Source organism: Prionailurus bengalensis, chromosome A1 (genome assembly GCF_016509475.1).
Source record: "Prionailurus bengalensis isolate Pbe53 chromosome A1, Fcat_Pben_1.1_paternal_pri, whole genome shotgun sequence".
NCBI lineage: Eukaryota > Metazoa > Chordata > Mammalia > Carnivora > Felidae > Prionailurus > Prionailurus bengalensis.
The window spans coordinates 20793798-20937976 of record NC_057343.1 but is presented as its reverse complement, the minus strand read 5'-3'; positions in this window follow the sequence as shown (position 1 = coordinate 20937976).

The window sequence follows — 144179 nt, the reverse complement described above, 5'->3', positions numbered from 1 at the left end:
CACTGCCCCACAAAAAAAGTAAATCCTGATAAAGCACTGTAGACTCCTGGGAATATGCACGTGCATTTCCATAATGTAATTGATCCAGGCTTGAAAAACAATCTTACTGATGCTTAGAAATCAACCAGAGCAAGATTGTTGTTAGAAAGAAATATTGCAAGCCTCAGAAGTTTCCAAATGTGTTCATGATAAAGGCCTGTGGGTCCTTTCAGCATCCTGAGCTGGGAATTTACCTGCACTCAGGAGCAGGTTTATAGCCAATCCTATAGAGATGGAAAGGGCAGAAGGAGATGCCTTAACACGATTCACCCTTCTTCAAATGATGGCTTTGGATTTGCACCGAAATTAGACTTTCAACCCAAGTGTGCCATTGCAGTTGGCTTACTCTTGGCAAAGCAAGGCTTCCTGTTTTTCAGAAAACAGACTTGAAGAGGCTTAGACCAGAGACATAAGAGCTTTCTTGCACACTGATCAGTTTTTACAAAACAGTATTTTAATTATTTAAGTGCAAGTGAATCAGTAACATCTGAATTAGATTTTCCTAGAAAAAATACAATTGGCTTTTCAACTAAAGGGAGAAAGTGCTTGGTTGGCTAAAAGCAATTTAGGTTTTGTGGTAACCCCAAAGTGTTTGAAAAACAATTTACATATCTGATGAGCTCAAAATGTCTCTGGATTAGGCCTTGTTCCCAGGATAAAATACACAATAAATATGGACATTTTAAACAAGGATCATATTGCGTTCCATTTCACAGGGTCTCAAATTTGGTAACCAGAAGTTGAAAAAGCCTGTCCTAATTTTTTATATGACACATTTTCAAAACCATTTACAGTCTTAAAAAATTATTTAAATAATGGGAACATCTTATGAAGTAGAATTTTCATAGAAATTATTCAAATAATGAAAACATCTTAGAAAGTAGACTTTTCATAGTGTCAAAGTGGAATAACTTGTCAAATAATTTATTTATTTATTTAAAAAAAATTTTTTTTTTCAACGTTTATTTATTTTTAGGACAGAGAGAGACAGAGCATGAACGGGGGAGGGGCAGAGAGAGAGGGAGACACAGAATCGGAAACAGGCTCCAGGCTCTGAGCCATCAGCCCAGAGCCCGACGCGGGGCTCGAACTCCCGGACCGCGAGATCATGACCTGGTTGAAGTCGGACGCTTAACCGACTGCGCCACCCAGGCACCCCTCAAATAACTTATTTTTACAGTTACTTTTAACTGAGTCTATCTTTACAAGGGGGAAATTATTTCAGGAGAGTGATGAGAATATTTAGGTTCTCAGAGAGCTCTGGGACTGCGACATATTTTCCTGTAAAATGAGTCATCAAGATAATTTGTAGAACTTAGATTTGGTTATATTCATAGGAGGTTCCCACCAAACTGGGTTGATTAGTGCTTATTAATCAAATTTTGCTGCCCTGGCATTGTCTTTACAAGCTCCTGTTTAACCAGTATGGATGTCTTCTGGTTGACATTTATAAATCCAGTCGCCAGAGTGAGATGGGTTTCTGACTCACCAGTGGTAAAGTTTAAATGGAAACCAAAAGGCAGGACATGTCCATTGAAAGACGTTCACTTATCAGTAAGAACCTGTTGACTGAAACTTGCTGTGAGCTGGCAGTGTGGCTGGCAATTTGATGGTGACTAATTTGATGGACTTAAAGCTACAAGATTTTGATTTTCTCTCCAACTATGTCAGTGGCGAGCAAATTATTTAGCTTTTTTCTCCTCATCTGTGGATGCCCTATGAAGTTCTGGAGAATAGAGAGAAAAGAGGCAACTTGACATGGGCCTCAGACACTGGCAAGATAAAGTTCTTCCTAGAGTTTTCATGTTGGTCTGGATTCTCTAACAGTACCTTGGCTTGATTAAATTTCTGTTAATACTTTGACTTAATTTATAAGGTATGTGCAGAGCCTTTTGCTTAAAGCTAGATCCTATTTTCTTCCAGAGTCTTGAAAATAGATGGTACTTAATAAATGCTTGTTGAATTGAATTGATTTCATATAATTAGGGCACACTTTTACATTGGAATGATGTACCTCATTTATTCTTGTATTTTTTGAGTATCTGTTCTGGTGACGTGATGCATGATATAGAAAAGCTCCTGTTTTTATGCTGATCGTTGTTTAAGCTGCTGTGGACTTAGAGATAATGAAGTACATCCTGGACCTCAAGAAGCTTATAATGTAGAGGGAAGGTAGATAAATAGAAACAAGTAATTGCAGTTCATAATACGGGCTCTGTGTCGGAGGCTACAGTTACCTACCCTAATATCTGCTTACCTATTTCTCCTTAGAAATGAATCCCAGCTTATATCTGGTTACGTGATCACCAAGAACAACCAGTTACATTTCCCAGCTTGCTCTGCCTTTAGGTATGGTCTGGGGAGATGTAAATAGAGACATAATGGATTTTCCAAGAGGATTGCTAAAAGGAAGCTAACTTAGGAGGAAGGACTGCTTTTTTTCACAGTTGCCTTTACTCCTTTTTCTAGCCGGAAACTCAAGCAGCTATCTTAAAACATGAAGGGAACTTGACTATGGAGGTCAAGTGCTAGAGTGGTGGGAGATATAGCCCAGGTCTCTGATGATACCACAAAGCAGTTTTATCAACCCGGGACTGCTTACTTCTCATTTGTTTTGTTTTATTTTTAACATGAGAAATAAGTTTCTATCTTGTTAAAGCCACTATTATTCTGGAGTTTTCTATTTATGCAGCCAATTAAAAAGCTAACAGATACAGGATATAGTGGGGGATTTCTATAAAGTAATATGGGAGTCCAGAGCAGAGGGACCACATTGTGGCAGGGAGGCAGAAAAGTTTCTTTAGAGAAGGAAATCCTTGAATGAACCCTGAAGAAGGAATGGCAGATTGTTAAGAGGACAAAGTTGGAGAGGACAGAGATGATATTCTAGGTAAAGGGAAGACTGCTGTGTGCTGACATAATGGTCAAAATGGGGTTCTAGTGCAGCCTTGGGAGGAAAAGGGTCCTATCCACAAAGTTCCAACTGGGAACTTCGGGGTTGCCATGTGGCTGCTTTAAACCCCTTCTCACTCACTAGATTGTGTGGGCTTTCCCAGGATCTGGGAGCAGAAAACGGAGAAGCAGTGAGGTGGGGTTGTGAGAACTTTCAAGACCAGCCAGAAGCATGGATGGAGGCCTGGCCCCCAGGGGGAATCAACAGGTAGGTGTTGAAGGCCTCCAATATAGGAGAGACTTGGTCACAGCTCGAGAATGCTTCTTCTGGGAAGGAGATGGTGCTTTGTGCAATGGAAGCGCAGAAAGACACTGAGAGAGGTCAAGGTTAAAATATGGAACAAACACTGAAAACTCAAGCAGGTCTATGACTTTGGGACATCTTGGCGTAGTCTGAGTAATTATGAAATCCTCTGGCCATCTCTCTCTCTGGTATTTGCTTTTCTTGGTGTGGGATGTTGCAGATGCAACAGGGAACAAAGAAGAAAAAAAAGAGCACATTGGGGCACCTGGGTGGCACAGTCGGTTAAGCGTCCGACTTCAGCCAGGTCACGATCTCGCGGGCCGATGGCTCAGAACCTGGAGCCTGTTTCCGATTCTGTGTCTCCCTCTCTCTCGGCCCCTCCCCCATTCATGCTCTGTCTCTCTCTGTCCCAAAAATAAATAAACGTTGAAAAAAAAATTAAAAAAAAAAAAAGAAAAAAAGAGCACTGACATTTGTAGCCTATTATGGGTGAATCTGGGTAATTGGTATGTGGTATGAGAAGCCCAATATAGAAAAAACAGAGCGTCTATACAGGGGCTGGGATACTAATTTCAGGAGGTGATTTATCTGAAAGTTTGCAGTAAATGAAAGCCCCGGGGAATGGTGGAGGAAGAGATGATAAAAGGTGGACATCTGTTTTACTTCATATGCTAGGATGTCACCCTGCTTGCTTAGGGAAGAGGGAACTCTCCAGATCTGCATAGTGGTTGGGGGGCCGGGGGGTTGGAAGAAAGGGAAGAAAATGCAGTTAAATGTGCCAATACAACAGTTCCAGAACAGTCTCATTTCCCAAGAAAAATGTGACATTCTGGGACTCTCCGCCCTTGCAAAAATAATAGGTGAAGAGATCTGTTTCTTAGAAGAATATCTCATATGAATCAATTTCTCTAGGAAAGACAGAGATTCAGAGCATAATTTCAAAAGGAGATAGGGCTCCAGTGGGGCCTTTGTGGTGTCCATACCTGTGTTTTGGACAATTGTCCAATCGAGGACTGAATTGACTTGGGCCTGGGATCCTTAGCTTAGAACATCATTCTGGATTCATCATAGAATGTCTTTGTCTATAAGAGCATAGATGCCAGCATTCGATCTCTTGTGGTCAGAGACCTACCTCCAACTCATCCAAGGAAGTTAATACCCACAGGTCTGTAAGCCAGAGAGAAAGAAACACCGTTGGCATTTTGCTGTTTCCCTGCTGTTATAACCTATCTTTTGTCTATGAAAGCATGGCATGGCATGGATTCTGGAACAGACTGCCTAGAGTCTGCTACTTATTAACTGTGTGACCTGTGTAAGTTAATTAGCTTTTCTGGGTCTCAGTTTCCTTCTCTTCACAACTGCCTGTGCTGAAGGGTGTGTGCGTGTGTATATGCATGTGAGTGTGCATGCGTTTCTAGGTTTTGGATTATTTCCAGTTGACTTGGGAAAATTTTTTGCATGTTAAGATTACTAATATATTGTCCTCCAGAAAGACTACAAATACTTTTTCAGGATTTTCTGTCATTTTGTTATTTATTAATGATATTTTTGACACACAGGCATTTTAATTCTTTGTATGGCCAGGTGAATCCCGTTTTACTTTTCGATTCATACAATTGCTTTGGCTTAGAAAGCTTTTCTCATCCCAACAGACACACCTGTACGTAAACTTCATGGTATCATCTTATATTGAAGTTTGTAATCCACTTAAAAGCTGTTTTGATACATGAAGTGAAGTTCTAGGTAGATTTTTTTTTATCTGATGGTTCAGCTGATTTTCTCAAAACTATTTGTTGAATAATTTATTGTTGCTTTAGCAGATGTTAAATTAGTATATAGTGTAGTTTGTTTTTAGCCTCATGATTCTTGTCGATACCACTTTGTTTAACTACAGTAGTACTATATTTTAGTAAGTCTGCTGGATTACTTTATCTTCTTAAAATCTTCTTACCTGTTGTTTTCTCTCATTGATATTGATAAATGGACTTTAGGTCATTTTCTTCTTAAGGAAATTTCTACTAGAACAAAAGAAATACTTTAAAAGTATTAAATCTCTCACATAAAGACACGATCCTTTCTGATACATATTATTATTGTTTTCTTTGTATGGGTCATGCACATTTTGAGAACCATCAGTCCACCAGTATTTCACCATTGTCCACTGTAAGATCCTGCAAAACTATTTCACTTTGGTGCACGTGTAAGCACATGCGTGTGAGTGCACACACACAATCGCACAGAAGGAGCTCAGCATCTGGCATAAACTGCCGCTCTTTTTAAGATTTGGCCTTTGTAAATGACTCCCCTCTAATTACAGAGAACATTCCTCTAGTATCTCTTTGTAGATGATATTTTAATCTCAACATCCTTGACCATTTGCAGTGGCAACAGTGAATCTCAAACTTTCCTAAGGGGTGACTTCAACCTTTTCAGCTAAGGAATAAATGGTCAGGTGTCCATTTTATGAGTGGCAGCCTTTTAACTCAGTAGAAACAATATAATGGACTGAACAATGAACAAGCATTCATTGCTGGGATCTTTGAAGGTACCCGATACCGCTCTCTGCCTGATTTATATGCCAAATGATAAATAAAACATGAGTCAGCAGGTGGAGCACTTTATTACTGATAGAGACTAGCTTGGAGGTAGAGCTCAGCATGAGAGCGCAAATGAACCCCTCAGCCACAGCTTCCCACTGGTTGAGCTACAGAAGGAAGGAGGAAGAAGGTCTGTTATTCTGAGAATTCTGATAGGTTATCTCAACTCCAAAGTAGGAGAATGGCTATCACTCTCAACCCAAGTAACTCTCTTCCCCTTTGGTGGGATGAGAAAAGAGGCACAATCTATCCTTGGGAAAACCGGGAGGGAAAAGAGGCATTCCCTCTCAAAACTCAAGGACAAGGGCAGGAACTTTATTTCTGTGTAATCTCAGCTAGAGAAAGAGGCTTGACTTCTCTTTTTTGGTCTCATCACTTATTTTCTCAGCAAGTACTTCTGTGCCCACCCTGCCGCAGGCATAGTTCTAGGCAACGGGGGATCAGCCCTGGAGACTGAAGACAAAACAGAAAGTCCCCCGCTTTCTTGGAATTTGCTATCTGCAGGAGGAAATGCAGATCACAAACAAAATAAAGATAACTGTTAAGTGGTGAGAAGCCATTAAAAGTAGAACAGGACGATGGGAAGGGATGAGGGATTGGGGGTGGTTCTTGAGTCTGGATGAGTCTCTGAGGAGGTCACGTTGAGCTGAGGCTCCAACGATGAGGCGAAAGAATCAGCACGGCGAAGACCTGGAAGGAGAAGGCGGCTGCAAGAGGCGGCATCTCAGTCCCCAAGGCAGGAATAGCTTCAAAGAGTCCCTGAACCTACACCTTGTGTTCTTGTGAACCAGCCACCGTGGCACAGAGGTCTCTGACCGGTCACCATGGCACTCAGAGACCAGGTTGCACTGCAATTTGGCATGGCATTTCCTCTATAACAAGCATTGGTGCCTTAAATCTTTACTTCTTTAAAGGACATGTGATTGAAATTATTACTTTTGCTCTGCATACATTCTTATGAAGAAAAACAAACCCACTTGATCTGGAGGGCTGGGAATGAATCAAAACTGAGACCACAGTCTAACCTTTTAACACCCTTAACAGCTATGATGATGGTATTGGACAGAGACCTCTCTAGTGGCCAATAGCAGATAATCCTACTACCGTGTGGGCTCGGCACTTGGGATACAAAGGTGGAGAAGGCAAACTTGGTCCCTGCCGTAGCCAAGAGTCTTATGGGGATGATAGATGCTAATAATAATTAAACAAGGCATTGATTTTTCCTGGTTAGAATTATTCCTAGGTATTTTGTTCTTGTGTAGCGTAGGCGAATGAAATTATTTCCGCCATTTTATATTTTAATCGGTTTTTGCTAGTTGTAATAGTTTGCGAGGGCCACCATAACAAAATGGCACAGGCTGTGTGGCTCAAACAACAGCACTTTATTTTCTCATAATTTCGGAGGCTAAAAGTCCAAGATCAAGGTATCAGCGGGTTTGGTTTCTTGAGACCTCTCTCCTTGACCTCTTTCCTCTCTCCTTGATGATCTTCTTGCGCTGTCCTTACGTAGTCTTTCCTCTGCACATATGCATGTCAGGTGTCTCTCCTGTTTCCAAATTTCCTCTTTAATAAGGACACCAGTCAGATTGGATTAGGACATACCCTAATGGCTTCAGTTTGACTTAACCACTTCTTCATAGGCCCTATTTCCAAATACTGTCACATTCTGAGGTATTGGGGGTCAGGACTCAAATGAATCTTGGAGTGGGGATACAATTCAGCCCATAACACTTGTAAATAGGAAACCTATTTATTTGTATATATTTAAGGAGTATTCATCTACTTTACTGAGTCTCTTCCTAATTCTAAAATAATATAATTATTTTCCTTTTGAGTTTTCTGGGTATAAAATCATGCCATCTGAAAAAGTGGGAAAATTCTCTCTTTAATCAAAACTTTGTTTATGTTGGCCAGAGCTTTCAGAACAATGATAAATAATGGTCGGGGGGGGGGGGGATCTTATTTTAAAACTGATTTTAATGTTAGCAGCCCCCCATTAATATTAATTTAACAAATCTTTATTGAACTCCGATTACATTTCACGTATTGCTGTAGGTGCTGAAGATACCATGATGAATAAAATGGACAAAAATTCTGGCCTGTATGGAGCTTTCATTTCAGTTGGGAGAGATAGACACTAAACATTAATAAGGAAGACATATAGTACGTTAGAGGGTGCTAAGTGCTGCAGAGTTGGAAAAGCAGAGAATGGAAAAAAAGAAGTGCTGAGGTAGGTTGAAACTGTAGTGAGTGATGAGGGAAGGCTATGGTGACACTGAGTACAAGTGGATAATTGAGGAGTGTCAGAGGCAGGGGGAACAGCAAGTGAAAAGGCCCCAGGGTGGAAACATGCCCGATATGTTTGAGGAAAAGGCAAAGACCCCAATGTTGCAGTTGTGACGGGAGATGATGTCAGAGAGAAAACAAAGGGTGTGTAAGGTCTCGCAGGCCATTGACTTTATGAGCCCTGGAAAAAATTTTGAGCAGAGACCTGGCAGGATCCATTGTATCTTGACAGAATCACTCTGTGTTGAGAACCAGTTATAAAGAAGGAAGGAATCAGGCAGAGTAGTTGGACTATTGCAATCACACCAAGAAGACATGGTAACGTGGAATAGGACGACAGAGGTGGTGGTAAATAAACAGATTCTGAGTATGTGTTAAAGACAGGGCCACATTGTGTGTGTGTGGGGGGAAGATAGAGAAAAGAATCGGCGACTTCATGGTTTTTGGTTTGAAAACCCGAGTAAGCAGAATTGCCGTTATGAATATGGCACTGAGGGAGGAAAAATTTATGGGGGGATGTGAGGGATACTGAGCTTGCGATGATCTAACAGGCATCCACATAGAGATGCTGAACAGACAATTCGATTTGAATCTGGAGCTCAGGGGAAAGTGTCGCCCTCAAGGTATCAATATGGATGTTGTTAACATGTGGTAAGCCAGGGCAATAGATAATCGCACGAAAGGAATGAGTAGAAGCAGAGTAGAGGAAAGGTCCAAAGACTGAGTGCTGGTGCACTCCAACATTTAAAGCTTGGGGGAAAGATGAAGAGCCAGTAGCCGAGAAGAAGCAATGCTTGTAATAGGAGGAAAACCATGGAGCGTAACAAACTAGAAGACAAACAAAGTGTCTCAAGAAGATAGAATAATCAACGATATCGAGTGCAACAGACAGGTCCTATGAGAATGGGTTCTGCAAAAGAATTTAGCAAAAGGCAAGTCATTAGTGACTTTGACCAGAGTCATTTTATTAGGGTGGGATAGGTGAAAGCGAAAGACTGGAGCAGGCTTAAGAGAGAAGAGGAGGGAAATTAGAGAAAGCGAGTATGAATAATTCTTTCAAAAAGTTCAGCTAAAGAAATAGAAAAGTAGCTGAAAGGGGAAATGGAGTCCAGAGAGGGTATCCTAAAATCCTTCATAAAAATCAACTCCACTAAGGTATAATTGTATGTAATAAAATGTACCCATTTTGAATGTTCATTTTGATGAGTTTTGACAAACTCATATGCCCATGAAACCACACCATAACTGGGATAGACAACATTTATGTCATCCCCTAAGGTTCCCCTGTGCCCCTTTCCAGTTAATCCCACTACTGCCGACCCAGGCAACCACTAATTTGCTTTCTGTCACTATAGATTATAGTTGCCTTCTATAGAGTTTCATTTAAATGGAATCATACAGTATATGTTTTTTGTGTCTGGATTTTTTTCAGTCAATAATAATCTTTTTTAGATTCATCCATGTTGTTGAGCTTGTCATAGTTCACTCTTTTTATCTCTAAGTGGTATTCTTTTGTTTTTCTATACCACAATTTGTCCATTCACTTGATGATGGATATTTATATTTGTTCCAGTTTGGGGCTATTATGAATGTAGATGCTATGAATATTTGTGTGTAAGTCTTTGTGTGGACCTATGTTTTCATTTCTACCGTATAAATACTTTAGAAATGGAGTTTCTGGGTGAAATGGAGTCTGTACAACTTTATAAGAAACTGTACATTTGCTTTCTGAAGTGACTGTACAATTTTCCTACCAGCAGTATATAAGATTTACAGTTGTTGCAAATTCTGACAACATTTGGTATAACCAGTCTTTTTAATTTTGACTAGTCTAGTGGGTATGTAGTGGGTGTCTCATGATTTTAAATTTCTTCATAAGGCTGTTTTGGCAATTTGGAGTTTGCAAGGAATTTGTCCACTTCACCAGAGCTGTCCAATTTATTGGTCTAATGTTCGTCGTGATATTTGCTTACTTCCCTTTTAACGTCTGTATGGTCTGTAGTAGCACCTTTAGTTTCGTTTGTGATATTGGTATTTTGTAACTTCAATCGTTTTTGTTGTTACTGATGATGACTACTTTAACTAGAATCTTATCAAATTTGCTGTTTTCAAAGAACCAACTTTGTTTTAAATTGAGATTTATTAATTGGAATATTATATTGGTTTTGGGTGTACAACATGGTTCATTATTTGTATGTGTTGGTACATGATCACCGTAGTAAGTCTAGTTAACATTCATTACCATACACAGTTATAATTTTTTTCTTCCAATGAGAAACTTTAAGATTTACTCTTGGCAACTTTCAGATATAGGATTCCGAGTTATTAAGCATAGTAACCATGCTGCACATGACATTTCCGTGACTTATTTATTTTATACTTGGAAGTTTATACTTTTTGGTCACCTTCAACCATTTTACCCACTTCCCATCCCTTGCCTCTGGCAACCGCCAATCTGTCCTCTGTATCTATGAGTCTGATTTTGTTTTGTTTTTCAGATTTCACGTATAAGTGAAAGCATATGGTATTTGTCTTTCTCTGACTTATTTTACTTAGTATACTGCTCTCAAGGTCCATCCATGTTGCTGAAAATGGCAAATTCCCTTTGGATGAATAATATTTATATATCTCAAATTTTATGTATCTCAAATATATGTCCTGTGTGTGTGTGTGTGTGTGTGTGTATGTGTGTATACACACCACATTTTCTTTATCCATTCATTCAGTGATGAACAATTAGGTTTTTTCCATGTCTTGGTTATTGTAAATAATTCTGCAGTGAACATAGGGTGCACATATCTTTTCAAGTTAGCGTTTTCATTTTCTTTCGACAACTACACAGAAGTGTATGGTAGTTCTCTTTTTAATTTTTGAAAAGAAACTTCATGCCGTTTTTCATAGTTGTTCCTCAAATTTACATTCCCACCAACAATGCACAAGGGTTCCATTTTCTCATTATTTCTTATAATTTTTGATAATAGCCATTCTAACAAGTGTGAGGTTGTATCTCACTATGGTTTTGATTTGCAGTTCCTTCTTGATTAGTGATGTTAAGCACATTTTCATGTACCTTTTGGCTATCTGTGCATCTTCTTTGGAAAAATGTCTATTCAGATCCTCTGCCCATTTATAGTTTGATTGTTTATTTTTGCTATTGAGTTGTATGTTCTTTATGTATTTGAGCTGTTAGTCCTTTATTAGATATATAATTTGCCAACATTTTCTCTCATTCTGTAATTTGTCTTTTCTTTTTGTTGATAGTTACCTTTGTTGTACAGAAGCCTTAAAAAGTTTTTAATGTTTATTCTTGAGAGAGAGAGAGAGAAAGAGCATGCATGCAAGTGGCGGAGGGGAAAGAAAGGGAGACAGAGGTTCTGAGGCTGGCTCCATGCTGACAGCAGAGAGCCAAATGTGGGGCTCAAACTCACAAACTATGAGATCATGACCTGAGCCTAAGTTGGACACTAAACCAATTGAGCCACCCAGGTGCTCCCAGAAGCCTTTTAGTTTGGTGTAGTCCCACTTGTTTATTTTTGCTTTTGTTATCTTTGATTTTTTAAAATTTTAAATGCTTATTTGTTTTTGAGAGAGAGAGAGAGAGAGAAAGTCAGGGAGGGGCAGAGAGAGAGAGAGGGAGACACAGAATCCAAGCAGGCCCCAGGCTCTGAGCTGTCAGCACAGAGCCTGATGCGGGGCTCAAACCCATGAACGGTGGGATTGTGACCTAAGCTGAAGTCAGATGCTTAACCGACTGAGCCACCCAGGCACTGTTCCATGTGTCTTTAAAAAACAAATGTGTACAGGGGCGCTTGGGTGGCTCAGTCGGCTGAGCGTCCGACTTCGGCTCAGGTCATGATCTCACAGTTCGTGGGTTCGAGCCCCCGTGTCCGGGTCTGTGCTGACAGCTCAGAGCCTGGAGCCTACTTGAGATTCTGTGCCTCCCCCTCTCTCTGCCCCTCCTCCACTCACACTCTGTCTCTCTCTCTCTCTCTCTGCCCCTCCCCCACTCGCTCGCGCGCGCGCGCGCGCGCGCGCGCGCGCTCTCTCTCAAAAATAAACATTAAAAAAAATTTTTTAAAAACAAATGTGTATTCTGCTGTGATTGGGAAAAGTCTTCCAAAAATGTCAATCATGTCAAATTTTTAGTGTTGCTCAAGTCCTCCATGTGCTTACCAATTTTTAGTCTTGTTTTTCTATTAGTAAGAGAGCAGTGTTGAAATTTGTAACTATAGTCATCATTTTGTCCATTTTTCCTTTCAGTTCTGTTAGTTTTTGACTCATATATACTGAAATTCTTTTATTGGGTGCACATTCATTTGGGATTGTAATGACTTCATGGTGAATCAACTCTTTTGTCATTTTGTTGTTGTTATTGTTGTCATTTGTTATTACTTGGCTTTTGCCTAAAGAATATCCTTTTACATTTTTTTTTTGTAATGTACGTCTACTGTTCATGAATTTTCTGAACTTTTTGGTCTCAAAAGTTCTTACTTCACCCTCATTTTGAAAGCTATTTTTAATTGCACATTGCATTATGGGACTTAAGGATTTTTAAAATCATTTTAAAAACATAATTCCATTGTCTTCTGGCTTGCATACTTTCTTGTGAGAATTTGTATATTTGTTCCTCTGTGTATAAGGTCTTGTTTCTTTGGCTGCATTTAAGATATTCTCTTTATCAGTGATTTTTAACAATTTTATTATTATATGACTCTGTGTTTGTGGGAGTGTGTGTGTGTGTGTGTGTGTGTGTGTGTGTGTGTGTGTGTTTATTATGCTTGGGATTTATTGTGTTTCTTCAGTCAGTAGGTTTAGAGCTTTAGTAAAATTTTGAAAAAATCAGCCATTATTACTCTCCTTTTTTTCTAAGACTGTAATTACATAAATATTAGACTTCTTGATATCACCCTAGAGGACACTACGGTAATTTTATTTTCGCCTCATATCTCTTAGTGTTTTGTATTGTATAAATTCTATTATAATGCTTTCAAGTTTACTTACCTTTTCTTTTGCAGTGTCTAAGCTGGTGTTCAACTCATTCGGTAAACTTTTCATTTCAAATTTCACATATATTTTTTATCTCTAACCATTTCCTTAGGTTCATTTATTTTTTTTTAATTTTTTTTTTCAACATTTATTTATTTTTGGGACAGAGAGAGACAGAGCATGAACGGGGGAGGGGCAGAGAGAGAGGGAGACACAGAATCGGAAACAGGCTCCAGGCTCTGAGCCATCAGCCCAGAGCCCGATGCGGGGCTCGAACTCCCGGACCGCGAGATCGTGACCTGGCTGAAGTCGGACGCTTAACCGACTGCGCCACCCAGGCGCCCCTTAGGTTCATTTAAATAGCTTCCTTTTCTCTCCTTATTCTGTTCATGTTTTCCTGTAAATATTTGCACATAATCATAATAGTTGCTTTAGGATTCTTATCTACTAGTTCCATCGTCTTTGTTATCTCTGGGTTGATATCAATTCACAGATTTCTCTCCTGATTATCTGTCACATTTCCTACCTTTTGGCATGTTTACTAATTTTTTATTGAATGTTGAACATTGTGGTGCATATTGAGTGGATTTTGTTGTCCTCCTCTAGAGAGTGTTGAGCTTTGTTTTAGCACGCACTTAAAGCTGCTGCAGATCAATGTGCTTCTGTTGAAATCTGTTTTTAAACTTTGCTTAGGCAGATATTGAGTAAACTGTAAAATTGTCTTCTATTATTTTTAAGTTAATTTTGATTTTCCAGCCCTCTTATTTTCTCTGTTCTCTTTCTTCAACTGTTATTAGAAAAATGCTGAAACTTTAAATCTTCTCTTCATGCTCTAAACCTTTATTTCATACTTTCCATGACATTTTTGTTTACATTAAGTTCTGGGAGATTTCCTTAGCTTAATGTGAGGTTACTAATTTGCTGTTCATCAGTACTTATTTTGCTATTCAGCTAATCTTTTGAGTTTGCTTCAAAGATTGTGCATTTTTCATTTTAAGATCTCTAACTAGTTATTTTACATAATAGCTTTTTCTTATACCATAGATATGATATCTTCTCTTATTCCTTTGAGGATATTATTACCCTTTTGTAAAAATTTTTTATTTATTCTATTAACTGTGTATCCTCAAATGTTAGCTCTTTTTTTGTTGGGTTTGGTACTTTTCTCCAGGTGTTGGTTGATTCTGGGCTTATACTTCTTTCAAATTGCCTTATTATTTTTATACAGATGCTGTTATATATTGTAGTTACTTTGAGTTATTGTAGGGGAGAGGTAAATTGTTCAGCTGGGCAGTACGTGACGGTAGCTCATCTTCTGGGTGAGTAGGGTTATATCTTACTCCAAAATATAGCTAAACTTCTGTGGAACTTCCCTATCTTTTGGACCTACACATTCATACTTCTTAGAAGCAAAAGTCAGCCACTTATCTTGTCCCAAATTAGGGATGAATGAGTACATAGAGAAAACCACTGTCCTGAATGCTTCAGGTGTAGTAATCAGCTAACTCATTCTCTAAACTCTACCTTTCACACACATCACTTCTGCGTTTGGAGTGTCCTATATACACTTTCAACTTAGGCAAAGTGTTCTCATGTATCATTACATAGTGGTGCTTACTTCATTAATGTTTTGTTTCTATCTATCTATCTATCTATCTATCTATCTATCTATCTATCTATCAGTAAAGGGCTTCTGAACACGTTTATTCTACCGACCAAATTTTCTTGTGTTCTAGAGTGGTTATTAAGATTTTTAAAAATTTTTTTTCTATCATTTCACGATAAATACTTAATCTCTCCTGTGGTATATCTTCATATTTATTTGGTTAATTTTCTGTTTTCGTAGTAAATCTTGCCATAATTTAATATCCCATGTTGTTGATTTCAAATAACCAACTTCTATAGTTGTTAATTTATTTTCTGCTTTTGATTTTACTGATTTATTTGTTTGCTTAATTTTTTAATTTTCACTCTATTTCATTTAATAAAAATTGAAATGATTACTTTGCCTTATATTTCTGTTTTGGCTGTATCTCACAAGTTTAGTTTATAAACTTATTTCTTAAATTATCTTCTGAATTATTTGTTATGATAGTTTGACTCTTAAGTCAAAGAGAAAATGGGAAGGCTTTGTAATTTCTAATTACTAAGGTTTTAAAAAGCTTTTGTTTTTCTTTCTGGAAGTCTCAGCAAATATCTTGTCATATATCATTAATTCAGATTATGTTTGTGCTCATCTATGTATCAAGTTATGTACTCATATTTGTGCTAATTATTATGCTCAGGGTGGTGATAAATGAGGCAATCTGGCCTTAAATAAAACAGGTGACTAATAATGGGGGACAAGTGGTTCCCCAAAGACTATAGACTAGAGTGTTGCCTGAATGGGGAAAAAGAGGAATGGATTCTAGATGGCAACCAAAAATACCCACTAGAGTAGACATCCATTTTCCTTCCTTATTTTATTATGAATGTCATAATGAAAAGTTAATGGCTGCTGCATTATCTTTGCAAACCCTACTAATGACATAGAAATCAAGAACAAAATCACAATCTTATGTTTGCCTTTTAACTCAGTTTTAAAACTCAGTTTTTCCTTGTACTGTCCATTTGAAATAGTTAAGATTTATATCACTGTTCTTATGCTTCAGAATTGGTAACTGAGGCTTATAAAAATAGAATAACTTCTCTGTTGTTCTGCACTTAGTTTCCTTGGACTAGACAAGGCAGCACACTTTCCAGCTGCAAATTCAACCAAACACCATATGTCTTCTTTACCTATACTCCAACAAGTTTTTCTCATTTTAAAATTGCCATATAATTTTTGGTGCCAATTACCCTATTTTGAATTGCTACTAAAAAACCCTATCATTTTCACTTATGATTACTTTTTTCTTAGGGGTAAATTACATATAGTCTTAACCTCATAATTCTGGTTAGGCTGATGTCAGTAAATAATATGATGTCCTTTTTAATACCATATTTGAAAATTCTCTTGCATTGTTTATAGATTTCATTTTGTGTTTTTCTCTATTTTTAGGTTAAGTGATTTAAAATTTTACTATCTTTTTAACCAGGTTATAAAGATTGTATTCATGTTTACTAAAACAGTGCTTTCTGTAATTTCACAATCTGGTAACAGTATTCATTCTTTAAAATTATGACTCCCTAGAGGTCCACTATGAAGTGGGGGCAAGGTTTTTTTTTAGTTGAAACTTTCAAGCAAGTTACATGCTTGATTTTTTTTTACTTTGATGTTACAGTGATAAGGAAATTTTTCATTAGGGAATAGACGCTTTAACTCTGTTCTTTGGCCTTAATTTCATTTCCTGAGGTTGGATACATTGTTATATATAGTAGTTGGAATTTATACTGTGGAGTAGCTTGAGAAACTGTGTTTTGCAGTTGGCATAAAAGTACAAACCATTCTTACAAACAAAAATTCATGGTTTGATGCTCATGTTTTAGTCTAACACCATGACCATAATTATTTAGCTTTCTATTTAAAGGGTCCTTAGCCTAATGAAAACAAATCTTGGAAATAGTTCCTTTTTTATTATACAAGTCCCGATATTTTTCTTCTCAGAAATATCAGAATGTATTTCATTTTATCTGGCTCATAAGATTGATGTTTGGAATGTCACAAACTTATACAAACTGTAATGTAGAGTTGTTTCATACTCTATATTTTTATTTTATTAGAAGAGATGTATATTTCTTCAGCTTTATATGTATGAAAAGAGCAACATTGTATAGTAGAAAGATCACTGGCTTTGGGTTTAGAAGATTCTAGCTCTCGCATGGGCTCTAGCATGATGTAGCTGTGAAATATTTGGTTGGACACTTGATTCTCTGAGCTTGTTTTCCCGTGTATTTATGGGAATAATAATATCTGCCTGACCTTAAAGAGCAATTGAGAGAATCACATGAGATAGTACACACGCAAGATGCTTTGGGAACTGCCAAAAGCAATGCCAAGTGGTGACTGTGTTAGCTTTGTGTATACATCCGTGCTTCAGGCCCAAGTGTAAGCAAAGCTCCACCAGGCCGTTTAAGAAGGGAGAAGGGAAAGAATTCGTGAAAGATAGGCCCCTTTCCTTAAAGAAATTCTTTTCATCTGATGTCTAATTTGGGTAGGTTGAGACATGCCCTATTTTTATACTGTGGAGAATAGCATCATCGTGGCTACATCATGTTCATTTTCTGGATTTTCACTTTTGTTTCCATAGAGTGTGATATTTTAGATTCCCAAATACTTACTCATGATTCTGACTTTCTTTCAAATAGTAGTGCATCTTCTTTATATTTTAATTGTAATTGTTGCAAATACAACACAATTTCTTATGCTGATTTTTTTAAGCATTTAAAATATCTTTCCTTCTCTGATTTTATTTTTGTATGTGTGATTAATGCCAATAAGTATATCAATTATTTCAGTCAAATGTCATCATTCAGAAGATTCATTCAGATTAATTATCTTAATAACTTTGTTGTGGGGATGGGTTATGTGGCACTTAGGCACAGGTAAGCAGTGGGTACTGATAATACTAAGTCAAATAAGGTAGTCTTCGGGCAACTTTATATGCAAATCAGGAAAATGGAGGCTCACACAGCTCGAATAGAATGTGATAAGAGCTAACTGTAGTGATATAAAGAATAGAGTGCTCTAGCTTGGATTGGACATCAATGTATTTTTTTTTTTAATTTGGTAACCAAAAGAAGGATGAACACACCTAACATTTTAACACATCAATAATTCTTCTATTTATCTAGAGAAGAGTTTATGAATTGGCAGCTGTAGGCAGGATTTGGCTTGCATACATTTTTGTTTTGGCTCACAGCATATTTTAAAACTTTGAGCCAACATGTAAACATTGTATTTTATACAAACATCCACATTTCCCAGTTTGTTTTGAAAAAATTTATAGATTTGCCAACATCAGTTCTGCTTTTGTACATGACAGTCATTTGGAGATGAACGGAACCTACCTGCCCTAAAGGCCAAGTGCTTTCAAGTTGACTATTGGCTGTGCTACTTCACACACCCTTCTGCTTGTCATTTCTTTTTTCTTTTTAAAGCTTATGTATTTGGGGGGGGGAGGGGCAGAGAGAGGGAAAGAGAATTTCAAGCAGGCTCTGCACTGTCCGTGTAGACCCTGACATGGGGCTCAAACTCAGGAACGGTGAGATCATGACCTGAGCCAAAGTCGAGTCAAAGATGCTTAACTGACTGAGCCATTCAAGTTGTCATTTCTGAAACACCCAGGTTGGTTCTTACCTCAGAACCTCTGCATCTACTGAACTGTAGTCTGGAAACCTTTTTTTTTTTTAATCATTTTAATTCCAATGTAGTTAACATAGAGTATTATAATAATTTCAGGTGTATAATATAGTGATTCAGCAGTTCCATATAATACTCAATACTCATCAAGATAAGTGTGCTCTTAAATTGCTTTATCTGTTTCACTTGTTCCCCACCCTACCCAGCCATCTTCCCTCAGTAACAACCTGTGTGTTCTCTATAGTTAAGAGTCTGTTTCTTGATTGGTCTTTCTCTTTTTTCCCTTTTCTTCATTTGCTTTGTTTCTTAAATTCCACATGAGTGAAATCATATTGTATTTGTCTTTCTTAGTGGATTATTTCACTTAGCATTATACTCTCTAGCGCCATCCATGTTGTTGCAAATGGCAAGATTTGATTATTTTCTATGGCTGAATAATATTCCTATATATATATATATATATATATATATATATATATATACCCAAACTTCTTCATCTATTGATGGACACTTGGGCTGCTTCCATAGTTTGGTTATTGTAAATAATGCTGCAGTAGGGAAACCTTTGTGGCTCAGTTGGTTAAGCATCCAACTCTTGATTTTGATTTTGGCTCAGGTCATGATCTCGCAGTCATGAGATCAAGCCCCATATTGGGCTCCATGCTGAGCAAGGAGCCTATTTGGGATTCACTCTCTCTCTCTCTCTCTCTCTCTCTCTCTCTCTGCCTTGCCCCTCTCTCTCAATAAATATATAAATAAATAAACATTAAAAAAAATAATGCTGCAATAAACAAAGGGATGCATGTATCCATTTAAACTAGTGTCTTCATATTCTTTGGGTAAATACCCAGTAGTGTAATTCCTGGATCTTAGGGTAGTTCTATTTTTAATTTTTTGAAGAACCTATGTACTGTTTTCCACAGTAGTTGCACCAGTTTGCATTCCAACCAACAGTGCACAAGGGTTCCTTTTCCTCCACATCCTCACCAACACTTGCTTCTTGAGTTTTTGATTTTAGCCATTCTGACAGGTGTGAGGTGGTATTTCATTGGGGTTTTGATTGCATTTCTCTGATAATGAGTGATGTTGATCATCTTTTCATGTGTCTTTTGGCATTGTGTATTTCTTCTTTGAGTAAATATCTGTTCATATATTCCACCTATTTTTTTTAAGTTTATTTATCTTGAGAGAGACAGAGAGTGTGTGGGTGGGGGAGGAGCAGAGGCAGAGAGGGAGAATCTCAAGCACTGACAGTGCAGAGCCTAATGCAGGGCTCGAATTCACAAAACTATGAGGTCATGACCTGAGCCAAAATCAAGAGTCAGATGCTTAACCAACTGAGCCACCAGATACCCCTTCCGCCATTTTTTAAATTGGGTTCTTTGGAGATTTTTTGGTGTTCTGGTATATAAGTTATTTATATTTTGGATACTAACCATTTATCAGATATGTCATTTGTGAGTGTCTTCTCCCATTCAGAAGGTTGCCTTTTGGTTTTGTTGGTTATCTGCTGTGTAGAAACTTTGATTTTGATGTAGACCCATAAGTTTATTTTTGCTTCTGTTTCCCTTGCCTCAGGAGACATATCTAGAAGGATGTTGCCACAACCAATGTCAGAGAAATTACTGCTGTATTTTCTTCTAGGACTTTTATGGTTTCAGGTCTCAAATTTAGGTCATCAATACATTTTGAATTTATTTTTGTGTAAGGAAGTTGTCCAATTTCATTCTTTTGCATGTAGCTATCCAGTTTCCCTGGTATCATTTGTTCAAGACAGTGTCTTTTTCCCATTGCATATTCTTTCCTCCTTTGTCAAAGATTAATTGACCATATAACTGTGGGTATATTTCTGGTTTTCTATCCTGTTATTGGTCTATGTGTCTATTTTTGTGCCAGTATCATACTGTTTCGATTACTACATCTTTGTAATATAACCTGATGTCCGGAACTGTGATATGCCCAGTTTTGTTTTTCCTTTTTGAGATTGTTTTGGCTATTTTGGGTCTTTTGTGGTTCTCTACAAATTTCAGTATTGTTTGTTCTAGTTCTGGGAAAAATGTTGTTGGTATTTTGATAGGGATTGCATTAAATATGTAGATTATTTTGGGTATTAGAGGCATTTTAACAATATTTATTCTTCCAGTCATGACCATGGAATATCTTTCCAGTTCTTTGTGTCATCTTCAATGTCTTTCATCAGTGTTTTATAGTTTTCAGAGCACAGGTCTTTCACCTCTTTGGTTAAGTTTATTCCTAGGTATCTAATAATTTTTGGTGCAATTGTAAATGGGATTTTTTTCTTAATTTCTCTTTCTGTTGCTTCAATATCAGTATATAGAAATGCAACAGATTTCTGGGGCGCCTGGGTGGCGCAGTCGGTTAAGCGTCGGACTTCAGCCAGGTCACGATCTCACGGTCCGTGAGTTCGAGCCCCACGTCGGGCTCTGGGCTGATGGCTCAGAGACTGGAGCCTGTTTCTGATTCTGTGTCTCCCTCTCTCTCTGCCCCTCCCCCATTCATGCTCTGTCTCTCTCTGTCCCAAAAATAAATAAACGTTGAAAAAAAAAATTAAAAAAAAAAAAAAAGAAATGCAACAGATTTCTGTATGCAGTAAAACTTTGGTTTGTGAGCATAATTCGTTCTGGAAACATGTTTATAATCCAAAGCACTTGTATATCAAAGTGAACTTCCCCATAATAAATAATGGGAACTCAGACGGCTTATTCCACAACCCAAAAATATTCATATAAAAATGATTATAATACTGTAGTATAATGCAAAATAAAAAATAAAATACAAATTACAAAGAAAAATAAATAAATTAACTTGCACTTCCCTTTGAAAGCCTTCGTGGCTGGTGTGAGGGAGACAAGAGACAGGAGGATTACTGTGTAGGACAACTTCCTCTATCACTAACACAATCACTGCTATCTATTGGAGCAATGGAATATTTCTTTTTGTGCACCTTTCACAAGGAATCTATCCAATGTCACTTGCTTTTGGCTACTTTTGAGAATTTTGTGGAAATATGACATTTCATTGATGATCACACACAGTCCCGCAGTGAAAGAGAGAGAGAAGAACCTTTGGCTCAGCTGTGATTCTGTGACGTTTGGCATCACCTACTACTTGTATTGCAAGACATCGCTCGCTCATCAAGTTAAAATTTATTAGAAATGTTTGCTTTTCTTGCAGAACACTCGCAAAACAAGTTACTCACAATCCAAGATTTTACTGTGTTGATTTGTATCCTATGACCTTTCTGAATTCATTTTTCAGTTCTAGAGTGTTTTGGTGAAATCTTTAGGGTTTTCTCTATATAATATGTCATGTACAAATAGTGAAAGTTTTACTTTTTCCTTACCAACTTGGATACCATTTATTTCTTTTTGTTCTCTTATTGCTGTGGCTAGAACTTCCAGTACTATGTTGAAAAAAAAGTGGTGAGAGTGGACACCTTTGTCTTGTTCCTGACTTTACGGGAAAAGCTCTCAGTTCTTCACCATTGAGTACAATGTTAGCTGTGGCTTTTTATATAAGGTTTTTATTGTGTTAAGGTATGTTCCCTCTAACCCTACTTTATTGAGGGTTTTTATCATGAATGGATGTTGTACTTTGTCAAATGCTTTTTCTGTATCTATTGAAATGATCATATAGTTTTTACCCTTCCTCTTATTGATGTGATGTATCACGTTGATTTGTGAATATTGTATCACCCATGCATCCTGGGAATAAATGATACTTGATCGTGGTGAATGATTTTTATAATGTATTGTTGGATTTGGTTTGCTAATACTTTGTTGAGGATTTTTGCATCCATGCCCATCAGAGATATTGGCTTGTGATTCTTTTTTGGTGGTATCTTTATCTGGTTTTGGCATCAGGGTAATGTTGGCCTCATAGAATGAATTTGGAAGTTTTCCTTCCTTTTCTATTTCTTTGGAATATTTGAAAAGAATAGGTATTAACTCTTCTATACATATTTGGTAGAATTCACCTATGAAGCTGTCTGGTCCTGGACTTTTGTTCGTTGGGAGTTGATTACTGACTAAATTTAATTGCTAGTAATGATCTATTGAAATTTTCTATTTCTTCCTGCATCAGTTTTGGTGGGTTATATGTTCTAAGAATGTATCCATTCCTGCTAAGTTGTCCAGTTTGTTGGCATATAATTTTTCATAACATCCTCTGACAATTGTTTGTATTTCTGGGGTGTTGGGTTTTTTTCTTCTTCCATTTGTTATCTTGTTTATTTAAGTCCTATCTTTCTCTTTTCCTCTCTCTCTGTCTTTCTCTCTCTCTCTGTCTCTCTGTTTTTGTGTTTGTTTTTGGGTTTTTTTTGATGAGTCTGGCTAGAGGTTTATCAGTTTTATGGATTTTTTAAAAAGTTTTTTATTATTTATTTATTTTGAGAGAGAGAAAGCATGAGCAGGGGAGGGGGAGAGACAGAGAGAGAGACAGAGAGAGAGACAGAGAGACAGAGAGGATCCTAAGCAGGCTCTGTGCTGTCAGCACAGAGCTCAATGGCAGGCTCAAACTCACAAACCATAAGATCATGACCTGAGGCAAAATCAAGAGTCAGATGCTTAACTGACTGAGCCACCAGGTGTGCTTTGTTGATTTTTTTCAAAGAAACAGCTCCTAGTTTCATTGATCTGTTCTTTTTTTTTTTTTAGGTTTTATATCATTTATTTCTGCCCTAATCTTTAGTATTTGCTTCCTTCTGATGCTTTGTGATTTTCTTTGTTTTCCTTTTTCTAGCTCCTTTAGATATAAGGTTAGATTGTTTGCAAGATTTTTCTTGCTTTTTGATGTAGACTTGTATTAGATTGTTTATTTGCAAGATTTTTCTTGCTTTTTGATGTAGACTTGTATTACAGTAAACTTTCTTAGAACCACTTTTGCTGCATCCCAAAGATTTTGGACGACTATGTTTTCATTTGCATTTGTTTCCTTGTAATATTGTATTTCTTCTTTGATTTCTTGGTTGACCCACTCATTGTTTAGTAGCATGTTACTTAACCTGAATGTATTTGTGCTCTTTCCAGATTTTTTTCTTGTGTTTTATTTCTAGTTTCATAGCGTGGTGGTCAGAAAAGTTGCATGGTATGACTTAGATCTTTTTGAAATTGTTGATACTTATTTTGTGGACCAATATGGGATCTATTCTAGAGAAGATTCCATGTACGCTTGAAAAGAATGTGTATTCTGCTGTTTTAGGGTGGAATGTCCTGAATATATTTGTTAAATCCATCTGGTTCAGTGTGTCATTCAAATCCACTGTTTCCTTGTTGATTTTCCGTTTGGATGATTTGTCCATTGATGTACACAGGGTGTTAAAGTCCCCTACTGTTGTTGCATTATGATCAATTAGTTCATTTATGTTTGCGATGAACCCACGTTGGGTTCATAAATATTTACATGTGTTACATCTTCTTGTTGGATCGTTCCCTTTATGATTATGTAGTGTCCTTCTATGTGTATTGTTACAGACTTTGTTGTAAAGTCTGTTTTGTCCAATGTAAGTATTGCTACTCTGACTTTCTTTTGACATCCTTTTGCACAATACATGTTTATTCATCTCCTCACTTTCAATCTGCATGTGTCTTTAGGTCTGAAATGAGTCTCTCCCAGGCTGCATATAGATGGGTCTTTTTTTTTTTTTTATCCATTTCATCACCATGTGTCTTGATTGGAGCATTTAGTCCATTTACATTCAAAATAATTATTGATAGATATGTATTTGTTGCCACTTGGTATGTGTTTTGTGGTTGTTTTTGTAGTTTTTCTCTGATCCTTTCTTCTCTTGCTCTCTTTCATGGTCTGCTGGCTTTCTTTGGTGATACACTTGGATTGCTTTCTCTTTATTGTTTGCAAGTCTATGACTGGTTTTTGAGTTTTGATTTAGGATTGTATATAACATCTTCAGCATATAGCAGTTTATATGAAGTTGATGGTTGCTTACGATTGAACCCATTCTTACTCCTCTCTCCCCCACGTTTTAGGCATATATTGTCATATTTTTACATCCTTTTAGTTTGTGAATCCCTTGACTGATTTTTGCAGATACACTGATTTTTACTCCTCTTGTGTTTCCTATATTTTATACTCTCACTTTCCTTTCTACTCGTAGAGTGCCCTTTAATATTTCTTGTAGGGTTGGTTCAGTGGTCATGACCTTTGGCTTTGTTTGTCTAAGAAAGTCTTTATCTCTTCTTCTCTGTATGATTGCCTTATTGGATAGAGTATTCTTGGCTGCAAATTTTTCCCTTTCAGCACTTTGATTATATCATGCCACTCTCTTCTGGCCTGCAAAGTTTCTGCTGAAAACTCCACTGATAGCTTTATGGCGTTTCCCTTTTATATAACTGTCTTCTTTTCTCTTGCTACTTTGAAAATTCTTTATCACTACTTTTTGCCATTTTGATTACTATGTGTGGGCTTCCCTGGATTGTTATTTTGTTGGGGGATATCTGTGCCTCCTGGATCTGCATATCTGTTTCCTTCCCCAGATTTAGGAAGTTTTCAGCTATTATTTCTTCAAATAAATTTTCTTCCCCCTTTCCTCTCCTTCTTTTGGCATCCTTATAATGCAGATGTTATTATGCTTGATGGAGTCACTGACTTCTAAGTTACACCCATTTTGCAGAATTTTATTTTCTCTCATGGGCTCAGGGGGATTAATTTCCATTACCCTGTCTTTCACGTTCCTAATTTGCTTCTCTACTTCCTCTAGCCTCTATTTATTCCAACTAGAGAATTTTTAAATTTTATTTTTTGTGTTCTTCATCTCTGGTTCTTTTTATCTCTTTGTTAAGAGTCTCACTAATGTCCTCCTCTCTTTTCTCAAGTTCAGTTACAGTATCTTTGTGATCACTACTTTTAATTCTCTAACAGGCATATAATTTATATCAGTGTTACTTTCGTCTGTTGCTGTGATTTTGTCCTCTTCTTTCATTTGGGACGTATCCCTCTCTTCATTTTGTCAAATTCTCTGTGTCTGTTTTGTGTGTTAGGAAAGTCAGCTACATCTCCTGCTCTTGAAAGTAATGACCTTATGAAGAAGAGGTCCTGTGGTGCCCTGCAGGGCAGTGTCCTCCGTTCCCCAGAACCTGGTGTCTCAGGGGGTGTCTTCTATGTGTGTTGTATGCGCCCTACTGTTTTCGCTTAGCTGCTTTTTCCTTCCATCCAGTCATCCTGTTTCCCTGTTGTGGGCAGTATTTGGTGGGGTGCGGCATGCAAGTTAAGAAGGTGTGTGCATACCAGCCTGTTTGTGAAATGAGACTACCGTTGCAGGTGCAGGGACTGGGGCTGCGTGGGTGGAGCATGAAATTTTAACAAGGTGCGCCCTGGGCTTCCACAGACCTGCTGCCACTGCCACCACCGCTATGACCAAGGTCCCACAAGGTGCGCTAGTCAGGAGATGCGGCGTTGGAAGGTTTGTGCTGGTCTTCTGGGGGAGGAGACTCACAGAGCTGGGACTTAGCCAAGTTTGACTGGGGAGAGTGGATTGGCCAAAGCATGGAGGGTGGGGTCTGGGGGAGTTGGTTAAGCAAGTTAGGTGGTGAATGTAGGTGCCATGCTGGTTCCTGCAGCATGTGTTTATACTGAGGGGTGGGAGGGGGAAATGATACCTACCAGCTCCTTTGTTCCTGGAAGGGTCTTCCTGTGATCTCTTCTCCCTCCTAGACATGCTCTGAGATGAGTAAATAGCTCTCCCTCTATATGTCCCAGAGGTTTTTCAAACTACAGTTTCTACAGTGTATCTCTATGGGCTGTTTGTCGTGCTGTCTCTTTAAGGGCAGAACTCAGTTTCCTTTACTTGGCACTCCCCAGAACTAAGTAGCTGATTTTTAAAATTCCAGGCGTTAAGTCCCTGTGGCTATAAGAACTCACAAAATTCAGCCCCTCTCTTTCAAAGCCAAATTTTATGGGGATTCACCTTCCCTCCATGGACTCCCAGTGTGACAGTCTGTTTCTCACTCTTCTTCATGTCTGTGGCTCCCCTCCGCCACCTGCCCCCACCACCTCCATCAGTCACGGTTCCTCTCTCTTCCCACTGCATCTTCCCCCTTCCTGCCCTCTACAGTGTGGCATCTTCTCCACCTGTAGTTGTGGAGTTTATTCTGCCAGTCTTCAGGTTGTTTTCTGGGGTATTTCTGTGGATGTGAGTCTTATCAGGATGTATTCATGAGACGAGGTGAGCTGAGGCTCCTCTAATTCCACCATCTTCCCAACCTCCTCCTCTAGTCTGGAAACTTCTTCCTCTGTGTACCTGTTGGCTCAGTCTCACAATTCACTGAAGCCTGTGGTTAAAGGTCATCTCATAATAGAGGTTCTTCCTGACCTTCCTCCCCGAAAGGACACACTCATTTCATCCCTTTATGGTCCTTTACTATTCTTTGTGGCACTTACTGCCATGTGAAACATTACGTATTCTCCATGTGTTTGCTTATTTATTATATATGCCCCCGTGATGGGCCATATGCTTCATGAGAGCAGGATCCTTGTCTGTTTTGTTCACCATGGTTTCTCTACCACCCACCACGGTGCCTGGCACAGAACAGCACTCAATAAATATGTGTTGAAGAAAGCTGTTCCTGTGGTTTCTGAGCGTGCTAGGGATGGGGATCAGGGTAAATGGGCCTCTGGCATGCCCTGCCTCCTCAAACCAAAACCAAAATGTAATATAATTTGAATATTCAAATGTTATCTGAAATTTTGCATGTATGACTTGTATATATTGTACATTACACCTAAAGTAAATATAAAGTTTTAAATCTGCATGATGTATCCTGGCCATGAGAAGCTGTTCTCGGGGTCTGATTACCTGAACATTGGATAAAGAACCCTGATGGGCTATGATCTCTACAAGTTCAAGAAGCCGTGGCATGCACATGATTCAGGACGTACAGTTCAATTGGATCAGCTGAAATTCTGCGTTTTGTGGTTTTCCGTTAACACCTGACAATATAGTTCCCCTGCTAGTATATTGTGCACTTTTATTTCACGTCATACTAAAACCACAAAGTTATGGGTGTGGGGAAGAAGAGGTAGAAAATAACACATCTCCTGGCTTTTCGTTTCTGAATTCTAATACTTCCTGTAGCGCTCTGCATTGGAAGTAAAATTTTGTCAAGAGTATTAGGGGAAATAATTGAAGAAACTTTTGACAGGATAGCTGAGAAGAAAATGGGAGAGGCAACATTTTGAGTCCAGTTAAATTTTACCACAATGTAAAAATAAGCTCCCATAAGCCCCTTGTCCTCACTGTGCCCCAAGCAAATGACACAGACATGGAAAGATTTATGTAATTCAGTGGGTTTCACACTGTTAGGAAGAAATATTGGAGAGAGGGCGTGTCACTGGGAAACCCTGACTGTGAATTTGGCTTTTCACCAGCCTGACCTGTGGGGTGTGTGTGTGTGTGTGTGTGTGTGTGTGTGTACATTCACACACATGCAAGTGTATTCCAGAAACAATTAAGAGATATTTCATTTTGTTCCCTCGCAGCTCTGCCTCATTCCCATTTGTTACCACTTCTTCTTTCTTCTTTTCTTACAACTCAAAGCAAAAGCATAATCTCACTGTCCACGATTTCTTCTCCATCTATAACTTAATGGCTTCCCAGCTGTGCTATTTTCTGTTTTATAGTAAATAATTGTAAGGCATTTTCATTTATCCAGAAAATTTTTATTGAGTGCCCCCTAGTTCCAAGCACTAGCAAAACAACCCATAAAGCCTTTTGAACACTTTCTATGATCTGAGTAAGCTCTCAGAGAACTTTTAAAGATACCAGTCGAAAGATCCATCCAAGAAATATGTTGAGAAAAAGTAAACAAATGATGTTCCTTTCTCTTGCAAAAGATAGACACTTAATCCTGGTGTTCGGTGGAAAACTTTACTGTAAGATGTGTAGGGAGGTTATGTATGCCAATGGTTCTCTATCAAAATAACTACAAATTCTAACACTCGAGAAGAATGTCTCAGAAGAAGCCAGGACCAGATGTTTCATGACATATGCATAAACAGCACACAGGAACATGCTTATGTATTTTATTATCCTTTTTTCATCGGGCTGAAATGCCTAACCCAGAGATACAGGGAAGGTTATGCCAACATTGTATAGAAAATTCTCAGCCTCGCTTCATGCCTAAAGATAGAAATATAAACACTGTTTCAGAGACTAGCTGAGTCGGTGGCCCCCTGGGTATGAAGGGTGTCTTTTTTAGGGACGTTTTAATCAGCAAATTATTGAGATGACATCATGTATTGTTGTTAGCTGAATTCTGTGGTAGAAAGTGGGTAGGAAGAAGCCATAGTACTTTGGAAAATTAATGGCATTCACTATTTCCCAGATTCTTTGAAACCAAGATTAGAGCAGCAGTTCCAGAAGCAGGAATACTTGTTTTTTTGGAAGAGATTTCTTTGCCTCTCCATTAGTTCCAAGAGTGGACTCTTTGGTGTATTTCATGAGAGTTGTGAATGTGGAAGTTATAAAATGCGTTGATAGGTTGTGCTACCCATTTGGGCTGTTGGAAAAGTTCCTGGGAGCACAGGGTTAGGTGGCCCTTTCTACCCATGCAATTGAGGCTCTGGACAACTGGAATGGTTGGGGAAAGGGAAGTTCGGACATTTGATTTTCTGATGAACTTCACTAAGAGGAAAACTTATTTATTCCCATACTTGGAGTTGAAATATTTCTGAGAAGTCTGCTTACCTTTATCAGTAAATACTATTTAGAAGCTGTAATGGAACCTTTGCTCATGTTTGAAAATCTTGCATCATTGGACATTATAAATTCCCTGCACTTGTACAGTGGAGATCATTAACTGTGGCCTAAATATATAGCACAGGACTGTCCATAGGTGGTGAATTTTGGACTAAATCCCTCATAAAGGCTTATATGCTGCCTTTTTGAGAGCTAATACTTAAGATTCTGGGTAGCTGTATGTGCCTATTCTGCGGACGCTCAGCCACAAGCATTTTGAGAAGAAAGATGGAGAATTCATTTGTAAAAGCTACATAATGATTGACAAGGGAATGAATAAAACCCCAAGCCTAAAGATTAACAACTCAAAACAATCCATCCTGTAAGTGAATAAGGTGAGACCAGGAGAAGTGAGGTAAATCATTCAGAGCAAAGCCACAGAACAGGTTAAAAGGAGAGAGAGGCCAGGCCTCTGTCTCCCAGGAGAGTCTTTCTACCATACCCGACCGCCTGCACAGTCCAGTAGGGTCTCATCAGCAGACTTGGGACAAAGGGGATCTCCTGCCAGTTGGGAACCTGGTCACTCCTTTGGGTAAGCCCTTTTGCTCATAGCTATCATTTATTTGACCCCCCCCTACTGTGACCATACTCTCTTCCAGGTTCTTTCATCCTCACAGCAACACCATGAGGTAGTATGATCATTGTGCTCACTATACAGATGGGCAAATTGAGTTCCAGCCCCATTCAGGAACTTGCTCAAGGATGTACAGGTAGAAAGAGACGGAGCTGGGATCCAAATCTTGGTCGGTGGGGTTTGAACATATCTTCTCTCTACAACCTGGTGTGTCCTTCACTGTTGCTCCTGGTGGGGGAGGGGGGGTGGTGCCCTGTTAAACATCTCCTTCCCCGGCCCCGAGATCACTGCCGTGCTTGGCCAGATTCCTGGCACCTGTGATCTTGGAGCCAGCTGCAGCTAGACTTTGCAGGCCTCAGAGGCGGGGCTGGGTGGGCACGCCCCTCCCAACCGTGTGAATGAGTGTTTGATTTGCCTTAGCTCACCATTGGGTGGAGTCCACTTTGGGCAGAACACTTAGTGGCTGAATAAACACTCAGAGCATCTTGGAAAGGCTGCATGGACTGGTGGTTTGACACCAATCTGGACTGCTTGGAGAGGCGCCACTGAGAGCCAGCTTCGACCACTGGTGCACTATTGAGAGACCTTGTCTTCCTAGCCTCTCACTGTCCTAGTTTCCTTGGAGGTCAACTGAGGACAAACAAATCCTGTTATTTCTGCTGAGTTTCTCTTCTCCAGGCTGAGGACAGAGGCAGGAGACGCCTCTGAAATGCTGGACAAAATAAACTAAAGGCAGCCAAAATGGAAGAGGCTGCTTCACAACCTCATACCTGGGAGAATGATAGGGATGCACAACGCTGGGCACAGATTAAAGAAACACTTTGTTTTCTATTCTCAGAAGCCCTTGGAACTGGCCCATTAGCGGAATTGTTTCCTTTTATCACCTCAAAGACTGGAATAGAGGCTTTGGGAGTTGATGCTGTGGGTCCATTACCTGGCTCTGACTTGGATCTCACAAAGGTTTAATTCAGTTAAGCCATGACCACGAGCCCGAGATAAGTGCAGGATAGTGGGAGCTGGCAGGTGATTGTGAATGCTGCTGCATGGACGTTGGAGACACGTGGGCAGAGTGTTCCCAATGTGCCAAGACAGCCTGTTACACGGAGGACGTTGGGGATGCTCTGCTGTGAATTACTCACTCTAAAGCTGGAGTGTGAACATCAGGGACTGTTTTGTAGTATTTTTTCATTAGTCCGTAGAAAGATCTAATCTATACACATATGAAAACTCACAGGAGATCCAAAAACTAACCTAGAAAAATGTCTTTGATAAAGTGAGTGTTCTTGAGTGTATAAAATCAGTTTTTCTTTGTCTGATTGAATGAGGCATTTGGCGATTGAAGATAATCAAGTGCCAGTATGTCTTCAAAGAAGACGAAAGAAGAGCAAGAGACAAAGAAGATAAGACCATCTATGATTGGTATATAGAAATCCATTTCAGCTTTTTGCATTGTTGGTGAGAATGCAAGCTGGTACAGCCACTCTGGAAAACAGTACGGAGGTTCCTCAAAAAACGAAAAATACAACTACCCTATGACCCAGCAATTGCACTACTAGGCATTTATCCACAGGATACAGGTGTGCTGTTTTGAAGGGACACATGCACCCCCATGTTTATAGAAGCACTATAGACAATAGCCAAAGTATGGAAGAGCCCAAATGTCCATTGGTGGAATGGATAAAGAAGATGTGGTACACACACACACACACACACACACACACACACACACACACACACTGGGGTATTACTCGGCAATCAAAAAGAATGAAATCTTGCCATTTGCAACTACGTGGATGGAACTGGAGGGTATTATGCTAAGTGAAATTAGTCAGAGAAAGACAAAACTCATATGACTTCACTCACATGAGGACTTTAGGAGACAAAACAGATGAACATAAGGGAAGGGAAACAAAAAGGATATAAAAACAGGGAGGGGGACAAAACAGAAGAGACTCATAAATATGGAGAACAAACTGAGGGTTACTGGAGGGGTTGTGGGAGGGAGGATGGGCTAAATGGGTAAGGGGCCCTAAGGAATCTACTCCTGAAATCATTGTTGCAGTATATGCTAACTAATTTGGATGTAAACTTTTAAAAATAAAAAATAAAATAAAAAAAATCCATTTCTGCTAAAAAATATTCCAAAGGAGAGCCATCTCTGGAGCTTGAGACCTGCATCATTGACTTTTAAAATACTTTCCCTTTCTATTCCCTGTTGATCTCTATCCAAATAAAATAATCACACTCAAGTAAATTATTTCTCACACTGTGTCTCACAGAGCACACTGCAATTACTGTGGAGCTGAAAAATTACTGACAGACATAAGGGACGTGTTGCTCTAAGTTGCCTGGAAAGGTGTCTAAACAGTCCAGCGACTTTATGTGATTAATGAGCATGCAAGAGTCAACAGTAGAGGCGGGAGTTCTGAGTTCAATTTCTTTTCCTTGATGCTAATGAGCAAGTAATGGAGACTAGCTTAGATTTAGGACGTTAAATTAAGATCTGGGTAATTTAGAATGATGATAATGTAGCCCTGAATAAGAGTTGTGCCCCTTCTTCATCTATGTGCCAATTTAGCCCCCCCCCTCCTTTTTTTATTGAGTGACTATTTGGTGGGAATAACGAAAAATAGCACTAAAATAAATGCTGAAGATTTTTCAGAAAATAAAAAAAAACAACAGATATCTAAGGGGACAGCAGTGACCTCCTTCTCGTCTTTCAAGGGCTCAGCTTAAATAACTATAAATTACAACTCTCCTTGCCAACAGAACTTCCTTGACTTGTATAAGATGTTAGTTCCTGCTCTTATAAAATTTCATAGCTCCCTGGATTTTTCTTTGCAATATTAATCGCAACTGTAATTCTACAGTCTCTTGTGTTTTTGTTTAGTATCTTTCTTGATATCGTGAAGGCAGGGGTGGTGTCTATCGTCTTTACCTACATATTTCCAACTCCTATTGGGCACAAAGTAGAAACTTAATAAAAATGTAGAATGAATGAGTGAATGAATAAATGAATGAATAGCTCTTTCATAATGGCTACTAAATTTGTTGTTAGAACTGCATTCTTTGTACGTTAAGTTTGTTGGAAGCATTCAGAGAGATACTGGTCTGATGAATTCAGTTATCTTTCAAAAGCTAGAAATTTCTTTAGACGGGCTGCTGAAACTAAGGATATGTTTTTCTGAAGTAAATTCTCAGTTTCCAGTGCCTATTTATAGCTATAAGTTGACACAGAGCTACTGACACAGAACAACTCAGTTATATTGGGTTTATATTTTTGAAGGGGAATTACCATGTCAAAATGAGATTGCTCATCTCTCACTTGTCGACAAGCTTCATCATTTCCTCATAATCAAGATTTGTGAACATCCTATTGGGAAGGGTTATCAGAGTCATGGAAACCAAATAATGATGGTCATTGAGCCTCTCTTATGGGCCATGACTAAAAAGCCTTCACTGCAGTTCAAGGGTTAGGTCATTTCCATGGCCCTGGCTGCTTGTAAGCAAAGCTATTGGTTCTTAATGTGGATACCAGACCTATACAAGTGAAAAGTTTTCTTGGAATCTTTTGGACTTTTTTCCCCTACTGATTTAGGGGAAATTTCCAAAATAAATATCAAAGAGCCATAAGTCAACAAAGAAGAAAGTCATAAATTGATAAAGGGAAGAAAAATGTGATTTCCCTCCCTGCTCTCTTTCAGGACATTGAAAACAAGGTTTTGAAGGCAAGTTGTTAAAATCAGGTGTGGGTGCAAACTTGGACCTTCCATATCTGGTCTGAGTCTAGGTCTGTGTTTTCTCAAAAAGCATTTCGAACTTCATGGAACCAATGTAGGCAAGAGGAAAATGCTTAGGACTGCACAAAGTGGAAGCATTTGCCTTGTGTCGCCTCACACGGTGCTACTGTGGAGGGCAATGTTCATTCCATGTAGACTCCAGTGAAGTGTTTTTCCACACCAGAGATGACAGCAGAATGTTACTGTGAAAAAAAGTCAATATTTTCACTTCTGTTTCTATCTGGTTGACTTTAAAATGCCAGTTGTCCAGATAGAAAGTTGTTCTTGCACTCTCCCGTGGTGGAGGGGTGCAGGTTCCTTCCACGCAGCACTGAAATGCCTTGTGGTTGATGTAATGGAGCGAGGTTTGGTACAGTAGACTGGCCCAGGGACTAGGCCCATGTCCTTCTTTTGGTTTTGACACTACTTCATCTCAGGCTTCCTTGTTTCTGAGTTTGAGTATCATCTGGGTAAGCCTTAGTTTACTTATCTGGGAAATGGGTGGACTGAATAGATCATCACGTCTGATCTGTGGAAGTCTTACATTGTGTGAGTCTATGATAGTCAGGTGAGTGGATGATTAAGTTCCTACTTAATGTGGTAAGAATGTGAGGTTACCCATGCCCAGGCCTGGTGAGTTTAGTGTGTTGTCAGGGCCTTTCACTTTCTATCCCACTCTGTTCCCATTCTTACAATACATTGACAAGAAATAAAGAGAGGAAAAATTTGGGGGATGCAAAATTGCGTACAGCGTGTTTACATTTGCCTTTTATAGTCTGTGCTAGAGTGCCTCAAATAGTACTGCTTTATACTACTTGGACAATTTAACCACTTCTCAGCAACTTTGATAATTCTAGACATTTCACCATTTAAACGTATTTTCCAATATCCAATCTATTTTCTCTTAGCCTATATTTTCTGTTAGATTTTTAAAAGAAGTATTCATTTGCACACAACAGTTTCTAAATTACAGTATACACTCTACTACTAACACTGTGATAACAACAAATAGTTTTAGAATGCTTTATTTTTTTTTTTTAATTTTTTAATGTTTATTTATTTTTGAGAGTGAGAGAGAGACAGAGTGCAAGAGGCGGAGGGGCAGAGAGAGAAGGAGACACAGAATCCGAAGCAGGCTCCAGGTTCTGAGCTGTCAGCACAGAGCCCGACGTGGGGCTCGAACTCACGGGGTGTGAGAACATGACCTGAGTTGAAATCTGCCACTTAACTGACTGAGCCACCCAGGCACCCCAGTTTTAGAATGTTTTGAAGTTCATTTTGTCCATAGGATTCATCCCACTGGGGTGTCCAGAAAGCTATAGTTTTTTTTTTTTATTTGAAAAACAAACAACAGGCAAATACTGATGTTATATTGGTGAAGGGTGGGGGGACAGAATTTTAGCCATCAAGATCTTGCATTTTGGTGATAATCCATTTTGTTATTTGCAACAATTTGCATTCATCTGAAAATCAAAACTCAAATTTGGTTGAGCCCCAAGATTGTGTTTTTGAAGACTCATGACTTGATCTTGCTTGGTAGACTTACAATTTAAAGAGAGAAAAAGAAAGCTATTAAATCTTAAGTCGAGAGAGGTGGATGTATGAAGATCCCTTCTTTTATACACCAAACAGACGACTGTGCTTCACAGAGCAGGAGGGCCATACTTGCCTCTGAACTGGTACCACTTTCAGAACCAAGCAAACACCTGTGCCTTTTTCCTCCAAGAGCTTTCAATAGTATCACTCCTCAGTGACAAATGGCCCTACCAATATATGTTCTCTCTTGTAGTGCCCACTTGACGTGGTGACATCACATTCTCCCAGGTCAATCTTAAGCTACCCAGGGTACAGGAATGACATTTCTTATGTGAATGAGACCACCCTTTATCAGTCTGCCTACAGGCCCTTCTTGTCGTCTTTTTTGGTGGCAGTCTAAAAATAGCAGAGGTGCGGCCAACACTGAAAAAGTCACATTGCGGGAATGCAGAGATTACATCCTAAAAAGTACAGGAGGAGACACGGTTGGAAGATGTGTTGTTCTATGTTTATTGTACAAAATTCTGAACGGTAAATTTAACATGATCAGAAAAGAAATTATTGTCTAATTTTGCCTACATTCTCTGGATATGACTTGTATTTGTGGTCCTCATTCGTGAATCAGGCACGGTAACAACCTTGGAGTGAGTTATTAGAAGCCAATATTCACATGGTTATGATGTAATCATTATCAAGTAAATTCAGGGGCAAGATCTGAAATATTTTAATATACACAGGCTCTGAAGAGCCGTGATACCGTGGCTAATAATAGTGTGGCTACTTTTGCTTCATGATGGCAGATATGAAATTGACCAGCAAGGGCACAATCGACAATAAAGAGCCTAAAGAGAGAGTTCCTGGACCTCAGCTGGAAGCGGTGGTGCCCAGAAAGCACACGTGCCGATTGGACAATTAGACAAAGAGTAGGTAAGTAGCTCATCTCTACCTAGTACTCTAAATCTTCACTGAGAAATCACTATATCTCACATGCGACCTCTGATTTTGTAAACATTTTTTTGAAGTTAAATTCATGTAACATAAAATTAATCCTTTTCAAGTATACAGTTCAGGGGTGGGAGGATGGGCAAAATGGGTGAAGGCGAGTGGGAGATACAGGCTTTCAATTACAGAAGGAATAAGTCACAGGGATGAAAGACAGGGCACAGGGAACACAGTCAATGACAGAGTAATAGTGATGGATGGTGACAGACAGTAGTTGCACTGGTGGTGAGCACAGCATCACATATAGAGTTGTTGAATCACTAGTTGTGCACCTGAAACTAATGTAATGTTGTGTGTCAACTATACTCAAATAAAAAATTAAGAGAATAAACTGCACAATTCAGCGGCACTTAGTACTTTCACAATGTTGTACAACCACCACCTCTGTCTACTTACAAGATACTTTTATCACACCGAAAGGAAGCCCTGTATCCACTAAGAAATGACTCCCATTTCCTTTTTTTTCCCCCAGTTTCTAGCAACCATTAATCTTTCTCTATACGGGTTCCCTATTCTTGATACTTCGTATAAATGGAATCATACAGTATATGGTCTTTTGCGTTTGGCTTCTTTCATTTAGCATGTTTTTGAGGTTCCACCATGCTGTATCATGGATCGGTGCCTCATTCCTTCATGTGGCTGAATAATACTTTGTGGTATGGCTATAGCACATTTGGTTTATCCATTCATCAGTTGACATTTGGGTCGTTTCCACCTTTTGGCTGCTGTGAATAGTGCTGCTACGAACACTTGTGTATAGGTTTTGTTTTCAGTTCTTTTGGGTATACACCTAGGAGTGGAATTGCTGGCTCATATAGTAACTGGATGTAGAATCACTTGAGGGGAGTTTTCCAAAGCAGCTGCACCATTTTATATTCATACCAGCAGAGTATGAGGGTTCGAACTTCTTTTATACCCTCACCAACACTTGTTGGTTTCTGTTTCTCACTGTGGTTTCTGTTTGGTGTAATATGTTTTTAATCGAATTATTTTTTTAGATATAGGCACGGTAAAAAATATTTGTCCCGGGTGCCACCTACCCTAGTAACAGCTCCAATCATCTTCTCAGAGAACCAATTAAGGAATAGGCCTCCCTTTCTTCATGCCTTAAAATTCTTATCTTGAGAGTAGTTCTTATGCTACATAACATAGATAGGACTGCAACACATATGTGTAATTCCGCATATATATGGTAATCGCACACCTATCACACATACATGTAATGACACATATATTACACATATATGGTTGTATTCTGGGAGCATATTTTGGGACACTTCAGTGCTTATTGGGAATGCAGAATCTTAGGAACCCACACCAGACCCCTGAATCAAAATTCACATTTGGACAAGATACCCAGGTGATTTAAGGTTCAGAGGTCTTGAGAGCTTTCTGTCTTTCTGAAGAGGGAGAGAAGAAGTCCATGCCAGGAAACCATTTGCAGGTGCAACAGATAGAATCCAAGCTTAATAAAATACAGGTGTAGTGTGCGACCTCGGGGTAGTGGTTCTCAAGCCTGGATGAATACTGGGAACCCCTGAAAGTTTTAAAATATTTGTGTCTCGGTTCCAACCCCTGAAAGATTATGGTGTAGTAGGTCCTGGGTGGCTCCTGCTAAGAAGAGTTTTGAAAATCCTCAGGTGATTCTAATGCATGATCAGTTTTGAGAACTGTCTGTGTGAATAGCATTAGCTGAGCTATTTTCAAAGCAGTGATTTGCAAATGGGAAGGAGTGAGACTTTTCCATGAGGACAGAGACGCAGAGGAGTGGCCAATGTTGCTGGAGTAGGGCAGAGAGTAGAAGCTGGGGCTTATAGTGAGAAGAATTCATCCGTGGAAGGCATCAAAGCCTTTAACTAGAGTTTTAATATTGTGCAGAAGGCAATCGAGAGCTCTTGTAGAGCATTAGAAGAGGGACAGGTGATTTTCATTACTGTTGGACGATGTGAATTCTGGAGACCAGCACGTTTCTATAATATAAGGTACGGACTTAGGGCTTTGCCCTTAAGGTTGAAAATAAAGAGGCAGAAGACAAGAATATATAAGGTTCCCTCAGAGTTTAGTTATGTAACTATAACTCATTAGTAGTTCTCTAAGCAACTTAAAACTTCTCCAAATTCAAGAAATAGTTGAGTAGTTTAAGAAGCCATAAAAAGACAGACAAACAAATATCATATGTGCATGGTTGCCTCAAGGAAACTTTCTATGCCTGTAAAAAGAATTTGTTTACTGATAATTAATTACTCTCCAGAGTTTTTAGTATTCAACAGTTCCACACTTTCCTTCATTCATATTTTTATTCATTCATATTGAGTGTGTGCTTAGGATGTTATAGGGGAGGTTTAAGAACCAGAAGTGTGTGTTTGGACTAGACCATTGGTTCCCAAATGGGGCAGTACCCTCTGTGGTGGGTTTTGGAAATTTAGGGGGTGTTTTTGGTTGTTGCAGCAGTTGGGGTGAACTAGTGGCTTGCAGTGGAGGTCAGCAATGTTAAGTGACCTGCTATTCCCTGAGATGTCCTGCACGATGAAGAATGATCTCATACCCACACAACTTGCTAATAGCTTGGACATTCATGTAGGTGGAAAACCCTGTTTATAGTTATCCAAGCTTAGAATCAAACTCAAATATGTTAAATTATCTAAACGTAGAACCTAAACCTGACTGTATGTACACAAACACACACAAATACTTCCTTGAGTTTTAGTAAATGTAAGACTTTACCAAGACTGGTCCTACTGTGCATACTGAGAGAAGATAGTGCCTTGTTTCATTCAGCCCTTTACCAAGAATTGTTCATTGTTTTAAAATGGCATCACCAATGGTAATAATGAACTGGTGTTTAAGTCTTCATTAGTTTGATTTTGCAGTAATTCTGCATATAACATATTGAAAGCTAATTTTTGAAAGTGCTTGCAATTATGGCTTTCATTCAGCTGTAATGTGAGCCTGTGTGACGGTTAGTTTTATGTGTTAACTTGACTGGGCTAAAGGATGCCCGGATATCTGGTGAAACATTATTCCTGGATGCATTTGTAAGACATGTTTCTGGGAGAGATTAGCATTTGAATTGAGTAACCTGAGTAAAGTTTACTGAGTAAACTGAGTAAAGAAAACCACTCTCACCAGTGCTACTGAGCATCATCTTACCTTGAGGGCCTGAACAGAAAATGGAAGGAGGGCAAGTTCACTTTCTCTGCTGGAGCTGAGACATCCATTTTCCCCTGCCCTGGGATGTTGGTGCAACTGGTTCTTAGGCTTTTGGACACAGGCTGTGACTTACACCCCGGTCCTGGATTCACAGGCCTTTGAATCAGGACTGAATTAACCACCAGCTTTTCTGATTCTCCACCTTGTGGTTGGCAGATTGTGGGATTTCTTGGCCTCCATGTGCATGTGACCAATTCCTACATATGACTGTATATATGTATATATGACTCAGCCACCCAGGCGCCCCATACATGTCTTTTTACATTATAAACTATTTTCTTTTAGTTTTACTCTATATTGTAATTACAGAAGGGTGTTAATTATGTAACAATTATTTGTGCAGGTAAACTACATTATCTATGGAGTTCATTTTAGAATACTAGATGAGGGGGCGCCTGGGTGGCGCAGTCGGTTAAGCGTCCGACTTCAGCCAGGTCACGATCTCGCGGTCCGGGAGTTCGAGCCCCGCGTCGGGCTCTGGGCTGATGGCTCAGAGCCTGGAGCCTGTTTCCGATTCTGTGTCTCCCTCTCTCTCTGCCCTTCCCCCATTCATGCTCTGTCTCTCTCTGTCCCAAAAATAAATAAAGGTTGAAAAAAAAATTAAAAATAAATAAATAAATAAAATGATGTAATAATATCAGACACTTCATACAGTGGTTGTGAGGGTTTAATGATTTCTCTATACGTAGCGTTTAGAAGGTGCTCATAGTGAAGGCTCAAGGGAAGGGCTTATTCGCTTCCTTATCTCTTAGACAGCTATAACTGGTAAACATGCCCCAGGCTCTCTGCCTATAGCTCAGCAAGCCCATGGATCAGACACAATCATCCTAGGTAGGGGTTGGTCCAGCTTCTCCTTGGTCCAGACTCACTCATCTGTGGACATTGGAGCCCTGGCCAAGCAGTCCTCTAACTGGTCAGGATTAGAAACATGGCTACCCATGTGGCTGGGGGGGGGGGGGGGAGTAGGTGTCCCACAAGAAGTAGGTGTCCACATGAGTAGGTGTCCCACAAGAAGTAGGGATTCTGTTTCTAGAAGGGGCAAGGGATGCTTAACTGTTCTTACCTCCCTGCATGAGCCTGAGGGGTTGAAGAATACCCAGTTCTCTGTGTAAAGGTCATGCCCCTACCCCTGACCAGCTACCAGTCTCTTCAGAAGCTCATCCTTCTCTACCAGAAGCTCGAAGGATGCCTTCTAAAATGTAGGTCAGATTTGCTTCCTCTGCCTTAAGCACTCCTGAGACTTCCCATCTGCTAGGGTCTGAATATGTATGTCCAACCCCCAAATCCTTATGTTGAAATCCTAACCCCCAAAGTGATAGTGTTAAGAGGGTGGGGTCTTTGGGAAGTGATGAGGTCATGAGGGTGAAGCCCTCATGTATGGGATTAATTCCCTTATAAAAGAAGCTATCGAGGGGCGCGTGGGTGGCTCATTTAGTTAAGTGTCTGGCTTTGGCTCAGGTCATGAGCTCAGAGCCTGAAGCCTGCTTCAGATTCTGTGTCTCCATCTCTCTCTGCTTCTCCTCCACTCATGCTCTGTCTCTCTCTCAGAAATTAATAAACATAAAAAGAAAGAAGCTAGAGAGAGCTCCTCTCCCCTTCCATAATGTGAGGACACAATGAGCAGTTCTGTGACCCACAAGAGGACCCTCACCTAGCCACAGTGGCGCCCTGATCTCGGACAGTACCCTTCCAGAACTGTGACAAATAAATTTCTGTTGTTTATAAGCCACCTACTCAGTGGCATTTTATGATGCCACCTTGAATGGACTCCGACACCGTAAAACTCAGTGTAGTGGCCAGGGGAAACTTACCATGGCTCTTGATCAGACCCTGTGTGCCACGCCCTCAGCCCCCATCCTATCCTGACCCCATTTCCTCTGGCCACTGTCCCCACTACCTTCTCTTCTGCCACACTAGCCTCCAGGCTATGTCCTGAGCCAGGCATTATTTCCTCAGGGCATTGAACCTCTTGTCCTTCCGCCTGGAGCTTTCTTCCTGATGTGTCCCCACAATTCATCTCTCACTTTTCAGGTTCTTGTTGGAGGTCAGCTTACCAGAGTGGTCTTTCCTGATCACAAATATAAAACAGCAACACCACACTCTCCATGATGCTCAGTCCCTCAGCATTGTTGATTCTTCTTCATGGTACCATTCATTACCTGACACTTTTTATATTTCTTATCTCCTCCAAGCAGAGTATAAACTCCATGAGAGCAGAAACTCTTTTTTTTTTTTTTTTTCATGGTTATGTTTGCAGTACCTAGATGTTCTGGAAAATACTAGATGCATGTTCTGGCTTAAATTGTGTCCCCCCTATGGATGCTGGAGTATTCACCCTCAGTACCTATGAACATGGCCTAATCTGGAGATAGGATCTTTTCAGATGATCACGTTAAGATGAGGTCACTAGGGTGGGCCCTAATCCAAGATGTGCCTGTACACGAAGGGGAAATTTAGACACAAAGAGACATGCACAGAGGGAAGATGTGAAGAGACACAGGAAAAAGACAGCTATCTGCAAGCCAAGGAGTGCTTGCAACTGACAGAAGCAGAGAGAAAGGCCTGGAACACATCCTTCCCTAGCATCTTCAACAGGGAGCATGGCCTTGTCTACATCTTGATTTCAGACTTTGGCTTCTTGACCGGTGGAACAATAAATTTATGTCATTCTAAACCACCTAGTTTGACGTCCTTCGTTACAGCAGCCCTAGAAAATGAATATGGTGCATAATAAATGCCTGTTGAATAGTGGATATTGAACGAGCATGATCGTTCTGCCAGTAGTGTGCACTTCTTCCAGTTCCTAGAAGTTTGCGGCTAACCATCTAGAAGGCAGAAATGTGTCTCAAGATTAGTGGACAAATTCTCCGTAGAGGATAAACTTTTATTTTTGTTCAGACCCTTCAGTAGTTAAACAGTAGGAGTGTGGTCAGGAAGGTACCAGGTGAAATAAACGAAATGACAGCAACACTTATAGAAAATTAACCATATGCCAGACACTATTCTAGTACTTTACATGTATTTACCTGCTTAATCCTCACCACAGCCCTCTGAAATAGGTACTATTTTTATTCCCAATTTCCAAATGAGAAACGGAGGCATGAAGAGGCTAAGTGACGTGCCCAAGGTCAGACAGCTGTTAAACAACAGTGCTGGAATTTCAACCTAGGCAATCTGGTGTCTAATTTTAAACTGTTCTCTGTGCTGTTCTGCATATGTAATTGCTCGCCTTACTTCACAAACCCCAGCCTTTGGTAGAAGTCTGCTGCTTCAAGGATAGATGGAATCGGGAGCATGCCCGGCATAGGGTCATGCATGCAGAAAAGGGGCAGCCACTCCAGAAGTGAGAAACAGCTGAGAAAGAGAGGGAGTTCAGGAGCAGAATTTAGAGCCAGAAGGGGTACTGAGCACCCAAGCTCCCCATGAAACTCCAGACAGATCACAGAGTACGCCGGGTCACCTGGAGGCCGGTATACTTACCAAAGAACAACGTACCCCTCGGGTGTTAGAGGACTTAGAACCCCAGAAGGATGGCAAGCACATCTGCCTACTTGGAAGGAACAGAGCAGAACTTACATTCTGATGGAGGGTACCCACTGGGCCTGCTAAACAGGTTGGGGAGGAATTACAGGAGACAAGCCGAGAACACAGACTCAAGAAAGAAGCAGTGAGTAAGGAACGCAGGTGAAGGAGGGTGGGGAGGCCAGCTGTGCCCTTTATGTGCTCCAGAGAACAAACCTTGTGTCAGCTTGTGGCTTTTGTAGGTTAATATTTTATGCTCTAAAAACTCGAATTCATTCTTTGGGTTTTATTATTTGTTAGGTGCTTCCTGAGTGTAGGGAGATAGGCTAGGTTCTTGGGGAGGCGTCACCAGCAGAGCCTCATGTGGTTTGCTTTCACGTAGTGGGACTCCTTCTCACTTGAAGGATTTGGTTCTCCTTTTAGCCACAGAGCATTTCATCCCGGCCGACGTTTTGAGTCTGCATCAGCTGTGTCGGCAGGGATCCCAAAGACCGGATTGCTCCCCTGGGACTCTGAGAAGGGATTTTTCTTCTTGAAACCCCCCTTTTATTTAAGTGCTGGCAACAGGGTTATAACAAGGAACATATTTCAAGACCATTTTCTCCATCCCTATCTATTTCTGCAATCTTTATTTTAGTAAATAAAAGCGAGGGGCCAAGTCCTGTTTTTCCCAGGACAGTTTTGCCTCTCACAGAGTGTATTTCTGAAATACTAACTCAGGGGCTGTTGGGGCGCCCTCACAGCACAAAGCGTTGAAGCACACATTTGCTTTACCAGCCTTTCATCCATGTCCTTCCATAGACACACCAGATAAAAAGTCCAGAATGCTGCATTTCTCTTCACACAGACCTCAAGCTTTCTGACATCTGGAAAAAAGTGGTTTGCTATTTGGACCTTCCAGCAAAATTCTCTTTCAATTGGATTCACATAAGACTATACTGCTCACTTATAGTTTGGACGATAGCGACACCTTTCCTTTGACTTGGCAACACTGGAGGCTATTTGGATAAAAATGAAAGCCCTTGAAAAAGCATTAGGGACATTGCCACACTCCTGCTGTAAAGGTGTGAGAGACTGTTGCTCAGTCTTCTGACCAGAGCTGAAAAAGTCTCTTAGCTCACCCAGACCATGTCAGCCGTTTGAACTGGGATCTGAACTCCTGATTTAAAAGTCGACATCTTTAAGGTCTATTCCTGGGGTACCAAACAGCAGAGGTGCAGACAACTCAGGTCTGCAGAAGAGGGTAACCTGAGATGAAAACCCCTTTGTTAGCTTTGAAGGGTCTGGGTTATGCAGACCATCTGCTGACCCTGCTCATAATCCCAAGCCATTGGTTAGCACACCCCCCGCCCCCGCTTCCCTTAGCCTAGAAAGTTTTCCATAGAAGAGGATTTCGCAGATCTGAGGGGGGCTTGGCAAGAGAATGGAAAAGAGAATGAGAGGAAACAGGAGAGAAAAATCGTCAAGATGAAAAATGAACAAGATTTATGAGGGCAACTCATCCCTCGCCTACTGCTCAGTACTACTCCCTGAGATAGATTTTCCAGTTCCTCATACAGACTGGTTTCAAATGAGGCAAATTAGTAGGCTGCCATCACTTTCTTTGAGAAACTGTCAACAGATTAATAGATCTTCCCAATATAGTAATTCTACCCCCCCCCCCTCCCATAGTGAGCCTATATTTTCCATCACATCACTGAATTTATGTCTCCCATGGAGTAGTCTAAGGCTTTGTTTATGCCCTTTGGATGCTTGTTTCTTTATCCACCACTATCATATTTCCTTATAGCGATGTGATCGCTTGGCCAGGTTATATACATTTAAGCCTTTGGAGTAAATCCTCCCAACCCATAATTATTTTCATGCTGCTCTTCAAATTTCCTCTGTGTATTATCATCTTCTTATGCTTTGGGGCTCTACCCTGTGCAGGGATAATGGTAATGGGGCTGTGCTTGGACCCCGATGCCTGGAGCAGGGATCAGTACCTGGGAGTCTGCAGTCTCCTTCTGGCTTCCACTCTTGCTTTAGGACAAGTTATTCAATCTTTTGAAATCTAAAATTTCTCACTGGTGGCAAAAGTAATTTTGGCCTCTTCTCTCATTTCTTGGCCATTGAGTTTCTTTTCATAGTCTGCAATCCCTACGCCCAAGTCTGGAGGTACCTCATTCTTATAGTAATCTGTCCCCACCACGTGGCCCTTGGGGCTGTGGGGACAAGATTAAGGGTACAGAGAAGAGAAGATAGGGTTTTGTGATTCTCACAGAAAGGGAAGGGGTGTGAAGAAATGCAAGTTGCCTTATAGAATATGGATAGGATTTAATGTAGGTAGAGGAAGATTGAATCTCTTGGAACAAAGTGTTGACTAAATACAGTGCTTGCATCATACATACAGTCTCAAGAGGCTATACATGAGATCACCTCTCTGCCTTATGTTCATTCGGTGCCTCATTTGCTCTCATCAACACACAGACTTCTGTTCTGCTACTCTGTTCTTGATTTCTTTCTTTCACCAAACCTCAGGCTTTGGATCCTATTTTTCTCCCATATGTGCTTAAAAAAATTGTTTTTTAAATTCATCTGTGTCTTTTGGTTTTATAGAAAGGTCTTGAGAAAACCTGAAAACCATTAGGACTTCGAAAGGAGACTTGATTAAGACCCGCCCCCCTCCCCTTCATTTAAAAAGAAAAGCTCTTCAAAGTTCTACAGCTATGAAGAACATATTTTTAGGTTCCTTGTGGTTACTTTAATGTCTGACCTTTCTTTGACATCGCGTTTGTGAGAGACAGGGCATATCTCCAGAGATAAAAATTTGATCCACCATTTTCAGCCCATGCCAAGTCCCAAATAGTCGACCCTGATTCATCCTGTTAAAGTTAAATGCTTGTCTTCTTTCATTCACACCCCTTGAGCAAAGCATCACTGAGACCTTTTGGTGTCCTTTCCTCTCCTCTCGCTACCTCCCTCAAGTTCAGGGAAACACAAGTTGCCCCTGAATCTGAGAGCTCAGCAGTCCTGACCGGGCATCGCCCTGTTGTGCCCTTTGCTGGTGTTTTCTGTCTGTCTTCTCTTCAGTGCTGATTACCTGGGTTTGAGGCCAGATGTGGGTCCTGCTTTTTAGAGACTTCCTCTCAGCTCTCCTCTGCCTGCCCCTGCCCCTGTGACCACTCAGAACTTACACTGCCTCTTCTAGGTTACTCTAGATAGTTGCGACCCAGGACCCTGGATGACTACTCAATAGCCCAAGCCCCCTTCCAGGGTCTGTGTGCAAACGTGTCTGGCATTGAGCAGTGGCCAATGGGGGGCTGTGTGGGCAGTGAGGACAGAGCTTAGAGGTGAGAGCTGGGATGTCAGCCCTCTGTGTTGTTGGACAGAACCAGGGGAGGAAAGGGCAGGAGGATGTGTCACAGGCCAGGAGCTGGGTGATAGGGGCCAGCTTTCCCTAAGCCTCCAAGTTCTAGTGCTGAGCTCTGAGGAGTAAATTCTAAATGTGCGGGAAGCCTTCCAGGTTTATCTATTAAGATAGAGGAGTAGACCCGTTTAATCGTTTGTTAGCATGCTATATAACTGAAGTGTCTAGACCTATTACACTAGGCAGGCCTTCCTTTGTATTCTTTGTCCTCAGCTTACTAGGGCACATGCTAGGAGTAATTCTGCTTGGGATAGCAGCTTGGGGCAGTCTGATTTTATTGCTCAGGGTGAGAATGATCAGAGAGGAGTGCTTTCTGCTGAATGAAAGGGGAGGCTAGATGCTGAATCCCCCAGCCCAGCCTTCTAGAGATCCCTGGAGCTTCTCCACTGAAGCGTTTGCCCCCTCACTGGAATGTGGCTCTCTGGGGAAACAGCTGTTACAGTTCCAGAATCTTCCAGCCTTGGGATACTGGCCTTGGCACGTGCTCTCCTAGTGGCACACGAGTGACCTTGCAAAGCTGACTGGGTAGGGGGCCTGCTCTATTTTATTACAATCATCACTCAAACCAAACCCAAGCAGTCACCTTACACCAGTACCGGTCTGTAGGGAACAAATCTTCCTTCTCTGTTTTGGCACAGACATTTGTGCTGTTTGATTCCCAAAGTACTGTTCATCTAAAGCCGGAGTCACTTGCATCGTTTAAGGAAAGGATTAAGTATCACTGTGTTCTTTTCCCTGAGTGAATAAAAAAGAAACATCTTCAAAATGATGATTTATTTTTTTAACCCCCCCAATAATATTATTAAACATTTTCATGCTGATGAAATAAACTTTTCAAAGTAATATGGAAAAAATGATTTCATTTAAACACCTTTTAGCCAAAAAAACATATGCTGCTGGTTAAGCAGTGCAGGAGTGGAGACGTCTGCAAAGCTTGCCTGCACATCTTGAGGTCTGTGGTTCTGCCACCGGCCCCACCATTGACTCAGGACTCAGCTGGGGTGGAACCCAGCAGGCAGGCAGACCCACGTGTCCTGGCGGGTCTCCAGAATGCAGACGGTTTTGCCCAGGCGGGCGTGGAAGTGGCTGAGTGTGTGCATGTGGACGACTGTGCAAACTTCTCTGCAGAAGCAGCCTGCCAAGCCGCGCCACAGGCTCTCAAGGCTTCAGGTGTCCGGAGCGCTGACCGATTTATGACTGATGCGTGCATTTCTGTGTTCAGGCTACCCACAGATCAGAACCGTAAATAACTGCCAAAGAAGAGGACCCTTCTCTCTTCTCTGCAGTTACTTCATTTTACAGTATCAGGAAATCTCATCATAGGTAAGCTGTATGCCTGAAACCTTAGCATTAGCTATACTCCTTTGCAAATAAGCAGGAGAAAGCAAAGATACAAACTCCTTGGAGCCACCCTGGATAGGCCTGTGTAAGAAACATTTACACCTTCATTTAGTATTTATAGTGAGCTGATTGTGTTCCCATCAGTTAGGGCAAGAGGTCTGAACCAGCAAGGATCAGAAGGGTGGGCTGAGGTGGGACAAATGAAATGCTGGTATCTATCTATCTATCTATCTATCTATCTATCTATCTATCTATCTTTATCTCTCTCTCTCTCTATATATATATATACACATATATATACACATATATATACATATATATACATATATACATATATACATATATACATATATACATATATATACATATATACATATATACATATATATACATATATATACATATATATATCATTATATTGTACACCTGAAACTAATGCAACACTGTTTGATATTTAACAATGTTGCATTAGTTTCAGGGGTACAATATAATGATTCAACAATTCTATCTATTACTTAGAGCTCATCGTATAATCCCCTTCACCGGTCCCCTCCCCCATCTTTCCTCTAGCAACCACTAGTTTATTCTCTGTACTTAGGAGTCTTATTTTTTTGCTTGTCTCTTTTTCTTCATTTGTTTGTTTGTTTCTTAAATTCTGCATATGAGTGAAATCGCATGGTGTTTGTCTTTCTCTGTCTGGCTTATTTCACGTAGCATTGTATCCTGTAGATACATCCATGTTGTTGCAAATGGCAAGATGTCATTCTCTTTTTTATGGCCAAGTAGTATTCCATTGTGTATATATATATATATATATATATATATATATATATATACGCCACATCTTTACCTATTCATCTATTGATGGACACTTGGGTTGCTTTCATATCTGGGCTATTATAAATAATGCATAGGGGTGCATATATCTTTTCGAATTAGCGTTTTTTATTTTCTTTGGGTAAATACCCAGTAGTGGAATTACTAGATCATAGGGTAATCCTATTTTCGAACTTTTGAGGAATCTCCATACTGTGTCTCACAGTCGTGGCACCAGCTTTGCCTCAACGACGTATGGGACACCACTTTACACCTGTCAGAATGGCTGACATGAAAAACAGAGAAATGACAAGGGTGGGAGAGGATGTGGAGATAAAGGAAATGCTGGTCTCTTGCTTTGGTTTTGTAGCCTGTTGACTCACTGAATAGCTATCCTGGTGAAAGATACTTGTAGCCTCACGCTTCCGTCTCCACCAATGCAGTCATGCAGCTTAAGAGTGCTCAATGCCCTGCTGTGCACATTGGTTGTAAACAGCCACAATAAGACTCCACGAGGCTTAACGTAATTTCTTTTGTTTGACAAATACTCATACAGCTCTTACCAAGTACTGTTCCCAGCACTTATAAATACTCATCTAACCTGTGGATCGGGTGCTATTATTCTCCCCGTCTTACGCATGGAGAAACTCACAAAGGGTCGTTCAGATATTTGCTCAAGGTCTCACAGCTAAAAAGCGGTGGAGCTGGGTTTGAAACCTAGGCAGGGTGACAAATCATCCCGATTCGTCCAGTCCTGATGGGCTGTGGAGCCTTCAGTGCAAAAACAAGACAGTCCCAGGGCAAAAAACACTGGCGGTTGGTCACTCTACAAGTTCAGCTTCAAAGTCCATGTCAGCTGTTAGAACCCACCACTTCTTTCTGAATTCTTCTGGAGTCTTTGGCTAAAAGTCAGCTTAATTCAGAGATTCCCCTCTAGCTCCTGTCCCTGGTAGGTGGGGACATAAGACTGGGAGATGTGTAGCCTGTGGGGGTTCTGGGAAGGGAGAGAGTCTGTATGTTTTGGAGCCAACCCCAAATCCATCAGTCTGTCCCACCTCAGTAGGTTTGGTGTATTTGCTCCTGAGAACAGTATGCACTGTCCTACTTTGTTTTTCTCAACGATGGAACAAAGGGACTAATGACTGAAAAGATAAATCTAATTAGTATTTGTCAATTTTGATGAATTTCAAACTGTACTTTCAGATATACAGTACTTGAGACCAAAAGGTGAGTCTTTCCAGAGCTAGAGATAGCTGGAGCTATCATAACAAATTACTGTAGACTGAGTGGCTTAACGAACACGTATTTATTTCTCCCAGTTCTGGAAGCTGGGATGTCCAAAACCAAGGTGCCCGGAGGACTGGTGTCTGGTGAGATCTGCTTCCTGGTTTTCAGAAGGCCATCTACTTACATCCTCACATGATGGAGAGCGGGGAGAGGAACCAGGCTTTCTCATGTCTTGTCTTTTTTTTTTTTTAACGTTTATTTATTTTTGAGACAGAGAGGGAGAGAGAGCATGAACGGGGGAGGGTCAGAGAAAGAGGGAGACACAGAATCTGAAACAGGCTCCAGGCTCCGAGCTGTCAGCACAGAGCCCGACGCGGGGCTTGAACTCACGGACTGCGAGATCGTGACCTGAGCCAAAGTCGGACGCTTAACCGACTGAGCCACCCAGGCACCCCTCTCATGTCTTTTCTTAAGAAGGCACTAATCACATCATGAGGGGTTCACCCTCATGACCTAATCTCAACCTAATTACCTTTCAAAGACTCCCTCTCCATATATCATCACATTGGGGATTTGGATTCCAACATGTGAGTTTTGAGGAGACAAAAATACTCAGTCAAAAATACACTTTCCTGCCTCTCCCTCCCCAGCCAGTGCTCATGAGCAATCTGGGGAAGAAGACAAAGCATTCTTGGACCAGACTGCTTGTCTGTTGTGGGCAGACATGTCCATAATGGGCCCCACAGGGCTTCAACTCTTTATGATGGAAGAGTTCACCTCCCCAGCCCTTAATCAGGGCACAGACTCCTTGTCTGCAGGCTTTGTTGTTTTTATATCATGAGCAATGCTCAGAGGAATCAGAACAGAGAAGAATCTTAAATGTTCCAGGAATTGTGTTCAAGAAAAGAATCATCATCTGGTCATAACTTCCACACGTGTTCTCAGTAGGTAATCACCTAATTCTCATTTTCCAATGTTCTTTTGTGCTATAGAACTCAGGGTCATGCACCTTGGGTATGAATCTAGATCTACCACTTACTACTGTGTGGTTTGACTTGAACCTTGGTTTCCTCATCTCTAAAATGGGGATACTGGGGCGCCTGGGTGGCTCAGTCAGTTGAGCGTCCGACTTCGGCTCACGTCATAATCTCGCAGTTTGTGGGTTCGAGACCCGCGTGGGGCTCTGTGCTGACAACTCAGAGCCTGGAGCCTGCTTCGGATTCTGTATCTCCCTCTCTCTCTCTGCATCCCCCGCCCCCACTCACACTCTGTCTCTCTCTCCTTCAAAAATAAATAAATATTAAAAAGAAATTTTAATGGGGATACTAATGCCTACCTCACATGACCAGCTATAATCTGAGCAGTGCACCCAGCTTAGTGCCTGGCCCGTAGATGGTATTCATTGCAAGGTGCTCTGAGTTTCTCAGAACTCACATGTGAGGATAAAGCCTGATCAACGGCTGGTAATCCATACACACATTTTGTTTAGCAATTAAACCTGTAATTGTGTATTATTTTTTCTGAATAGGTAATATATTTACATAGGACAGCTATGCAAGCATATACAGTGGAAAGTCTGGCTCCTACCATAGTTCCTAGACTCCTCCTACTCCTCTCTCCAGAAGCAGATGTACTCTTTTCAGACCCATCTTTGGCCTGCATGAGCATGTACATATATTCCTTAATACTTCCCCCCTTTTGTACCCAAAGGGTTATGTCTTTTTTTAAAATTTAGTATATATTGGAGATTATTTAGCACAGAAACTATATTTTAATTTATTTCTAGCTCTATGGTATTCTGTTGTATGGATAGACATGCCTACAACCTCTTATCTGTAATTCCTAGCTTAAAAAAATCTCTGAAAACCAAAAATTTTCCTAAGTTTGCGGCAAACTCATTTGGTGGCGAAATATGACTTGGACTGAGGGGAGTTGTATTTCTCCCACTTGGTATGACTATTCATATTTTTTCCTGCAGAAATATTAATCTATTTGATTACCGAGTATTGCCCCAGAACACTCTAGAGTGTTACATAATATATGGTCCATCCACTGCATTAGCTTTCTAAATTTCACAAAGTTCTGACATGCAAACCGCCTCAAACCCCAGGGTTTCAGATAAAGAACTGTGTAGCTGTACCATAATTTGTTTAACTAGTCCCCTGTTGACCACCATTTGGATTTTTAAAATACTTTTTGCTATTAGAGTGTTGTAGTAAATAACTTTGTACATATGTCATTTTGCATGTGTAAAATAACATATATAAGATCTATTCCAGGAATTGTGATCGCTGGGTCAAAAGGCAAACGCATTTGCAGTTTTGATGTATTGAGGTTAAATTGTTCTCCATAAAGGTTGTTTATCTTTTCATCTCCCTCAACCTATTTTCACATCTTCCCCCAATACAGAATTCTTTTTAATTTATTTTTATTTGAATGACAGTAAGCATCTTTTCATACTTTGAAGGACCACATTTAGTTCCCTCTCTGTGAATTGTTCATCAGTTTTGCTCCTTTTTAACATTGGCTTGTTGGAGGTTTTCTTAGTGATTTGTTGGAGCTCTTTATATATTAAAAAAAAAACCCAAGACTTTTCTGATGTAATTTGCATTTTTCCCCCTAGATTGCTTTTGTCTTTTGACTTTACTTGTAGTGGCTTTGCTATGAGGTTTATTTACTTGTATATTCATTCATTTATTTATTCTCTCCCTCCACAAACAATTTTCCTTCAGCCTATGTGTTTTTATTCTGTGTCTTGCATAATGTATTCCAATTTTTTATAAAAAGGAAAAAGAGAAAAAGACACAGCTGAACAGCTATCCCTATGACTCACATCTTAGGAGAATCAGGAAATTGATAGAAAACCCTGAACATTTTCAATTCAGCACTTAAAGGATTTTGTTTTGAATTTTTGTGTCTATTATAATGGTGGCTACTTCCAACAGTACATAACGAACGGAATGATTTTAGTTTTGAACACAAATATTTGTTTGTCTCAGTCAAAACGCACAAGTGTGTGAGGACACAAAGCACATGTTGCTTGTGTTGTGTGCACGCGAGCCTGTGCTTCGTTTTATGAAAATGCTCTTGTCCTCATTTGCCTTCTGTGAAAGTCATTAAAGGGCAAACTATATTGGTTGTCCGTGCGTATTACGTATATATCAGTCACTGAGGACCATTTATCGTATTTCAAAAAAAGGGGGAAAAAAAAGACAGGTATTTGAAATAAATGCTTCATGACCAGTGAGACTTGTACTGAAATAACTTCCAGCTATTGAAATGAACATAAAAAACAAAAGTGCGGTTAAGCACCCGGCATTTTAGCAATATTGTTATATGCACTGCAGCAAGGACATAACGTTGATATTTAAGAGGCAGGAGATGCTAAAAGTAGCCTACAGAGCTGCCTATTTTATTAGGACTCTGTCTCTCGTCTGTTCATCAGGTATTTCCACTTGCCTGTTTTGGGCTCCCATAGCCATCTTCTCTTTCTCTTTAAGCCTGTGGTTAATTTTCAAGTATGAGGGCCCACGGGGCAAGGCCTGAGGGGAAGGGCTGGGGGAGGTCAGGAAGGGGCCCCTGCAGAAGGCAGGCCTCTGTTTATTCACAGCGCAGGTGCAGGGAGGGTGGTGGGCAGGCGGGCCCCTGGGGCTTCCCGCAGTCAATCACCCCACCTGGGCCGCTGGACATCCCCTTGGGGCAGCTGCACAATGTGCAGCCTTTCTCTGTGACATCCCAAACAGGCAGAGGGGCCAGAGTTCACAGAGAGCAGGGCTTTTACTACTCGGCTGTTTTTAAAATTTAGTCCACAAGTTAAATTGGGGAGAGGGTCCCAAGTGGTAAAAATCTAAATAGTCTCTCTTTCCTCTGCAGTCACCCCCTCTTTCTCCCTCGAGCTGTTCTGACAGTACCTTCGATTTCCTGCCTCGAGCCTCCCCACTCCATTTGACGAGGTCACTGTTGTTTTTTCCCTCCTGTGAAAGTCCTGCTTAGCTTCCAGCCTTTGCAGGAAGTGCTTAATATTCTCAGCAGCAGAAACCTGTCTTTGCAAGCTTTAGAAACACAACTTTCTTTAGGAAGGAGAGTGAGACCAGAACCTATTCAGAAGCTGACAGCTTCTACCCGGATAGATGTTAGGAGAGGAGGAGGTGAGGAACTATGTAATATACTTCGGGGAACCAATTAATCTCTGAAAAATAATTAATTATACTCTTCTTGAGGGCTAAACACTGTATTAAGAATAGAGCAAGGAGGGAAAGAATTAAAGACATAGTTCTTGCACTTTAGCTTACCAATCTAGTTAGAAAGATGAAATAATGTCTCATTAAAACAGGAAACAATTAAGTAGCTCATATTTAAATCCTAGCAGTGCCAGTTAACAGCGGTGTGACCTTGGCAAATTGCTTAACCTCTCTGAGGTTCTATTTCCTCATCAGTAAAATGAAGATAATAATAGCATCTCCCTCACAGGACTGCTCCGAGGATTAGATGGGAAAATGTACTTAAAATGCGTATCACTGGACTCGATCTTTAGGAAGACTCCAAGAATATTTGTTGGTACACACTCTGGCCATAAGAGTAGGGTAGCCAATAGGGTTTCCAGAAAAGGGAGAGGACCCCACGGATGGGGTGATCAGAGAGTATTTAGTCTTCATGAGGAAAGAAAGATTTGGCCTAGACCTTGATTGAGCAAAGTGAAGAACTTAAAATGGGGAGGGAATTCGAATGAGTATTTTAGCTTGGGGCCATTTGGGGTGTGGGGGGGCGGGCAAGCAGGTGGCATTAAGGTTTTCTGAGGGCTCTCCATTTTATGTGAACAAGAAGATCTCCACTATTATCATTTTATATCTTGGGGGGCTGGGGTCTTCCAAATAAGAATTTGTTTGAAGTAAGGATTATATTCATTAAAAACAAATTGAACACCAAGGACTCAACCAAAAGCAATTGGTTGGTGGGACAAAAACCATATCTGACAAGACAATTTATAGCCTCTAATATTTATTTGTTTGAGGAGTCATTCAATGAACATTTACCAAGCACGTGCTATGTGCTAGATCGGGGGCGGGGGGGCACAAAGATAACCGATAACACTTACGGTTCCTGCTCCCAGTTTCTGCTCACGAGGCAGGCAGTGGGGCAGTCAGCCAGTGCACATGACTTAAGTGATAGCACTGTGAGCAAAGGGCTGCCGGGGCCATCAACGTTGCTGGAGTATAATGGGAAAGTGCAGATCGGTCTCTGAAAGTTTTCATAGTTAGAAGTGAGAGGTGAGCTATGTGGCTGACCCACACAGGCTGCCTTTCTATGTTTGGGGTATCATGGGGTTCCTTGCCCCCTAAAATAATATACTTGGGGGTGCTTCCCTCTATAGAAACAATACGGCATGCAGCATGTAGGAAAGAGAAAGGCAAGGCTAAACTCAGACACTGGATGCGACCTATGAGCAGGGCACCAATAGCTCTGCCCTTGTCAGAGCCTTGCTGAGAGAAGGCTCAAAGAGAAAATGTGTTTGGACCCTGGGCTGAGCCTGGGGTAGGAAGGGGCAGAGTCCTCTGAGAAGACTTGAGCTAGTGACTGTTTTTCAGAGTTGTTCTGATTTAGCCCCTTCTGCTTCTGCCCTCCCCTCTCTGCTTTAACATTCGTTTCTTGAATACCTGTGCTAGAAAGAGTCCTCTGCGGCCACAGAAACATGAGTGCAGGACCAGAGGGTCTGTGATCAGGGGAGGGGACTCAACAATGGGAATGAAATCAAACCCACTTAGTTCCTTTTAGGACCCCCCCCCCCCAGCTTTTCGTTTTTATATAGCTACAGAAGGACATATCTACTATATCTTTGGAGCCCAGGGTGCCTGTAGAGAATGGATGCATAACGGACATTTCTGCCATGGAATGAAATGAAGCCAAATGGGGCATAGCTTTGTGATTAAGTTTACAGATGAAACCTGATAGAGATAGGATCTGGGAACGCCAGTGACAATTGAGAAACTGCCCCAAAGGGATGGAGGGGAAAGGGACTAGCTGTATGGGCAGGAAATAACAACTTGAGGTTTGACCTTGAACAATGGAAGGGTAATTCACCTAGGGTGACATAATTGAAAACACAGATATTCAGCCTAGAAAAGGCACATTGAAATCTAAAATGTTGATAAGGGCTTGGGGAGACTAAGTAGCAAATTGGATTACAGATTAGATCAGGACAAAGCTGCAAAAACTGAACTCCAGTGAGGGGTCTGCCAGACTTGTAAACCCTGTTTAGATCGACCGTGAACTGGTGTGGCCATTAGAAGGGCTGGGTTGTCATAAGATAAGGGAAAGGGGACTGCAATGCTCAGAGTCACCGTTCACAAACACGCAGAGGAAGGTGGGCAAGAGCTAATACCTGGGAAGCCATTGGATGGTGAGGGTCTGAGTGTGGCAGGGCTGATGTCTCTCTTGGCTTGAATAGATTGGATAGCCCGTCGTATTCTCACATCCTGGCTTGCTCTTCAAGGTTTCCATCACACTTTCTCCAAGGATGTCTTTTCTCACACTTCCTTCTCCCTGGTAGATCTTCCCCATCCTGCACTTTCCCTCCCTTTCTCATCTGTTCTGGTCTAACACCTATTAGTCTTTTATTGCATAGCTTCGAGGCACAAGCCTTTCCTAGATCTTCCAGCTTGAATCTGTGCCCTCCTTCCTCCGAGCTCCGTGATGCTTGCAATTCATCTGACCATCTCACGGGGGATAGACGGACCGGTCGCGGTGGTGGTGTGTTAAGAGCACATGCTCTGGCATTTGAAACCTGGCTCTGTCACTTACTAAGTGTGTAACCTCTCTGAGCTTAGCTTCCCTGTGTATGAAATGTGTGTGACCTGCTCCACAAAGTAACTGCAAAGGCCAGACACTTGAACTGTATTGCACAGCACAGGGTAAGGGATCAATCAATGATGACCACTATTATCACGTACTAACCGAAAAATACAATATCTTAGGTTATTCTATCGACACGCGTTCGTATCTTACCTTGAGCCTTATTTGGGGAGTTCTTTCCAGGCAGAGCTCTTGACTAAGTCATCTTTGTACTTTCTGTAGCACTCAGCTAGTCACTTCCTATCAACTAGGTCCTCAAAGAGTGCAGATGGCACCAGATAAACAGAAGTGGAGTCAATGGCACCGTGCGGAATGCCTTCTTGAGGTAATCAACAAGCCATTGGACTCAGCCTGACCTTCACAGCAAAACCAAAGTGATGGCAAATTCAGGCATTCCAGGCATGCTGCTGGGAACACCAAGCCCATGGATGAGCAGGTCGTAACCTGAGGGGCTTGTCTGGTTGCTTTACGGTGAACTAATTCACTTCTATGCTTTATTTCCTGCCTTTATTTGACCAATCTGCATCCACCCAGCAGCCAATGCACGTAACAGAGCCCTGGAAATGCAGGCAGGTTTCCTTCTTTGGGTCTCCTGGGAGCTTCACTACCACAGCCATTATTAACTGGCTGGAAACAATTTAGCATCTGGCTCCCAAGAGGTAGAAATGTATAGAATAGGGAAAGGGGTGAGAGTACATCCCATCCTGTCGTTTAAACAATATTCTGGCTCTGAAAGGATAAAATCTAAACAAATTTTTCTGAGAAAATGTGAATGTAGTCATTTTTCTTGAAAGAGCCCGATGTTTCTAGCCTTTTGATAACAGAGATCATTTCAGAGAATAAGGTCTGTCTAGAAGAGTTTTGAGGGAGGCTTTCTTTCTGAAGTTGTGTTTTTCCCCCCTTCTCATGCACCCTCATGCTCTGCTGGTCCCACCCTAGGAATTTAGTTCCTGTTTTCTCCCCTGGGCCATGCATTCCCCTGGGTGACTGCTCTGGACCCGTTCCTGAGGCTGGGTCCTGTAGTCTGACCGTGTCCCCTTCTCCTCTTTACCTCCATCTGCTCCCCAACCAGTCTCAGGTGCCTGCCTGTCACTGGTTCATAAAGCATGTGTGCTTTTAAATGAGGCCTTCCAGTGAGACACTTTTGTAATCCCAAAGAGTGCTTCTTTTGGTATGAAGATTCAGGCCCCATCTGATCTACCCACTTTCATTGCCAGCCGTGGAAAACTAGAGATATTTTTGTGTGTCTATCATTTTCTTTCAAGTAATCTTTCCCCTACCTGCCAGGAGACACTTACCACAAAAGCTAGACTGAAATACCCCCAAATTTATATTGGAGCATTTTCATCAACGTGATAGCACATTTTAATGGTATTTTAATGGTGGTGAAATGGAGAAATGTTCTGCTTTCAGGTAAAATATTTTCCTACTGGTTTGCAGGTACAATTGGGGGGTTTTAAATTTTGGAGAAAAGAATTAAGGCCCAAGGTCACTTCCCCCACCAGAGCATTTCTGGGCTCAAGCGTGTCCCAAAGTTCGGCACAAAAGGCCTATCGTGGTAATGATGGGACCGGGAAAAGATGGTTGCTAGAAGCGCTTTTCCAGCTTTGCACAGAACAAAAGGCCTAGTGAGGGGCAAATGTTTTCATTGGTAGTATTCTGAAACTGTTTCAAAATAAGAAGAAAAGACAAAACATGGTTGGAGTGGGAGATAGTTTAAATAAAGAGAGCATAATGCTAACTAAACAAAGCAAAAAGTCATGAACCAAATTGAAGCAAGAATAGTCAAAACGATGAGACGGACTTACTGCAGTGGGGAAACCAAAGAACAGAAGAACAGTTGAACAGTATGGAAGCAAACCTTCCAGAGGAAAACTCCTATTTGAAAGGAAACCCAGGCTATGCCACATTCTACCTACTTTCCTTACGTAAAAAATGAAACTCGTGTGCCAGAAAGATGCACTCGATGACATCTGAAATGGCAGGAATTAGTCTCCCTGATAGTAAGAGTTCATTCTTTACTCACTGGGAGCAAAATTGTGCCCGTCTTAGTTTCTTAGTCACCTGGGCCCATATCTACAAGAGACCCCAAATCTTTGTTCTTAGAATTATTTTGGAAAGACCTTAGTGCCTGTGGGTAAGGTCCTTGTGGCAGAGTCCAGGAAGGGAAGATGTATCTCCAAATTCATATTCGGATTCATTTTTAAAGAAATCAGTTTGGGACCCTTCCCCCATTTTTCCCAGCCCCCACCTTCCATCTCTGGGAACGTTCAGTATTGTTCACATCCATTTCATTGATGAAGAACCTGAGAGCCAGGGAGGTTATACTATTTCCCAAGTCTTACTTGCACACCCTTCTGCGTACATCAATAAAATTGCTGCAGTAGATTTAAATATTGGTTTGCAACAATCAAGAGTGTTGTATTAGTGAATGTTCCCAAGTGTCTGTGTGGTAACATAAGTGGAGGGAAAAAAAAAAGCCGAATATAAAAGTGTATCCCAACTGAGTTAAACGTATGTTATATGCAGAGAAAAAAAGGCTGAAAGGAAATATACCTCTCTGGGAGGTGGGATTGTGGGAAACTAGTATTTTTCTTTATTCTCTTGTCTGTTTTCCAAATTTTCTACGGGAAATGTGTATTACTTTTTTTTTTTAAGCAGAAAAATAAGCATTAGCAACTTAGAAAATGAATTTTATAAAGGAATAAATTTGTACACAAATATTAACAATTCAAATTGGTGAAAGACAACCAAAGGAGACTGTGGAGGTTGCTTAAGAATAAGTAAAGCCGGGGCACCTGGGTGGCTCAGTCGGTTAAGCGTCCGCCTTCAGCTCAGTTCATGATCTCGCTGTTCCAGAGTTTGAGCCCCGCATGGAGCTCTGTGCTGACAGCTCAGAGCCTGGAGCCTGTTTCAGATTCTGTGTCTCCCTCTCTCTCTCTGCCCCTCCCCTGCTCACATTCTTTCTCTCTCTCTCAAAAATAAGTACACATTAAAAAAAAAAAAAAGAGTAAGTAATGCCAACATCTCCCAGAGGAACAGATACAGACCGTTTTAGGGTACCTGTCTGGAGGCGTCCAGGACCAGTAGTAGAAGATTTCAACCAGGAGTTTGAACCATTCGAATATATTGCAAAGGCAGAGGCTTCAAGACCAAAGTAGGAAAGGCCAGGGAGGACAGAGCCTCTGAGGATAAGAATGTCATTATAAGGTGCCTTCATGGGAAAATGAAGGTGCTAAGACTCCCCTCCATCTGCTCAGGTGCAGGGCTGGAACTACCAGACGTCAATGGTTGTTCACATCTGACTGAGTGTACATAATGTGGCGTAACTGGATAAAGTCCACGTTCTGTGCTAGTTGCAATTTCCGTCATCTCTCCTTCCATCCCGGAGCCATTCTACCTGGGTTTCTTGCCCAGAGTCACACAGGTGGGAGACAATAGAGCGAGGGCCTGAAGAAGTCCCCCAACTTGTAGTCCCACCCCTTTCCATCACTGTGTGCTCAATCTCGTTTACATCATCCTATTTACTATACATGGGTTGTGTGCCTAAAAGTAAATTCTGAATTCTTACGTGGCGAGTTTAGCCTTAAACATAGGTAGGGTAGGATTAGGTGGTTTTGCTAAAAGCCCAGAAAATTCGCTGGTGAAAAAATTTCTTTTTCACGTGTGAACCCGAATGCCTGAAAATTTACCTTTGGAAACAGCCCACTCCTTTGGGCTAAAACTGTGGGTGTCACGGAGATCTTTGTATTAAGGCCATATCGCAGCATTACCGGGCTAGTAAGTAACAGAGTCATGGATCTTATCCAGGCCATGATGCGCCATTGAGCAAGTGGTTCAAACCTTTGGGGCCTCTGTTTTGTCATCAGCAAGTCCTCATGAATAGTTCTTAGTCATCCTACTCGAAGGGGGAATTAGTTCACCAGATTTTTCTTCTAGCACGACTGCTATAGGAGGAGGCAGCTTTGGAGGCTTTAATGGGAAAGAGGAAAAGGAGAGCTTTGGGGCATGGCCACTCTCCACTGAGTGCAGACTTGGGGAGGAAACTGAAGGGGGCAGCCCTGGGAGCCAGCAGTCCAGAAGAGAGGGAGGGCCCCGCACAGAAATTCGGGTCAGACCCCTTCTCACCATGAGGAGTGCACTTCTCACCTGTTTTTCTCGCCCTCTGCTTACCACCTAAGCATGGAGTGTGCACTCATCTAATGGCCATTCCTTTTGCCCAGAGCGACCCTCTCCATTAGAAAATGTCAACTCTATTAGACGTTCCCGCCGCCATTGTGTCAGGGCCTGACTACAGGAATGGAAGAACACGTGGCTCAAACCCATGCTACATACACCCAGAAGTTAAGGGCACATTGGTGAGATTCCTCTCCTCTCTTTCAGGAAACCCTTGATCCCACTTTTTTGAAGTGCCTTTGTTTGTTAGTCCAGCACTTTCTAACCCGTCCTTTTCTAACATATCTCATCAGGAGAGTCTGTACTCACCATCGCATGTAGACTGATTCGGGCCCTTGGCACCTGCTGTATGACATGGTCACTGGGCTTCGTTGGCTTCCCATTCTGTGCTGGACCCAAATCTGCCAGCAGCTTGAAAGGGAGGAAGAAGGGGCAGCCAGACCTGAGGTGACCGAGAAGCTGGATAATTAGCATCCAAGTCGTTAAGGATTGACTATCTTAGCTGGAATCTCACATTCTGAAGTTAAGAAAGGTTTCCCCCAGAGAATCAGAACCTCCCCAGAAACACAAGATTATCAATTAATAGTTTAGGTTGGGGGTAGGACTCTTTCCTTCCTGCCGTAGATATTTATATTTATAGAAAGTGTTCTAAAATGTGTGCCTTTTGGGGTACCTGGGTGGCTCAGTCGGTTAAGTGTCTGACTCTTGATTGTGTCTCAGGTCATGACCTCGCGGTCCATGGGATTGAACCCCATGTCAGGTTCTGTGCTGACAGTGCGGAGCCTGCTTCAGACTCTCTCTCTCCCTCTCTCTCTCTGCCCCTCCCCTGCTTGTGCACACACACTCTCTCTCTCAAAATAAATAAATAAACTTAAAAAATGTGTGCCTTTCTTAAAAGGTTTAATTCCCTGTGTCCTAAGAAGGGGAAAAATAAAGAAACACAAAACCCTCTGCCATTTGAAAAAGGAGGCCCAAGTACATGTCTGATGTGACTAGAATGAAGCTAATGGTGAAGGCGTCTATTTGTCATAATGGCAGATATTATGGTCATTTGTTAGTATTTCTCCTCTCATGGTAATTTTCTGACATTTTTTGGGGGGGGACAATCTTTATTAAAGAAAAAGTCCAGCTATGTGGTCAGTGTTCTAAAACTTGAAAGTTCAAACTTGGGATATGTTTTAAAATTTATCAAACTGTGGGGTAAAAAATTATGCATGTCGCCTTTTACATTTTCTAAGTGTTCATTATAGAATTTTGGGATAACTACAAAAATTTTGTTTAGTATAGTTATAATCATATATGCATATCACATTTTGGAATTTATATGTGGTTCTGTACCTACGTTTAAAAAAATAGCATAATGAACATTTCCCTCTTTCAGTAGATACTATTCTAAGGCATGCATTTTATGGCTGTGCAATATTTTATCGTATACAGGCTTGCCCGGCTGTCCGCAAAAGTAGAGCGTTCCTATGAAAGCTCTCATAAGCTGAAATGGTGCAAAGCAAAGAAGCAATTGCCATTATTGTTTATGGAAATTTTTTAAGTGTATCTATAACCCCCCCCCCCCCCCCAAGAAACCAACCTCTCTTAGACATATTTGAAACCTTAGGACATATGTTGCTAATGGAAGCACAACATGAATGGAGTTCAAGCACAGGTGCTCATGGGTGTTCACGGCTCTGGTGGCTGTCTGTGATGCTGTGGCATTGCTGTGACGCTGAGTGCAGTTCCTGGGGAGGGAGCTTGGCCGTGCCGCTCCGGCTGCTGAGAGCATGTGCTGGCTCTGTAAGGGCGACCTGCCGAACAAATGCAGAGCCCTGTTTTTGCTTTTTGCCTTTTTGGCATTGGAAGTGAAAGTTCTCTTTGGATTTCTTACCCTTAGGCGAAAATAAGTCCCAATGTAGATTTTTTTCTGTTAAGTTTTATCTAGCTAACATATAGTGTAATATTGGTTTCAGAAGTAGAATGTAGTGATTCATCACCTACATATAACACCCAGTGCTGATCACAAGTGTCCTCCTGAATGCCCATCACCCATTTAGCCCATCCCCTGCTCCCCTCCCCTCCAGGAACCCTCAGTTTATTGTCTGTAGTTAAGAGTCTCCTCTGGTTTGCTTTCCTCCTCCTTTTTCCCCCTTCCCCTACGTTCATATGTTTTGTTTCTTAAACTGTACATATGAGTGAAATCATATGATACTTGTCTTTCTCTGACTTACTTCGCTTAGCATAATACACTCTGGCTACATCCATGTCATTGCAAATGGCAAAATTTCATTCTTTTTGATGGCTGGGTAATATTCCATTGTATAGATATACCACATCTTCTTTATCCATTCATCAGTCGATGGATGTTTGGGCTCGTTCTATAATTTGGCTATTGTTGATAGTGCTGCTATAAACATTGGGGTGAATTGTGCTCCTTAAAATTAGTATTTTTGTATCCTTTGGGTAAATACCTAATAGTGCGATTACTGGGTCATAGGGTGGTTCTATTTTCAACTTTTTGAGGCACCTCCATACTGTTTTCCAGAGTGGCTGCACCAGTTCGCATTCCCAACAGTGTAAAAGGGTTCCCCTTTGCATCCTCACCAACGTTTGTTGTCTCCGTGTTGTTAATTTTAGCTATCCTGAAAGGTGTGAGGTGATATCTCATCATGATTTTGATTTGTAATTCCTCGATGATGAGTGATGTTGAGTATCTTTTCATGTGTCTGTCTTTTGCAGAGCAAAGTGACATAATGCAAGATTTCAAAAAGTGGGGGATGCCTGTAACTACAACATAATGTATTTAATCATTTATTGAATCCAGCCCCATTGGATTGTCTCCTTCCCCCAAGCCCTTCCAGCTATTATAAAATAAAGCCACAATGATGATCTCTATGCGTATTTCTTTGCCTCTGGTTCAAAAGAATAATCTGAAATTACCTCAAACCATAGATTTTACTAGGCAAATGTATAGGAAGAGATTTTCCAGTGCTATTTGCCAACTGCTATCTTCTTTCCTATATTCCTAAAACGTCCACTGCTGCCAGGATGCTCCATCATAATCCTCTGTGGCCATCTCAGAACATCAGGGCTGGTGGCCAACTGTGGTGGTGTTGGGGCAGCAAAGGGAAGAGGAAGGAGGAGGGAGGCAGTAGCAGCTATTTAATGTCTCCCCATATGTGAGACTCTTACCCTATCAAAGAGCTGAGCCACCCATAACGAATGCAAGGCATTTTAATTGTTAGTATTGGGCCATATAAAAATGCCTCTGTACTTCATTTCTTTTATCATCTCATCAGTCTCTACCATTTGCAACTGGTTGCAAGTAGTGTCTCCAAATCTCTGGCATTTTTGAGTTTCATGGGTGGAATGGAAATGAAGATGATATCAGCAGTGATGGAATGGAATGAACTTTTCATCCAGCTGAAAAATCACCCCGAGCTACTGAAATATAACAGCATACATCATAGTCAAGTTGTCAAAGGGGGATATTTCACAGCTATGACCTCACAGCCATAAAATATAAGCCGTGTAATTTGTAAGGAAACCCAAGACAGCTTTTCCAGATTTTTTTTGTACTAATAAGATTACCATATGGAAAATAACTTTAACAAGTTATAATAATCTCATTAAAAGAACGCTGGGAAATTGTATAGATTTTTCCATTTTTCAAGGGCTCAAATTTAGTATTTGTTACTTATGGCGGTGCAAAGTTATATTGTCTGTTGTCTCCACATCACACGCTCAGCCCCAGAGTGTCCAGGTAAGGGACTGAGCCTTTTCCACACTTTTGATGTTGGAAGTCCCGTCCCAGCCCGTCTCACTGGCCATTACTAACAGGACCACAGAGGCAGGTGCGTTCTGGCAAGTTAGCTCCTGGCTCACAGCAGAGCTTTGCTAGCGGCTGTCAACGTCAGTCTGGGGCAGGCTTTAACAAAAACTATCCTTTCGACCTTTCCCCACACAGAACTCCCATCCAACTGGAGTAATTCATCAAGGATTTTTGATGGCAGCTCTGAGAGTTTCCGAGGTTACTGTAGAAATCCTGTCGCTCCTTTTAATCTAAGTGTCTTTGCTTTCCTTCAGAGTAAAATTGATGACATGTGTCCTTCTTTGCATTTTGGGTTTCTTATTTATGATTAAGGAGGCTTATGGCAGAATCAATAGCGCTGGAATCATTTGATAATTTACATAAACACTCTCTCTGATCGTTATCGGCATTCTCGCTACGCCTGGATGGGGACCCTCCTTAGGTTTTCTTCCATATTTGGAAAAACATAAGCTGATTTAGGTGACCACTAGGGAGAGTGGACTAGGATGAACATTGTCTTGAAATTGTCGTGCGAGAAATGTCAAAGCTTCGGAGCGCCTGAGTGGCTCAGTCGGTTAAGCGTCCGACTTCGGCTCAGGTCATGATCTCATAGTTTGTGGGTTTGAGCCCCGCGTCAGGCTCTGTGCTGATAGCTCGGAGCCCGGAACCTACTTGGATTCTGTGTCTCCCTCTCTCTCTGCCCCTCCCCTACTTGTGCTCTGTCTCTTTGTCTCTCTCAAAAATAAGTAAACATTAAAAAAAAAGTCAAAGCTTCTGTGAAATTCTCAATTTTCAGTGGGCAAGTTGTTTCCATCTATGGGGTTGCAGCTTAGATGTTTGCTGGTGATACACTGTCCTTAAGGGAGACCATCTCCACCCCAAGTCTTGTGAAAAGCCCAACATCCACACTGAGGTTTCTACAAATGTCTGAGGAGGGTACATCTCTCAATCATACTTGACTCCAACGTCCAGTCTTCACTGCATCTTGTTGTCCTGTTCTGCCTTTTGGCTGTTTGTCCTGTTCTCCTTTGCCACTGGCCGTAGCACAGACTGTATCCTTTTCCATGATTTCCTTCGAAGACAAAAACCCGGAAGAAAATTTATTCACGTAAGACTTTCCTGAAGGTTTGGGGGAACTGGAGGGGGCTTATATTGCAACAGTGACCGGCATTCCTGGTGTTAAGAGTCTCCTGGCTACTTTTCCTGTCCTCAGTCTTTCTCTTTGCTTTCTCACGCTTTCTCTCCCTCTCGGGAACACCCCACCACCACCACCACCACATTGTGACCAACTGCCCCCATTTTCCTGTGCAGGGCCTCTGGCTTTTCCCCAATTTCTCCCCATATAGTGCTGGGCTGGATGGATCTGTCAGCCCATTGAAGTGTTGCAATGAAGCCTTGACATTTCTTATATGACAATGTCTGCGTGATGTCCATCCTCGTCTCCAGACTCTTTGTGGAAAAAAGTGGGGGGACGTATTGATTTCCGGGACAGAGCTCCATTCTCACTTAATCACGAGGCATTCCATAAGAGTCGAAACTGAAGACCTACTACGCATTCACTCTACAAATTTTGTTTTGCTTTTTAGACTTTTTGTCTCTGTCCCCCCAATTTGTTTTTCCATTAGTGCAGTCCCTCATAGGTAATAATTCCTTAAATATTGAGCCAAAATCCCTTTCCAGATTAGTAGACACATGTATTCTCAGTAGATACATTGGAGACTAAGCTGGATACGGTGGTGAGGAGTAAATTACTGCCCAACTCCCCAGTGGGGGTCTCATCAGATCAGCAACAACGTGATTGATGGAGTCAGACAGGAAAATGTGCATATTTGCTGTCCAGCAAAATAATACATAAAAATATATCACTTTTTAACGGACATAGGGGAGGAGAACAATCTGATTAACATATGAAAGCAGCAAACTCTTAAGGCTCAATCATGAGGTTATTGCTTTTGAAAATGAGCTATTGGCTTGCTATTGCAACCAAATTGAAAAGGAATGAAGACAGGCTCCGTGAGGTTTGGGAGGAGTGGAGGAGGAAAAGGAGGTGACTGGAGATGTCTCACCCACAGAAAAAGCCCAGCAGTGCTGTTTAGCATCCCTGTAATTATCACTAACATCTACTGAGCGCTTACTATGGGCTCCACATGCAATGTTTCCTTTAACGTCCAATCAACCCACAAGGGAAGCTCTATATTTATCTACCAAGGAGAGGTTAAGTAACTGGTGCGGGAAGTCACCCAGCCCAGTAAGGGCAGAGTCTAACTCCAGGGTTTGTGTCGTTGACCTTCCCATTATGTTGCGTCCCTGGAAGGTGGAGGAGGGGATTTTCTTTTCCTCAGGTAAATGCATTTAGGGATTCCAATGGCTGTAACCATAAGAATATTTTTTTATGGACCAGAGAACATCATCTTGTCTCATGTAGGTTATACACAGAAGTGCTGTGGAAAGGGTGAAGTATTAGATAACCATTATTATTGCTGTTAGTACTCTTACCATGATGTATGTCATTTTATTGCCAAGAAAAGCTACTTTCATTATCTTGATGCTCACTGCATTCCTATTAGGTGAGCAAGGAAGGTATTATTCAACTCATTTTAAAGATTCTGGAAAGTAATAGTCCAGAGGCTTTTGCATCACAAAAAGAAAGGTGCTTTGGAGTAACTCAGACTTTAATTAATAACGTGGCTCCACCATTAAGTATCTGTGGTGCCTTAGGCAAGTCTCGGACCACTCCCAGGCATCACTTTTTCATTTGTAAAGGAGAAACCTTACTAACTCCCTCTTAGTTTATTAGAGGCATCAGAGATAATGAATGCAAAGCACCTGCCTCAGGGTCAGGCACACCTCTGGCTGGTTCTTCGTGTGTGTCCAGAAGGTGGGGTTGTCTTCCTCCTGGGTTTAGGGGAAAGCAGAGTCCGTCACTTCCTATTCCAACCATTGAACGTAACTTCAAACCTTAGTCATGGAGCTGTAGGATGCCTACTCGAGGGAGAAGGTGGCACCTCGAACCATCACCAACATTAGGTTTCTAAGAAAACCCATATCAAGGGGGAGTCCAACTCCCCATAGCCCTGGATTCTGGGATACCAGCAGCAAGAGCACATTCTGTTTTGCAAAGCACTTTCAAATGCAGTATCCCACTTCACGGTCAGAGCAAGCCTGTGCAGTGTGCCTGCCTGACAGAGACAGAGCAGGATGAGTGTGAATGGAATAATATCCACAAATGCTAGACTCTTTGGTAAATACTGCTAAGTCATCCAGTCGGCTGAAACTTGGCACAGCTATCATAAAATATAAAATTGGCTCAGAGTTGGAAACTAGACTTGTAGGTTAAGATGCTCCATGCGGCAGATAAGTCACCAAGCCTTCACTTTGTGCCGCAGGGATGAGTTAAGTACAAACATAAATATATCAAGAGTACCTATTGACTGTTACTGTGAACTCAGTATTCAATACATTTTTTGAATTTCTGAAATTGATTTAACAAGATTTACTGGGCATTCCCTTTGTGAAAGGTACTGCCAGGTGTCTAAGAACACAACACTATCAATAAACTGCCTGTCTCGTGGGGGATAGCATACCGGACGGTCAAGGCTATGCTATCCTTATCATTAAGGGTGGGAGTGACCACGGCTGGCTGAGGTGTCCAGGGGAAGCCTCACTCAGGAGCTGACTCACGAACTTGACCTTGAGGGAATGGATAGGGTCAGGAAGGGGCATGTGTCGGTCTCTGGCTCTGGTTTTTCCAGTCTCACCTATACCTGACCAGCAGGCAAACACTAACATCCGTCAACATGATGAGAAACAGGACTTTCCACCACCCTTCCCCCTGCATCCCAAGCCAGAGAAAGGACCGTTATCTCTGTGGTTATGCACTGATGCCTAGAGCACCCTTCATTTTTTTTCTGCCTGGAATGTTTTTCCCTGTTCCTAGCCATTCTTTGGAATGACCTTTTACTTCTCACTTCTCCTTAAAAGCCAAACTGAAAAGTGAGGCATGAAGTGAATTCTTCCTGCACTGACTCTCCAGTGCAACTTTTAAGTCTCCTTCCTGATCTTACTCAGTGGTGGGGCTCCAGACCTTGATTATGGCACCCTCCCACACATGCCTCTTTGAGGACAAGATTCTATTCATATCTGTTTCCCCAGAACCTAGAATAGTGCCTGGCACAGAGCAGGTGCCCATCAGATGCTTGCAGGAAAGAATAAATGAATGCAGATCACAGAGATTCCCTGCTTGCTCCAAACAGACCCTGGCAACCTCAGCATGTGATTGGGATAGGATTTTCGTTGGTTTAAGGGCCTGTCACCACATTTGGGCCCTTGAACAAATTTGAAAACAAGGGTGATTTGTTTGAAGTCTGCCTGTGGGCCTTTTTATTCTCCCAATTTGGCTTTCTGGAAGAATGTAAGGTTTAAAGACATGGTTTGACTTGCCCAAACTCACTCTGCATGAGGCTGGTTGCCAGGTGCTTGGGATCCTCTCCTAACTTAGAAGGTTGGAGCACAGTTAGCATTGGGACCCAGGTTTCCCAGCTGGCCAGGGGTTACCTTCCTGACTCAGCACGCCTCTTCCTAAAAGCTTGCTGCAAATGTAAAATACACCAGAGTTTGAAGATTAGTAGATAGAATGAGTGTAATATGGCTCATCAATATTCTCCTATTCTCTGTATATCAAAATGACCATATTTTGGACATATTGGATTAAATAAAATATATTATTAAAATTCATTTTACAGTTATGTAGTATTGGGGCTGGGGCCAACCATCATGGCTTCTAACAGGTCAGAACAGGAGCCCGGCATTTCTTCACACGTCCCAGGGAGACAGGATTATAAACCTCCAAATTCAGTGAACCACACCGCTCCCATCCATCATTCAGGAAGGCGAGAGGAGAAAAAATAGAAAGGGAGGAAGGAACATTCTTCTAACCAGATTGGTAGGAACACTTAGACAATACATGTGAAGGCCCTGAGCACAGCGCCTAGAATAAAGTGCTTAATAAATATCTGTTCCTTTCCTTTCAGTTTTCCTCACTGAAATCTAAAATTTAGGGCCCTCTGTTAACTTCCGTAAACATTACATGATTCAAATGTATTTTTTCTCAAATGCAAACAGACCGTTCATGCATAAACTGAGTTTAATTGCATCCCTCCCAAATCAGTTTAGGAGCAGTGCACTCTGACTTTCTGAGAACTTCTATGCCTTTTCTCAATTACAATACTTATTTATTTATTGAAATATACTTGACACACAATGTTACATTAATTTCAGGCATCTAACATAGTGATTCAACCAGTCTATACGTTATGCTGTTCTCACAAGTGTACCCACCATCTGTCACCATAGAGCACTATTACAATACCTTTGACTGTGCTCCCTGTGCGGTATCTTTTGTCCCAATGACTTTTGGATGCCATAACTGGAAGCTTGTGTCTTCCACTCCTCTTTACCCCTTCTGCCCATCCTCCACCCCCCTCTGCCCTGGCAACCAACAGTTTCTTTTCTGTATTTATGGGTCTGTTTCTGCTTTTTGTCTGCTTGCTTGTTTATTTTGTTTTTTAGGTTCTACATATAAGTGAAATCATATGGTATTTATCTTTCTCTGTCTGACTTATTTAACTTAGCCTAATACCCTCTAGGTCCATCCATATTGTCCCAAATAGCAAGATCTGATCTTTTTTTTATGACTGAGTAATATTCCATCACATGTATACTACATCTCCTTTATTCATTCATCTATTGCTGGATACTTGGGTTACTTCCTTATTTTGGCTATTGTAACTATACATAATGCTTCAGTAAACGTAGGGGTGCACATATCTTTTCAAATTACTGTTTTACTTTCTTTGGGTAAATAAATACCCAGGAGTAATTACTGAATCATATGGTATTTCTATTGTTAATTTTTTGAGGAACCTCTATACTCTTTCCGACAGTGGCTGAACCACTATGTTCCCACCAACAGTGCATGAAAATTCCTTTTCCTCCACATCCTTGCCAATACTTGTTATTTCTTGTCTTTTTATTTAGCCATTCTGATAGGTATGTGGCGATATCTCATCGTATTTCCCTGATGATGAGTGATGTTGACCATCTTTTCATGTATCTATTTGGCATCTGGATGTCTTCTTTAGAGAAAGTCTGTTCAGGTTCTCCATCCATTTAAATCAGATTATTTGTGTTTTTGGTGTTGAGTTGTATAAGTTCATTATAAATTTTGGATATTATACCCTTATCTGATATATCATTTGCAAATATCTTCCCATTCAGTAGGTTGCCTTTTTGTTTTGTTGATTTTTTTTTTCCTGTGTGAAAGCTTTTAATTTTGGTATAGTTCCAATAGTTTATTTTTGCTCTTGTTTTCCTTGTGTAAGCAGATGTATCCAGAAAACTGTTGCTCTAGCTGATATCAAAAAGATTGCTGCCTGTTTTCCCCTAGGTATTTTATGGTTTAAGATCTCACATGTAGGTTTTTAATCCATTTTGAGTTTATTTTTGTGTATGATATAAGAAAGTGGTCCACTTTTAGTCTTTTCAAATATATTATCGCTGTTAGAAGTAGTATTATCTTCAGTTTTTACATTAAAAAATTGCTTTTATGTTTTCTCTCCTGATTCCCATCTGCTATTTTTTTCTGGAGTTAATTGAAGCAAATCACAGACACATATATGTTTCAGTTATAAATAGCTCATCATGTATTGCTAACTAAGGACTTAGAAAATAACCACAATACCATTATCTTACGTACAAAATTAATAATACTCCCTACTATAATCTAATTTCCATTTTCCAGGTTCCCCAATTGTCTCCAAAATGTCTTCTTAGAGTTGGCTTGCTTGAATTATGTTCTTTCCTTTTAAATTCCATTTTTCTTGTTCTCTATGTCCCTACAAAAAATATTTAAATAATCTTTCAAAGATAAGATGGGATAGTGACACAGTAATTCCAGTGTAATTGAGAAAATATGGCAAAGGGTGAATACAAGTAAGAAAGGGAGGAGACAACCAAGGTTGGATGAGGGAACAGAATTCCAGCTGTGATGTGCATATGCCTTTTTCCCAAGAGCCATATCTTAACTTCAGTGTTTTCTAGTAGGCTCTACAAAGAGGACCCCAAGTTGATAACACACAATAAAATTGCCTGGAGATGCATGATCTGAGAGAGATTTTCCTGTGGATCCTGACAGAAGGAATACTGGGTAATCTGAAAAACCACATTCTCCGTAGTTCAAGTTCTCTTGAAACACCAGAGCAATGAGTTTCAAAAGGACTTAGTAGAATCACATCCTGAGTATTCTAACGCTACTTCCGTTAATCAGTTCCCTTATAGCGTGAACATATCTTGAGGTTTAGTCATGACCATGCCCAGATCCCTGTAACAGCTGCCAGGCTGATCTTTCCTAAAGCTCTCCCACCTCCCCCAGCTCAGCCTGACCGGCCTGAAGAACCCTGCCAGGTTGATCTTCCTAAGGGACCACTTTAAGCCAGATGTGGAAATGGCACTGGTTTGAACACACTGGATATTCTCAAACTTTATTGTCTGAAACTCCATTTGCATTCAGCCATGACCCATCTTTCCATGATATCATCTTTCATCAGATCATATTATTTATGAAATCCAATTGTAGAAGAAATAGATCCAGTATCATTCCTCGGCTACATCAAGGTCATCAGTGAGATGGCAGAGTCAAGGCATCTGGCCTCACTCTGCTTTTTGAAATCTATTGAAAACAACTAAAATCGTTTTTGGAAATTGGAAAAGAAAATATACATAAAACTTGAAAACGGCCCAAATCCTGATTAACACAGTCAGGTTGGGCTTGATTAAAAGAGGAGGCTGAAAGCAAAAGCACGACTCTCAGCATTCAGGTAACACAGAGCCTGCCTGAAATGGGCTGAGCATACCAAGGAAAGAAACCATTGGCTTCAGTGAACAGCAAGGTCTCGGTGGGAAGGCAAACTCGGGCGGGGGCATCCCTGAGCCCTGTGAGAGGACGCAGAGCTCAAGGAGGAAAGGAGGAGACATGCCATCTTTACTCAAAAGGAGAGGAAAAGAGTGGGCGTGGCCTTGAAGCTGAAGGGAGGTAAATGCTGAATGCCGCCATGTTGACCACCACAGCTGGCCAACCCTACTTCCTGCGGAAATGGGAGACGAAACCGCAGGGCAGAGAGAAATCCAAGCTGATGGTGGACCCAGTTCACTTCTCTGTACTCTCTGCCAATCATCCTTTAGAAAATAGTTCACCTATAAAGAACAGTCCACATAAATCAGTGAGTAATCTCATAAAAGTATGACTAATAATGTGAAAGGAGTTTGTGTGGAACATAATGCAAATACAGTGCAAGAAAAATAAATGAAGGGGACGTGACAAAAGGCGGACTAACTTTCCAGAAAATTATGCCATAACGTAGATAAAAATCGTAGAAATAGTTTCTCATTACAAACCTTTTAGAATGGCTTTGCTGAAGCAATAATTCAAAGAAGAGCCATATTGGCTCAAGTAAGACATAGTTAAACAATGGAAAGTAATTAAAATAGAAAAAAGAATCTGTAAGGCTCTGGAAAGAGATAAAAGAACTAAGGAGTACTTACAAAAGTGAAAACTAACATTAGCAACAGAAAAAGAGATGCTGCTTGATTATAGGGCAGGGATAAAGAGAAAAGAGCTGGAAAAAGTAAAGGAAAATAAATAGGAATGAACCAACTATTTAAAATGATTGGTGAGAAAATGATAGATATGGACAGGAGGAAAAGAAATTTCAACTCCCCCATGGACGGTGTCTCTATTAAAGGAAACAGAACAAATACTCAGATATTTAAGTGTAAATACGACCAAATCCATAGTTTGAAATAGGCCCAACTATTCCAGGGCGGGGGTGGGGAGGAAGAAAGAAAGAAAAAAAAGAATCAGCAAAATTAGCCTGAGACATGGTTTAGTGAAGTTACTCAACTTCAGAAACAGAGAAAGACTCTAGGCCTATAAATAAATAATTAATTAAGATAAAACGTAAGAGGAAACATTAATTTTAGTTTCAGACTTTTTCTTAGCAACATTAACTTCCAGAAGATGGTGAAAAAGGTTTGCCATGTCCTCAGAAAATGTGTGACCCGAGAATTGGTTTCTTAGTCAAATTGTCATTTGATGTTTCCAAGCATGCAGGCACGCCAGGCAAAGAGAACTTCCGTGTCCTTTCTTAAGAAAAAAATGTCTGAAGGTGCCAATCAAGAGATTAAGGGAGTAGCCATGCTGGTGAGGAGAGTAAGCGCTCAATTCGTAGAATCCGTAGAATAAAGGCTAAGCAACTGTAGAAATTTCAGTAACAGAATGCAAAATAACAAAGAAATCATAATACTAGTACAAGAAGCCAAGAAGTGAGCGGTAGAGAGAGGGAAAGAAGCAAGGTAAGTGTGGGTTCTTTATCACTGTTTGCACGATTTCCAGGCATTTTAAAATGATAAACTAAGTGCTCGAGGGATCAGTGTATAAAGTATAAAGGTAACAGCCAGAATCATTAGTGGTAATCGATTAGGCCAAAATTGGGCAGGGTAGGATAACAAGATGGAGTAAGTGTGTGTGGTAATTTTCTCATCGTTTGTAGTGATGAGTCATAAAATACCATATAAGAATTTTAAACTGTGATAACACTACATAAAGCTACAAAGGTAACCACTAACAGATCCCAGAATAGACTATAAACCTTTGGAATGATCAGAATGAAAACACACATTCAATAAAGAAACCAAAGACCATATAGGAAAATAAATGTGTGTGTGTATGTGTGTGTGTCTTTAATTTGTGTTTGTATAACATTATAAAGGAAAAATGCAACTAAGGATGATCGAACTGTGGCCAAATATTTTTCTCACGGCAAGAAATGTAAAATCTATTGGAAGAAAAAAAAATTCTAAGCACAGAACACAAAGCACAATCCAAATATATGTTATACTCAGACACAGATAGCTAAAAGCATGCCCAGTAAATGCAGCAAGAAAAATAGTGATATTGTTATTATTAGTTCAGGGTGAATTAAGACAAAATTATTAAATATAAAGAAGGACATCTTGATAAGCACTGATGAATCACTATATTGTACACCTGAAACTAATATAACACTGTTTGTGAATTATATTTGAATTTAAAAAATTAAAGAAGGACATCTCACAATGAAAAGGGTAAAATCCTTAACGAGGCTCTAATTTTTCTGAATCTATTTATGCATCAAATATCAAAGCATCAAAGTACATGAAGGAAAATCTACTGGAAATATAAAGAGAGCTGGGAAGGAACTTACTGATAGAGGAGTTTTTGATTCCCATCTCTCATGGTTATAAGAAAAAAGAGGTAAGAATAAGCCAGGTCTAAATAACATAGTTAATAAGATAGATCTAAGTGGCACACACACACACACACACACACACACACACACGCACGTGCACACACGTGTCTATTTTTCTAATTATATCAACAAAATGAAAAATATATCTTGTTTTTAACTATTCAACCTTGAAAACAACTGAAATGAAAGAGTCTTCAATAAATTCTGCCAAGCTGAAAAGGTGCCGAGCAGAATGCATTCTCTTAGTTTAAAAAGCAAAGCAAAAACAAAACCTTATACATTAATGACAAAAACAGACAACAAAAAACTCTACCAACCAGAAATTAAAAAGCCCAACACAGGGGCACCTGGGTGGCTCAGTCAGTTAAGCGTCTAACTCTTGGTTTCAGCTCAGGTCATGATCTCACGGTTTGTGAGTTCGAGCCTCGCATCAGGCTCTGCACTGGTAGTGCAGAACCTGCTTGGGATTCTCTCTCTCCCTCTCTCTTTTCCCTTCCCTGACTTGTGCACGTGCTCTCTCTCTCTCTCTCAAAATAAATAAATAAATAAATAAATAAATAAATAAATAAATAAAAGCCAAACACAAAGAGTAGGATCTGCCATACAAAAATCCTGGGTGAAGTCATTATTCATCTTATGCCAGTGAATTGTCATATCACTTGCTGGGCTCACTATTTCACTTACTAGGCTCCCCCCCACCACCCCCCCCCAAAAGGGAAGAATGAAATTACTTTTGTCAATATGCTTTATCTAAACTAGAAATTTCCTAATAGGCATGTACAACTGTGCTACTGAGTCCATTCTGATTCCTTATATAGGTGTGCTAAATTTACTTAGGAAATTTTTTTAAGTTTTTATTTATTTATTTTGGAGAGAGAGAGAATGAGAGAGAGAGAGAGAGAGAGAGAGGGAGGGAGCGGGGAGAGACAGAGGTGGGGGGACAGAGGATCCAAAGTGGGCTTTGTGTGGACAGCAGAGAGCCCGATGCAGGGCTCCGACCCACTAACCATGAGATCATGATCTGAGCCTAAGGCAGACGCTTAACCGACCGAGTTACCCAGGCACCCCAAATACATTAAGGATTTAATTGCATTTGCCATGTAAGAGAATAAACTATTTAAAGTTTTTTTTTTAATTTGAATTTCTTCCTTGGTTTGAAATAAACAGACTTATTTCCTTGTGTATTGACAATATGAATAGCCCATTGGAGCAGTGTGACTCAAGCAGGTAAATTGAGGCTGTCATCACCAAGATGGCACTGCCATTGTATTGACGTTGGAATCTGAGAACCGAACTCCTGAGTGAGCCTGCCCACCTTGTTGTCTACTTGGCCTGCCTTGGCTGTGTGCTGATGAAGTCCCTCTCTCTCCTCCACATCCTGCAGCTAGACAGACATTCTCTTCATATATAGAGTACATTCTGCTTTGCCCACTCTAAGATCTGGAAGCCTTAGGGGCATAGAAACGACAGAATAGTCCATTCTCCTTTTCCTGCTGGATGTCTAGCACCTGGCCCACACTAAGCCTTCCAGATGACTGTGTTGTCCTGAGTCTGGGCTCTCCTGACTCATTCAGGGCCTGGCCCACTCACTTCCCAGGAAGGGACTCTCGGGTGTTGTTGGCAGAGCCAAAGCCTGACTGAGTCAGAGACCTTGTTCCGATCATCTTCTCCAGGGACTTTCATCTAACATTTAATAATTATCCTCTCCTTGTACGGCCTGGTTTATGCACGCATTACTCAGCTTTTGTATTAATTGCCTTTCATCTTTGTTTATATGTAAGTAATTGCTAGGAAAATCATGTTTTATTGAGGAAAAAACAAGGAAGCACGTGGCCAATGAAAATCCACTTCATTTCTATATAGAGTGCCTGTTCTCATTCCTTCGTCAAAACCTGGAGTTGGGGAGGAATTGGCGTACAACCTCTGATAAAATGTCTTTGATTCACCACGATGTTTAAACCAGCTTTTGCTATTTGGGGGATGTGCTTTGTAGCAAAAGCATCCCGATGCAATATTATGTGTGATAATGATAAGAGGGTCTACTTCCTTTACAAAGGCAATGGATCTTGAATTTATCTTACTGGTTCAGGGGTACTATCGACACAAATTGATTCACATATGTCAAGCATTAACATATGCTTTCAAAAAGCAGGCACTGACAGGACTGAACTCATCAATTCCTTTGTAGTTGTTTGCAATGATTCACAGAACAAGGCTTCTTTGATCTGTTTCTCCTTTATGCACATCACAAACACAGAGGCTCACTACGGCTGTCAATGTCAGCTGACGCAGATGAATACCTACTTTGAGAAGGCTAATGTGGCTATCTGCTATAGCTTGTTCTTTAATGACTTCTAGAAGAGATCACATCATTTTCTCAGGGACCTACTGAGGATTCTTTTCTACATCTGCTTCCAATACTATTTTTCAGGAATCTCCTTTAATGCACATGATTTTGCTAATTTTTCAACTATTGTATGAGATTTCTTTCCCTTGCCACACAAATATGCAATAGGACAGGGAACTTATAATAAACACGGGCTTCTCAGGTGTCAAACCCAAACATTTCAAAACATTTCTCAAAGCAGTCTCATGTCCAGCTGTATAGCCTTGTTTTGTTGAAATGTTGGACAGCTCTGATGGCTGGAATTTGAAAAATATAAATTGCACAGAACACATTGCAAATATAGCCATTGTACAGTGAATCTCTATCCCTGCTGCCATTTGTGCTTCTTTAACATGGCTCACTGCTAAATATGTGGATACTTCCCTGAGATGATGTGGAGTTTTGCGGAACGAATAGACCTTGCCACTGCCCATATTACCTGCATGAGTGCTGTGATGGCAGCTAGTCTTTAACAAGAAGTTTCTATGTCCCAGTCCCTGTAGTAAGTGCTTTGCAAGCATTATTGCATATAAACCTCACGACAACTCAAGAGTTATTATCATCATCATCATTTCATACAAGCAGAAATTGATGCTTAGGTATAGTTGGAAGAATGGGTTCTTGAAATCCCTTTTGTCACAGAAAGAAACCAGGTATTCTTGGAGAAATGGCTGAATTCCACATCTGGAGCAGGAAATGTACATGATCAGCCTAGAATGTCTTGTCTTAAAGTTTTTTTTTTTTAAATTTAAATCCAAGTTAGTTAGCATATAGTGCAATAATGATTTCAGGAGTAGAATCCAGTGATTCATCCCCTACATATAACACCCAGTGCTCATCCCAAGTGTCTTCCTTAATGCCCCTTGCCCATTTGGACCATCCTCCCACCCACAACCCCGCCAGCAACCCTCAGTTTGTTCTGTATATTTAAGAGTCTCTTTTCTTTTGTCCCCCTCCCTGTTTTTATATTATTTTTGCTTCAGTTCCCTTCTGTTCATTTGTTTGTATCTTAAATCCCACATACAAGTGAAGTCATATGATATTTGTCTCTCTAATTTCGCCTAGCATAATACACTCTAATTCCATCCACGTTGTTGCAAATGGCAAGATTTCTAGAATGCCTTGTCTTACCAGACAGCAATGGAACTAGTGAAGACTTGTAAGGTTAGGATGAACAACCTATCCCAATTTGCCCAGCACTTTCCTCACTTTAAAACCCAAAGTCTTGTGTCACAGGAACCCCCTTGGTCCCAGGCAAAATGGGATAGTGGTCATGTCAAATAATAATACAATCATGTCAAAGGACATGGGAGCCAACTTCAATAGGCCCCCGTAGGACAAAGAAGGATAATTTGAGTATAAACAAAGATAATAACTACAGTGTATTGAAATACATCAAATAAATATAAATCCATGAGCTCATAGTGATACAAAAACCCAGCCAGTTGGTTATTATTGGAGGGAACCAACTCATTATTTTGAAAATCAAGTCTTTATCTGGCCTTTCTTAAATAAATAGTACTCTTCAGTATCCTGGTTGTAGATCAGGGGGAGTTTCTTCCTACAGAAGTATTCCAGCTAGTATATGAAGAAGGAAGATAAAAATTAGAATAATACCATTTTTCAACCTCTAATGAATCCAGACATTGTGCATAATCAGCTTCTAATTTCACGAGAAGAGAGACAACCAAATATTATGTGCCACCTGTTGGAAGAACTAACACCACCTATGAAGAATTCGTCTAGATTTAATTACAGGAAACCCAGAGGACACAGGGCCATGTTAAACAACACCCAGGAATGCAATCAGCAAAATACAGACTGTGGGAAATTCTACAGGACAAACGACCAGTTTTCTTCAGCCAGTAATTGCATGGAAAAAAAGATGAAAGCAGAATGTACAGATTAGAAGAGACTTAGATATATCCAACCAGTTACAATGTGCCTTGGAAAGTGATTCAAACCAACACGCTATATAAATTATAAATTTTGAGAGAATTATAAATTTAAACACTGGTTGCTTAGTTGATGATGCGAAAGAATTATTTAAAAAGTTTTAAGTGATTATGGTAGCCTGGTTTTATCTGTTTTACAAGTATCCCTTTGTTTTAAAGATACATACTGAAATGTTATGAGTTAAATCATATGATAATTTATTATCTGGGATGTGCTTCAAAATAATATGAGGGCGTGGGGGAGTGGGTTACAATACAAATGACACAAGACTGGCTGCATTAATAATTGTTGAAGGTGGGTGAGAGGTACATGGGTATCATATACTGCTGGATCTATTCTTATACATTTAAAAAAATTCTTTATAATAAGAAGGATGGGGTTTGGATTAAGTTCTTAATATCCTATGGCTAGAAAGTAGATGAGCCAGGAATTGGACAGACAATTTTAGTCTAGAATTGATTTTCTAAGTGCTATACTACCTCAAAACGTATCTTGAAATGTGGATATTAAACAGTGGCAGAAGATCTGGACAGAAGTAACTTGCCACTTCTCATCTCCCCAGTGATAGTCATTTCGGAGTCTAAAATGTGGGATGAGTATAGTGCATTGAATTTTAGGAAACTGAGCTCTTCCTAAATGTTCTGGTTCAGCTGTAATAATGCTTCTATATTTATTTTTCTGCCCTTTCTTTCTGAGGGAGAGCATCTCATTTCCCTAGGGGATGCATACATCTCTTATAAAGAATCTCTCACAAGACAATAATTAAGTTTCTTCAAAGAAAAGTCTGCTCCAAGTCTTTACTTTTCCTGAAAGGTGACACTTAATCTCATTTTATGTTTGTATTTCACTTAAGGGTTTTCTAAATCAATTCAGGGTTGACTTGTTGACTTTATTCCTGCTTCTCAATAGAATTATATCAAAATTCTAGTTGCCTGAAGCCATCAGGGCATGGGGAGGGAATGGGAAGGGTATCTAGTCTTGGCATCTATCTATGGGGCATCTCCTACCTTATCATCAGCCATGTTGGTCCCTAGGCACTGGTAGATATGCTCATAGAGCTCTGTTCCCCCATATAGTCTCTGATGTAAAGTCTAACCAGATCATTCTATATCTCTCTTGCCCCATGGTGAGGACCTTCAGGTCCACTGCCTTCTGAGAGAGCACAGTTCTCTTGAATGCTCTTCTTCACCACGGAAGCTTTCTCAGGACCTTTTGCTCAGGTCTGCTGGACTTCCCATTTAGTCTAGTGCTGTTCCATCTACCCAGGTTAGGTAAGAGATCTGCACATGTACTGCTCCTCCAGACTCCACCTAGGAAACAAAACACTGGTCTCTTGCACCCTCAGAACCTCAAATTGCCAAGCGTTCCATCACGGAACCACCATTGTGGATTTTCACCTCAAGAGAAGAGAGAGTGCAATATCCCTTATAAGACTCCCTTAGTACTTCCATATATATATATATATATATATATATATATATATATATATACACACACACACACACACACATATATATACACACATATATGTATATACGTGTGTGTGTGTGTATATATATATATATATACACACATACTTATACACACACACATACACACACATACACACACACACACACATTTGGTTCCTCTTTTAACCCAAGGACTTTTTATCTAGTGTCCAATGGGCAGAAAATTCACTGTGCTCATGCAATCTTCCAACTCTTGTCTCACATCTGGACCTCACGTTTTAAAGCTCAAAAACAAAGAATTAACACGTTATTTTTGTTCTTCACAGTGAGCTGTGACTTCCCTACAGGCAACAGATCCTCCATATCTAGCTGGCTAAATAGGGGAGGGTCATGGGTTAACGTTAAAACACCATCTTGCCACACGGGGATTGTAATTGTACTGAATGGGCTGCCACGAAGTCCATGAAACCTGGAGTTCTTTCTCTTACATAGCTACTTTTGAAGGAAAGTAGATTCAACTGATTTTTTTTCCAGCAAAAGCCGCTATGACTTATGCCATTTTCTTTTTTAAGTGGGACTAAACCCTCTTGCTCTTGTTACAGCTAATTAGACTGAAAAGCAATTTATCAGACACAGACTACTACTTATGAATTGCACATGAGGAAAACTGACAATCTCTGAGGTGGCTGCACAAGATATTTGACCAAGGAGGTTAAACATTCAACCAATACTGAGTTGGTACAAACTACCTCAACCACATCCTCCCATTTATGGTTAATAGATGGGTAGATGAACAAAGAGAAGAAAGATAGTTCCTTTGCGCTAAGGTGGCCATTGCAAAGAATGCTGAGCAACTTGTTGGCAGCTGTAATTTGCACTGTGTACTGCATGGTGGGGAATTTTGGGTACCGAGATGATCGTGTGGTTGGTGGGGTTAACTTCCACACTACCTCATGTTTTGTATATATTTGCATTGAATTTGCATCACTTGGGTAATCTGGCATGTATCTTTCCTGGGTCTGATAAGTACCATGATATCTACTGTCTTAGTCAGCTTGGGCTGCTATAACATGAATACCATAGACTGGGTGACTTGAACAATGGAAATTTATTTCTCACGGTTCTGGAGGCTGGAACTCAGAGCTCAGGGTGCCAGAGTGGTGAGAGCCCTCTTGCTGGTTTGCAGACTGCCTTCTTAGGCTCTCTTTATTTCTGTTTATAAGAGCACTAATCCCATCATGAGGGTTCCATCCTCAGGATCTAATTATCTCCCAAAGGCCCTACCTCCTGATGCCATCCCATTGCGGGTTAGGGTTTCAACATATGAATTTTGCAGTGGGGACACACACGCATAGTCCCTAACACCTACTTCATGGGATGTGAGGATTTAATGAAATAAAGTATATAAACTTCCTACCACAGTGCCTGGCACATACTAAGTAGAAGCCTAATATGTTTAAAATTTCTTACTGATTGATTATTATTGATTGACTCATTAACCTGTTGCTACTGTAGATTTTTGGTTGAACCAGTGGCACTAAAATATTTTCATTCTATTCAGGAATCCTCAAGAGGCTTAACAATCATTATTTAGTGATCATTATTACTTATTAAAGAGTCACTGTTTATTTGTGACAGTACTAGGAAACTCAGTGGCAAAAGGTTTTGCATTTCTTTTTTCTCGAAGTTAGGAACTCTCTTACGATAGAGAGGATAAGAAAGATCCTGTTCTCCTCCTCCCAAGATTTCCTAACTTCCTGAAACAGGTAATTATTATTGCTTTTTGAATTGAGAGGAGAAAAGGAGTGACATGATTTGTTAAAAATTATCACAAGCAGGGGACCATCTGGATCTCCTGACCATGTCCGTAATGCTTTTTCCAGAAGGTCGTACAGTTTCTGATAACAAATGCATTAGTAATCTATGGCTGCGTAACAAACCACCCCCACATTTAGCAGTTTAAAGCAACTGCATTTATTAACTCATAGTCTCTGAGAGCCAGGAATGCAGGGAGAGTGCACCTGGGTGTTTCTGGCTCAGTTTCTCCTAGGAGGTTGCTTTTGAAGTTGCTGGTCAGGGCCTAAGTCACATCAAAGCTCACCTGAGATGGAAGGATCTGCCTTCAAGTCCATTGCCTCAAGTTCCTTGTGGGCTAGTGGACTGAGGGCCCCAGTTCCACATTAGCTGTTGGCCACAGGTATCTATCATTTCCTCAGCACATGAACCTGTCAATGGAGCATTCAACATGGTAGCTGGCTTTCCCCAGAATAAATGATCCAAGAGGGAATAAGAAATAGAGTGACCCAAGAGAGAGAAATGTGGTCATTGAAGTGTCATATTCTTTTTCTTAGAATTGAGTCATAAAATCCAGCTCTCCTCAAAGGGAATTCCACAAAGGTATGAATGCCAGGAGACAGGGGTCATTTGGGGCCATCATGGAGACTGTCTATCACACAAAGATACATCTGACACAGTCCTGGGCAAAGAAACGGCTGGACCTAAAACCTCAATTCCATAGTTGGTTGCTTGGAGACTTTCTGTCTGCATGGAGAGTTCTAGTGTGACTGTATAAGAATTCAAAAAGAATTTGCAACAGATATAAAAGCAGATCTAACACCACATTATTATATTCATTATATATATGACGTTATTCACTTGAATGGATAATGAGATTGGAATGTTGGAAAGAGGGCTATACTTATACTTACATTCTTTGAGTCTTAGGCCTGCTTACACTCTCTGACCATTCACCAAGTGTCACTAAGTTTTCAGGCATTTTTGTTCAGACAACAGCTCTACTCCAAAGACAATGTAGGAAGTATACTTAGAGACCATCCAAGTTTCTACATTATGGATTTCCCACAGGAGGCATCTATCACAGAAAATGTTAGAACTTATGTCATACTGTGGTTGGATGGCTCTGCATTCACCGGGAGCTTCTTAGTAAATACATGAAAATGATTCTGTCTCTTGAACTTTATAGTCTTCTTGAAATATCTCTGCATTAGTAGCTATATTCATTATAAGACTATCAACAGAAGATATTTTGGCAGGGACACTTCTTCTGCCTTCCAAAGTCTTTGAATCCATGATCAAGACGAGCAACGCACAGAAAAGAAATAAATATGGCTGGTACTGCATAGGGTCAATGGGCAGAAGGACTCCAATTTCTGCAAAGGCCATGGGAAGGAAAGGAGCAAGAAAGGTTTCACTTGGGAAAGAACATCAGAAGCCACAGGAGAATAGGCACTCCCACACATTGCCAGTAGGAAGGTACATTTTTATAACCTCTGTGGAGGTCAATTTGGCAATATACATCAAAATTACAACATACTTAGATCTTTTGACCCAGAAATTCCACTTGAAGGAATTTATCTTAAGAATACACTTGCATGCACGTGATGTGATGTTTGTAGAAGATTACTCACTGCAACACTGTTCATAGCAGCAAAAGACGGCAGTAATTTAAATGTTCATCACTAGAGGAATGGTACAAAAAAAAATGGCATGTGCTCATAATGTAAAATTACCTAGCTGTAAAAATGTATGAGGTGGTCCACACAAAAACCTGTACATGGATATTTATAGCAGCTTTATTTATAACTGCTAACACTGAAGAACTAAGATATCCTTCAGTAGGTGAACGCCTAACTATGGTAACGTCCACACAATGGAATATTATTCACCACTAAAAAAAAATTCAAGACATGTGAGAACCTTGAATGCATATTACTAAGTGAAAGAAGTCAATCTGAGAAAGCTTATACTGTATGATTCCAACTATATGATGTTAACGGAAAAAGCAAACCTATAGAGACAGTAAAAAGACCAATGGTTGGCCGGAATTAGGGATGAGAAAAGGGTGAGAAGGCAGAATATAGAGAATTTTTAGGGCAGTGAAACCATTCTGTGCAATACGATAATGGTGGTTGCATGTCATTACATATTTGTCCAAAGCCACAGAATGTACACCGCCAAGAACGAACCCTAACTTAAACTGTGGATTTTGGGTGATGATGGTGTGCCCGTCATGTAGGTATTTCAGTTGTAACAAATGCACCACTCTGGTGGGGGATGTTGATAGTGCAGGAGGCTGTGCATGTGTGGGGACAAGGGGTATATGGGAAATCTCTATGGTTCCAGCTGAATTTTGCTGTGAATCTAAAACTGCTCTAAAATACAAAGTCTATTTTTTAAATAGTGTGAAGAAGCTCTTTGTGTAGTAACACATAACATCTTTAAGATACACTGTTAAGTAACGAAAGCGGGGTCTCTCCTATGAGATCACCTGGTAGGAAAAGAACGCGTTAAGAGGTGCACCACCTTCCGAATGTAGCTCAATGGCGTGAGGCGGTGTTCATGTAATTTACCACTTGTACTTATTTGCCTTTCTTAATATACTAAAATGTTAAGTATACTAAAATGGCGGGTGGTGCTCTATTCAAAATATGCCTTGTCTTATTTTTTTTTGAGCTTTATTTTATTATGGTAAGAACACTTAACATGAAATCTACCCTCTTAACGTATTTTTAAGTGTATGATACGTTATTGTTGACTACACGTAATTTTTTAGAGCAGATCCCTGGAGCTTAATCACTTTGATTAACTGAAACTTTATGCCCCTTGACTAGTAATTCCTCATTTTCCTTCTCCCCAGTCCCTTGACAATCACTACTCCATTCTTCGATTCCGTGAGTTTGACAATTTAGGTACCTCATATAAGTGGATCGCACTATTTATCTTTCTGTGACTGGCCTATTTCATTTAGCGTAATGTCCGCATGGTGCATCCATGTTGTCACACGTGAAGGATTTCCTTCTTTTCTAAGGCTGAATAATATTCCATTGTGTGTATATAGCACATTTTCTTTATCCATTCATCTGTCAATTGGCATTTACCCTTTTTCCACATCTTGGCTATTGTGAATATTGCTGCAGTGAACACAGGAGTGCTAATATCTCTTTGAGGTACTGATTTCAGTTCTTTTGCATAAATGCCGTAAGTGGAATACCCAGATCAAATGGTAGTCCTATTTTTAGTTGTTTGAGGAAGCTTAGTACTGTTTTATAGAGAGGTTGCACCATTTTTGTGTTACTACCAACAGTGTGCAAGGGTTTCAATTCCTCCACATCCTCACCAGTGCTTGTTTTAAAATATGCCTTGTCTTACTTTTCAAGTCATGCTTCGCTCCCAAGAATATCAGCAGCAACATCTGGTGAGAAGGGCAGTTATATGAACTCCCAAGTGCTTCTATGGGTTGCTCCACATCAGGGTGCAGATTCATAGTACATCCAGATTAGCCAGTTTATCTTGACTGAAAAGCAAACAGTTCATTAATCATAGCATAACCTCCTCTCACCCTGTGTCCCTATTGCCTGCCTATAAGGGAAGCGACATATTTATTTATTGAACAAAACAAAACTCCTGCTTCCAACTAGTGGGAGAAAAGGTCAAATTGCCAAGCCATGATGTAATCAAAGAGCAAATGGTAAATAACTCTGAGGTCACATCTATGGTATAGAACTATTTGGAAGAACAGTGGAGTCTTAGGCAGTTAGAATGCCTTTAATGACACTGAAATGGAAAGAATGTGAGCATGTTGGCAAAGTTAACTGGACGGGGACTGCTTTTGGCCACCTCAGAGGGTCCAAACAGGACGGAAATTGGTGGGAACTCAGAGCTGGTGCTCTTTAAGAGAAGAGAAGAAAGAAAGGGAGGTAGAAGAATGGGTCTGTTGTTTCTGGAAGATAGGAGCAGAGATTGTCAAACTCTGAACCTTTGGTTTAGGGGAGAAATTATGAGGAATGGGAGTGACCTAACCCAGAAGGCAAAGAGCATATTCCCACTGGCTCTGATGCCCCTAAAATTCTTTCCAGATGCCTGACTTCATGGAAGGGGAGAAGAAGTGCCAGAGAGAAAACAGGAGGCAAGAGGAGGTGGTGAACCAACAACAGAAAACAAGGGGAGGAAAGTACTTCACATCTCTTCTGAAGAGATCATTTTATTTTCAGTTCTCCCAGAAATTATATCAGAACAATTTTTTTCCTGAAATAATATATACGGCTATTAATAGCCTAGTATTCCCTATTAGCTTCCACTCTTACCAGCATAGGGAAGGCAATTTCCTCAATGTTGACTGAGAGCCCCTGTGTTAGGTGCTGAGGTACAAAATGAAACCAAGGAGTCCTGAGGACCCGGGGGCAGAACCGTGTAAAATATGGTTTCTCTGAACATGACCCCTCTGGTCAGAGGTGGGTCGGCCAGGGCTTTGTCTGTTCAAAGCCAAGCCCAGCCACATGGGATAGAGATCGGATGTGCTGGGGCGGACCGGGGGCCAAGATAGCCAGGGATCTGGCTTTGAATCACTCTGGTATTCGAGCTTTTTTCCCTGAAGAAAAATGAGAAAATACTGGTCATGTGGCTGTTGAGTATTTTTCAATAAGCAAGCCTTATTTTTATCATGTTATGAAATGCTTGTCCCCGAGAGCTCTCTTTAGGTGCATGGTAAGTGCTGCTATACCAATCGGATGCCCCCATGCCAAGAGGCTGGCATTTTGATTTTTGTGGGCCCTAAGCACTTTTACCTCTGTCGACCTCTTCCCCTCAAAATAAAAAAAAAACAGATTAAAAGTTATATTTTCAAATTTTATTTTTTAAATTATGTCTTATAACTGCATTTGTGTAAAGATGCATATTATATATAAATTTTACATTAATATTATATATAAAACATTTTTTCATCCTAAAAGTGGATATTTTTGCCTCCTGAATTGAAAAGAACTTACAACATTTCTGTGGGCCCCTAACGTCTCGTGGTCCTAGTGATGACCTGCTATGCCTCATGTGGAAGTTGGTCCCAGATGCCACCCTAAGCCTCTCTGCCACATTAACACCTCCACTGGAGATGGCAGTAGACGTAGATGGCATCATTCTGAACTCACTGTGGCCTCATGTCCCAACCAGCTGGCAGGTAGAGACACCACATTAGTTCTTTTTCCTACGCATGTATTCAGGTCAGTGTTGTTTCATATTTCTTGTAGCAGCTCAAGGCATTTCACGTGTCTTTTCACTCTGCTGCCTGCTGTATGTCCCGCAACGGCATTCACAGAGACGAATAGGATGAGTTGTACAACAGAATCATTCAAGCAGTAGAACAATTCTGAAACACAAGTGGGGAGGAATTGCTTGCACTTCTCTCATGGATTAGCTGAAAATCCAATGCAAGTAGTCAGTGGTTATTCAATTCATAACAAACGCTGCTGATGGAAAGAACCAACAGAGAATAAAATCGACAAAGGCTAAAGCTGCACATCGTGAGACTTACTATTGCCAAGCGCGGACAGGAAAACTAAAATCCTGGCAAATTTTGGATCTGCAAAATTGGACACAGGAAAATTGGATTTCATAAAAATAAAAGATACAGAACACATTGCACATTGTCAAAACTCTATGAAAGATGATAAATCAAAAGCAACCAATGAACAAACCCTTGAGAAGGTGAAAAGGCTAATGGAAAATAATTAGTCCTGATTCAAGTAACTTTTCTAACGCGAATGCACGATATAAAAGTATCACTGCATTGTAAAGAAAAAATTTCACAAATTAAAGCGTGGGTAATAGAATTCACTTTGGAAAATTAATTAATGTGAATAAAATTCTAATTAAAATTCTAGGAAAAGCAGGACTGGAAATATGCAGGGCAACAAGAGATGAATTGATTGATTTTTAAATATTTATTTATTTTGAGAGAAAGAGAGAGGAGAGAGAGAGAGAGTGAGAGAAAAAGAATCTTAAGCAGACTCCACACTGTCAGTGCAGAGCCCCACACGGGGCTTGATCCCACGACTGTGAGATCATGACCCCAACCTAAATTAAGAGTCAGACACTCATCTGACTGAGCCACCCAGGTGCCCCAACAAGAGATTTTTTTAAATGGCAGAATTTGCCTCCAGCTGGCTGATGGGGCAAGTGCAACCTCATAGAGAATAAAAGCAAAAAAATCTCCCTTTGTCAATGTTGTCTCCTTTGATCCCACATCCCTCACATCCACTGGTATCTGGAACTGTCCTTTTAGAACATTCCAATGCAGTTATAGTAGAATCTGTACATGTATAACTAAATTAACATTTTAAAACTTTATTGCAGGAAAAGAAACTTTTAAAATAAGATGTTCTTGGGGAACCTGAATGTCTCAGCCAGTTAAGCATCCAACTCTTAATTTTGGTTCAGGTCATGATCTCATGATTTGTGGGATTAAGCCCCGTGTCGGGCTCTGTGCTGACAGCATGGATCCTGCTTGGGATTCTCTCTCTACCTCTCTATGCCCCTCCCCCACTTGCACATGCTCTCTCTCTCTCTCTCAAAATAAACAAACTTAAAAAAAGTGCTTTATAACTGAAAAGTGTATTAAGACTTTGGGACCCTATATCTCTTTACACCATTTTAACTCTGAATTTTGGTTAATTCCATCATTTTAATTATTATTACAGTTATTATTAGAGCTTCTCTAAGACTGAAGTTTGCAAAACCTGTCTGGATAGAGCAAAGTTGTCACATCAAAGATCTGTGTACATTCAAGAGAGGAAGAGAGTCTTCTGGGTTTAGAATAAATTGACTCACTAACAGGAATGTAGAGGTGGGCATTGCACTTTGGAGAGCATTGTTTCTATTCCAAATTATAAAATTATATATCCCAGTTAATATTACTAGAAGCAATTTCAATGGTTCCCTTTAGTACAATAGGTTGTGAGCCTCTCAGGACGTAATTGGTTGCTAAGGAAAACCATGAGAAAATAGACAGAGATATAAGATAGGCTCCAATTTCTCAGAAGCACCTTCTGATCCAATCATACCAACTGTTCCCAGAGCTTATGGCCTCATCATCTTTTAAAAATCACATTGCCTTGAAACACCTGTATCCTGACCCAAACTGCTATATTTTTGCAGTACGTCATCTGTGATTACACTTCCTAGTTTTTGGCATGTCTGTAAGTAGAGAGCATCAGGCTGATACTGACTATTCAGGAGCTCCCCCAGAAACATCTGGAAGCTTCTAAAATCAGGACAAAGAAATTCCAGTTCCCTTTTGTACTCTCCCTAGAGCTGTCCTTCTGAATTTAGTTTTTCACCCAAAAGACTCTTCTCTGGGTGTCATTTCATTCAGAACCCGCACTGTAGAATAGGCCAATATTTAACAATAATATAGTACAATCAGCTAATGTTGATACAGAAGACTTTCAGCTCAGAAAATAAAAGGTTGACCTGGAAAGTTCCTTAGAATCTGGCAGTTTCAATCTATTCACTTTACAGACAAAGAAATATTATAGATATATAGAGATGAGAGAAAATGAGAGGAAGAATGCATACTCTTTTTTACCATTAGAACAAGGCATTCGAGAAAACATAGGGAAATGAACAGAAAATTGTAGACCCACCTAGTGTCTAGGAAGAAAACTCCATGAACCATCTGGCTTACTGACTACTCTATCTCTAGTTCCTCACCCATGCTTGAAACTCAAAAAACTTTGTGTTATGAATAAATGGCAAACTTTAAGTAAATCACCTAAGTACATACCTAATTGTGGAGACGAGCAGAATGGGCATGTGAATGGACCTGGAATGCCTCTCTGGATTGCCCAGCAACAAGGGAGTGGACATTGATATTTCTACCTCTTCCAGGTCCTAAATTCCTTTAGGACCAGAGACATCTCTTGTTCCAGAGGGAAAGGTTGTTTCCAAACTCAACTTCCCACAAATTTAGGACCCCCAAGGCCTCCAGGTTCTAGGCCTTTGGCATTTCCTAGCAATCCCTTAAACAGCTAGAGTCTAAGGTTAGGCAAGTTGGTAGCTGAGCTCAAAATATTTATTCCCAGAGAGAGCAGGACTGCACTCTCACTGAGGGTCCTGATCTGGAAAGACACTCCACTCCCATAGACATAAAGACCAGGAAGTGGGATATCCCCTTGGATCACTGTCCCTGCTGAATGTCTGTCTCTGCTCTGGCCACAGTGTGCCTTTCTGGGATGCCAAGACAAGAGAGCACATATCTGTGGAGCCATCTTTGAGTTTTATCTTTCTCACAGCTGGTCACCTGACCCCAACTCACAACACCAGAGATAGTATAGAATCGTAGTCATTTTCAGAACTGGAAGCTATTCCCATTTTACAAGTGTGAGAACTAAAGTCCAAATAAATGTGTGTCTGGTCATAAGTCACATGGTGAGTAATGGCAGGGTTGGAAGAGCCCCTGCCTTGTCAGGTTGGTTATGTAGTCACTTAGGTTGATGAAAGATGATTGATGCCAATTTTGGGGCCCATGGAGTGGAAGGGCCTTGACATAAGCTTTGGAACTACAGCATCCCTCCCATGAATCATGGAAAGTCTAATGTCTTCCCAGGATTTCTGCAAATTCCTTATGGGTTTATATTCTCGGAATAATCTTTGGCACCCATTTCTGCTGATTAGTTGAATTTAGAGAAGTTAGTCTTCAAATTTCCAGTGGCATCATAAGTTTGATTTGCTTAAATCAGGATTCAAATAAGGTCCACACGTTGTGATTAGTGGATATGTTTCTTAAGTCTTTTTAATATATAAGTTCCACTTCCACCTCTTCTTATGTATCCCTTTCAGTTTGTCTATCAAATAAATTGGGCTGTTTATCTCATAAAGTTTTCCATGGTTTGAACTTGGCTGATCGTGTCCTTGTAGCATCAATTAACATGTTTCTCCACTAATTCATTCGTAGTTTTAAAATGGTGATATTTTAACTCTGTCATTACTTTTTCTTTTGTTAACCAGAATATTTTTATAAATAGAAACCTCCCCTTATCAACTGTTTCATTATTTAGAGCTATATTTATTGTAGGAGAGACAGAATAGGTGCTTGATTCTCTTCCTTCATTTATCACTTTTCAGAAATAATAAATCTCTGAAGACAACTACTGAATTAAAAAAAACAGTTTGGAGTTGTAAAATTAAATATATTTAGTAACTTTTAACTACTTGCATTCTTTATTATTTTGGATGCCTACATTTTCACACCTTTTAAATGTAGGAGTCTATTTGAGTCAGCTCTCAAGTCATCAGATTCATCTCGTACATTTCAGATCTAGAATCATCATTTCTGTAGAGACTTTTGGTTTCTTTTACTGAAAAGTAGTATCTGGAGACCACATTCTTAGAACTAGGGGGGCTCATTGTTACTAGGTTGTTCGTTGTTTCTTTGGCTTTTTTTTAACATAAAATATATCAGGAGTTCTTACTAATATTTCCAAATCAAATTTAGTTCTGCAGAGTCTTAATCTCTTTGATCTTACATCTGGGTCTCCTTTCTCTATGCTAAGAATCCAGGTTCTGCATGACCGTGGGATTTACAAAATTAGAACATCACATACCTATCCATTTGCTCCATCCTACCATATGCCCACAGCAGCTTTAGGACAACAAATCCAAAACTACGGCTAACACCATAATTACTGAAAACAATTTAAGACTTGTTTTTGCAATTCTTTTTGGCTGTAGGGTATATCCCAAATACTGAATTTTTAAGTTACTTGGAATAGTTCTTTTCTTTGTGGTCTAGCCACCAACTGGATACACATTTAAATTTAGGCTCACTGGCTTCATTTTGTAGTTTCAGGGATTACTTTTTTTTTTTTTTAATTTTCCCTGATATTACCAGATACGAAAGGGTAAAATATTTACATCTAGAAATACCAAGTTACTTCTTTGATATCTAATGTCTGAGCATATCTGAAAGGAGGATTGCATGCTAGAAAATTCTTATCATTCTGAGAACACATGTGAAACATCGATGGGTGCAAAGATCCAGTTGATTGTTTCTCTTTGTGGACACAGTTGCCCTGATTGGTCCCAACTGTTTTACACAAGAGAGGTTTATTTTCTGTCACCTGACATGCCAGATTCCTTGAAGGATGAAGGAACAGGGGTCAAAAGACAGATCACTAATGGGGAAGAGTGTGAATGAATGTTCACAGTGGTTAGAGCCTATTATACGTATTAGATAGCATTAAACACTCATGTTTTAATCTAAACTGAATATAGTGTTCTGCTCCATAATAACGTAAGTATTATATACTTTTAGAAATTATTTTTAAAATAATTGACCATCCTAAAAATTGGCTCTTTAGGAAGCTGCATCGTATTTTTACGTGTGTTTTTCAACCCTTTAGGACACAATGCTTGAGTTCCTTATATTAGGACATTGATGCAAGTGGGCTATCAGGACTGTTTCATCGCACTGTGGCCTAGAATATTTCTGGGACAAATTGGAAATAGAGTGCCAGTTAACTTGAGTTTCCACACATTATTCTTGCTTTAAAAAGCATTCTAATTAATTATATCTTTGTAAAAGCAAAAGGGCTTTTGTAATAGAAATAAAGCTAACCTTTCCAGAGTGCATACTGTGTTCCACGCATTGTTCTAAATGCTTTGCATGCATTAGCTTATTTAATTAGCTTAAACAACAAACCTATAAGCTTGTTACTATTGTCTTCCTGATCTTGATGATGAAGAAACTGAAGCATAAAGGGAATTGATAGCTTGCCTGAGTGTATCAGCCAGGATAAGGTAGGTAACACATTGGTAACCAATAAGCCCCGTCTTGGTGGCTCAACACAATCAAGTTTATTTGTATATATTTGTATATATACAAATATATATTATATATGTATACATATACATATGTATATATTATATATGTATATATTATATATGTATATATAAATATGTATATGTATATACCTATTATATATATGTATATATAATATGTATATATTATATATGTATATATACATATACATAGATATATATTAAATATAATTTATATTTAATATAATGCCATTATATATTTATATATATAATTATACATATATTTTTATACATATATAAAGATATATATAAAGATATATATATTAAATATAATTTATATTTAATATAACGAGTTTAAATATAATTTAATATAATGAGTTCTTTATATATATAAAGATATATATATAATATATATTAAATATAATTTATTGTAAAATTGGTTTCCATGCAACACCCAGTGCTCATCCCAACAGGTGCCCTCCTCAATGCCCATCACCCACTTTCCCCTTTCCCCCACCCCCCATCAACCCTCAGTTTGTTCTCAGTATTTAAGAGTCTCTTATGGTTTGCCTCCTTCCTTCTCTGTAACTTTTTCCCCCCTTCCCCTTCCCCGTGGTCTTCTGTTAAGTTTCTTAGGATCCACATATGAGTGAAAACATGGTTTCTGTCTTTCTCTGCCTGACTTATTTCACTTAGCATATTACTCTCCAGTTCTGTCCACGTTGCTACAAATGGCCAGATTTCATTCTTTCTCATTGCCAAGTAGTATTCCATTGTATATATAAACCGCATCTTCTTTATCCACTCATCAGTTAATGGACATTTAGGCTCTTTCCATCATTTTGCTATTGTTGAAACTGCTGCTGTAAACATTGGGTACAAGTGTCCCTATGCATCAGCACTCCTGTATCCCTTGGGTAAATTCCTAGCAGTGCTATTGCTGGGTCATAGGGTAGGTCTGTTTTGAGAAAATGCAGGTGGTGGTTCTTGGGTTAAAGAACTCACCTCTAAAAAAATTAAAAATACAGAGGTGAGTTCTTTAACCCAAGAATCACCACCTGCATTTTCTCATCACAGACCTTACCAGGGTTTAATGGAGTAGTTACCTGGTTATCTGTCTCCCACCCTACTGCTTTTCCATGAGGGCAGACACCACATCTGTCTTGGTCTCCATGGCATTTCCATTGCTTAACATACCTTTGTTAAGTGAAGAGTATAAAAGGCACACACACATACACACACCCCAAATGAAATATAACTTACTGAAACCTTGCCCTCTTTGTATTTCCCCTCAAAGATCTTTGGGAAGAGGGCTGTAGAGAGCCCTCTGGTGAGACCTGGACCAGGCTGGTGACTTGACAGACCCTGAAGACAAAGGCTTCCTACCTGTCTGAGCTGCATACGCACAGTTGCCTTCCTGCTTTGAGCCTTCTGCAGTCCCTGCAACCTTGGGTGGGAGCGCTAGCGGCACCCTGATGAGTCCAGTGTTCTGGAGGAAATGGAGAAAAGGGAGGGAGGAGGGGAGCCATGTCTTTCCCAATGTCTGAGTTTCCCTGTGTGCTCATTTGCTGATTTTGCTATGCACCCAGCCTACCTCTCTTCAAGACAATCTGTCTCTGTCTCTTTGGTCTCTGGTGTCTCCCCTATTTCCACCCTCAATCGTTTTTCACTCCTGGACATTTTCATTCCCAAAGAGAACTCAAGAAATAACCATGCTTTTCAAGTTTTGGTCGGTCTTTTTTCCCACTCTCTGAAATGACTTTCATGCCTCTCCTGTCTGCTCAGACCTACAACATCCCCTCACCAATCCTCATTTTCACATTTTACTGAAAAACAAAACAGAGAAGAACAAAAGAGAATGATCTCATCTTCTTCCAGTGCCTCTCCCAACTCACATGCCTTTCTTCTTGCTGCCAGTGGATGAATTGTCCTGCTCCCATCTCAAGACCACTCCACTCTGCTCTGGGTCCCCTTGCCATGGTCTTATGCAAGGCTTTCACTCCTGCAATCCTCCCTTTTTCTTTGCATCCTAATTTTTTCCTTCATACTGAATTATTTTCATCAGTATCCAAATCCTGGTATAATATCTTTCATCTTAAAAACATGAAATAATACTCTCTTAGATATTCTGCACCGCCCCACCAACAACTGCCCCATTGCTATGCTCTTCTTAGCAGCCAAAATCTTTAAGAGTTGTCTATACATACTGTCTTCGTCTCACATTCTTCCCTACCCTATTAGGCTTCTGAAACTGTGTTATGGGCTGAAGTGTGTCCCCTAAGAAATACGTTGGACCTTATTTAGGAATGGAGTTGTTGCTGGTGTGGTTAAGATGAAGTCATACTGAGGTACTGTGGGTCTTTCATCTGGTATGAGTGGTGTCCTTATAAGAAGGGGAGAGAGAGAGAGACAAGAGGGGAGAATACCAGGTGACAACAGGGGCAGAAGTTAGAGTGGTATGTCTATAAGTCAAGGAACACCAAGGATGGACAGCCACCACCAGAGTCTAGGAAAAAACAAGGAGAGATTCTTCCCTAGATCCTTCAGAGAGAGCGTGGCCCTGCTGGCACCCTGATTTTGGACCTGTGGCCTCCAGCACTGTAAGAGAATGGATTTTGTTGTTCTCGGTCATCCTAGTTTGTGGCAGTTTGTTTTGTCAGTCCCAGGAAACCAATGTACTATATGGATCAAGGTTACCAAGTCAAGCAATCCCTTCTAATTCCTATCTTACTGGACCTCTTAGCATCCCTGATAGCATGGATCATTCCCTCCTGGAATTCAGGCAATTCCCTGTCTCCTGGAATTCAATATCATCCTGTTTTCCTGCCACATCACAGTTTCTTCCATCTCAGTCTGCACTGCAAGCTCCATCTCCCTTTCTTAGCTTCTAAAAGTTTGAGTGCCCAAGACTCAGTCCTCAGACTTCTCTTCCCTATTCTCACTCTATTTCTTGCAGTTCTGTGGATTTATGTGTTACCTAACACCCATGGGCCCACAGTTTACATCTCTAGTCTGGGCCTCTCCACCGAGCTCCGGGCTCAAGTATGTCTGCCTGCTTACTTTCTCCTCTCAAATATCCTAAGGACATGTTAAGTACGAACTTAACCTGTCTAAACCAGAACTCCTGATTCTTGGCCCCCAAAACCTGCTCTCCCATCATTAGTAAATTGCTCTGGCCAAATGGTCTGGCCAAAACCTACAACACACCCCTCTTTTCATATTGTTAAACTGCAATTCTGTAGTTATTAAAAAATAACCCCTCATTCTTTCCCCACTTAAATCCCCAGCAACCATCATTCTGATTCTTTATTTTTTTTTTAATTTTTAAATGTTTATTTATTTTTTGAGAAAGAGAGAGAGAGAACATGAGTGGGGTAGGGGCAGAGACAGAGGGAGACACAGAATCTGAAGCAGGTTCTAGGCTCTGAGCTGTCAGCAGAGAGCCTGACTCAGGGCTCGAACTCATGAACCGTGTGGTCATGACCCGAGCTGAAGTTGGACGCTTAACTGACTGAGCCACACAGGCGCCCCTGTGCTTTCTGTTTCTATGAGTTTGACTCCTCTAAGTATCTCATATAAGTGGAATCATATAGTACTTGTATTTTTGTGACTGGCTTATTTCACTGAGCATAATAAGGTCCTCAAAGTTCATCCATGTGGCAGCAAATGTCAGAATTTCCTTCCTTTCTACGGGCAAATAACATTCCATTGTACGTGTGGAGCCAATTTTACACATCCACTCATCTGTCGTGGACACTTGGGTTGCCTCCATGTTTTAGCAATTGTGAATAATGGTGCGGTAAATATGGGTACACATGGATGTGCAGACTGCTTTCAGTTATTTTGGGCATATAATCTGAAGTAGAATTGTTGGATCCTGTGGTATTCCTCTTTCTAATTTTTGAGGAATTGCCATGTTTTCCACGGAGGCTGTACCATTTTACCTTCCACCAATAGTGCACAGTTCTCTGAATTCTCACCAAGATTTGTTATTTTCTGTGTTTCCTTTTGTTTTAGTTGCAATTCTAATGAGTATAAGGTGGTATCTCACTATAGTTTTGATTTGCATTTCCTTCATGATTAGTGACGCTGAACATCTTTTCAAATGTTAATTGGTCATTTGCGTATTTCCTTTGGAGAAATATCTATTCAAGTACTTTGCCCACTTTTCAATGGGGTTGTTTGCTTTTTGTTGTTCATTTTTAGGGATCTCTATATATTCTGGATATTAATTAAGTATTTGGTCTATTTTGGATTACTTTTTGTATATGGTGTTAGATGAAGGTCTAACTTCATTTTTTTTTTTTTTTTGGTATGTGGATATGCAGTTTTCCCAGCATCATTTGTAGAAAAGTCTGTCTTTTTGTCATTAAATGGTCTTAGCACCCTTATCAGGCATCATTTGGCCATACATGTGGGTATTTATTTCTGAGCTCTCTGTTCTATTTCATTGGTTCATATGTCTGTATTTATGCAAATACTACATTGTTTTGATTACTGCAGCTTTGTCGTAAGTTTTGAAAACAGTAAGTGTGAGTCTTCCAGCTTTGTTGGTCTTTTCAAAATTGTTTTGGCTATTGAGGGTCTCTTGATATTCCATCTGAATTTCAGGATGAGTTGTTCTATTTCTGCGAAGAAAGTCATTGGGATTTTGATAGAGACTATTTTGAATCTATAGATTATTTCGGGTAACATTGACACCTTAATAATATTAGGTCTTCTAATCCATGGACATAGGATCTGTTTCCTTTTATTTGTATCTTCTGCAATTCGTTTTACCAATGCATTGTAGTTCCCTTGTACAAGTCTTCTATTTCCTTAGTGAATTCCTAAGTATTTTATTGTTTTTGATGCTATTATTAGTGGAATTATATTTGTAATTTCCTTTTCAGATCGTTCATTGTTAGTGTACAGAAATGCAACTGATTTTTGTATGTTAACTTTGTATGCTGCTACTTTGCTGAATTTATTATATTAGTTCTATCAATTTATGTGTTCTGTGTGTCTGCATGTGTGATCTTTAGTTTTTATCCATATAAAATCATATGATCTGTGCACAGAGATAATTTTACTTCTTTCTTTACTATTTGGATACCTTTTATTTTTCTTTTTTGCCTAATTGCTCTGGCTAGAACTTCCAATACTATGTTGAGCAGAATGGCAAGTCTTGGAAAAAACTGTCTTTCATCATTGACTATGTTGTTTTCTGTAAGTTTTTCCTTCTTTAATAATAATATAATTTATTGTCAAATTGGCTACTATTCAATGTGTAAAGTGTGTTCTTGGTTTTTGGGGTAGATTCCCATGGTTCATCACTTACATACAACACCCAGTGTTCATCCCAACAAGTGCCCTCCTCAATGCCCATAATCCATTTTCCCCTCTCCTCCACGCCCCCCAACCCCCGCATCAACCTTCAGTTTGTTCTCTGTATTTAAGAGTCTCTTATGGTTCGCCTCCCTCCCTCTCTGTTTGTAATTATTTTTTCCCCTCCCTTCCCCCATGGTCTTCTGTTAAGTTTCTCAAGATCCACATATGAGTGAAAACATATGATATTTGTCTTTCTCTAACTGACTCATTTCACTGAGCATAATACCTTCCAGTTCCATCCACATTGCTGCAAATGGCATGATTTCATTCTTTCTCATTGCCACATAGTATTCCATTGTATATATAAACCACATCTTCTTTATCCATTCATCAGTTGATGGACATTTAGGCTCTTTGCATAATTTGGCTACTGTTGAAAGCTCTGCTATAAACATTGGGGTACATGTGCCCCTATGAATCATCGCTCCTGTGTCCTAGCAGTGCTATTGCTGGGTCATAGGTAGTTCTATTTTCAATTTGGGGGGGAACCTCCACACTGTTTTCCAGAGTGGCTGCACCAGTTTGCATTCCCATCAACAGTGCAAGAGGGTTCCCGTTTCTCCACATCCTCGCCAGCATCTGTTGTTTCCTGAATTGTTAATTTCAGCCACTCTGACTGGTGTGAGGTGGTATCTCAGTGTGGTGTTGATTTGTATTTCCCTGAGGATGAGTGATGTTGAGGATCTTTTTATGTGTCTGTTGGCCATCTGGATGTCTTCTTCAGAAAAGTGTCTATTCATGTCATAGAGAGCTTTAATTATATTGAGGTAGTTTCCTTTTGTACATAGTTTGTTGAGTATTTTTTTATTATTTTGTGAAATGCTTTTTCTGCATCAGTTGAGATTATGGTGTTTCTTCCTTGCTTTCTTTCTGTTAATGTGATATATTACACTGATTGATTTTTGTCTGTTGAACCATCCTTGCATTGCATCCTATCCACTTGGTCATGGTGTATAATCCTTTAGATTTGCTGCTGAATTCAGTTTGCTAATATTTTGTTGAAGATGTTTGTGTCATTGTAGATGGAGATATTAGTCCGTAGTTTTCTCTTCTTGTAGTATCTTTGTCTGACTTTGGAATCAGGATAATGCTAGCCTCATAGAATGAATTTAGAAGTGTACCCTCCTCTTGAATTTTTTAAAAAGTTTGACAGGAATTGGTATAGTTCTTCCTTAAATATTTGATAAGACTCACCAGTGAAGTTATCAGGTTGGGGCTTTTCTATGTAGGGAGAATTTTGATGACTGATTCAATCTCCTTACTGCTTGCAGGTCTATTCTTTTTCTATTTCTTTGTGATTTAGTCTTGTTAGGTTTTAGTCTTGTTAGATTTTGTCCATTTCATCTGTGTTATCCAGTTTTTTGGTATACAATTATTTGTAATATTCTGCTACTCCATTTCATTTTGTAGAATTGGTAATGATGTCCCACTTTCATTTCTGATTGTAGTAATTTGAATCTTTTCTCCTGTTTTCTTTGTCCATCTAACTAAATATTTGTCAATTTTATTCATATTTTCAAAGAACCAACTTTTGGTTACATTGATATTCTCTATTATTTCTCTATTCTCTATTTCTTTTTTTTTTTAAGTTTATTTATTTTTTGAGAGAGAGAGAGAGAGAGAGAGAGAGAGCATGATCAGGGAAGGTACAGAGAGAGAGAGGGATAGGACAGAGGATCTGAAGCAGGCTCCATGCTGACAGCAGGGTGCTTTACGTGGGGCTTGAACTCACAAACCATGAGATCATAACCTGAGCCAAAGTTGGATGCTTTGCTGACTGAGACACCCAGCACCCTTCGACTCCACTTCTTATATGTTTGCTCTAGCCTTTATTATTATCTTCCTTGCGCTAGCTTTGGGTTTTGTTTGTTATTATTTTTCTGGTTCCTTAAGCTATACATTTAGATTATTGATTTGAGATCTGTCTTGTTTTTTACTGTAAAATTTTTAAGTAAAAAAAAAATTCCCCCCTTTAACGCTGCTTTTGCTATGCCCCATACATTTTGGTATCTTGTGTTTTCATTTTTCTTGTAATTTCCTCCTTGATCCATTGTTTTTTTAATGTTTTTAATTTCCACAAATCTATAAATCTTCCAACTTACTTCTGTTGTTTACTTCAAACTCCATGTCAGTATGCTTAGAGAAGATACTTTGTATAATATCTGTCTTTTTAAATCTATCGAGACTTAATGTGTGGCTTAATATATGGCCTATCCAAGAAAATGTCCCACATGCACTTGCGAAGCCTGTTTATGCTGTTTTTGTTGGGTAGCATTCTATATATATTTGTAGATCTACTTGGTTTATTATATTAAGTCCTCTGTTTCCTTACTTCTATCAGTTTGTTTTATCCAATATTGAAGATACGGTATGGAAGTTTCCAAGTATTTTTGTGCTATTTCTCCCTTCAATTCTTTCATATATTTTGCTGGTCTGTTAGGTGCATAAATGTTTGTTAATTGTTATATCTTCCTGTATTGAACCTTTTATTAATTTATCATGTTCTTCTTTGCCTCTTGAAAAAAAGGCATTGGCATCATTGCCATTTTTTGGTGATGGCATCATTTATCGCTCACCAGATATTGTGCTTAAGGAGGCATATCTTAGTTCATGCTCATGAATCCCCTTCCCTGACCCTCCTTGCCTCTCTCACCTGTGTTGTTGCCTTTGCTGCACAATCACACAGGTTAGGTGCAGGAGTTTCCTCTTCATATGTTTGGGTTTTGTCCTAGTGCCTCCACTTACTGTGACTGTAAGGCTCAGTTTGCCCATCTGTAAAGTGGAGGTGACCATCATAGCTACCTGACAGGGTTGTGAGGATAAAATGCATTGACAGTGCAAAGTGTTCAATACACAGGATCAATCCTTGTTTCTAAGACCTGTAGTGGCACCGAGCTTCTGTTCTAAAACATTCAGTGTCTGTAAAAATTGGCACATTTGTTACCCCACTGTTTGGAAAAGGAAGAAAGTCGCAAACACTTAAATATTCTCCAATTCTTGAAATCTGTTTTGATTTAAAGTCTATTTTGTGTGACATTACTATAGTCACCCCTACTCTCTTTTGGTTACTATTTGCATGGAATATCCATGCTCTCACTTTCTATCTATTTGTGGCTTTGGAGCTAAAGTGAGTTCTTTGTAGACAACATATAGTGGGATCATATATTTTTGGAGAGTTTAATCTATTTACATTTAAAAAATTTTTTTTTCAACGTTTATTTATTTTTGGGACAGAGAAAGACAGAGCATGAACGGGGGAGGGGCAGAGAGACAGGGAGACACAGAATCGGAAACAGGCTCCAGGCTCTGAGCCATCAGCCCAGAGCCTGACGCGGGGCTCGAACTCCCGGACCGCGAGATCGTGACCTGGCTGAAGTCGGACGCTTAACCGACTGCGCCACCCAGGCGCCCCTAATCTATTTACATTTAAAGTAATTACTGACAAAGAGGGCCTTACTGCTGTCATTTTGCTATTTGGTTTCTATATGCCTCATAGCTTTTTTCCCCCTCATTTCCTGCATTATTATATTCTTTTGCATTTATTTGATTTTTATTTTTAAATTTAAATTTTTTTAATTTCTTAAATTTAATTTTTTTATTTCAAATTAAAATTTAATTTAAAAATTTTTAGATTTTAATTTTTCACAATTTAAATTGTGAAACATTTGAATTCTTTTCTCATTTCTTTTTGTGCATATTCATAGCTATTTTCTTTTTGGCTATTATAGGGATTACATTTAACATCCTAAAGTTATTACACTCCAATTTGAATTATGCCAGCTTAACTTCAATAATAGTTTTCAATATAGTAATAGTTTGAAAGTTTTTAACATACAAAACCTGTTCCTTTATAGCTCTGTCCCCACCTTTCAGTTGGTAATGTCACAAGATTACATCTTTATACATTGTATGTTCAACAGCATAGTTAATGACTCTTTTAAATTAATTAGTGTCCAAAATTATGTAGGAAACAACAAATCACACCAAAGCTACAATGATACTGTTTTGAATAATATTTAAAAAAAATATTTTAGTCTCTTAAATCATGTAGAAAACAAAAAAAATGGAGTTATAAACCATTGTTACAATAATAGTATCTTTTACAACTGCCCATGTATTTGACATTATTGAGATCTTCATTTCTTATATTCCTTCTAGTTATTATATAGTGCCTTTTCATTTCACCATGCAGGATTCCCTTGAGCATTTCTTTCAGGGCAGGTCTGGGAGTAATTACTCCCTCAGCTTGTGTTTATCTGGGAATATCTTAATTTCTTCCTCACTCCTGAAGGACAATTTTGCTAAAGGATTTTTGGTTGACAGCTTTTTTCACTGAGTACCTTGAATGTATCAGCCCACTGCCTTCTGGCCTCCAAAATTTCAGATGAGAAATTTGCTAATGATTTTATTCCTTCATGAGGAATTGTCCCTTCTATGTGACAAATTGTTTCTCTCTCACTGCTTTTAAGATTCTCTTTCTATTTTTGTCTATTGAAAGTTTGATTATCATATGTCTCAGTGTGGATTTCTTTGAGTTCATTTTACTTGGAGTTCATTAGGCTTCTTGAATGTTTATATTCATGTCTTTTGTCAAATTTGGAAAGTGTTGAGCCTTAGTTTATTCAAATACTTTTTCTGCCTCTATCTTCTTCCGGGACTCCCGTAATGCATATGTTGGTCCACATGATGGTGTTCCACACACCTCTAGGCTCAGCTCACTTTGCTTCAATCTGTTTTCTTTCTGTTCCTCAGACTTAACAATGTCCATTTTTCTATCTTCACACCCATTCTTTCTTCTGCCTCCTTACATCTGCCTTTGAATCACTTTTCATAACCCTTAGTGTACTTTTAAGCACCAGAATTTCTTTCTGAAAATTTTGTTTTTTGGTTTTCTCTTTACTGATATTCCCATTTTGTTTACACATCATTTTCTTGACTTTCTCCGTATCTTTCTTTAGTCCTTTGAGCATGGTTAAGAGGATTATTTTAAAGTCTTTGTCAGGTACAACTGTCATCAGGTCCTTTTCAGTGACAGTTTCTGTTGACTTATTTTTTTCCTTTAAATGGATCATATTTTCCTGTTTCATTCTATGGCTTTTGATTTTTTGGTTGAAAATTAGACATTTGAATCTAATTGTATGGTAACTATGGAAATCAGAGCACCTCCCTTCCCAGAATTTGCTGTGTTTTGCTACTGTTCCTGTTTGTTTCTTTATTTACTTCTGTATTTACTTCTTTATTTGTTTTGTTTCTTTATTGTTTGTTTCTTTATTTACTTCTTTATTTATCTGTCTCTGTGTCAAGGATCATCCTGGGGTGTAAACTTAAGGTCTTCTCAGATCTTTTCTGAGCCTTTCCCTGGACATATGTGGTAACTTTCTACTTTTCTTCATGTATGCAATTGTTTTTGAGTGTACTAGTCTTTAATGTCTAGCTCTCAAAGAGGAGAAAAAGGAGAAATGAAGTGGGGATAAAGGTGCCAGTCCTTTAAATCCCCTGTAAGTCACTTCAGCCAGAGGGAGAGGGGCTTTGAACAATAGGAAAAGGTGCAACGATACTGGCTGTTCTCCTCTTTGTCTGAACCTCTGTGATCAGAAGCAGCAATCAGCTAACAGAGCACAGACCCCTGGCGTTTGGAGGACAGGGTCCTTTTTCCTCTGCCTGGCTCCTGAAAGCTGTATGCAGGCTGTTCCAGGAATACATGCACAGCTGCCTATTATGAGGTTGGGAGTGGGGGGTGGGTAGCTGTTACTGTAGTATAAACTGAAGTTGACCAAAGTTAACCACAATTTGCTGTCCTAGCCTTTCCCTGGAAGTTGTGAGACTCCAGAATAGTTACTTTGGGCAGATTCTGCTAGTGCAATTGTTCTGTAGATGAGGAGGCAGATTCCTGGTGCTTCCTACTCCACCATTTTCCCCCCAATCCTTTATCATTGATGAGGTTCTGAACAGAGCTCCTCTGTATCTATGGGTCACTCTGGATGCTGCACTGAGAACTAGCCCCATGGAGGCAGAGTAGGTTCAGGGAAAACTGATGGGAGGCTACTCCAATAACCCAGGTGAGATGTAATCATGCTTGATCACCATAGTGTTGTAGTGGTGATAAATATTGGAATCTGAGTACATTTTGAAGGCAGAGTTGCCAGGATGTGCTGTTGAATGGGAGACAAAAGTTTATGGGGGAAAAAAGTGACTATAGAACATGTCTATTTTTGAAATGAACAAAACAGTCACTGAATTGTTTTAAGAAGCCACAAGGAACATTAGCTGTTGACCATTAGCTCTGACATTCCTGTCCTCTTTATGAAAATTCTTACCACCACTTTTGGTCATGGCCACTGGGATTGGGGATTCAGCCCTTTCTCTCCTCTGAGCTACATGGTCATGACTCGGTTTTACCATGTTTTCTCATGGCTTCTGCCTATCACTACCCTTTTCAGGAGGCCTGGAAACTTCCATTTTGGCTTCAAAGATGAAAGTCATTTGTCACTTCTCAACTGAAGGCCTCCCAGAGATGATAGCTGATGTTTTGCAGTGATAGCTCTATTTGGACACACACAAAAGTACCAGGAAAAATAAGTATAATCTGTTGGTAGCTCTCCTGAGCTACCCTGCTACCATCAGTCCCTCTGAAGTTTTAGCAAGTGTTCTAAATTGTATTACTCTGAAATTAGTATGTTTTTCCAAAAAGGTTTTGGCCTGCACTCTTAAAGTCTGTAATATGTGACAGTAAACACATCACTCATCTGCTTTTCCAATCTCTGGTACTCTCAGAGTACCACCACTGGTGCTGGTGAGGAAGGGGAATGTTCATCCTTGAGAACCAGAAAATATCTCTGAGATCCTTCAAATCACTGAAAAACGTTAGGAGGTGAGGGTGGGGTGGGGGTGGGGGGAGGTTAAAATCCCTCATATGCAGCAGATATTTTAAGGGATGTAGTCATAATTAATCTTGTCTTCAGACTCCTAAAAATGAAGCTCAGTCAACAATATGAATCATGGAACCCTCTCATTGGTAAGCCCCCTTTCAAGGGTGTTAAATGTCTTGCTTGGCACTTTGTTTTATTTAGCTAACTTTTCAGCCTATTTTAACACGTGGAACCTCCTGAAACATGAGCCAGAGAGCCTACGAACCTAGCTCCATTTCGTTCTGGTCTGTCACTTTGGTGTTAGCATTTTCCTCACTCTTGTTTCCAGTTTGAGTTATGAAACCATTTCAGTTGAGTTTTAATAACCTCCCTGGCATGGCAAGCTCTACGAGAGCTGCCAAACTTAATACATTGACTCCCTGTGAAGAGGGCAGCAGTTTTGGCCGTGGGGGACGGGAGGTGGATTTTCTATAAACGCATCCGTTTTCCATTACAGCCCTTTCTGATTTGGTAGCAGACTGCCAGGTGCAGCTGGTTTCCTCTTCTATACACAATCACTTTTGACTTTGGTTTCTGAATTTCCTTGTCTCCTGACTCACCCGTGATCCTCTGACTAAATAAACTACCTCGTGATCGATCTTCCTGCCTGAGGAGTAGGTCCTGGGACTCAGCAGCTATGAGAGGGCTCGCTTCGCCCTGCAGGACAGAACTCTGGCCAGTGACCTCCATGTGTGTTTGCGGAGGCTTTCGTGACCACCATAGGGAAACGGCTGCTCTGGTGCAGAGAGGGCTGTGTCTGTGGAATGAAAGCCGGATTCCATTCTACGTGTAGATTACCACCCGAGCTTCAGGCCTGCTGCCGAAGGCGGCAAACTCTCTAAACCTGCACCGGTGAGAACTGCCTCACCCCCACCCCCTAGCCACTCCTATACCACAAAACAGCGGAGACCCCACTGTTCAGTCTCTGAACAGGACCCCACTCTCAGTGTCATCCTTTCCTCAGAATCTGTGTTATTTACTTAAGACACAGACACTTTTCATCTCATTGAACCAAGGGCATGAACATTTTCATTTTTAATCAAGTGTTCGTTCAATGAACCATAGATTTCATCGGCCTGCTTACAACATAGAGATGCCCTGCTTTGAGCCCACAAAATGCATACAACTCCACATTTATAAGCAAATAGAAAAGTCAAGGCAGTATACAATGACTTGCTTTACAAGAAGAGTGGCCAGAATAAATTTTAAATAGCTCTGCTCTATTAGGGCAATAAGACACCACCGTGTTTTATTCATGCAAGGTGAGCTGTTCTTAAGATGAGTTAGTAGAAAAACAGATCAGGATAGAGGCAAACGGCTGCCCCAAACAGGTGTATAAATTGCTATTTGCAAATGTGGCCACCTATAATTGCCTTGGGAACCTCAGCTTAATTTCATTAAAGTTCCACTAGAGTCCTCTAGGGGAATTAAATGGTGGGGATTGGCAGGTAGAGTTTCCTTGGGTTGCAGCTATTTCCTGCCACTCGTGTGTGTTCGCGGCCTCTGGAAGCAGAGGCCTCAGAGCAAAAGTCTCAGAGATTGCAAACTTGCTGTGGGGAGAGAAGGCAGACATCTAGGTATCTCATCACCTGGCGGTTCTCAGTCTTTATTTCTGCCATCAAATGTGGCAGATGATGCCTTCTGAGTGACTTAGTCCCATGGGCATAGACTGCAGGCTGCTGCATCCTTAAAATAGACCATGAGTGAGGTGCATTTCTGCAGGTGCTGGCTGAAACCCCACAGCTCTCTCCCCTGCTCAAGAAAGTGCCCGAGAACACGAGTGAACAAAAGAGGCATTACTGTAGGGGTAACTTGGAATGAACTCTTCGTGTTTTTATGTTTATTACCTCAAACCTTTGGTAGCCTCTTGGGGCGTCTGGGTGGCTCGGTCAATTAAGTGTCCAACTCTTGGTTTCAGCTTAGGTCATGATCTCACAGTTCATGAGTTCGAGCCCCGAATCAGACCCCACACGGACAGTGTGGAGCCTGCTTGGGATTCCCTCTCTCCCTCTCTCACCTTCCTTCCCCTGCTCACACATGGGCATGCTCTCTCTCTCTCTCTCAAAATAAATAAACTTAAAATAAATAAAAATAAAAACTTTGGTATCCTCTTGCTCTTTTCATTAACAGTTTGCTGGTTATAAACCTCCCCCCGAGATATGCTTGTAAGGCTAAGGAGTAGAGGCCACGGAAGGCTTTTTCTGCCCTCTGACCATGCAGAGTTCCAATAGGCAGGGGCAACCTTCTGGACATTCCAGGTGCTTGCAAACTTCCTAAGGGCTGGAGCTATACAAGGGAGCCTGAGGGCAAGGCTTTAGCAGTACCGGGAAACACCCCTCTCATGCTTTGGAGCCCAGAGCCTTTTAGCTCAGTTTCCCGCATGCAAATAGATGCCCATCACTCTGACCTTGCCAGTTTTTGCTTTGTTTTATCTTTTTTGTTGTTGTCGTTGCCGCCAATGGTTTTCAAAGCACAGGATTTTTCATATTTTTGAAATATCACAGGACCTTCTAATTAGCAATCTCTGGCCACGAGGATTTGCAGCTCGTTGTGTGTATCCGGAAATAGCTAGGCTTTTTCAAGTTTTTAAAACCCAAAGTTTGGTTCAGAGACACAGGCTAAATTTATTTGTACCAAGTTAAATGAGCGCGAATTCTTTTGTAATTTGGAGAATGATTTCTAAATGTACTAAAAATATTTACCAAAACGATTTTGTTTTTCCTTATGGGAAAAAGAAAATATTATAGCAACAAAAAGGGGCCTTACAGAATGAAGGATTTGCTGCTATTACAACTTTCTTCCCTCCCATCCCCCTTCCCCTGAGGCCACCTTCAGAATTCCAGTTATTTGAAGGAGAACTATTGTCGGGGGTTCTGCAAGGCTGTGTGTCAGCTGAAACAAAGGGAAAAGGAGAATGCCTTTGTTTTGCAGGGAGTATTCCCTGGAAGAAGAGTCCATGTGAGAACAGGAGTTTCCAAATCTGGCTCTGCAGAGTCCGTTGGAAGGGCAGTAAAAAGTAGGGAGCAAGAGGGGAGGTATTATAGACTGAATGTTTATGCTCACCCTCCCCCAAATTCCTATGTTGAAGCCCTAACCCCCATTGTGATGGTATTTGGGGTGGAGCCTTTGGGAGGTCATTAGGATTTGCGGCAGTCATGGGGGTGGAGCCCCCACGATGGGATTAATATCCTTAAAAGAAGAGACCAGAGCCCTTTCTTTCTCTCCACCAGATCCAGCAAGCAGGTAGATGGGTCAAAACCAGGAGGTGAGTTCTCACTAGAAGCTGAGTCTGCTGGCACCTTGATCTTGGACTTCCTAGCCTCCAGAACAGTGAGAAATGAATGTTTATCATTTAAACCACCTATGGTAATGTGTTGTAGTAGCCCGAGCTAAGACAGGAGGGAAGGCTGAGTGGGTTCCAAATCCAGGTTCCTCCTTTCAACTAGAGAAGATCTACTTTCAGGAAATGAGAAGTTATGTCCTTTGATTCGAACTGTGTGTTGTGTCTGTATAGATATTCCCTGGGTAGATTATTTGATATCAATGCTCTGCTGTCATTTAGTGCCAAGTATAATTTAAAATTTGGGGGTAAAGGATTGTATTCTAAGAAATTGCCAAAATGTCCCATCTCCTAATATTACCGTTATTGCAGAGAAAGGAGCAAATGCTGGATTAAAAAAAAATTACACGTAATAGAAAAAGATAATTCTGCCTTCTCCTCCTCCTCCTCTTTCCTCCTTCTTTTCTTCTTCCTCTTTTTTTTTGTATGGGCAACTGCACTTGCTATTGTGAAATCAAATGATATATACCTCCAGGAACTCTTCCAGAAAGAGCTACTCAGTAAGAGGAAATTCATCATGAGTGCATTCAGAAATGACAGCTCTGGTATGTTTTTTTGGATGATCTGATGCAAAGGATCATCCATAGCCATGAAAACTCAAGAACAGAGAACTCAATCAGTGTATTTAGAAATGTGTAGTCCTCTCCTGCCAAAGAATCTCCCTGGACATGAATGGCATCTGTGTCCTCCTTGACTTGAGCAACTACTTCATTTGATCAAACAAATGAAGACCTGGGTGTCTGATTAGTACAGGCCATCCTATAATAGAACGGAAAGAGGTGTTTCTGTCAGTGATACCCATTCGTGTCTTTCGAGTCTATAAATAGTATAGCATGCAATCATAAATACAGATTATAATGGCATGCAGAATTATCATTTTGAAAAGAGGGAATCAGACTAGGGAACCCCCTTTTATACATGAGACATTGTTCAAAGCAAAATCTATCATGGTCTGGTTGCCTCAAAGTGCCCATAGTCTACTAACTGAGGAGATCTGGCTTTTATAATAAAAAGGTAGCTTGTAATATAAATCTGTGCCCAGTAGTTTGTTGTTTCTGGTGATTATGAGAGACACCAGACTCCTTCAAATAACTGGTGATTAAGAGGCTCAGAGATGGGGTGGTGGAAAGAACATGGGCATCAGGATTTGGCATGCCCAGGTTGAAATTCCAACTCTTAACAGAGTTCCCTGGGCAAGGTGTGAAGCCACTTTGAGTCTTGTTTTCTCCCTTCATAAAATGAGAACAAAACTACCCATTTCACAAAGCCGGATGGGATGTGGAAAGCATCTTACATAAACATCCCTTGCCTAACAGCAGACACTCACATATATTGAGTTTCTTCTTGCCTTCTTTTCTCACAGACTGTTCAAGAAAGGATGTGCTAACCAGTGGTTAAGGGAGGGAATCTTGAGGGATTCAGTTAGGTCTTCTTTTTGATGTTTTTCTGCACGGTCCCAAATGCAAGGCCAATACCTGGAGAAATGCTGCAGGTAGGCCTCCCACCTTCAGATTCGGTTGAAGTGCATATGACACCTGGGTGTCAACCTGCTTGGTGACAGCACTGCCCATGAGCAGTGATGAGACCCTTAGCTTAAGAAGCCTTTAGAAGGCTTCTGAGCTCCATTTCTTTGGGAGATGAAGTAGGGAAAAAAATCGGTTTTCTTGCAAATTCTTGCAATCCGGCAAGCATCTTGAAAATTGATGGAAGCACTGAAATCGGCTTGGAATTATCAAGCCAAGTTACTCCGTTTTAAATATTAGGCTTCCTGATGAGATTTTGTTGGAGATTCCCATGGCCCCAAAGAGTTTATAAACCACTGGCCTAGTATAAGAAAGCCATAGTCCGAGAATGAAGACCCCTGTACTAGACTGAGTTCTGTCACTCGTTTGCTGTGGGACCCACTACTGTTGCACGTCCCTTTGCTCAGAGTTAGAATGGGGAGAAGATAATGGATTCAGGGCATGATAGGAGATTTTTTAAAGCCTAAAGCAGTACATACATCGTAGAGATCGTCTTACCGCCCCAAGTTCACTTCATCCTCAGTAGAAGTTCTGCTGTTTAAATGATCCCAATATCATAATTGGCTTGATGAGGTCTCAAAACACAGCTGAAACTAATTAGTTCCGTGTGGAAGAAACAGAACATCTTTTTGTTTGCTTATGCTTTTTGAACATTAGGCGTGAAGAAGTCTCCAGTTCTTGAAGTCGAAGAAGACATTTATTTTTGCATCAGTTTATTATTTCCCAGTCAATTCCAAAAGCTATTTTCATGGACCAAATCCCAAGAATAACTAGAAAAAAATGTCCCCCGATTCCAACTAATCAGTGTTTCCCATGAGTTCATCAATCCAATCCAATTGAAGGGGAAAACCACCTCTGTTTAATTAGAGACTGTGGGACACTATTTACACCTGCTTTTCTAACACACACAGTGTGTAAACATTAACCAAGATAGTCATTGCAAACTTAAACTGTGAAAACACATATCTCAGTATCTTTACAAGAAATATTGGCCAGAGCAGTGTTTTATAACTAATCGGGATGCTTGTGAGCATTTATATGATCATTGTGCAGTACCCATAAATATTTGACTACTTAATAAATGTAAATGTAGTATGAAATTAAGGAACACTGATTCAAAAGCGGACATTAATTGCCAATGGAAACTTAAGCGTAAGCTATTAACTTACCACAACGTCTGGGAGTCCTATTTAAATCCCAATAATCCAAAGAATTGTAACCTATTACACTCAATTTGGAAAAAGTAAATAGTGACCAACTTAATTTTATGCTTTTGTCTCACCAGATGCAATCGTAGCATGAGCTACCTTTCCTATTTTCGAAAACTGATGAGTAGAATACAGTTTTCAGCAGATTTCTATAGAAGCTGGATTTGGAGCTCAAAGAAGTCTGGCAAGTTTCAGTTATGTGTTTGTTATAAAGATGCAGTTTGTGACATTTATAGTTTTATTGAAAGGAGGATTTGGTTCAGGAAAAAAATTTTCCACCTGTTAGGCTGGAGAATTCCTAGTCGTGGGGGACTCTATAATGTGTTTCAGTCTTTGTTGGCAAGGGGAGGTACAGAGAAAAGAAAATCACTTCCCTCTGTCCTTCAGTCCCTATTTTCCCGCTCCAGCTCCTAGGGTATGAGAAAGGGGTACTCTGCCCACCTGGGGGCCTCCTTAATGTTCTCATTCCAGAAGCAGTCGTTAATTTCATTGGCCAGGGTTTGAGATTTATCCGACCACATTCGCAGGGAGCAGGGCTGCAGGCGGGCCATTCTCCTGCTGTTCCACCTGTGATCGGGGTGGCTGGGTCATTAGCCTCCAAGTCCGCCCTGCAGGAGCAGGCCAAGTTCCTCTCTCCCTCTCCCTGTAGGACGCCTCACCACATAGAATCCAAGATTCAGATTCAAGGTAGGAAACCTTACATTTGCCTTTAGCTCCAAGTCACATTTTCCTATCCAGTCTACCTGAAATCTTGCCTTTTTTAGTTTTCAGCTCCTTAGCGAGATGAGCAAGTCGCTGTTTCATGTTTCATGTGTCTAGTTATCACTATTGGCTCTGTCAGAACCTGAGTGGGGAAGAGGCAGGTAATAGGGAGTGTTCTGGGGACAAGGGACGTAGAGGTGCTTAGACGTCTTCTTTAGTTCAGAGGAAAGAACGTAGACAGACAACGAGACCAAAGCATGCCAAGAGACGTCCTGGAAGGATGTTTTCTCTTCCTGCATCCCATCTCTCCTGCTCTAGCCACCTGCTGTTGTGTGTATGAACACTTTCTGGAGGTGACAATGGATAGATTCAGAGCTGCCTTTAGTGCCTGAACTATCACATGCTCAGAGACCAAAACAAGTGACCAGGGAATGACTAGCTGTGGAAGATTAATTGAATGCAATGTGTGGTTTTTTAAGTTAGCATTTCCGATTTGATGTGTAACTGTACATTCATATGTGGGAAACAGAGAAAAGCCTAAAACGGGAAACCAATATCTGCCTCCTACCAACCAGGCACGGTGGTTTCCACTTGTGTTTCTGAGCCCCCTTTGGCCACCTCCAAGCCATTGGCTGCCCCACCTGGTTCTGCTTAGACTCAGCTGCTGGTTGCAGTACAGGTGTTAAAGACCTCATTAGCACAGTTTTGCTACTCACTTGGAGAACTAAATACTCTCCAGTGACTCTTAAGTTTTCCCAGCACAAGCCCCGTCTCCAGCTGGTGAGTTCAGAGTTTTAGAAGTTAGTGCGTCTCCGGTGCCTTCCTCTTGAGCCATTCCGATCTGTCTTTCAAAAAAGGCGTATATAAGTGCACTGTGCTAGGCCCAGCTGTTCCTGATTTCCTCGCTCCAGCTGACTTCCACACAGCATATTACCTCTTTTGTTGTTTTTGTGGAGCAGGGAGTTACGATCATTCTTTACTCTTTCTCCCACTGAAGGTAGAAAGAAAACAAGAAGCAATGGGTTAAACCCATTCCTTCATAACTTACCCTAAATTGTCCAAGATCAGGTGCCCACAGGATAGAGAGTTGTTCAATTTCGTGTGTCCCATTGCTGGCTGAAATGTTAGTAGAGGACACTTGCTTTCTAATTGTTGAATAGCAGGACCTAGAAAAGCCAGAATCCCAGGCATGGCTTTGGGCCCAAGAGTTCCAACCTGTATGTGCCCACAGGTGTGGCAACAATGTTTCAAAAACTCAGGACAAGGTCTGAATAGCTCAGTTCAAGTAACAGAGGAAAGGAGTAATTCCCCGCCCCCCCATGTGTTTTCTCCCAACATTTTCAGCAATAAGTCACATTAAGTTACATAGTTTCTTTCTGACCATTCCTTTTCTGTTTCTTCTCTGCCTCCTCCTTGTCCTCCTGAAGGGTGGGCATCTCCAAGGTTCTATTTTTGGTTCTTTGGCTTTCTCTTTTTCACACTCCCTTTCAGGCAGGGCCTTTCTGGCTTCCCTAGGCTTTAGTTGCTCTGCTAAAGATTCCTAGACCGTCCCTGAACTTGTCCAAAATGTAATCTAGCAAGTCTAGTAAGAGTGTATTTCACCTCCCAGAGCTACATTGCTGTGTGCCTCTGGGAAAGGTTTTCAGTCTCTGAGCCTCCACTCCCTTATACAGAAAGTAGGAGTGATGCACGAGACAGTACCTGAAGGCATTTAAGTATAAGCAAAGGTGTGCTGGCCAAGTAGTATCTTAGGAATGTTTTTTTATTAGAAAATGCTCTATTTTGTTTTGATTAAAATCAATTTAAGTCTCCTTTATATTTTGAAAAAATATGCACATGTAAAAATTTTAAATGTACAGTGAGGTCTCTCTTATCCTTTGGCCACCCTTCGAGAAGCAACCACTTTTTCGTTTCTCAGGTTTTCTAGCTGCCAAGATATTTCCTTGTATGGATATACAACAATTTATTATTCATTAACTTCTGAATTTCAGGTTAATTTCAATTTTATGATTAAAATTAATGGTGAACAGGTTTGAATATAACTGCCGATAAATTCCTAGAATTGATCTTGATGCGTCAAAGGATATACAGTATGCATATTTTGTGGGTTTTTTTTTTTATGAACTAGAAATCACATATGGTGAAATTAACAAACTTCTCTCCTGCCTAGTGCTGTGTTGGAGCCAGTTTGTAGCAGTTTGTGAAAGCGGGTTGTTAGGTTGTTAAACTTTAAGGGATTTTCTAATCCAGTTGTTAAAAGCAGTCATCATTTAAATTACATAAACCTAGAATTCCATACAATATATTTTTAAAAAGGTAGTAAGTGCTAACTCCCTGCTTTCTAATTACTTTAAGCTGCTCTATTATCTATGGTTGTAAAATCGTTTCTCTCAGTTGTATCTGTGTAGTAGGAATGCTGTGTGATATTGAGCTATTGCCTATCTCTTCCCAACATTATGTTCAGTATCCTCTCATCCGTAGTTTAAAATTGGCCATGGTAGGGGGGCACTTGGGGGACTCAGTCGGTTAAGCGTCGGACTCTTGGTTTCGATTCAGGTCATGATCTCACCATTCGGTTCACAAGTTTGAGCCTCATATCAGGCTCCCCGCTGACAGTGCAGAGCCTGCTTGGAATTCTGTCTCCCTCTCTCTCTGTCCCTCCCCTGCTCTCTCTTTCTCTCTCAAAATAAATGAATAAGCTTTAAAAAATTGGCCATGGTGGGAATATTTATACTAGGGATAATGAAAAGTGCTACAAATCAGAAAGTTTTTATTAAGAGAGTTTGTTGTTAAACATTTACCAGGGTACTGTTATACTTCTTCAGAGTCAGTCCTTTCTCCTACCCCCAACACCTGGGAATGATGGATCTGTTTTCTGCTCCTAGGGTATTGCCCCCCCCCCCTTTTTTATAAAAGAAATACAAAATGTAGCCTTTTGAGTTTACCTGCTTTTAACATAGGCATTTGAGGTTCATCTGTGACGTCAGATTTCCATAGCTTTTCCTTTTTATTGCTTAATAACATTCTATTCTATGGATGGATATACCACAGTTTTTTCATTTACCTGTTGTTTGATATTTGAGTTGTTTCCAGTTCGGGGTGATTATGAATAAAGCCATTATAAATATTAACATGCAATTTTTATGTGAAAATTCGTTTTGTTTGGGTAAATGGAAGTAGGCTTGAGATTATTGGTTCATACAATAAGTGTATGCTTTACTTTATACATATATATATACGTATATATATATATATATATACACACACATATATACGTATATATGTATACATATATATATAAAAGTGTCCAACTGTTTTCCAAAGTGGCTGTACCGTTTTGCAATCTGACAGGTAATGTATAAGATTTCTAGTTGCTTTGTATAATTACTAACTTTCACTTTGGTCAGTTCCTAAGTGTTAGACATTCTAATAGGTGCCTAGCGGCATCTCATTTTTGCCACAGGAGTGTTGGTCTGCTATAACCTATTACCTGGTTCTTAAAGGTGGAATTTTCTTCCTTAGTTTTTGAAGAATATTTTCACAAAAAGCATAATTAATAAATTGGCTGTTTATTTTCATTAAGAACTTTGATGATATTCTTTTGGATTTTGCTTTCAATGTTTCCACTGACAAGTCAACAGTCTTATGATTGCTCCTTTGAGGATAATACGTCATCGTTTCTGTATCTACTTAAGAGTTTGTTTTTGCCATCAGTTTTCAGAAGTTTTACTATGATGTGCTTATGTGTGATTTTTGTGTATTTATACCGTTTCGGGTTCGTTGAACTTTTTGCATCAAAAAAAAAAAAAAATTCACAGCCGCTATCTCTTCCATTATCACTTCTTCCAAAATCTTTTTTTCCACTTATCAGATTCTAATTACCTGAATTTTAGAAAGGTTAACCTCATATTAGGTTCCTTCATCTATTTTATTACTACTGTCTTTCGACTCCTGCATCTAGATATTTTCTTCTATTTTTCACTGTTTTGACTCTACTGTTAAACCTATCTACTGATGTCTTAATTGCAGTTACTTTTAATTATCTCTATTTTCATATTTGTTGTAATCACCATTCCTTCTGAAATTCTCCCCCTTGTTATTTAATTTCTCAAATATATTAACCATGGTTATTAAAAATCTGACAATTCCAGACCTGGATTTTATAATAACTACTGTATGCATGGATCTATTTATCTAGTCTGATATCTTTCTTGGTTTTCAGTCAAGATTTGTATTTTTTGTAGGTTTTGTTAGTTTGGGTTGAGTGTTGAACCTTGTGTATGGGAAACTGTGGAGCTAACTTAAGTCTCGTAATATAATGTTCTCTATCACCAGAGAGAATTTACTTTTGCTTTTGAAAGGCAACTAGACTAGAATAAGACCACCTTAATCCAACCAGGGAATGAGATAATCAAATCTAGGCTTCAATTTTTATGAAGTCTGGTTTGTTTCCAGGCCACACTTACTCCTAGTGTATAAATTTTGGGGGTCCCAAATGAAATCCAGGTCCACTACACCTTGGTGGGCTTTGAACTCCAATTTTCACCACCCTCTGTCCCCAGTCCTCTGAAACGATGAGAATGATCCTGCTTCTCAATCTCTCAGGCACTGATCTTGAAACCGGCAGTCAGTTGTCCCACATGTCACCACTCTTGGCTTTCCCCTTCTTGATCTTAGCCCTCCAAATTCTGACACTTTCAGTAGCTCTCAGATGCTGAAACAAATTTTTTAAATGTATTTTGTCTAATTTTCTGTTTTCTCAGCAGAAGGGTGGGCCCCAAAGAGTCCAGATATTTTTGGCTACAGCACTCCATTAGTAGACCTAAAAACTTGCCAGGTGATTCTAACAGGTAGCTGCAGGAACAAACCACATACATATGGCATAAAGGGCGTGCAGGAGTCTTCATGTGTGGATTCCTTCAAATCGTGTAGCCCAGGGTCCTACCACAGTACTTTCTGCACCCGTTGGTCCCCGTGCCCGTATGCCTTCCAGCTCGATGGAGCTACTTATGGTCTCGAATGTGCGAGACCACTGTGCTCTCTCTAATCTTCAACGCTTTGCTTCCGCCACACTTCTCTGCCTGGCCCACTCCTTTATTCACACTTTATATGTCTTTTTAAATGTTACCTCTTCATTTACTACCCTTAACTTTCCATCAGTTTGTGAGGCAGCGTTCCCAGATTACCAGGAGCTGTGTGCGGGGTAAGACTAGGTCCTCTGAGCTATTCTGTCGGTCTGAAGTCCCATTTATTTCCTTCAAGATGCCTCTCATTTCCCCCTCTTCTGTTCTGCCACCACCCAATACCCAGTCATTAAGGCTGTGAGCTCCTTGAAGGAAGGAACTGACACAGGTGCTTGAATCGTGATTATTGAGTTGAATCAAATAAAACCTATTTTTCAAACCTCATGAAAGTTCATGAAAATATGACTGCCTCAGAAATCTGTAGGCTGGGGATGCCTGGATGGCTCAGTAGGTTAAGCATCCAACTTCGGCTCAGGTCATGGTCTCACAGTTGGGGGGTTTGAGCCCCCACACGGGGCTCTATGTGGACAGCTCAGAGCCTGGAGCCTGCTTTGGATTCTGTGTCTCCTTTTCTCTCTGTGCCTCCCTTGCTCATGCTCATGAGCTCATGCTCATGCTCCCTTGCTCATGTTAAAAAAATAATAAAAAAAAGAAATCTGTAGGCTGTATCTAACCAGTCTTGGTTAAATTCAGCTCACATCTACCTGAACTATTACAGAGAAAAATTATATCTTTTTCCACTATATATAAAAATGGTGTTCAATTCTTAGTCTTTTGATTGTTTACTCTGTGTTGACTTTCTTGAAGATATCCTAACATTCCAACTTTATTTTGTGCTTGCTCTGTGCCAGACATTATGCTAATCTTTCTTCATGCGTTTTCCCATTTAATCCTCACAATAATTCTATGTGGTAGATGCTGTTATTATTAAGGCCAGGAGGTTAAGAAATCTTACCAAGATCATGTATCTGGTGAGTGGCTGGGCCAGGACACAAATCAAGATATATCTGACCATAAAACCCATGCTTGTACAACATTATACTAAACACTGGTAGGGAAAGCATAGTTCCACGGTCCCTGCTTGGGCTCAGACCTCAGTTCCATCACTAATTAACAGTGTATCATAGGACAAACTACTTAAGTTTCAGATCCTTGATTTTCTTATCTAAAATAACTAAGTTCACTACCCCCCTGGAAAATTCTAGGGAAAGGGTGTGGCATGATGTCAGGTGTGCTATAGATACTCAGTAAATTGGACACACACACACACACACACACACACACACACACACGTTTTGTCCACGTTTTTTCTTTTATTGTTGACTTTCTTATACCGTTATCTGACTATATCTACTTCAGCTATTTGTCCATTCTTTTCCTATACTCTAGGTTAACCTGGCATGGTTTTAACTAACTTCATATGAATTAATTGCTTACCAGTAGTGACATATTTATTATCAACTGCACAATTGCTTTATGCAGTTCTAGTAAAACATTACTTCAAGTGTAAAATATGTCTAGTTAAGAACAAATTACCCAGGATAATAAACAAACTTGACACAAGCCATTATTTACGGAGCTTAAAGCTGTATTTGTTGAAAAGCCTTAAGTCATTTCATTTTTGCTGAAAACTCATATTTAAGTAATTGTGTAATATGGTCGTTCGTTACTGTCAAGCTATACTTTTCTCTGCCTTTGCAACAAAGAACACAGCCCAGCATTTGGTGCATATTCTATAGAATTATTTCTCATTGGGGAAAAAAAGCCAGATTTCTAAGAATCCTGGATGAAAGGAAAAAGTAATGGATTAGCACTGCTAATATATTAAGCATGAGCTGGTTATAAAGCGGTCATATTTCAGCACATTTGCTTTTAGTCTGTCCATCTAGGTTTATCTCATCACCTTGATTTAAAAGCAAACAAAAAAAGAGAACACACTGCTGTTAGTTCCCTTGGGTAGTTTGAATATCGCTTTGTTTAACAACTACTTTCTGTGCATCCAATTGATTCACCCATACAGGGGGCCCATCTGTGATACCAAAGTATGTAAGGACACCTGTGGCTCGTTTGTGAGACTGGCCAGAGAGGGCTATGGCAAAGGGCTTGGTTTCCTAAGCTTTTCTGATAAGAATCCTCTTAGGCACTGGTTAAATGCAGTTTCCCGGACCTTGCTTCTAGAGATTCTGATTCAACGTGCCTCGGCGTTCAGAGATCTAACAAAAAGACCAAGTAACTTTTCAAACTTATCCTCAGGTACATTTGGAAAATACTGTTAAAAAGATGGTATGCCTTTTGAAAATACTACCTTTTTAAGAAAATGAACGCAGTTTATCCTCTCGTGTTCCCATACGTACACGAGACTCTGCAGGCTCTAACTTCAAATGAGTTGCGTCTCCATAAATCGGCTTCTCTACAAAGCATGCTAAGTTAAGTTTATCCTAGGCCACTGGAGAAAAGAGCTGGATTTATACAAAGGACTTTGGAAAAGGGAAGGGAAGTAGGAGCTCACCTTGGGCCCAAACCCTCATAAACCATTTTCTGGGAGGCTTTAGCACTGGAATGGCTCAGCGTTAGGTCTAAACAAAACCCACTTATCTGCCCAACAATAGTTGCTACGTTATAAGCAGAAGAGCCTTCTGTTTTCTCTATGTTATGATGACTCTTGCTACCCTGACTCCCAACTGGCTGAACCAGAGATCAATGGGGAAGCCAAGAGTTAACACTTGAAAAGCCAGCTGCCTTTGCAAAGTCTCGGTTAGAAATTTTGTCCAATGATAACAGTTCCTGTTGGATGGAGGTATACCACCAGTCCAGTGCAAACCCCCTTTGGACAAGAGTAAATGCTAAGGTACCAAGATAAGGCAATATTTTCAAGTTTAGACGGCATATTGAATGACACTGGCCAACTGTCATTGTTTCCTATAGCACTGAGGCCTCCTGAGTGACTGTAGCCAAGGAGATGCCTTGCTTATTACATCATAATTTTGTGAAATCTTGAAATAGAGGATTTTCCCCCAAAGAAATCTGTCCAAGTAATATAAGCACACACTCTCTAAAACTGGGCACTGACCCCATGTCAATCAACAATCATGAGAGAGCTGTGGGTCCTGGGAAGTACAGCATATAGCGTAAAGTAGCAACTTTGCCATTATTCCAGAAGCCTGACTCTATAGATGAAGGTTTATGTAATTTTCAATTTATATAATGATCATGGCTGGCATCACGGCACCATCTAATCTGAACAGTGGCTGGCCATGAAATATCAGCTTTGTCCAGTGTTCTTAGTTGAGACAACAGAATCTACTCTCACTAGTTGAAGTGGAAAAGGGTTTGTTTGTTTGTTTGTTTGTTTGTTTTTTTGTTTGTTTTAGTGGTGCTGAAAATTCACCGATCATTGTGAGGGCTAAGAAGAAAATGGACTCTGATGTATGTTTTCAGAATCTATCTCAAAACAGTGCTGCAGAGCTGGATAATCAAAGGAGCTGCCACTTCTGACATGATCAAAACCGAAGAGTCTGGAAACAGTTGCTATAGCCCCTGGCTCCACAACGTCATGCCCTCACCATGGTCCATGCAAGCAAAATAGATGCTTTGTGATTTAATCTCTGTCCTCACATGTAGTGAATACTGTAGTGTGTTGCTCAAACTCCTCTCAGGTCCAAGGCACCATCCTGAAGCAATGTCTCCCAGATGCCAGGAGTGGTGGCTACAACTCACTCCTGGGAATTTCCCTTGGCCACAGGAAGATGCCTAGCTCAAAGTATCCATTTCACACCTTTGACTTCTTGCTGCTGGGTTACAAAGACCCAGCCTGCCTGCCTTTCTGAGGGACAACTCTGGAGAGTCATCCTAGCTACAGAACCTCTCATGGAATCAGCTGAAACCTTTGTTGCTCTTGTATCTCAGTTTAGCTGCTCCTTCTCATCAGAAGCAAGGAGGTGCAATTATTTTAATGGTCAACAAGGTCAGAGTGGCAGCCAGGGGACCTGACATTCAAAAGCTATGGAGATGATAGATAGAATATGGCATTCATAGGAGCAAGAGAGAAGAGGAGCCAAAAATGGGTATTGCCCAATCTATACAATCAAAAGAAATCAAGAGCGGATGGTTAGGGGACCAAGGGCAGCAATCTCAATAGGTAGACATGACCCCTTGGTCAGTTCCTAGACTTGAACTGATTCTTAGATATGGAACCCATTGGCTGAAGGAGAAGCTGGGTTACCAGAAAGGATTCCATGACACCATGATAAGTATATATAGTAATGATTCCCCCCATCCCACCCCTCCCTCAAAAAGGCCTACAGCCCCTTACTTGGGTAACTGTATCCTGGAGAAAGGCAGACACTGAGACATTTTGAGGACTAGTGAACATGGACTCCAAGTTGACTTTGGCAGCTGGGGACCTGAAGCTATATGGTCCCTCTGTTAGATACAGGAACTAGGGAGTAAATGAAGTTCTGACCCAGGTCTGGGTCACAGTGGATCACTGGGTCCACAGACCCACCCACAGTTGACTTCAATGGTCCCTGAGGGGATATTTTGAATGGACATACCTAGTAATTGACAAATCTTCCACACTGGTTTCTTGGCCTATGAGGTTAGAGTTATCACAGGGGAAAATGGCAAATGGAAGCCTATGAAACTGCTTTCCTCTTCCTGCCAAGATTGTAAACAAAAAATTTCACATCCTGGGGCCAGCACCAGAGATAAATGCCAAGACAAATACGTTGGAGGTCTTGGTGAGTTTGTAAGTTCCAGAGGATCAGAGATAAGTTATGAAATTCAGAGACTCCCATATCAGTACAGTTTTTAGGGGTCTGGGGCATGCCAGGGCATCTATCCCAAAAGAAAGGATAAGTTAGTACATTGTGTACTTCCCACTGCTAAGAAGGAAGCACACCTCTTTGGGTTTTTGGTGCAGCAAATTCCACACTCGGGAATACTTCTCAAATCCGTTTGTTAGATGACAATGAAGCCTGCCTGCTGGGGGAGGTAAACGTGGAGTGGAAGAGGCAGAACAGTAAAAGTCTGTGCAGCAAGACCAGGCTTCTATACAAACAGCCTAGCTACATGGGCGATAGCAGGGTGCTAGTGGAGGAAACAGATGCCCAAACAGTTTAGGGCAGTTTTATCCCTATAGGGGAATCATAACATAGCACCTAGCAAAGTAGTAAATATCCGCATCTGAAAACTATATTCCATTTGAAACATAGTCCCTAGTATGTCATTGGACCATGACCATGGGACGTCAAGTGGCCATTTGGTCACAGCTGCCTATCAGAACCCCCAAGTAATATGGTTGGTGGCCAGCATCAATCTGTTGCAAGATGGCAGTGATACGTCTGGAATTGGCACAGATTAGCTTCTTGGCAGGTGACCACAATCCCCGTGTCATCCACCAGTCTTGCACTGGTGTCTCTCAGTGCACACGTATGGTGACATGGTGAGTCCTTTATTGCCAGCTGATGGAGAGAAAAGGCTAAGCCTCATTCACAGATGAGATGCTGTCGTCTAGGACACAACTCCACCAGTATTATATGGTGCTGTGACCCCAACAGGTAGAATGCATCCCGTAGGAACTATGGGGTAGAAGTAGGGGTGACCAGATTACCGCACTCCCGGTGACCCACTTGGGGGAATTTGGACATTCTACCCCTGACCAGTAGTCTCTTGGGCTCATCAGGCCAGAAGACCAGCATTCAAGGATATGAGTCATCGTATGGGAATAATTGGCCTTGATCACCAGATGGAGGTAGAAAGCTATTAAAGCAAAAAAAAAAAAAAAAAATGCAACAAACTACATTTCTGGCAATCTGATAATTGACCAAACTTGGCCTCTTTTGGTATGACCCTGTGCAATATTGATGATAAATTGATAAGTGTGATAGCTCTAGCCTGAAAAAAGTACGCTGACCAAGGATTCAGACTTTCTGGGATGAGGCTTTGGTCAGCCGGCCAGTGAATCACCTAGACTAGAAGAGGTAGTAGCTAAGAGTGAAGGGAATCTAGAGTGAGCAGTAGAGAAGGGAGACTGCATCTGTTATGGCCTTAAAATGAACCACATCAAGAGGGAGCATAGTTCGTGTGATCAACCTCTTTTATAAATTTGCTCAGGAAATGAGGCCCACTAGAATCCTGGAGACGCTGATGGGGTAAATATGGGATAAGCAAGTGGGTCTGAGCAGCAGAGGGGGTGCTCCACAGTGGGCCTTGGGGATCTTTGGCAGGCTATCTACATTGCACCTTCAAGATCCAGGCACTCATCCTCCCAGCTTCCAGGAGAGTTGACTGCTGGTGGTTCTGCCCATCTTTGTCCAAGGTATGGCTTGTCCCAGGGTGCAGCCCGCATACAGTGACCCATAGATGCATGATATAATATACTGGTCCCATCTGCCTCCACTGGGGACACCTCTGAATAGCCTTCCCAGCACAGAGCACCCTGTGGTGTTGGTTGAAGTCTCTTTTGCAACGACATTGCCGTTCAACTTTTTCCAACTCTGTCATCCTGCTTCCTTCTTTTCCTTCCAGGTGTAGTACTTGTTGTACTTGAAACACTCCCTGATAAATCTACTGTATGCAAATCTTTGCCTAAGAATGTGTTTTCAGGGAACCCAATGTGAGATGCCATGTAACTTGACTTTAAGTCTCATATGATGCATCTGATTATTGCAATTTATATCATGCATAAAATGCCAACTTTAAGGGATCTAGGAAATGTGGTGGTTAGCCCTGCAAACTGAATTAGAGGAAAGCATGTGTGAGGGGGTTAGACTGTGTGCGAAGGGAGTGTATCCACAGTATCCACCATGCCAACCCATAAAGATACATCTAAGAAACCCATCTGGCCTGCCGATCTGTTTTCAAAATTAGGAAGTGGTGGCTGATAATTAGTATTTTTTGGAACATGGAGATTCTACCTCAAAGTCTTTGTTCCCCTAATTGTCAGCACAGAGTGGTTTCTCTTTTGGACCTAATAGCTGCCAACAGGCCAAGTAGCAAATTGCTTAAATATGCGTCTGGAATGGATCTCTATCATGTGCACTTGAGGGCTTTATGAAGGACGCTGATGTTCATTGATGATTTACTTTGTGCCAGATATGGCATGAGGTGATTTCCTGATGGATTCAGGAATGGTGACTTAATGTTTTGGGGTATTACCATCTAGAAAACTGGAAGCAGAAACTCGGGAGTTATTTTGGTGTTTTGTTTTGTCCCATGTTTGCACTTTGAACTTCCCTCTGACTCCTAAGCACATTACCTTTCCATAATACTGTGATGTTTGTTGAAAAGTAGAAAGCAAGTCCTCCTTTTCAACCAGAGTCTGAGTTCCTTTCTCCATGAAACTGATGAAACTAAAGGTCCCAGTTTGGGAGGGTGATGAAACATCTCCCCAAAAGATGTTTCCGTAACGTGTGGTCTCACTGTCATGGAGTGTATCCTGGACAGCAGTCCATCCCTTGTGCCACTGGCCACGATGGGAATCAGTCCAGATGTCCTGGGAGGCTGGACACAGCTCTAACACCATCCCCATGAGAACAGCTTGGATGTCGGGCGTGCTGACAGCAGGGCACAGGGGGTGTATTTGTGTCTTAGAAGCAGTGCAGAGTCGTTTCAGTTTTCTATGGAAGAGATGAACTTAAAGCCAACATATGCAGCTGCACTGTCTCAAGCAACTTCATCATGCCAAAGGAAAAAAGGTCAAAACCTCCGTTGGCAAATTAGAAAGCAATTTGAACTTTGTCAATTACTTACCTGAACACATGGTAAGAATTTTTCCCATCTCTTCTTGATCTGGTCTGAGAATTGCATTTATAGAACAGGAACCAACATTTACTGGGTACCTACTACGTACTGGGCACTGAGCGAGGCTGCTCTATGAATTCTGTCAGTAACATTGGGAGTTGGGGGACTGATATCCAGCAATTATGGGTAAGGGGATTGGGATGTGGGGAAGTGTAGTAAATTACCCAACATCTACACACTGAGGAATATCAGGCTGGAATTTGAATCCCATCTAGTTGTCCTGAAGCCCACGCTTTGTCTAATATACTAGAAGGAAAGGCAACACAAGGTGAGTATTGCTGAGCTAGTGGCATCTATGGACCTGGAACTTCCTCAGAACTGAAATGGCATTTGCTGTGTCTACGTTAGGAATCAGAGCTGGTTTTGCAACTTCTCTCTGGAAGGGATGTGTTCACAGATGGTCTATAGATTTCTCGGCCAAGAGTTCTTAAATGTTACGTGAACATACTCTCCTGAGAAAACCACTGAGCACACTGGGTCTCATGCCTTCGATGACACGGACACCTGCACACACACACACACACACACACACACTCACACTCACGCTCACACTCCGCCCTCCTCGCACTCACACAGATGCACGTTTTCTCCCATTCTCTCTCACGCGCTCCCTCTCACAACACACCTGTTACTGCCTCTCAACAAAGGCAGTTTTGTACTGTGAAAGCACCAATTCAGAAGGAAAACATAAACCATATGGAGGGAATGGCAGAAGGGAAGTTCTTAAGCAAATAAATAACATAACTTGTCTCATGAATTTTCCCATTTTCCCTGGGGGTGAAAATGAAGTAAAGGGAACTAGTGCCCACCTGCCCCGGTATTCTTGCCAACTGCAGTTTGTTTCCAGTTTTAATGCAGAAAAGGAGCCCTTTCCTAGGACTATCCCCTCAGTGGCAGAGGCAGGCTGAGCCTAGAAATGTCGGTTGCTAGAGAAACGGAAAATGATGCAACAGATTCCAGAATATTGAAGCAAATGAGGCTATCCCGATGCTGAGATTAACTCCAAGTCCCAGATAACAGAGAGAAGCGATAAATTTGGTACCAGTTCATATAATTTTCCAATTATAGCCCTAGCTGAACCATAGGGATCTGTAAATGTACAACAGATCGATAGACTATCTTTTAAAAATTATTCTACGGGGTAGAAAACAACATGATAAGTCCTACAGCAAGTTTTCTAATGGTCTTTCACAAAAAAGTCCTCAAAAATCCATGAGCTTGATGTGAGACACTCAACTCAAAATTGAAGAGTTACAGGGTTTTACTTCCATTGTCTTCTGTCCATCCTTCTTATAGACAGGGGAGAAACCTTAACATAATAAATACAGGAAGAGAAAGTGGCCAATGAAAAATTGAGAACCATGGAGTTGCTGGAAGTGAGTTTTTTAACAGTTCATTTTCCCAGCTCTCTTCTTCTACAAAGAAAGATACAAGTAGCCCAAAAGGCCTGCCCAAGATGGCTCTGCAGGATCAACAGCCGGCTAAGGAGGAGCAGAGGGTTCTGCCCCCACGTCCAGTATATCTTTCACCATATTACCCTGCCCAGAGGGAAATGTTAAAGAGGGTGGGTAAAAGGGAAGACTGGAACTTTCCCCACAGGAGTATTCTATCCATATAAGACAACACTAAAAACAATTGTCAAGGTGACACCACCTGCATTTCCCGGGATTCATGTAGTTGTGACTGTTTTGGAACACATTTGGAAAAATATTAATTCACTCCCACCAGTGCTCCATAACTGATTAGATGGTGCAGAATTTTGCATTGCATGGCTCCTAACCCATTTCCAGGGAGTGTCCTGGGCACCGAGAGGGCTGGAAGCCAACGTTTAGTATTTCTGTCTCCAATTACATTTGTAAGGTCCATGAACATCTCATTTTCTAATTGCATTTCTCACAAAACAAGCCAACATCTGCCTTTTGTTATTCCTAATCCTCATTGTCTTTGAAATACTCATAGTACATTTTGGGTAAAACCGCCTTTACAAAAACTGCCTGGCAGAGCCCGGGCACAGTCATGCTGTTGGCAGAAGGCTCACCCCGTCCCTCTCCCCTTGTCACCAAGATACCCACGGGTTTATAAGCACCCAAGAGGCAGGATGCTTCCTGAGGCTACATGTAAGGTTTGCCCAAAAGACCTTTGGGAATGATGAAAAAGAAAGCGTGAACCAGGCAGTTTGTGGTGAGGAGATCTTAAAGGGTTAGGTGGGGACCAAGGCGAGAGCCTCTTCCCCTTTCCTTTTCACACACGGCCAACGTTGTGACTCTCTCTCTGCCTTTCGTGTATCATAGGGGGACTCTAAGAAGAGAGAAAAGATAAGCTATGTTTTGGTGTAGGTCAGAAACAGAAAAGTAAATCTCAAGTCTCTCAAAGATGATTTGGAATAAGTTCTCCCCCATCCCACTGCTCCAAGAGAGACAGAAGGAGATGGGTGGGCAAGTAGGGAGGGTTCATTCCGCTTTGGTCTCACAGAGAAGGAAGAGAGACTTAGTAGATGAGAGGAGGGCTTCACGTTATGATTCTTCACCAAGAGTTTGGTGACCCTAAGATAGAACATGAAGATCTTTCGGGTCGTGTTTTTAATCTATTTACTCAAATGAATCCACATCCCTTTGAAACCAGTGAGTCACAGGGAAACTGAAGTTTGGGGTACAGCTGACATAAGCAATGAAACCCCATGCACGAGGAGTTGTATAAAGTTCCTTCTTAAAAGCTTTTATTATTGTTATTTATTTGAAAGAGAGTACATGTGCATGTGGAGGAGCAGAGAGGGGGAGGAGAGAGAGAGAGAGAGAATATGAGAATCTTAATCAGGCTTCACATTCCGCATGGAGCATGATGCGGGGCTCAATCATGACCTGAGCTGAAATTAAGAGTCAGATGCTCAATTGACTGAAACACTCAGGAGACCTCCTTCTTAAAAGTTTTATTGCTACTGCACAAATCCAGTCTAACTCCAGGCACTTGGGGATATGGGACACCTATAATAGGACATGAAATCAAATTGTGAGTTCAAATATTAGAATTAAAACTCTCTGTTGATATCTAACTGGATGAACTTCAAGGGATCTGAGCTCTCTGAGCCTCAGTTTCCTCAACCATAAATTAGAATTCATGAGATTTTAGTTTGGGATCAAATAATGTTAGGTGAAGGGTGCTTAAAAACTGAAAGGCAGTTCTGGGGAGAGGAGTTCAGCATCAATGCTACTCCTCAGAGATGTGTTCTCTCCCAGGGAAAAAAAAAAAACAAGGAGTCCTTGCATTGATTTGTAAAATTTTATGAAACATGACCTCATTGTGAAATCTTGAACAAACAGAAGCTTTTCCACTCTTTTAATTGAAAACATTGCTAAAATGTTCACTTGGCTCACTTTCTTGCCTTATTAAGTAGCACATACAGGAAGAACAAAGTCTGGCTTTCAGCACCTTCAGAAGCCCCAGCATCACCAACCAGAAGTAGAAACGGGAATGTGCAATGGGGATTTCACTGGGAAGGAAGCAGAAAAGAAACTGAGGTCCAGGGAGGTCAGGGCATATCCTCCAGTTCACCAGAGTGTCCACAATGGAACCCATGGGATGGCAATTCCAGATTTGCTCTGGTCTGAGCCTCTGGAGTGTTTCTTGACTCCTCACCCTCCACCCTCCACCCTCCACCCTCCACAATCAGCTCCATCAGCAAATCCTGTGGGCTTCACCATCCTATTATCCAAGAACCCCCTGCTCTTCACACGTCATTGTGACCACTCCAGTCAAAGCTGCCATCATTTCTCCACAGATCATGTCAGAAGCCTTCTTGCTTCTGCACCCATCTCAACGTGGCATCCAGAAGAATCCTCTTAAAGTATGTCAGACCATGTTGTTCCTCCTATCCAACTCACCAGTGGCTTTCCACTTTACCTGGAATAGAAGCCAAAGTCCTTATGGTCTATAAGCTCCTACATATTGTGGCTCCCCATTTTCTCTATCTCATCATAATCTTCTTTTTACTTTTTCCTGACCTTGTCATTGTTCCTTAAACATACCAGGTACTCTATTGCCTCAGGGCCTTTGCACTTGCTGTTATAATTCTTAGAATGCTCTTCCCTCAGACATCTGCAAGGCTGTCTCCCTCATCTCCTTTTGGTCTATATTTAAATGCCACTTTCTCAATGAAACCCTTCCTGGCCATCCTGTGTAAAATGGAAACTTCCTTTCTAGGCCCCCTCCAACCTTTATGTAATTCTTTTTTGCTTTGTTTTTCTATTAGCATTTGTGGTTATCTACTATATTACATACATATTGTTTTATTTTCATTCCCTGATGGAATATAAGCTTCCTCAGGGTAGGGAGTTTACATTTTGTCTAGAGTGCTGTCTAGCACCAAGTAAGAACCCAGTAAGTAATTGAATAGGTGAATGAAGTGTCCTCAAACTCTGACCACGGTAGTTTAAACAGAGAATAGAAACCTTTTGCAATTGGATGCTTTGGTTAGGCAGGCTAGGGTTTTATAACAATGCCATCAGGACCCAGGTTCATTCCACTCTTTTTCCCATTTCATCATCTTTAACCCATAGATCTTCATCTGCAAACTTTTTGCCTCATGGTTGCAAAACCGTTGCTGCCCCACCAGACAACACATTATATTTACAAGGCAGAAAGAAAATGGAGTGAAAAATAGGAAATGGCAGCATTAGGAAAGCAAAATCTCTCCCAGAAACCCTAACCTCATGTATCATTAACCAGAATGTTGTTACATGGTCATTCCTAGCTATAATATCAAACAAAAATTGGAATTTTGTTAATAAGGAAGAAAGGGGCAGTTAGCAAGGGAGGATACAGGGCAGGAAGCTCACAGCATCATAGAGCTTAAGTCTTTGTCACCCTTCAATACCAGCTCATGCTTCTCTGCTTGGAAAGCTTGGAAAGGGACTAATGAGACTTCAAGGAAAGCATAAGCGTGTGGGGGAAGCCTTAGATCAGAATGTTGATGGAGAAAAAAAAATTTCGTTCCTAATCTGGGAAAGAAGTGATGGAATAGAACACTTAAAACTCTTCAGCAGCCATGTTCCCAGTTTGGAGATGAAGTTGACCAAAAAGGATAATGGAAATGTACAGAAAGAAAGAGATGGATGCAGTTGAGGGAGAAAGTCCCATTAGCCTTCAAATCTTTGTTTTCAGTGTTATGGGACCTCACCTTAAGGTTTTATGGCTATGGTCATAGTGATACCTTTATTGCATGCCTTGGCATAAATGAGAGACCTGTGAGTTTAGACTTGGCTCACTGTCTCATCTAGACCAGTGGTTCTCAACAAGGCAAAGTCATCTGGGGAGGTCTGGCAACTTTAACTGTGTGTGCCTCTCCACTCACCTCCACTACAATTGCACAGAGAGGGCACATGGAATCTCTGGGCAAACCCTCTTTCTTCGCCTCAAGCCATGAATATTTTTGAACATCTCTCCAGATGATTCTGATACCCAACCCTCCTTGAACAATGAGGTCCCTCTGTTCTCAACCTGGACAGAAGATTGTTGAAGAGGAGCAAGTAATCTGTGTGAATAGTTGGATGGGGTCACCGCCCCTGGAGGAATGCAGATGCCTCTGCAATGAACTAAACACAAAACAGGTGCCATTCTGTCTGAGCTTTCCCATATCCTCACATTCAAATATGTCCAACCCTGCATAGTGGCAGGGGGCGAGGAAAGAGAGGAGAGCGAGGTCTGTTCTGTTCCTTTTTCACAGAAAGCCTGTGCCAGAAACCCGGGCTATGGCACACTTACGACATAAGGATTCACCCTACTTTACCCCCCAGTCACCTTCCTACCCCAGCCCCCGCCCTGCAGCTGTGTTCTGCTTGCAATCTTGAGGGTCCACAGGGAATGGGCTGTGTGCAGATGAAGAACGTTACTACTGGAGGGCCCCAAACGCTAATGCTCTCTACAGAACCTCTACAGAACTGGGGTAGGAAAGCGGTCATTACACTTATTTACTCAGCTCCTTTTTATTTTCTGAATGGCCAGAATCCAAGACTGGGAAACGGGTCTGATCTCTTCAGCACTGTGGTAAGAAAGGCCACAGGCCTTCTGCAGAGAAAGGGAGGTCTGTGCTGTATGTCTGCTGTCATTATGACAACAGGAAGCACAGAGAACCCTAGACGCTTTCCCCACAGTGTTATGACAATGCTGTGTATGGAGAATGGGACCCCAGTTCCTCCACCACCTCAGAGGCCACTGCCTGGGCCGTCCTGGCAGTGTCACAGTTGGCTTTGCAACTGTGAACCGGTTATGGCCAAGAGGAACCCTATGTGTGTTGGTTGGCAAGAAGTAGGGAGAGTGGAGACCTATGTGTTGTGATAAAAAAAAAAAAAACAACACTCTAACATCTAGAAACCTTGAGAAGGATCTCAAAACCTGTCACAAAAGGGGTGGTAGAAAGTTCTAGAAGTTTGACTTGAGAGAAAAGATTTTGGGCCTCTGATAGGAGATTTGAAATATTTGAAGAAAAATTAGGCATGTTCCTCAAGTATCAGCAAGAAGATCAATGGAGAAGTTGCAAAAAGTTAACATGAGTTTTTCTTGGTGTGTGTGTGTGTGTGTGTGTGTGTGTGTGTGTGTGTGTGTGTTTAAATCTGCAAGAGCTAAAACATAATGGAACAGGCTTCTGCTGTATGTAGTGAGCTCCCTGTCTGGATGTTTTCACACAAAGACCGAATGGTCATCTAGCAGGCATGTTGTTGAGTAGACTTCTCAATGGGTGGATTTATACACTAGATGACTTCTTCCAACTTTGGGAGTCCTTGAATGCATTATGTTCCCTTCCACCATATGACTCTACCTGAATGTTGACCAGTGCAGATGACTCACTCTCTCTCAAATGACTTAAAGGAGAAAACACTGACAATTCCTACTGAAGTGTTAATTCCTCAAAAGGTTTTCTATTCTGACAGTGGCCATGACTTGGCTGGGCTTCAGCTCACTCCCAAATCAGTCAACTCTTACAGATTAGCTAGCAGTCTCAGTAAAGCCAGTGTGGTTACTATGCAGGCCAGCCTCAAGACAAATTTGCTAGCTCTTAAAAAATAGATTCCCAAAGCTTCTGATGTGATACTGAGTCAGCATGTCAGGAGTAGGGTTATAAAACTTTCCAGGCGATTCTGATGGTTAGTCAGATTTCAGAACACTTTCCTAAGATTTGTCTCAACCAATCGCCAAGAATAAATTACAGAGGATTATTCTGACCTTAATCTATCAAGCTTATAGATTCCTGTAGGATGCTCTTATTCTGATCCACGTATTTGCCTGTCTCCAGAGAGCTGCCTCTGTCTTCTTCTCCAATGAGTCCTAAATCCACTGGCTTTTCTTACCTTTGTTGTGGTCTCTGACAGCCAACGCTCTTCCATCCCAGCCACACTCCCCCCCCCCCCCAAATTCCCCAACCAGGCTTCATCTTTTTAGACTACTCATTCCCAGAGGTATTATGACCCCCATAAAGATGGCTACAGTTTTTCAATTATTTACATAAATAACATTTTTCTGGGATTTAACCTGATATATATTCCACTGTGCGGTTTTCCTGGTTTGTTTGAGTACCCTCCCCTGTGACTCTGTCCTTCCCTACTTCTTCAAGGGCCAGGGCTGTATCTTCATCTTGGGATTTCCTGCATTAGCACATACTAGACACAAACCTTGTACTCCATATTTGGGGAAGGAGGGAAGGAAGGAAGGAAGGAAGGAAGGAAGGAAGGAAGGAAGGAAGGAAGGAAGGAAAGATGTGGTTTTCCCAAAGATTATGTCTAGTTTCAGCAAGCATTTCTTGAGTCTTATGGGAAAATGCAAGCGACAGACGCAGGGGGGAACAGGGCTGTGGGGACTCTGAGTGTTACTAATTTTTTTCTATGTCTCATCAAAGTTGTAAGGCATCGTGCTGAGAGCATAGCTCACCACTCTCGCCTGCCCTCAGCCTCTCCTAACATAAGTTTTTGAATTTTTATACTGTTCCTTATGAAGATAGCCAGCTCTCCTGACTGTGGAGTTTTCTAAAGTCACTGACATATATATATGTATATATATATATGTATGTGTATATATATATATATACACATACATATAAAACTGTTAAATATATGTATTTATATATATATACAAATATATATATATATTTTTTATTTTTTTGCAAAACCATGAGTACCTTGAGATGAATACATTATGGAGACAACTGTCATCACCACCACATGTGGTATTATTTACTCACGTCAGGTTGAATGATTAATGTGGAAAAGTGGCTGGGCAGCTAATAAGATTGAGGGCCGTATAGGACAATTTCTGTGTGATCTTAAACAATGCCCACACTGTCCGTGGCAAGTCACAGAAACACGAATAGCTGGCCCTGCTGCCTCCTCTGTTTGCCGACTCCCTTTCTCAGCTGGGTCCTCCTGTCCCCCCCGCCCCCAACTCTCCATCTCCAGAGACTCCAGGTTTTCCATCTGGAGCCAAGGAAGAGAAAGCAGGGACCCTTTCAATTGCAGCAGCCTGGGGGTTGTAAGCGGTGGCAGCCATCTTCCTGACGTCACCGGTGACTCCTCAGACAGCCAGGGGACAGATGAGACTCATGGGGCCCCATGAGAGAGTCCACGATTACAGGCCGGTCGCTGCCCCTTTTGACGAGTGGCTGTGTAGACAGTGTTAAAAACCATGCTTCAGAGACACAGCACTGAAATGGAAAAATTTGAAAGAGAGCAAGGTGCTCCAAATAAGTCAGGGATTTGTTCTGCAGGCCTGTCAGCTTTATAAATACCTAACAGCCTGGTTACCACGGCTTAGTTTGATGCACGTCTCCAGGTGCTAAGAATTTTCTATGTTCTTTTATTTGTGGAAGGCATGGAAGGCCACAAGATCAAACGGTTTATCAGGATCCATCTTGGCTACTAGTCCTGATTATCGTTGTCTCCACTTACTGAAAGCTTAGCATCGAGAGCATGCTAGAACTGTACTAAAAGCCTCAAATACATTTTCTTCTTTAAGTCTCGAAGTCGATGAAGAAACTGAGGCCTGGGATGTTGACATAAGCTGCTCAAAGTCATGCCGTGGTAGGCGACCAGTTGGGACTAGAATCTAGGGCTGACTCCGGAATCTGAGTTCATTGCACATCCGCCTTGTGTGTCATCTGCTTTTATCCCATTCCTTTGGTTTTGTGGTGTGTGTGGGGGAGGATGGGACTCAGGGTTACAAGAGGAAAGTAGAGGAAGTGGCACAGGGGTGGGGTGTGACAGTGGTGGGCTGCGGAGTGTAGCGATAGGCAAGCTTGGCTTTCTTTCTGGATTACAAAGCATGGCGCCAGTCTCAGCAACTGGGGTGACGGGTTTTCTTTTCCATGACATCATCTCAGCTTTGAGGCAAGAGTCGTCTAGCACATAAGATACAAGGTAGATCCAGCAAAAACAGAACACTGAATGTCTCTAAGGGACATCTTGTTAGTGGCTCTGACCCTTGTTGAGAAGTTTCCTAACACTTTTAAAGGGATCTCAGTGTAAACTCAAGGCATACAACGCATACATTTCGCCATGGCTGTTCTTTTGGGGTCCTTAGTCCTGATGTGGCATTTAGATGGCCATCAAGCTTCTTGTCACCCTACAGGATAATCTATGTGAACGATGCTCAGGGACATGACGAGAAGCTGTCTGAGGAGTGTGGACACCAGCAGCCCTTGTGTGTGGTTTGGGATACTAATGTCAGACAAGACCTGAAATCGTATTTAGAAGCTTATTTCCTGTTATATTAAAAAGCTACATTTTTCATCCCAGCATACAGCAGGAAACAAAGGGACTATCATTCAGCCCAAGAACTGCATAAAAATATTCAAAAAGAGATACAAAAGAAAGCCAGAATGGAGTGACAATGTTGAATCTAAACATTTGATCTCTTTATCATGTGAGACATGAATTCCTTTTATTAATTTGTTTTATTTTGGAGTTCTTTTTTTCACTCCTGTTTTGACTTTTCATCCAGCATTAGTCATGTTCAACCCTGAATAATCTCATCCTACCATTGTATCAACGTTTTCCTATCTTTATCCTGCTTTGGAGGACAGATACAGGACTAAATATACCTTTACAAAAAGAAAATATTATTTTTTAATTCTTCCTTTTCACTAAACGTCTGGCTTGAGCTACCTGATTCAACCTATTGATGTCACCTGACTTAAAGACAGTCCCAGTGACAGGATCTAGATGGTAAGTGACAGAAACATAAACCTTCCTGGAACCTTCAGAGGACCAGTCATACATCAGTTGAGCCAGCTTCCCAGACAGACTCTTTGCTCTTGGCAAAACTTTTGACAAAATTTTAATTGTGACCGCATCTATTAATAAAAATGATCCATTTTGATTGATAGTAGATTTCCTTTCAAATTAACTGTACCACAGTATCTTGTACCTACCCATGATTTGAGTGCAGTATTTCTCAAAAGACGTTCCTAGAAGCAAATTGTCCAGAATGCTGATCAAACTGCAGGTTCCTGGTCCCCACTCTAAATCTACTCAGTAAGACCCTCTGGAGGTGGGCCCAAGGATATGCATTTAAGAAATAAGCCTTGTAATTTGGGGGCATATTATCATGGCACCAGTCTCAGCAACTGTGGTGAGGAGTTTTCTTTTTCATGAAATCACCTCAGCTTTGAGGCAAGAGGTGTCTAGGACATAAGATACAAGGTAGGTCCAGCAAAAACAGAATGCTGAATGTCTCTTACGGACATCTTGTTAGTGGCTCTGACCCTTGTTGAGAAGTTTCCTAACACTTTTAAAGGGATCTCAATGTAAACTCAAGGCTCATGATTTGTGATAACCACTGGTGTAGAGTTAAATAACATGAGCAGTACTTGCACAGTTCTTCATGGTCAACATCAATGACTAGGGAAGGTGTACAAGTCCTGAGAATTGGCGTTCATCCATTCATTCAGTGAGCCTTTATTGAGTACCTCTGACACTCAGTTTTGGGCTGAGAAGACAAGTATGGATTCTACCCAGGCCTCATTTCCCTTATTTTTGGGATAGAAATGAAGGCCCAAGGTAGTGATTTTCAAACCTGCATGTACATCAATATCATGAGGAGCCTGATAAGAATGCATAGCCTCTCCCCATATACACACACGTACACACATATTCTACAGAAACCTGTGTTTCCTCTCTCCTCCCACTGGTCACACTTTATATCCTTTCTGGAATAACATAAAATGTAGGTAGATAACCCATATCTTAATTATCCCACTAATGTTCTAGTTGAGTGAGTTTAATTCTTAGTTTCATAAAGAATACCATGTTGAATTTTTATTCGTTTCAGCATTCCCTTAAGACAGGCATCTAGAAGTGAATACTTTATGTGGTAACTTCTCTGAAAGTTGGCTAAGTTCTGCTTTGTCCACTCTCAATGCCAAAGACAAAGAGTGGGTTTATGTCACTGGGTCGGCATATATGGGTCTTTAGGTCCATCTCTGACCCAAACAGTGGATTTGTTAGTTAGGGTACATGTAAGCTTCTGTAACAAACAGACCCCACAATACCGTGGTTTAAATCAGATGGACCTTTATTTCGTTCTCACTTTACTGTGCAGATAGGAATGGTTTAGGGCTAGTGGGGAGACTCTGACATTCTTATCACGTGGCTTCCATTTCTGGGTTCAAAGTGACTACTCTGTTCTTATTGTTTTTATAGACAATGGGAGGGAGAAATGACCCGGGAGACTACACCCATTGTTTTGAAGACAAGATCCAAAAGTGGCACATGTCATTTTGGATTACATCCCATTGGTAGTTACCAGTTTCACCTAGCAGCAAGAAGGGGTAGGAAATGATGTAGTTACCTGGACAGCCAAATAAATGCTCAGCTAAAACTGGGAGAAGAGAGGTAGGGACACAATTAGAAATATGCAGCAGCCTCTAACCGAGGTCTTGGGATCTAGAAGATGAGTGATCCAGTAAGGCCTGATGTAATTGCTCATTATTCTATGACTCCCAGCTTGCTCAACTTTGAGCCTTTGAGATAGAAGCATTAGAAACATTAGAGTCAGGTAGTGAAACCTTTGCTAATCTGACAAGGAATCAAGGTTCATTAAACTCCTAAATGTGGCAGTTTTATAGAGTATGGCCAAACTGGAGTTGGCTAAGTACAGACATCATTAGCTATAGGTTCATTTGAGCTCCACAGTGGGTTTTTCCTCTCTCCCTCCCTCCCTCTCTCTTCCTTTTTCCTTCTCTCTCCCTCTCATTATCTACATTTCCTTTCTGTTTTTAGAACTCTCCTTGTTTTGGTTTTGTTTTGTTTGCTATTGATAGGTACACAAGAAAAATTTAAAATTTCTGGGTTTTCGTGGAAAAATAAGTTTTAAAGTAGAATTTTCAACAAGACATCTAATGAACAATGGCCTATTCGCACAGCTGAAAGCTCTACTCATAAATCTCTTTCTCTTTTAGATTTGTGAGGAACAAGGGGTTATATTCTCTGCATGGGATTTTGCTTCTGGGCTAGGGTTGACTGCAAGTTTATTGGAACAAGCACTACGTTTTGTTTTGTTTTTACCATAAGGGACTTCTGCAAAGAGCCCGGTGCTCATCATGTGCTGCGAAGAAAATGAAGAGAGTTTGCAGACCAGTTCTTTCCCTTCATTCAAAATTAGGTACAAGCTGAGAACCACTGGTGATTTTTTAAGTCCTGTTTTGGATGAAATCAGCAGACATGTTTGAATTAATTAACATTGGAAGGAGACTCTTAGCACTGAGACTGAGTTAGTACCTGATAAAAGGAACACTGAGCCAGGAATGACAAAAACCCCTGTCCTACCCTTGGCCTTGCCACAAATTCTTTTTAGGACTATGGGCAACTCACTGACATTTGTGCCTTGGTTTCCCAATTATATAAATTCAGAGATTCTTATACTTCTAGGAGAAGAATGATTTTATAGACTCTCTAGTCTGACTTCCTTGGGGTAATCACAGGAAGACTGAGGTGCAGCAAGTCCCAGCTGATCATCCCCCACTCTGTGAACCAGGTAGAACAAACCATTCCCTTCTAGCACTCTACATGCTAGCACTCTGTACTATAAATTCTACAACATTTAGTGACTTGTATTTTATTTATGGGTCTGCTTTCCCATGGGCTTCTCAACAGCAGAGCCCATTTCCTATCTATGTTGTCCCTGCATTGTAGCTTAGTGTTATGGTTGGCTCATAGTAGATACTTGACATTGGATAAATGAATGAAATAAAGTACACACAGAGTCTGATGGTTGGTCGGGAGCTGGTTAATAGCTGGGTAGGGCCTGGTCAAGTCTCACACTCCCAGACCAGTCTTTTTCATCTACAACCTCCCTGCCCTCATGAGTAAGGGGACATCAAATGTAAGAAGTGCTTGAGAACTAGAGATTTTGGTAGAGGAGGTGAATGGTTTCCTCTGCTCGTGCTTGTTCTGTTCTTTCAATCTTGTGGTCCTCCGTGACCCTTTCTTTTCATAACATCCTTCTCTCTTCCTTTTTCCCCAAGAACCTCTGCTTGGAGTGCTCAGGTGGTGGTGCCTCAGGCCAAGCCAGAGAGGAGGATATTGCTCCGGGGCCCAGAGCACTTCACAGGCTATTTTTATGTCAAAATCTGAAGCCCGAAATATCTGCTAAGTTGAGGGCAACCTCTCCAAAATAAGGCTTGCAGGAGCGGCCATAAGGAAGGGAGAATGGTTCATGCTCTCAGAAGTAGATACAAGACCAAGAGGCCCACGCCTGGGGCTGCCACTCAGGTGTCCATCTGACATGGCTGCCAGTTTAAGAATGGAGTCTATACTCTGGTAGTCAAACTAACTACTCAGGGTGGAGAAAGACATGGGCCAGAGTCTTGGGAAGTCCCGAAAGGGCTGTTCTTAGTACATGGAGGAGACCAAGACAACTGAAGCCACAGTAACAAGCCTAGGAGGAAGGAAGGCTACTGTGGGGTCACTGGGAGAAACGCTTCCTGCCATTGTCTGGCCACATGGGGTGGGTTGAAGATAAAAATGGGTGGAACTTGAAGGCTGCTTCTGGCTCCAGATCCACACAGAGAATCCGTTTCTGCTGTGTTTGGGATGTGGAGAAATGACCCACGGCATCTCAGCCCTGTGACTGTAGGAGGTGGAGGTCAGAGACCTAAGGAGAAAGGCTAATAAATCCTAACCATGCTCCCACTGTTTATAGAAGAGTTTCTCAACCCAAGGGTCCTACCCAGCAATGTTTGGTAGAACAGAGGACCATACCATACAAAACACTCAGGACAAAGCACAGGGCACTCAAAGGACTGTTTCATAACTGCTGAACAGAGGTTGAAAGCCAGGTTCTAAAGGCTTCTTGGACTACCACCCTGTTTCCCTAAAGGTTGTCCAAAGAGGACTACTTGAGGATCTTGTATTCTTCGCTGGCACTTTTTTTTCTTTAGTTTTTGTTTGTTTGTTTGGTTTTAGTTTATGTCATGGAGAATGTCAACTATATGTCCAAAAATAAAGATGATCTAACGAACCCATATGTACCTATCACAACTGCCTTTAACAATTATCAACCCATGGCCAATCTTGTTTCATCTGTATCTCTGTCTACTTTCTCATTCCGTGTTATTTGGAAACAAATTACAGATATGTAATTTCATCTAAAATATTATATGTTGTATTTCTAAAATCTAAGGATTCTTATCTAGAAAAGGTCGAATTCTATCATGTCACCAGATATCCAGTAGGTGTTCAAATTTCCAACACCCGACCTCTAATCATGTCTTCCTCGTGGTTCCCCTAGGACTTACTCTATCCCAATCCAGACAGAAAACCATGGCAAACTTATCATACAGGGAAAAAAGCTGTGATGTCCTGGCCCTTTTATTTCCACCCTATAGTAATTTAACAAACACATGGTGTGCCAGGAACAGAGAGGAAGACCCCCAAATTGGAGGCAAGCACATTGGCAACATAAAGAGAAAATAACTGACAAATCCCTAATTCTGGAAGATGCCCAGAGAGGCTGGGCCTGGAGCCAGGAGCTTAACAAGTTCCCATTGTTATTGGCAGCCGACAAATTTAGAAGCAGACAGGGGACCTTCTTATCATGGGGAATTTTGTTAGCTGAGGCTGTATGCATTTAAAAAGCACAATCAACCTGTAGTGAGCTAAGGGATTAAACATGATTTTTCTCTACTTGAATGACCCCTCTCCCTAAATTAAGCTGCCTATTTAGCGCCCTTAATAAATACATAGATAATTTAAACCATGTGGTGGCAAATTGAAAACATGGGCTTTTTGAACTATGTATTTTCTTTCTCATGTTGGAACATTTCCCTCGAGAAAAATCTCAGGTCTCATGATTATGGAAAAGAAAGATCTGTATATCTTTCTGATTAAGTGTTTCATGATACACACATACACATTGATCAAGTTTTTTCTTTTTTCTTGGCTTAAGTGAGGCATATGCTTCTGAGAAAAGTGTTCCATCGACACTTCTCTGGCAAGTGCCTGGTCTATTTGTCAACAAAACAAAATGTGAAAGAATTATATTTCTATAAAAGTAATTACATTTTCAAAGCAGCTTGTTATTATATACCATGTGGCATTACATTGAACCAAGATGCTATTTTCTGCCTGATTGTTAGAAGGAATGATCTACATTCACAAGTCAGTAAAAAATTCAAATATCTGTCTTCTCTGTTGCTTGATTGGGGAAAAGAATACTCCCTGCTGGAACACCTGCAGGTTTGAACTGAATTATTTGATGTGCCAGTTTTCAGATATTTGTACCCATCTACTGATTTAAACTGTAGCCTACACATACACAACACATTTACACAAACATATTTAGCGTACCATTAGGCATCTTGATTTGGATCAAAAGATGCCCATAATGTGACCAAGACTTTTTAAAAAAATTTTTTTCTGTATTTTCTCCTTTCCTTGAATTAATGAGTCACATCAAAGGGTGTCTCAACTTTTAGAAGCTTTGTTAAAATTTTCTTTGGTCTCTTTCATGTGTGTCCAAAAAAAGGTCCATAAACAGTTTTCTGGGCTCATGGGCCCATGGGACTCATTTGGTCTCCTAATCTTCTCTGTGGTCAGAGTACTTTCTGAAAGAGTGTTCACCACAAATTCTCTAGAGACAAAGTCTGCAGCTTTCCTTCTGATTCCCCGCCTGTGACCCTCCCCATTATCAAGCAGAGTCTTCGACAAAATTAGATAATAGGAAAACCCTTGAAATTCCAATTTCGAGCTGCACTGACTTTCTCCTGCTACAAATGTGGCAAACAGTCTCTTAGTAGACTGTTCTTGGCTTCTGCAGACACTAAAGATATTTTAAGAAGAGGAGATCCAGCCACCCCGAAGAGAGAGAATATTCATATAGGCAAATTTTATCTGGTTAAAACTTTGTTTTCTCTTGGAAGATGGACATTGAAAAACAAGTCTTCAAGGCCAGACTCTGTCAAGACAAGAAAGCCTAACTGTCTGGTAATGTATGTGAAGATACACGAAAATTGGCCTTTTGAGTCCATTCAGCATTAACATGCCATGGAACTAGCACCCTCCTTTGAATTAGTTCTCTGAGTGTCCACTGCCTGACTTCTCTGTGGCCAACTGTCTGAAGTTGGGATCAATGGGACCATTTGAAGGAGCCAGTCTTTCAGAAGGAAGCATGAAAGCTTCTTAGGAAGCCTTTATACTGTATTAGTTTGTAAATCTAAATATTGCATGCAGCTCTCGGTTCAACAATACTTCTCTTTTTTCTAATAATTTACTGAAACTAATTGGATACAGGACACAGCTAGCTGGTGGGCAAGTCGAGATGTTTCGGTTCGCTTCTGAGGCAATACATGGCAGAAGAAAGCAAAACTCCCTGGCCTTTTTTTTTTGTGTGTGTGAAATGATGTGATTAGTATGTGTCTCTTCAAAGAGTTATTTAACTGGAAAGGGGCTAGGATATTGGCCTTTATAAAATATTTAGAGGTTATACTTAGAAATAAATAATCTGTATTCATTTTGGGGGATCGTCTGAACAGTTAAAAAATGAAAGGATGCAGGAAAGTTATATATAGCTACTGCACATTCTCATGTTTTTATTTCCTTTCCAAGATCACAGAGAAGATCGATTTATTAGAAGCAAAATGACTATTTGTAATCACAAATGCAGATGGTTTTTTCTCTTCATTTTCTCACATTGATTTTTCCCAGATTTAGAAAACATATATAATGCAGCACTATAATAAGTGGCACATTTTGGTAGTTTGGGCATGACCAAATCCTGACAAAGTGCGGTACACAAAGCCCAGTGAATGGAATACATCTAGACTAGCCCTCTAGAGCTGCGCTCTCCAATATGGTAGCCACTAGCGACCTGTGCTGATTTAAATTAGAATTAAAAAGGAAAAGTCAGTTCTTCAGTTGCACTGGCCACATTTCAAGCGCTTAATAGCTACTGTATTAGACATTTCCATCACCGCAGAAAGTTCTTTTAGGAAGTCTGGCTCCAAAGAATCCTGAATTCACTGGGTAGTGATCCCAGCTGTCCACACTTGATCTATACATTTCCTTACCCTGAAAATAAGGAGATGGGATTATACAGTCTCTCGGATTCTCCTATTTCTGAGGTTCTCATCCCCAGCACTTTTCCGATACCCGGGAGCCACGAGTGCATGACGACTCCCAAGAAGGCCGTATGGGGAGAAAGGCAGCAGTGTTGTGGAGGAAACATGTTGGAGCCTACAGAACTCAGTCTTTATCCCAATACCATCAGCTCAAGCCACACCCTCCAGGGAAGTCACTTAGTTACTCTGAGTCTCTACCCATTCATCAAATGAAGGCACTGAGCTGAATGATCTCGAAGGCCTGCTTTGCTCGAAAATTCTAAAATGTTACTGACTTTTAAAAATAGCCCTCGCTAATGAGCCTGTGTAAACCTGATTTCGGTATTGTGTCGTCTATGCTATTTTCTTTGAAAACATTCGGAATTCTCACAACACCCATTCAAGGAAGGGGAAACTTATTGCCATTTGCCTTTCCGTGAAAGGTTTGCAGCCATGGAGCTCTCCCTGCACCCTACATTTGGAAGATGTGTGAAGAATGGCCAGTCAAGCAGCTGTTTTCAATATAAAGATTCTTGGCGTCTGCGCGCAGAGTATCAGAATGATCAAAGTTTTCACTTTTCTTCCAAAAATTTGGGTGTCTTGTAGACTTACAGTGTGAAAAATACTTACTTTAGCATTTGAGTTTGATCTGTAGTGAGTGCACTATGGCCTTTCCTTTTCAATATTATATGTAATGTAGAAAACAATGTTTTCAGCCATTTCATTTGGAGGTTTTGGCATAAATGTGTCTATCAGTGTGGAAATAAACTCTTTCGATCACTGAACACTTTTCTCCCATGGAAAGCTTTAAGAAAATGATTACAATTCTGTTGAAAAGGAACAATTTGATAGAAGAAAAAAAAAAAACTTTACGGATGGATGATGGACCAAATCGTTGAGACAGAGACCTATTACATGACTTAGGGTCTAACCCATACTTTCAATTCACTAGTCTCCTCAGGGTGAGGTTTAGCCCTAGACAACATTCCGGGCATAGGAATCAGTTGAGCAGTCCACTAAATGCACAGCTGGTTCTCGGACATCCTCAACAACCAAAAAAATACCTGATAAGAATCCTAGGAGATGATGGGATGTTTAATTGTGAAATCAGAGCTGTAGCGATGCCCTGCCAACCAACAGTGCCGAGTACCCCAGGTTACTGAGAAGTAATTCAGAAGGCCTGGTTTGGAATCCGAGCTCTTCTTTGCTGTGTGTCCTCAGAGAAGTTGCTTACTTCTCTAAGCCTGTTGCCCTGTCTGTGAGAAAGGGGAGGTGATAGCCACTCAGGAGGTTCATGATGAGCCTCAAATGACGTCACCTGTGTGAGCACACGTCCTCGTCTAGGTTCTGACTACAGAGTAAGCCACACTGGCATAAGCCACATGACCGTGGTCCTTGTCCAAATAGGTTATTTTGGCGATGCTGGAGACTGTGAGCCACACTGTCTTATTAGACCTCAATGGCAGAACATGACCCTTCCCCTTATTCATAAAGGGTTCTTGCTCCAGCCCAAGATGAAAGATTCAAGCCTCAGTAACAGGTACTATTCGAATGCAAATTTATGTAATTTGAGTGTAAAAAGTAC